The sequence below is a fragment of the Pinus tabuliformis genome, chromosome 5_2, assembly GCF_031772625.1.
Source record: "Pinus tabuliformis cultivar Carrire ecotype Pingquan chromosome 5_2, CPIR1, whole genome shotgun sequence".
Taxonomy (NCBI): domain Eukaryota; kingdom Viridiplantae; phylum Streptophyta; class Pinopsida; order Pinales; family Pinaceae; genus Pinus; species Pinus tabuliformis.
This window is the reverse complement of record NC_142306.1, coordinates 722,912,631-723,056,809: the sequence shown is the minus strand read 5'-3', so window position 1 is coordinate 723,056,809 and position 144,179 is coordinate 722,912,631. Positions and strand designations below refer to the sequence as shown.

The 144,179-nt window shown below is 37.0% G+C and overlaps 3 pseudogenes; 1 reads left to right on the top strand and 2 right to left on the bottom strand.

Moving 5' to 3' along the window:
* Positions 1-30,971: 30,971 nt before the first annotated feature.
* Positions 30,972-32,722, bottom strand: LOC149161228 (LRR receptor-like serine/threonine-protein kinase ERL1; annotated as a pseudogene).
* A 23,860-nt stretch (positions 32,723-56,582) lies between these two features.
* LOC149161227 (uncharacterized) lies at positions 56,583-122,445 on the bottom strand (annotated as a pseudogene).
* Positions 122,446-139,606: 17,161 nt separating this feature from the next.
* Positions 139,607-144,179, top strand: part of LOC149161226 (pre-mRNA-processing-splicing factor 8A-like) — a 5,517-nt pseudogene continuing 944 nt past the window's right edge.

The following is a 144,179-nucleotide window of genomic DNA, read 5'->3' as shown; positions in this document are numbered from 1 at the left end:
GAGGTAAGGAACAAAATAACACAAATAATTCACACACAATAACATGAGTTGCGACTCTTCTATTAATCACACAAACTTGATTATTACAATAAACCTAGTGAGGGGTATTTCAATGTTTTTGACTAGCAACTCGCCTAAAATAACTTGACATGCAACCACACACTAAATTTGAATTTACCCAAAATATGACTTAACTCGACTTCAATCAACTTGACTTAGTTAATTGACTCTCTAAATTTAGCCAACTCTTCATGTGAGAGTAATTAGCTATTTTAACACTCCCCCTTAATTACGACTGCTAAACTAAGACATGACTCATGACAACTCAAACATGCATGTTGGTCTATGTCTTAGCTAGGCTTACAACACCCAAGTTTCCTCTATGAAACTCAAATACATCTTTTTTCTAATGGCTTAGTGAATATATCAACCAATTGATCACTTGATTTACAAGGCTTCCAGTGGACTTCTCCATTGCTCACAAGTTCTCTGAAAAAAAGATATCTAGTATCAATATGCTTGCTCTTTTGGTGAAACACACTATTCTTGGATAATGCAATGGCTAAAGTGTTATCACAATATATTTTTGTTAATCCTTGTTGTTTCTGCTTTAATCCATCCAATATTATTCTTAACCACACTACTTGACATGTTGTTGATGTTGCTGCTACATATTCTGCTTCTACTGACGAAAGTGTCACAATAGGTTGCTTCTTATATGCCCATGAAATCACACTTGAACCAAGATGGAACACATAACCATAAGTTCTCTTCCTATCATCCAAACTGCCTGCAAAATCACTATCTATATATCCAATCAAATCCTTCTTCTTTGTGCTTGCATACATTATGCCACAATCTGTAGTTCCTACTATGTATCTTAGAATTATTTTTCCCGCTCTCCAATGTGAGTCTTTTGGAGTCTCCATAAACCTAGAAATCAAACTAAATCCTTGCATAATATCTGGTCTTGTAGCTGTGAGATACATGAGGCTGCCAACCAATATTTTGAATAGAGTTGGATTGACATTTGATCCTTCATCATCCTTACTTAACTTTATACCTATTGCAACTGGTGTAGGGGTAGGTTTACAATTTTCCATCCTGAATCTTTTCAGCAAATCTTTAGCATATTTATTTTGACAAATAAAAATTCCCTTCTCAGATTTCTCAACTTCTATGCCAAGAAAATATTTCATAATACCAAGATCTTTCATCTCAAATTCTTTCTTCAAGACTACTTTAAATTGATCCAATTCAATATCACTTGTATAAATCATGTCATCAACATATAATCAAATCGTCAAAATTTGTTCATGCTCATTTACCTTTGCGTACAAGGTAGGATCAATTTTGCTTCTTTAGAATCCATTCCTTATCATGTAGCTATCAATTCTTCTATACTTGGCTCTTGGTGCTTTCTTGAGTCAGTAGAGCGCTTTCTTCAACCTGTAAACCTTATCTTCTTTACCTCCAAATTCATAACTTGGAGGCTGCTGCACATAAATTTCTTCTTCTAGAATTCCATTCAAGAAGGTTGATTTCACATCCATTTGATATACCTTCCACTTGTTCTGAGTTGTTGCTGCTAAGACTTCTCTCACAGTATCCAATCTGGCTACTGGAGAAAAAGTTTCTCTAGAGTCCATTCCCAGTTTCTACGAGAATCCTTTTGCTACAAGTCTTACTTTAAATCTGTCAATTTCACCTTTCTCATTCAACTTTTTCTTGTACGCCCATTTCACACCAATGAGGATTTTGTCCTTTGGAAAATCAACCAAATCCCATGTATCATTCTTTTGAATAGCTTCAATTTCTTCATCCATGGATTGCACCAAAATTTCATCCCTGATTCCTTCTTCAAACGAAGAAGGTTGGAATGACAATAATGCAAAGTTTGAATAAAATCCAAATCATCATTAATATATTTCAGACTTCTCTTTTTTCTCTTACCATTGCTTGATTCATCACCTAATTGACTACCAGGAGAATTCCAATTTGTTTATCTACTTGAAGATCCATTTTTTTCATAATATGTTGGAGTCTTTGTTGGCGTGACTCTTTTTGGTGATTCTTGATGCTCCTTTTCTGCTACATCCTCTTCTTCCATCAATGGTACTTGTGCATCAACTTTTTTGTCCACAACCCCATTCCATGACTCTTGTTCTTTGAACACACCATCTCTGCTAATTATGGTCTTCTTGATGACAGGGTTATACAATAGGTAAGCTTTTGATTGTTCATTATAACCAGTAAATATGCATTTTTCACTTTTATCATCCAACTTACCTCTTATCTCTTTAGGCACATTGTAGGAATTTACAGGGTAAGTTCCTCAGAAAGAACACCAAAAGGACACCGCTCACAACCAGATCTCAAATCAATACACCAGTATTTTTGACGTGGTTAAAACCCTCAAAGTGCAAGGAGGGAAACAGTCCACGGCCTGTCCCAACGTGGGTACTACAGGCAATTTATTAATCAAAGAATGAAAATTTACATAAGCTTCTCTCATGCACGGATTACCCGAACAATGACCCTCCATGCGCTTTAAATAGAACTCATGGACCAATCGGGTGTCAAGCCACGGATCAAGTGTCGGTAATACCGAGGAGAGAATGAACCGTCGGATCACTACATATCGTGACCATCGGATTGTAAGTTACAAAATGTACAACGGTAAAGAAACACACTTTACCTAACTCTATACCTAACTCTACACTAGACCAAGTTGAACTTAACTATATTGCAGACTCCAAGGGAAAATACCCTCCTTGGATTGCAAGACTTGAAGACCGAGAAAATAGTGTAAGTGTCCTAAGTCTGTCATTTCAAATTTCTTTTTAAGGCTGGACTTCACATGGTTTATAAGGTTGGGATCACTACCAGTAAGAATAAGATCATCAACATAAAGAACACGGATGATAAGAGAGTTGCCCACTTTCTTGGTGTAGACAGTATTGTCAGAATGACACCTAGAAAAGCCAGATTCTAAAAGAAAGCTATCCATTTTGGCATACCAAGCCCGAGGAGCTTGCTTGAGGCCATAAAGGGATTTCTTAAGTCGACAAACAAGGCTGGAGTCTGTTTGTATGAAGCCAATGGGTTGTTCCATATAGATTTCTTCCTGCAAGTCCCCATGCAAGAAGGCAAATTTAACATCCATCTGATGGACTTCCCATTTTAAAGAGGCAGCAAGGGAAAGAACAAGGCGGATAGAGTTCATTTTGGAAACAGGGGAGAAGGTTTCAGTGTAGTCAATGCCTTCAACCTGTGAAAAGCCCTTAGCAACGAGACGAGCTTTATGTTTATCAACTTTCCCATCTGGTCCATACTTGGTTCTGTAAACCCATTTACATCTAACAAGTTTGCGTCCCTTTGGTAGTGGAACAAGATCCCATGTATCATTTGTCATCAATGAATGATATTCTTCATTCATAGCTGCTTCCCAATGTGGATGGCCTGAAGCTTCTGCAAAAGTGTCAGGATCATGATTTACTGGAGCTTGAGCCAGTAAAGAAGAGGCTCTTTCAAACTGAGAACGTGTACGTCGCTGATCTGTAGGATCACCGGCAAGATCACCTGCTGCATCCCGAGTAGCACGGACCCATCTTGGAAGTTGAGGATCCTGAGAAGGTGGGGGAGGATTATCATCCTCGCTTTCATCATCTGAAGAAGAAATGTTTTCAAAAGTAGAAGAGATAGGAAGAGGTGGCACATCTGCCGGACTAGGCTCGCAGGCCGATTTATTTTCATCAAATTTTACATCTCTTCTAATGATAACATTTTTGGACTTAAATGGAATAAGTCTATAACCTTTTACATCTTCAGAATATCCAACAAAAGTACATTTCTCACTCTTAGGTTCTAAAGCTTTATGCTTTTCATCTGGAATATGGGCCCATGCTTCACTTCCAAACACACGAAAGTGACTTACATCTGGTTTAATGGAACTCCAAGCTTCTTCTGGAGTGATATTCTCGAGAACCTTAGTAGGAGTGCGATTGATTATATAATTTGCACAATTAATTGCTTCGGCCCAAAAACTAAGACTGAGTCCTTTAGATTGCAGCATACAATTAGCCATTTCCTTTAAGGTGCGATTTTTCCTTTCAGCTACACCATTTTGTTGTGGAGTGTATGGAACAGTATGTTGCATTTGAATTCCATTTTCGGTGCAAAAGTTGATGAATGTGTTTTTAACATATTCTCCACCATTATCAGTTCTTAGCTTAAGAATTTGATGTCCAAATTGTTTTTCAACAAAGGCTTTGAAGGCCAAAAATGTGTTAAATACTTCGCTCTTGAGTTTTAAGAAGTATACCCAAGTGTGTCTGGAGAAATCATCAATGAAAGTTAAGAAGTACTTGCAGCCAAAGAATGAAGCAACAGGAAGAGGACCACATAAATCACTGTGCACAAGCTGTAAAGGGGCTGAGGCGTGCCAAGAGGCACGTTTGTCAAAACTGTCCCGATGATGTTTTCCGAGTACACATCCGGAACAAACACCATCTCTGCAAGATACCATAGGAAGACCTGTCACCATATTTTCTTTACATAGATGCTGAAGGGAGCGATAGTTTAAGTGACCAAATCGCTCATGCCAAAGTTTGCTCACTTCATCATTATGAGCAACAAATACTGAGGGGAGATTTGATGACCCAAAGTTGTGAAACTTATACAACCTTGTGGAATCATCAGCAAGACCATTAGCTAGAATCTGTTTAGGATCTTTTAGATCCCTGATTACAACATCATGAGGTGAAAATTCAACAATTTTACCTTCACCTGAATGAGTTATCTGATAGACCATTAGAAGGTTGCAGGATAAGGTTGGAACACATAATACATCATTAAACTGACCATTGTCTAGATGAACAGTTCCAGTCCCTACAACATTAAGAGATCTATCATCACCAACATATATATTTTTGGTGGTACAATCATTTAAAGAAGAAAACATGGCTTGGTTTTTGGCCATGTGATAAGAGGCTCCAGAATCAATGAGCCATTCATGAGAATGAGAAGAAGAAGAAGATACATTTAATGCATAACCAGACTGAGATGATTGACAACGACATGCAGAAAGTGCCATTCTGGAAGTTGAAGTTGAAGTAGGCTCCACATGGATGTTATGTTTCTTCATTGCGGCTTCCAAGGCTTCCATCTTCTTAAAGCATTTAGATTCTAAGTGGCCATCTCGATTACAAAAGTTACAATGTCTATCAGTCTTCTTCCATTTGTTTTTATTGGTCTTATCATTTTGCTGAAATGATCTTTCATTTTGAGGCTGAGTTGGTTTAGGACCATTCTTTTGAGGATATGACTTCTTAGGATTCTTTGAATTTGGTTGCTACTGGGCGGCTAACGCTTTCGTGGAAGAGTTTCCAAGATTAAGAAGACCAAAGTGTAAGAGTTTTTCTTGTTCTCTTATTAAGGAATCACAAAAGGAGTCAAAGGAAGGGGCCTTGTAGTCTTTTCCTTGACAAATGAAAGCTTCCCTTGTAGAATGGAAAGTGGAAACAAATACAGAGTAGGCTGGTCCCAACTTAGTAAGGATGGAATAAATAAGGTTACCATCTTCTTTCTTAACTTTAACACCTTCCAAGAGATATTTAAGGGTAAGTTCCTCAGAAAGAACACCAAAAGGACACCGCTCACAACCAGATCTCAAATCAATACACCAGTATTTTTGACGTGGTTAAAACCCTCAAAGTGCAAGGAGGGAAACAGTCCACGGCCTGTCCCAACGTGGGTACTACAGGCAATTTATTAATCAAAGAATGAAAATTTACATAAGCTTCTCTCATGCACGGATTACCCGAACAATGACCCTCCATGCGCTTTAAATAGAACTCATGGACCAATCGGGTGTCAAGCCACGGATCAAGTGTTGGTAATACCGAGGAGAGAATGAACCGTCGGATCACTACATATCGTGACCGTCAGATTGTAAGTTACAAAATGTACAATGGTAAAGAAACACACTTTACCTAACTCTATACCTAACTCTACACTAGACCAAGTTGAACTTAACTATATCCTATGTGTCGGAATATCCTAACACACATGTGCATAAGCTACACATCCAAACACTCTGAGATGAGATGCACTGCAAGACATGCTTGACCATGCTTCTTCTGGTACTTTTTTCATCATGCTCTTTGTAGGAGATTTGTTTATCACATAAATCGCACATGCAACTTCTTTTGCCCAATACTCATCAGACAAGTTTCTTCCTTTCAACATGCTCTTTTCCATATTCCTAATGGTTCCTTTATTTCTCTCTGCTACACCATTTTGCTGCAGTGTGTATCTAGTTGTAGATTGTCTTTGATTCCATGTTATTTGCAGTAATCATGGAATGCCTTCGAATCATATTCTCCACCACGATATGACCTTAATACCTTGATGTGACAATTAGTTTGGTTCTCTATTAAGGCTTTGAATTCTTCGAACTTTGCAAAAGTTTCAAACTTCTGCTTCAAGAAGTAAACTTATGTCTTTCTGCTATAATCATCAATGAAAGTGAGGAAGTAGCAACTTCCACCAATCAAATGTGTCCTCATAGGTCCACACAGGTCTGTATGCACTAGCTCAAGAGGTCGTTATTCTTTGTATGCAACTCCTTGTGGAAAAAATTCATGGTTCTTCTTTCCCAAGATGCAACAATCACAAGTACTAGCATGTTCTTTGATGGGAGTTAATCCTCTAACCATCTACTTTTTCTACAACAATCTTAAACCAGAGAAGTGAAAGTGTCCAAACTGAAATTTCAATAACTAATAATCATTAGAACATGCAACTTTAAACGAACCGAACTTGTCACTGCAATTCATAATTAGAGGAAAGAGTTTGTTCCTCGTCATCTGCACCTTTTCTATAAGCTACTTTCTTGGGGGCTTGTCATATATAACACACTATTGTCCTTGAAAAGTAACTATGTATCCCTTCTGCATCGATTGACGAACACTTATCAGATTATGTTTGAGACCAGGGACATAATATACCTCTGAGATTGTCTTTGACTCCCCTTGCTTGGTCATAATGTTGACCATTCCTTTGCCATCTACATCTATAGTCTTGTTAGTCCCAAACTATACCTATGTCTTCACAAATTAATCCAAATTTACAACCAAATTCTTGTAAAAACATCCTATAAATAAACTCCTTTTAATAAACCCCCAAAAAATTTTATTTTTATTTTTAATTTATAAAAAGAAACTTTTACAATTCTCTTTTAAAAAAAATCCACACACCTTTATATATATTATTTTATATAAAAATTCTCAAAAATAAATGTTTATGACAAAAATCATTAACCAAATCCTTTTACCTTTTGTAATAAAAAAGGCTCTTTAGAAAACCCACTTTTTAAAAAGACTTTAAAAATACTTTTGCATAAACTTTAAGTCACCACCCAAGAATAAATCTTTAGTCAAAAAATCAACCTACGAATTTCCATGTGACTTTTTAACACCCTACGTGACTTTTCAAACAAGGACTTTTAATGATTTAATACGTCATGGGATCAACGGAAGTTTCAATAGTGCAGATCTGCATTGAATCGCTTAAAAATCGTAAAAACGTAAGTTTGCCGTATTGCAACGCAACTTATGAAAGAGGGAACGTGCGCTGGTCAACACATTTTAATTATGCGATAATTCTACAACACACTTTAATTATATGACAATTTTGTAATTTGAAATTAAAAAACAAAAACTTACCAGTTTTTTTTCACTTGGCCTTTTTCTCTGCTGGATTCACGGATCTTGTGATCCTTCATTGGTTCTGATATCAATTTGTTGGAAAAGCAGAGGAGGTAGGGCATAAAATAATACAAATAATTCACACACAATAACACTAGTAGCAACTCTTTTATTGTTCACACAAACTTGATTATTGATGATGATGATGATGATGATGGTTAACGTCCGCTGAGACCAAATAATGATCTATCGGACCTAAAAAGACAAATTATTTATTTTGATTTAAGATTTTATTCCTATGCTCAAAAAGTTTGGAGAGAAGCCTCCCGAGCTCACTATAATTTTGGCATTGTAAAAGGCTAGGAAGGTTAGTATTGTAACAAAGGTTGTGAAATTGAGATCTAATGTGGTTGTATGCAGGGCACTCTAAGAGGAAGTGGTTTTCATCCTCGATGCTCTTATTCTCACAAATATGGCAGATCCTTTCCATCCATGGCGTTTTAGGAACTGCCCAGCGGCCAGTTCCACTATGGAGCTCATGAGAATTCGTTCTAATCTTTGCTATATTAATTTTCTTCTTTGAGCTAGTTAGAATAGAGAGATACTTTTGATCTTCAAGGGTGGGGTTGATGACCTTCTTATAATAACTTAATTTTCTTTTAGACGCTAAATCTTTCTCACACCACAATTTTTCTTTGAACTTAGAAGTAACAATATCTTTAATGTTATTACAATGAACCCGAAGAGAGGTATTTAAATTTTTGCGACTAGCAACCCATATAAAATAACTTGACATGCAACCACACACTAAATTTGACTTTACCAAAATATGACTTAACTCGACTTGACTCAATTAATTGACTCTCTAAATTTATCAAACTCTTCATGCATGAGTAATTAGCTATTTTAACAACCCTATGTTGGTGAAGGGGCATCTGTAACTCAGCAATATTGACATGTAATTCCGCGTGTTCTCTGGAACACGTTTCCCAAGCAGAGAGAGAGAAGGTGGACGGGGGAGGGAATTTGACCCAATCATGCACGCCACTACCTACCACCCTACCCAAGCAAGGATGATGACAACCCCAAGAACTTGCTTCCATTGAAATCAACAATATGGGAACCCCTTCGAATCGGCTTCTGGTCGCTTGCACATGCACCAAATTCATCTCTGAATTCGTTATCAAATAATTCCCATCGAACAAAACTAGCTTCACATAAGGCAGAGGCACCCAAGAATGGGGATAGGAGCATCCCCTAGCCACTACTACGCTACCCAAACCCTTCAACAGAAACCAACCACTATCAATTTGCAGGATAGAGCCAGACACCATCACTATGAAGAAGGTCATATTGTATCCCCATGATATATAGAGTGAGCCAAACAAAATCTGTATGTGACACAAAGGAGTGGTATGCGTGCTCCCAGGATCCCATGGTGGATCCATTATTTCTCTGCTAGTCGAAATGACCTTTGCTTTAGCCATCCTTACCATCAAGTTGGTGAGCCATCAGATCTAAACTAAGAGGAGTAAATGCGGCTCGCTCGCAGAGGGAATTCACATGAAGAACACTTGAGCATATCAGTAATGAACCCAAATCCAAGGAACGAACATGAGAGCTCCCACACTTATCAAATCCTTCATGTCGGGTGGCCTCGCATGTGCTGATATAATACTACCACACGTCAGGGGAGATGCGAGTTGTGTCTTTAGATGAAACTAGGTGGATTTTGCAGAAGAGAGATCCCAAGGGAGGCGGGGAGGGAGGACGATCGGTAAAGGGGTCAAGGGGAGGGAGGGTGATATGTGAGAGGGGTTAGGTTCAATGGGCACGATGATTAGGGTCTTAGGAGAGGGAGACAAGGTTAAAGAGGCAAGAAGTGTAGACTTAGGGGATGGGTAGGAAACCTTCATTTCCATTGACCATTGTATGTCCTTCATTCAATTGACATGCCTTGTTGGTTTGTGTATCTTCTTTCATATTTTGGCCTCTTACGATATGGAAAAGATTCTAATTTAGCAAAAAGAGGGAGCATACCAATGACGCGTTGGCACAACTAATTGAGCTTGTTGTTCTGGGCTGGAGAGTTGGAGCACATGTGCTTTATGACCAAGAAGGAGTCACCCAGAATTTTCACTTCCTTAATTCCCCTTCAGTGTACTAAAAGGAGCCCAATATATAGGTCATAAGCTTCAACTTGGTTGTTGGACTTCTTTCCCAAGCCCCAAACATACTGGTCAACAAGTATTCCTTCTGGATTAATGAGTATCCCCCCCCCCTCCTCCCACCCCAGGGTTTATTTTTTAGGCACCATCAAATTGGAGAATCTAGGAACAAGATATCTGCTTCCATTCCGCAAACTCATCCAGGGTCAGGCAGAGGGTCCAGAAAGGGCGAGGGGAAGAGTGATTCATAGGGGATGGGGAAGGAGAGGGCTAGGCCCAAGGATTGAGCCAAGACGATACTTCCGGGTCAAGAGAGGGATCGATTAATGGGAAGAGTAATTGAAAACGAGATGAGAGAGCTTTGAGGGCAATGGTCTTGGCACCAGGACGAGAATAATGAAAGATCGCCTTATTTCGAGATAACCAAATGTGCCAGCAAACATATTTAGGTAGAGAGATCTAGAGTTCTTTAAAGGACACTGTGGCCTGAAGAGAGCCCATATAGAATTTGGGCAAAGGCAAAGAAGGAAATAAGATCGGAAGGCTATCTGGTTCTGCAGAGAAGCGGGCCAAGAGCCAAGGACTAGACCGATCTAGAAAATAGACACAAAAGAAAGAGATGGGTAATATTTTCCTCCAAGTTATCACAAAGGGGACATCTTGAGGAGCCAACAATGCCCCTTTCCTGAAGGTTCTTAGAAATGAAGATTCTTTTGTGGGAGAGTAGCTAGAAAAAGAAGTTTACGTTGGGAATTTCATTTGACTTCCAAATTTTGTTCCATATCGAATATTTTGGGGAATTTTCTCATTAAAGAGAGGATGAGAGTAGCCTTCCTTCACTGAGTAGGAGGAGCTCTTCTAACCCCATAGATCTGCTGTGGACTATGCGAAGAGGGCTCAACCACTTAATTTCTTTTTTTTAGAATATCTAGAATAGGAATCAAATGGGTCAGGGTATCTTCAAAGTTCCATCTTGTTGAGAGACCCCTCCTATCCCAACTAGAAATTTGGTCTAAGTGAACAACTCCAACCTGCAATAAGTGCTCCTTTAGAGGGGAAATTGAGGGATCTAATCCCAATGGAGGATGTTCTATGATTTGGTTCGACTAGATGTTAATCATGCTTTCATTCCTTGGGATTTTACAAATATTTCTCAAGATGAGAGTCGAGGAGGACTAGAGGAGTTTCTAGATAGGAGAGCCTTGATTTGAATCTTAATGGTTCTCTCTGTTGTTATGCTGATGCAAATATTTATCTCTCATAACCTGTGCCCACCAATGGTCTGGCCTTGTTTTAAGCATCTAGTAAAGCTTGGCCCCCATGGCTAGATTGACCATAGTGGGGTCAAGAATTCCTAGCCCCCTATGCTTATTTAGTGCTATGATAATCCTCCAATTCACCAGATGGAATTTTTTGTTATCCTGCTTCCCTCCCTCCCATAAAAATTTCTTGATGTATATACCAAGTTGATGCAAAACATACTTAGGATCCTTAAGAGCTAAGAATTGATACAGAGGAATCACTGATAATATTGATTTCACTAATATGGTCCTTCCCACATTATTCAGCCATAACCCCCCCAGTTCACAATTTTTGTTTCGATTTTGTCTAGGACTCTCTACCAAGCATTGGGAGGTCCTCTCCTTAAGTATACTAGAATTCCAAGGTAATTGAAGTCCTTCCAATCCTGGATGGTTGTTAGGTCCCTATAATACTAGTGATTCCCTCATTATTATTGCCATTGTAGCCCTTATTGTTATTGATCTACCCATATTGTTCCCATATTGTTATTATTGTGCCCTAGAGAAGCCCACTATTGTTATTGTTGTGCCCTTATATTATTATTGTTATGTCAGCTTTGATTATATTGTGATCCCTTAGACTCCTATATATAGAAAGGAGGTTTTTTCATTTGTATTATCCAAGAATTATTTATTTGTGTAATGTAAAGGAGGTTTCCCTCTCGAAAACCCTGATTTTGAAGTCAATGATCTATCTTTTCTTTATTTTGTGAGCTAGTTACATAACATTTGGTATCAGAGCTTTGGATTCTAGGGTTTTGCTCCTCAAAACAAGTCATCGTGGCATTTTCGCTATAACATTTTTTCTACGACGTTTCAGAAGCGGAAATTAAAACCCATTTGAGTTGAAATCTCGATGAACCTCGGTTCTTAATTTTAGATATTTTCCCGCAATATTTTCAGAGATAGGATCCAAGGAAGTTAGGGTTTTTGTCGGCTCCCGAATTATATCTCAAACAGGTGACCTGGGAAACATCGTCATAACTTTATCTCTGAGAATCAGATTGAGATTTCATAAAACGTTGCAGAAATAGGACGACCTCTAGTTTTTTGTAGATCGGTTTAAGGTCAAAACAACAACATGTGGAACTTCATATAAGGTCTCTCCACTGAACCAGTGTATAATCAGGTCATCGTGGGAGATTTGGCATAATGCTTTCTTGGAGAATCCAATCTGATCAGACTTGCGGGGTTGGAAAGAGGACTTAGAGGGCTACCGCATGACGCAATTTCAGACCTTGGAGATCCGAAATTACAAAGATACAACACACTCAATATCGAGCTCCTACAAAGTGAAAAAAGGTGTGTAGTTTTTTTAAAATTTTGCATAAGTTTGATTTGAAACATTAGTTTGAAAGAATTCAAAGGGCATAGTGAAGCATTATTATCATTAATTTATGCCTCGAAGAAATAAAATGGAAACACCTAGTAAGAAACCTGAAATCTCTAGCATGACTCATGAAGAAGAGGAAGAAATGCAACATGATATATCAAAATTACGAGACCAAGTGCAACAAAATTCACTCTTACAAAAAGCAACAGATGCTAAGATGGATAGTTTAAAGAAAGTCATGGAAGCTAAGATGGATGGTTTAAAGAAAGGGGTGGAAGCTAATATGGATAGTATAGAAGAAAAACTTAAAGGCATCATGGAAGATTTGAAGACAGATTTGACAAATTTGCTACAAGGAATGCTTACTAATGACAAAAGGGTAGTAAAGGAAATTCATGAGGAGAACAAAAGAAATGTTAATCATTATTTCATAGACTCTAACGGTGGACTGAAGACCCACCATGTTCCAAAGATCGATATGAGGAATTTTGATGGCGAGGATCCCGTAACATGGATACTACAGATGGAGCAATATTTCGATCTCCATAATGTGCAAAACACACAAAAGGTACGCATTGCAACTTTATATTTGGAACCAAATAAGTTTTTATGGTATTGGAGACTTTTCTCTCATAAACAAATTGTCATTTGGGAAATTTTTACGAAAGAAATGATAGCACATTATGAGAATACAAAAAGAAACACTTTTTCTAGCCAATTGATAAATTTCAAACAAAAGGGTTCAATGATGGAGCACATTGAGGACTTCCAAAAATTGAATAAAAGGGTAAAATATATTCCAGAGAAGCATAGGGTTGATGTGTTCATATGGACTTTAAAGGATAACATCCAACATGAGGTTCGCCTTTGGAAACCTGATTCATTGGAGAAGGCATTCAGGTTGGCAAGAAAAATGGAAAAAAAAATTATGGCAACAAGGAAGCTTACCACTCACAACCATAAAGATGGAAGTGTTTTTCCCCTAGCCTTCCACAACCTACAAGGTTGATACCACAACAATTGCAAGAAAAAAGAGCAAAAGGGATTTTTTACAATTGTGATATCAAATACACTAAAGTTCATAAGTGTGTTGAGAAGAAATTATTTTACATATATTGTGAAGAGGAGGAAGAAAAGGAACAAAAAAACGTTAAAAGAAGAGGATATACACTAGGAACAAACCCTAGAGAAAGAAGAAATGAATATGACCATATCTTGTAATGCATTGGCCAGAATTACCACTCCTCAAACTATCAAGATAGAAGGACATATCAAGAAGAAAAACATAATAGTGTTGATTGATATGGGAAGTGCCCATAATTTTATTCATTATAAGATAGCCAAGGAATTGAATTGCTTCCTATATCCAACACCAGAGTGTCAAGTGATGGTTGCAAGTGGAGGAACCATAAATTGCTCTGGAAAGTGCCATAATATCAAGCTATCCATGGGAGAATATGTATTGAATAACCCAATTCTTTCCATTCCAATGGGTGGTGCTGATGCTGTACTAGGAGTCCAATGGCTACAATCCTTGGGTACAATAGATTTTAATTTTCAAGAACTTTTCATGAAATTTTCTTCGGAAGAAAAGGAAGTTGAATGAAGGGGTATCACAAGGAAACCGGGAAAAATAATCAACTCTAATGGGATGACAAAGCTTCTAAAGAAAGAACAACGAGACGTTATTACACAATTATGTTCGCTAGAGGTTCCCACATCGAAACCATCTATTTCTCCATATCTCCAAAAAGTCTTGGACAATCATTCCAAGGTATTTGAGACTCCCAAAGGCCTCCCACCTATTCGTGATCATGATCATGCTATTCATTTGATTCCAAGAAGTGTTTCTCCAAACATCAGGCCTTACATATATTGTTGAAAATAGCAACAAGAAATGCTAAAAATAGGAATGATAAAAATAGCATTGTTATAAATAGCATTTCAGGATATACCCCAACTCTATTGGAAATAACAAAAAATAGAAATGCTAAAAATAACATTGCTATAAATAACATTTTGGGATAGATTCCAATTTAATTAGTCCCTAAATTAAAATTCGAATTTGGTCTCAGCAGTTGTTTGAAAAATAATTAATTAATTCATCTTGAGTTAATTAGTTGGAGAAAATCAAACATGAAGTCTATGTGAAGACATGCAACATTTATTCCTTTGATTAAGGAAGTTATCCCTTAATAAAGGAGATAAGGATGAGTTGTATTTGGGTTGTAATTAGTTAGCTTAGTTAACTAAGTTAAGTCCAGTTAAATTAGTTCCAAACATTTGGAGGAACTAATTATGAGTCTAGTTAGTTAATGCATGCATGCATGCAACTAGTGTTCTCCAGATAACTGAATATTCTCTCATAAATAACTCATGCATGTCAGTTCAGAGAAAGATCCAGTTGAGATTAAAGGAAGGGACAATGTACTATCAGTTGGAGGAATTTTCCTATATAGGAAACTCATCCATGCAGAAGGAATTATCTCCTTCAGGATTGCATAGTTATTTCAGAGGTCAGTGTTGTGTGTGAAAGGATTATTCACACAGGTTGCAGCTAGAGGACCCAGGAGAAACTACGCAAGGAAATAGGAGGCTTGGAGGACTGAAGGAAGGCATATGTGTTGTCTATTCTATCTATGAGTAGCAGTGAGGGATTGTACTGAGAGCTGGATAGCTTGTGAGCTAAAGATTTATGTAATCCTGAGATATTTCCACTTGTATGATAATACAGAGATCCAAGTTTTTAGCTGAGGATTTCCCCATTGTATTCTTCTGTGTTCATGTGTGTGATTGTTTCTTCTTCATCTGTTATATGTGTTCTATTTGATCTTGCTCAAAATCGATTAAGCTTCCGCAAGTTTGTTTGTAGAATTAGATCAAGTATTTTGCTTTAGTATATTGTATTATCAGGTGATCTACAATGAGAATTTCTACAGATATCCCTATGCCCAAAAGAGTGAAATTGAACGTATGGTTGCAGAAATGCTAGAGGCTAGTATAATTCAACCTAGTCAAAGTTATTTCTCTACTCCAGTAGTATTGGTGCACAAGAAGGATGGGTCATGATGCATGTGTCCGTATTATAGGGAGCTCAACAAGCTCACTATTAAAGATAAATTTCCCATTCCTATCATTGATGAATTATTGGATGAATTGCATGGATAAATTTACTTCACCAAGTTGGATCTTTGTTCAGGATATCATTAAATCAGAATGAAGACTGAAGACATTCCAAAAACAACATTTAGAACTCATGAGGGTCATTATGAATTTTTGGTCATGCCTTTTGGCCTTACCAATGCACCTTTTACATTTCAAGGTTTGATGAATTCCATTTTCAAACCCTTCCTTAGAAAATTTGTGTTAGTATTTTTTGATGATATACTAATCTACATCAAGTCTTAGAAGGATCATGTTCGACATATTGACATGGTGCTCAAACTATTGGAGGAGAAACAATTATATGAAAAAGGCTACAAATATTTCTTTGGAGTACAAGAGGTGGAATATCTGGGTCATATTGTATCACATGAAGGTGTGAAGGTAGACCCTAGAAAAATTAAATCCATTAAGGAATGGAAAATCCCCACATCCATAAAGCATCTGTGAATATTTCTCAGGTTGATAGGGTATTATCACAAGTTTGTTAAGAATTATGGGTGAATAGCGGCACCTCTAACAACGTTATTGAAGAAAGATGATTTTTCATTGACTCTAGAAGCAACGAAGGCCTTTGAACATCTTAAAGAGGCAATGTGCCAAGCACCGGTCTTAGCTACCCCAGACTTCACAAAAACCTTTATTGTGGAATGTGATGCTTCAGAAAATGGAATTGGTGTTGTTTTAATGCAAGAAGAAAGACCATTGCTTTTGAAAGTCGTCCAATCAAAGGAAAGTATTTCCACAAAGCTATTTATGAGAAGGAAATGTTGGCAATACTACATGCACTTAAGAAATGGCGACCCTACCTAATCGGAAGACACTTCAAGGTAAAAACGGATCATGATAGTCTTAAATACTTTTTAGAACAAAAATTATCTTCAGAAGAGCAACAAAAATGGGTCAAAAAGATGTTGGGTTATGACTTTGAAATCATCTACAAAAAAGGGAAGCAAAATGTTGTGGCAGATGCACTCTCAAGAAAGGATGATGATGTGGAAGCATTGATTTGCGCCATTTCTATTATCCAACTAGATTGGATAAACGAAGCAAGGGATGAATGGAAGAATGGAAAATAAGTGTGGGTACTCATTCAAAAGTTACAACAAGATCCCAATACATATGATACATTTAGTTGGAAAAATGATTCGTTATGGTACAAAGATCGCTTATACCTATGTAAGAATTCCCAACTCAAACAAAAGATTCTTATGGAATTGAACACCTCTCCCTTAGGAGGTCACTTAGGATTTTTTAAAACTTATCACTGGGTTAAGAAGGATTTTTTTTGGGATGGCCTTAAATTGGATATTCAAAAGTTTGTGGCGAAATGTTTGGTTTTCCAACAAAATAAAGTTGAAACAATTAAGACCCCAGGTCTATTACAACCTTTATGCATTCGAAGCCAACATTGGGAGTAAATTTTAATGGATTTTATCACAGGCTTACCCAAGTCCAAAGGAAAGAGTGTCATCATGGTGGTAGTTGATAGATTTACCAAGTATGCACACTTTTGTGCATTATCGCATCCATTCAAATCCAGTGCAATTTCTTCTACATTTATGGAAACAATTCAAAAGCTACATGGAAACCCAAAGATTATTGTAAGCGACAGAGATCCCATTTTCACTGGAAACTTTTCGACAAAATTATTTTCTTCTCTTGGTTCTCAGTTAGCTCACAGCTCATCTTATCATCCTCAATCTGATGGGAAAACTGAGATAGTAAACAAATGTTTGGAAGGATATGTTCGTTGCTTTGGATCTGATAAACATACACAATGGGTCAAATGGTTGCCTCTGGCTGAATGATGGTATAGCACTTCCTTCCATGCTGCAACAAAAATGACCCCATTTATGTCACTTTATGGATATCATCCATTGTCCATCACATCATATTTAAGAGAAAATTATAAGGTTCAAGCAATGGAAGATCACATCGAGCATCAACAACAAGTTCTCCAACTCTTAAAGGATAACCTCACTTTGGCGCATAATAGAATGAAACAACAGGCAGATCAACATCACAGTGAAAGAATTTTTGATATAGGTGATTGGGTATATCTACAGCTACAACCATATAAACAAATGTCCCTCAAGCAAGCTAAGAATGATAATAAATTATCACTAAAGTATTATGGTTCATACAAGGTGTTGCAAAAGATTGGTACTATGACATACAAATTGGAGCTTCTTGCAACTTCCTAAGTGCACCCAGTTTTCCATGTTTCATGCTTAAAGAAGGTTATAGGTGACAAACACCCAGTTCAAACAATATTTCCAGAACTTGACGAGGAAGGAAAAATCATATTGGAACCTGAAGTAGTCACAGAAACAAGAACTCGACAGCTACAAAATCGATCAATTTCAGAGTATCTCATCAAGTGGAAGAACTTACCCGCTAAAGATTCCACATTGGAGGGTGAGAATTTTATACAGAAGCATCCAGAACTACTCAAGTGTTGAGGACAACACTTTTTGAAGGAGAGGGGCATGTTAGGTCCCTATAATACTAGTGATTCCCCCATTACTATTGTCATTGTAGCCCTTGTTGTTATTGTTGTGCCCCTATTGTCCTCATATTGTTATTATTGTGCCCCATAGAAGCCCACTATTGTTATTGTTGTGCCCTTATATTATTATTGTTATGGAAACTTTAATTATATTGTGACCCCTTAGACTCCTATATATAGAAAGGAGGTTTTGTCATTTGTATCATCCAAGAATTATTCATTTGTGTAATGTAAAGGAGGTTCCCCCCTTGAAGAGGCTGATTTTGAAGTCGTTGATCTATCTTTTCTTCTATTTTGTGAGCTGGTTACATAACAATGGTATTGAATACCATAATTTCTTCAATCTTCGTGGTTTTCCGTGGGTGATATTCCAACTGTAAATGTGACCATTTTTTTTCATTTGTGGCTTCTCCATGGGCCCTAAGAAAATTGTCTATATTAAATTTAAAGAGCTTAGAAATAACCATAGAGGCCCCTCCTAATAGGATGGTGTCATTTGCAAAATTCCTGTGATTGATGCTTCTGATCCCCACCTTGTATCTAATATCTGGAAATCCGTCAGTTTCTCTTTCATACTCCAATCTTCTACTTAATGAATTTGCCATTAAAATATAGAGAAATGGGGAGAGGTGGCGCCTTGCCTCTGTCTCCTGGATGCCTTGAAAAAACCCTCCACTATTCCATTCACCATAGGGGAAATCCAAGGGGATAAGATGCACAAAGCAATCCATTTTATGAAATTTTCATCAAACCCCATTTTCTTCAGAACCTTCAGGAGGAAAATATGCCTTACCCTATCAAGGGAATTTTACATATCCAGCTTAATTACCATGCATTTCCCCTCTTTTATAGCTGTAGTCTATAGCTTCCTGAAATAGAATTATGTTGTCAAATATTTTTCTACCTAACATGGAGCCACCCTGATTGTCAGAGATCAAATGGGGTAGGATTTTTTTAAGTCTAGAGGAAAGCAACTTTTAAATGACCTTGTAAGAGACATTGCAAAGAGAAATGGGATGAAATATGGAAAAGGAGGAGGGGTTAGACTCTTTGGGGATTAGGTTTAAGAAGGAGGAGTTGATGCCTCCCCCCATAATGAAGCACTTAAAGGAATATCCTATCATTCATCAAAGATATGTGTTAATCAAGTCCCATAAGCATTGGTAAAAGCTAGTTGAGAATCCATCCGGACTTGGGGTTTTTCTGGAAGAAAGGAGAAGAAAACCATTCTAATCTCTTCAACTGTCATAGGGGTAATCAGGAGATCATTCATAGCCACAATAACCAAGGTGAGAACATTCTCTAATAGGTCCACCTCACCCTCATGGTTGATCTGAAAGTCCTCACGATATAGGTCATGGAAATGTTGAACAAAAACTTACTTAATGTCCTCGAACTCTATGATGGTTTCCCCCCTATGATGAATTCAAGAGATGCTTTTACTTTCTCAGAAATTTTCCTGCTTGTGAAAGAATTTGGTGTTATGATCCCTAGCTAAAAGCCAAGTATTTCTAGATTTTAACCTCCAGTATTCTTCTTCTCTTCTAAGGAGAGTGTGGAGAGCCTTGAAAGTCTCAACTTCTTTTTGGAACTCAATCTGAGTGACTGAGGTAGCCTATATTTTCTCCTAAATAGATGCTAGTTGTTATTCTATGTCCCTTATTAAATGTTTCCTTTCTATTTTATTCTCCTTGAGCCATTTCCGAATATCTCCTTTAAGTCATTTTCTTTTTGTTTCCCATATAGAAATCAGGCTACCCTACACCCATTGGGTCCATGAAAGAGTAACGCGATAAGAGAACCCATGAGAGTCCAGCCAAATGGGGGAGAACCTAAAGGGAATAGGGCCATGATTATGGGAGGATGAGAGGAGGAGGCAAATAGGGCGATGTTCTGAGCCACATCAAGGAAGGATAAAAGATTTAAGACATAGGTTCAATTATAGGACTCTATGTGGCCAGGGCTTATGCGCTTATTATTCAATGTGTAGAGGAATTTAGAAGGCTTGACATCAGAAAGACTAAGGGTAAGAATTAAATCCTCCATGTTTTCTTGGGAGGAATCACAAACAACATAGTGCCCCTATTTATCCTTTTGGCCAAGGGAACTATCAAACTCTCTGCCCAGGATACAATTGCAACCATAGTGAATGTTTCACAAGTTTGCTGGGGACTTCCAAAACTCCTATTTTTCTCGAAAATGTGCTGGCATATATACATTGACTATAGTACAAGTCTGGTGTATATCTAATATTTTAAAGGTAGTTTCTATCCAATGGGTTGTCTTTGTAGAACTTACAATTTGCATCTATGCTAGATTCTACATCGTGCAAAGGCCTCCCGAAGCGCCTCGTGAGCTTACCACTACCATATGAATTTTCCCCCAAATTTTGAGGTGAAGGAGATTTTTACATCTCCTAACTTAGTCTCCCGGAGGAGGGTGACTAACGATATTTCCTTTTGAACTAATGATTTCTCTTCCATTATTCTTTTCCCATAACAAATTCCCCTACAATTCCATGAAATGATATTCATTATTTACTTTTTGAATATTATGTCTCTTTCTTAAGACTTGCTATATTTCCTTTCTTTCCTCCTTTGGCCTCGAGGTCTGCTAATTGCCGAGGAATGGTGTGTTGAAACCCCAAATCTTTTTCTTTTTCATTTTTCTCCAACCATATCTCTTTATTGGTTTTGTGACCTGATCTTCTAACCTTTATGTACATATATTTCACCCTCACGCTTTCAGATTTCTCATTGGTTGAGCTTGCAGGCATTCCTAGTCCAATCAGTTCCTTAGATGATAAGAATTCTTCTTCATCCTCCTCTTTATTTGTGGTGTCTTATGAGTTGTTGTGTATTTCTTTGCTTGGAGGAGTCTCTTTCTACTGTTGCGGGGCCGAAGATTTCTTTTTATCCCCATGACCACGAAGATCATTTTCCCTTAGGGTTAAATGAGAAGAACCATCATCTATCTAGGCATCGAAAAGGGACACATAATGATTATCTTCCAATCCAACACCCCCACTAATATTGGAGGCCCCCAGGAGGGATAAAGCTTGTTTTAAATCGGTCCTAATTTTTTTTTCTTGGGGGGGGGGGTTGAAGCATTTGTTGTGGGCACACTATTTAGTCTAGTGTTTCCCTTTCTTTGTTTGACTTGTTTCCACTGATCATTATGATATCCTTACTGGTTCTCTATGGTGGCTTGGGATATTGAACAACTTTTGGTAAAATGCCCATAATCGTGGCAGCTTTTTCATTTGAAGGGGAGCTGATCATAATCAAATTCCTATACATGCATCCAATTATCCATATAGAGATTGACTACAATAGGAAAGTCTTTTTCTATATCTACTTCCACACAAATCCTTGCACAAGAAAAAGGTCCATCCTTTGGCTCTGCACAATCAATGTACTTCCCTAATGAGTTTCCAATCAGTCAAAACGTTGTGTTATTCCATTAGTGAAGGGCAAGGTAAGGGAGTTTCACCCATACAGGAACTAAAGAAGGGACATCACATTCTAGGTTGAAGTTGGGGCTCCACCTATCCAAGTAAAGTCCATGGGCTCCCATGAAATAAGGGCCGCTTCTAAAACCAAATCTTTATCTAGTCTGTTCTCAAAGTAAAATGTGAAAAAACCTTTAGCAAAAAACAACAAAATGACTTCTCCCTTAATGAGTGTGTTGGGTCCCTATAATACTAGTGATTACCCCATTACTATTGTAGTTATACCCCTTATTTATATTGTTGTGCCCCTATTACCCCCATGTTGTTATTTCTGTGCCCCATAGAATCCCTCTATTGTTATTTTTGTGGCTTTATATTATTATTGTTAGGTCGGCTGGATTATATTGTGACTCCTTAGACTCCTATATATAGAAAGGAGGTTTTGTCATTTGAATCATCCAAGAATTGTTCATTTATGTAATGTAAAGGAGGTTGCCCCCTCGAAGAGGCTGAATTCTAAGGCGTGGATCTCTCTTTTCTATCTTTTTGTGAGCTGGTTTCATAACATTTGGTATCAGAGCTTTGGATTCTAGGGTTTCGCTGCTCCAAACAGGTCATCGTGGCATTTTCGCTATAACTTTTTTTCTGTGACGTTTCAGAAGTCGCAAAAAAAACCCATTTGAGAAGAATTGGCGCTGAACCTTGGGTCCGAATTTCAGAGCTTTTTGCGTGATATTTTCGGAGATATGATCTGAGGAAGTTGGCCTTTTTGCAGACTCCTGAATTACATTCAAAACAGGTGACCTGGGGAAAATCGTCATAACTTTCTCTCTGAGGATCGGATTGAAATTTCGTAAAAAGGTACAGAAAGAGGACGGACTGTAGTTTCTTGTATGTGTGTTTCAGATTCAAAGGTTGAAACAGTGACTCGTGGCACGTCGTACAAGTTCGCTCTACTGAACTAGTCTAAAAGCAAGTCACTGTGGGAGATTTCACATAACTCTTCCTTGGAGAATCCAATTTGGCTCAGACTTGTGGCATTGGAAAGAGGACGCAGAAGGCTACTACAGGTAGCAATTTCAGAACTGGATGATCCGAAATTACAGAGATACATCAGATTCAATATCAGGCTTCTATAAAGTGAAAAAAGGTGTGTAGTTTTTTTTTTTTGTAAGCTTGGTTTAACGGAATTCAAAGGGCATAGTAAAGCATTATTATCGGTAACTGATGCCCCGAGGAAAGAAAATGCAAACACCTAGTAAGGAACCTGAAAGCTCTAGCATGACTCATGAAGAAGAGGAAGAAATGCTACATGATATATCAAAATTACAAGAACAAGTGCAACAAATGTCACGCTCACAAAAGCTAACAGAAGCTAAGATAAGTGGCGTGGAATCTAAGATAAATGGCGTGGAATCTAAGATAAAGGGCATGGAAGCTAAGATGGATGATTCGAAGACATATTTGAAGAGAGACATGTCAGATTTGAAGATAGATATGAAGACAAACATGGAAGAATTGAAGAAGTTGCTACAAGAAAGGGTCACTAATGGTGAAAAGGTAGTAAAGGAAACTCATGATGAGAACAAAAGAAATGTTAATCATGATTCCATAGACTCTAATGTTGGATCGAAGAATCACCATATTCCAAAAATCGATATGAGGAAGTTTGATGGCAAGGATCCCGCCACATGGATATTACAGATGGAGCAATTCTTCGATCTCAATAATGTGCAAAACACACAAAAGGTACGTATGGCAACTGTATATTTGGAACCAAATCAGTTTGTATGGTATCAATGGCTTTGCTCTCGTAAACAATTTATCACTTGGGCAATTTTTACGGAAGAATTGATAGCACATTATGAGGATACAAAAAGCAACACTTTTTTTAGCCAATTGATAAGTCTCAAACAAAAGGGTTCAATAATGGAGCACATTGAGGAGTTCCAAAAATTGAACATAAGGGTAAAAGATATTCCAGAGGAGCATAGGATTGATGTGTTCATAGGGTCTTTAAAGGATAATATCCAACATGATGTTCGCCTTTGGGAACCTGATTCATTAGAGAAGGCATTCAGGTTAGCAAGAAAAATGGAAAGCAAAATTATGGCAACCAGGAAGCATACCACTCACAACTATAAAGACGGAAGTGTTGTTGCCCCTAGTCTTCCACAACCTATAAGGTTGACACCACAACAATTGGAAGAAAAAAGAGCAAAAGGGCTTTGTTACAGTTGTGATAGCAAATACACTAAAGGTCATAAGTGTGCTGAGAAGAAATTATTCTACATAGATTGTGAAGAGGAAGAAGAAAAGGAGCAAGAAAGGTCAAAAGAAGAAGATATACTTCAGGAACAAAGCCTAGATGAAGAACAAATAAATCCGACCATATCTTGTAATGCATTGGCGGAAATTACCACTCCTCAAACCATCAAGATAGAAGGACAAATCAAGAAGAAAAAGGTAATAGTGTTGATTGATTCAGGAAGCACCCACAATTTTATTCATTGTAGGGTAGCAAAAGAATTGAATTGCTTCCTATATCCAGCACCAGAGTGTCAAGTGATGATTGCAAATGGAGGAACAATAAATTGCTCTGGAAAGTGCCATAATATCAAGCTATCCATGGGAGAATATGTATTGACTAGCCCAATGCTTTCCATTCCAATGGGAGGTGCTGATGTTGTACTAGGAGTCCAATGGCTACAATCCTTGGGTACAATAGCTTTTAATTTTCAAGAACTTTTCATCAAATTTTCTACGGAAGGAAAGGAAGTTGAATTAAGGGGTATTGCAGGGAAACCAGGAAAGATAATCAGCTCTAATGGTATGACAAAGCTTCTAAAAAAGGAGCAAAGAGGTGTAATTGCACAATTATGTTCGCTAGATGTTTCCACATTGGAATCATCTATTTCTCCAGATCTCCAAAAAGTCTTGGACAATCATTCCAAGGTATTTGAGACTCCCAAAGGTCTCCCACCTATGCGTGATCATGATCATGCTATTCATCTGATTCCAGGAAGTGTTCCTCCAAACATCAGGCCGTACAGATATCCCTATGTCCAAAAAAGTGAAATTGAACGTATGGTTGCAGAAATGCTAGAGGCTGGTATAATTCAACCGAGTCAAAGTTCTTTCTCAGCTCCAGTAGTATTGGTGCACAAGAAGGATGGATCATGGCGCATGTGTCCAGATTATAGGGAGCTCAACAAGCTCACTATTAAAGATAAGTTCCCCATTCCTGTTATTGATGAATTACTGGATGAATTGCATGGATCAATTTACTTCACCAAGTTGGATCTTCGTTCGGGATATCATCAAATCAGAATGAAGATTGAAGACATTCCGAAAACGGCATTTAGAACTCATGAGGGTCATTATGAATTTTTGGTCATGCCTTTTGGCCTTACCAATGCACCTTCAACATTTCAAGGTTTGATGAATTCAATTTTCAAACCATTCCTTAGAAAATTTGTGTTAGTATTTTTTGATGATATACTAATCTACAGCAAGTCTTGGAAGGATCATGTTGAACATGTTGACAGGGTGCTACAACTATTGGAGGAGAAACAATTATATGCAAAAAGATCCAAATGTTTCTTTGGAGTCCAGGAGGTGGAATATTTGGGTCATATTGTATCTCATGAAGGAGTTAAGGTAGACCCTAGCAAAATTAAAGCCATTAAGGAATGGAAAATCCCCACATCCATAAAGCATCTGCGAGGATTTCTTGGGTTGACAGGGTATTATCGCAAGTTTGTTAAGAATTATGGGAGAATAGCAGCACCTCTAACAACATTATTGAAGAAAGATTCATTTTCATGGACTCCGGAAGCAACAAAGGCCTTTGAACATCTTAAAGAGGCAATGTGCCAAGCACCGGTCTTAGCTACACCGGACTTCACAAAAACCTTTATTGTGGAATGTGATGCTTCAGGAAATGGAATTGGTGCTGTTCTAATGCAAGATGAAAGACCCATTGCTTTTGAAAGTCGTCCAATCAAGGGAAAGTTTTTAAGCAAAGCTATTTATGAGAAGGAAATGTTGGCAATACTCCATGCACTTAAGAAATGGCGACCCTACCTAATGGGAAGACACTTCAAGGTAAAAACGGATCATGATAGCCTTAAATACTTTTTAGAACAAAGATTATCCTCTGAAGAGCAACAAAAGTGGGTCACAAAGATGTTGGGTTATGACTTTGAAATCATCTACAAAAAAGGGAAGCAAAATGTGGTGGCAGATGCACTCTCAAGAAAGGATGAGGATGTGGAAGCATTGTTGTGTGCCATTTCTATTATCCAACCAGATTGGATAAACGAAGCAAGGGAGGAATGGAAGAATGACGAAGAAGTGTGGGCACTTATTCGAAAGCTACAACAAGATTCCAGTACTTCTGATACATTTAGCTGGAAAAATGATTCGTTATGGTACAAAGATCGCTTATACCTCTGTAAGAATTCCCAGCTAAAACAAAAGATTCTTATGGAATTGCACACTTCTCCCTTAGGAGGGCACTCAGGATTTTTAAAAACTTACCACAGGGTTAAGAAGGAATTTTTTTGGGATGGCCTTAAATCAGATATTCAAAAGTTTGTGGCGGAATGTTTGGTTTGCCAGCAAAATAAAGTTGAAACAATTAAGACACCGGGTCTATTACAACCTTTATCCATTCCAAGCCAACGTTGGGAGGAGGTTTCAATGGATTTTATCACAGGTTTACCCAAGTCTGAGGGAAAGAGTGTCATCATGGTGGTAGTTGACAGACTTACCAAGTATGCACACTTTTGTGCATTATCACATCCATTTAAAGCCAGTACAGTTTCTACTGCATTTATGGAAACAGTTCAAAAGCTACATGGAAACCCAAAGATTATTGTAAGTGACAGAGATCCCATTTTCACTGGAAATTTTTGGACAAAATTATTTTCTTGTCTTGGTACTCAGTTAGCTCATAGCTCATCTTATCATCCTCAATCTGATGGGCAAACTGAGATAGTAAACAAATGTTTGGAAGGATATCTTCGTTGCTTTGTATCTGATAAACAGACACAATGGGTCAAATGGTTGCCTCTGGCTGAATGGTGGTATAACACTTCCTTCCATACAGCAACAAAAATGACCCCATTTATGGCACTTTATGGGTATCAACCACCATCCATCACATCATATTTAAGAGAAAATTCTAAGGTTCAGGCAGTGGAACATCACATCGAACATCAACAACAAGTCCTCCAACTCTTAAAGGATAACCTCGTGTTGGCACAAAATAGAATGAAACAACAGGCAGATCAACATCGCAGTGAAAGAAGTTTTGATGTAGGTGATTGGGTATTCCTACGGCTACAACCATATAAGCAAATGTCCCTAAAGCAAGCTAAGAAGGATAATAAATTATCACCAAAGTATTATGGTCCGTACAAGGTGTTGCAAAAGATTGGTACTATGGCATACAAATTGGAGCTTCCTGCAGCTTCTCGATTGCACCCAGTTTTCCATGTTTCATGTTTAAAGAAGGTTATAGGTGACAAGCTCCCAATTCAAACAATATTGCCAGAACTTGACGAGGAAGGAAAAATTATATTGGAACCGGAAGCAATCACAGAAACAAGAACTCGACAGCTACGAAATCGATCAATTTCAGAGTATCTTATCAAGTGGAAGAACTTATCCGCTGAAGATTCCACATGGGAGGATGAGAATTTTATGCAGAAGTATCCAGAACTACTCAAGCGTTGAGGACAACACTTTTTTGAAGGAGAGGGGCATGTTGGGTCCCTATAATACTAGTGATTACCCCATTACTATTGTAGTTATACCCCTTATTTATATTGTTGTGCCCCTATTACCCCCATGTTGTTATTTTTGTGCCCCCTAGAATCCCTCTATTGTTATTTTTGTGGCTTTATATTATTATTGTTAGGTCGGCTGGATTATATTGTGACTCCTTAGACTCCTAGAGTGGCTTCTAGTTCTTCTCAATCCAAGATCGGACCAAGCATGGAGAGGGCCAGAGACCCATAAAAAAACCTATAAGGGCACAATTATTGAGCTGAACGTGCTTGGGGGGCCCTGATCTCAATCTTCATAATTTCCTCATCTTTTTTGACAAAGTGAGAAGGACCTTTCTTTTGAAACCTAGGTGATGTTGCAACCAGGGAGTTGAAAGCCACAATATCCTTGGCTAGATAGGGTTACGGGGTCATCACATCCATGAAAGGTTGTTCGGCTAGAGGCCACAGGAATGATTCCGATCAGGACGAGAAATGGAGGGGGAGAGGGGACTGCAAAGGGAGGAAGGGGAGGAGGAAGGTGATCGGCAGGAAGCTGCGAGTTCAGAAATGGAGGGAAACCTAAGCCGAGAGATGAGAATAATCCTTTCACCTAATCTCAAAAGTTATGAACAAGAGGTATGGAATTTGATTTCGCAAAATTGTAAATATTTATTACTAAATATTGAATGTTAAATTATTTGTAAATGTTTATTTTTGGATGTTTATGTGTGTGTGTGTTAGATTAATATTCAATGTTATAAAGAAAGTATATTAAAATAGATTATATTATCTTAGTTTCATTGTCATAAATTCACATACACTATATACATATATTTGAGCATTCATTAGACCACTCAAATAACAAATAATAAGGATATATTTGTAGAGGAGATATAGTGCTTGTAGTGAATATATGTATGTGTGCATTTGTATAATGATGAAGACAAGGCCTCAATGGTATTGCTTTTATTTCATGTGTGCAAATTTTCCTATGAATCACAAAACTATATGTCCTGATAGAATAACAGTTACTAGAATACTTCCACCAAAATAAAATAGTTAAGTTTCGTTTCTAGAATACACTTAATAACTAGATCTATCTATACAAAATGGAAAAATATAATACCAATTTGAAACTAAGGTCACTACTACATAGAGGGGGGTTTTAAGACAATATTTGAGAATTTTTGGGTGAACTGTCGTAACTTGAGACAAAAAAAACTTGTGTATTGTCTTTAAATGAGTCTCTCAAATTATTGTCTTAAAAAATTTGTCTCTATAAATACAATATATAACATAAGCATTATTGTCTCTTAGGACACAATCTCATTTTCATCTCTTGAGAGATAATAGTTGAGATTAAAGACATTGTCTTTATAGAGACAATAAGTCTTTAATCCTAGCTATTGTCTCTCTAGAGACAATAAAAAACTATATTTAAAGATAATACAACATCACTTTTATCTCTTTATGGACAATATAAAACAATTAGTCTATAAATATATCTCACCATTGAAATAAATCAATATAAAAAATATTTAATAAAACTAAACTACAATATCATTGATTAATTCATGTTAAGGCACAAGGGAATCGAACCACCAACCTCTTATTTACAAGGAGGGTGCTCTTCCATTGAGCTAACACCCTTTAAAGAATTATGTGAGGACTTATGGCACCTAATTTCCCCCTAACCTCAACCCCATGAAAGGTTCTTAACACACGAAGAAAACAATATAACTATTCAATGACCCAGAGTACATGTTCACTTTAATTAATTGCATAAGAGTACACACTAAATGCTAAAATAAACACAACAACCTTGAATGAGTAATGGGTTTTGCACTCAACACCGAGACCAAAAGTATCTCTAATGGTTCCAGAATAAGTTTGGCAACATTATTGTTCTATGTGCCATGAATGTTTTGCAAAATCCCTTACTTGGTATTATTATTTGTAATGTCATGAAAACCCAAGTATTGATTCATCATATAATTGAGTGATTTTCATAATTAAATGTCAATTTCCTTAGCAAATAAACTTTCAAATGTTTGAAAACAAATATAAAAGAGTATTTGCATCATATCAGGTGGACAACCTATTCATTTTTCATAGGACAACACCTATTTGGTTGAAGAAATAACATGTGCCAGTCTGCCATCTGTTGTCGGTGTCAATCCAATCCACCCCATCCCTCACACACAAATAGTTGAAGTAGAACACCTAATAAGCACACACATGATACACATTATTTCCATATTTAAATTTCACCTAGTAGACAATTCACCTCAAAATTAAAATGAAAAAAGAAAAAAATCCAGAGGATTTTCCATTTTATCTTGTTGGTGATTTAATCTAACAAGGAATAATATGCATAGATTTTATCCTAAAAAGAGGTGCAGACCCACCTAGAGAGCACAATTTCCTAACAAATTTCAAGACCCGACTTGAGAACATGGTTTTCCTATGGAGATTATTTTGATCCCAAAGCTTAGCAGCGGAAAAACCATTAAAAAAGGGGGGAAAACAAGAAAGATGAAAACAATACTCACTTATTGCAAGACAAGGTACATTCAAATACTGATATATATCTATAGAGATATACAATACGTATTCTTTTTCACTTGCAATAAATTGTATGCCTACCCTCCATCCATCGGGGTTTTATTAGTTGTCCCTCAATCCATCTGTTGGACCACATCACCACTCTAATAAGAAATCATTACCTTGCATAATGTGATCTATTGGCTATGATCTATAGGACGGTACAAGTGTAAAGTGAGAGTATGGTGGTTACTTAAAGAATTAGACAATATTCTTCATGTACACATATATCCACCATTAACAGCCTTAAGTGTATATATTGTTGTCATGCTATGAAGAAAAGAGGAATCCATTCTAAACCATATCAGGCCTTTGTATCTGAGGGATGAGGGACAAAAAATGTTGCTCAATATTGTCTTGTAACATGATATATATCTTTTTTCAACAATGTTTCCCACCTTAAAGTAGCAATATTCAGGTTCATGTTTGGGTACTACAAAATATCCTATTGGATGTCAGATATAGCTTTCTAAAATTCAATTAGGAAACCACTTGAGCAACAAAAATGTTATAGAGATTCTAATTGGCCTCTCTACAAAAAAATGCATAAATAATTTTCTCATAATGTTGGGCACTCTCATTTTCTTTGCTACCAAGCTCTGAATTTTCTAGCAAACTTTGTTCCATAAACAAAATTGAAAATTTTGTGCTTTGGATGTAAGAGGCCAGCTTTATTTTCCACTGGCAACAATATTACAGAATGGACAATTGGATACACGTTTGATTGTGAGCTCCATCTAAGGCTTCTTTAAGCCTTCATAATAGTCAAAGAATGTTCTGTGAAATAACCTTGCCAAATCTAATAAACATATGCCCATTATAAGTTTTTCTCGTGCTTCCTATAACATATTTGTGATTTCTTTCCACATACTCATCTAGATATCTCTTGTAGTCGTTATTGGGGGATGGTTGGTTTACTCAAATACTTGGAGCTTGTTTAGAGGCTAGTACTAATTAATACAAAACTACGGTAACCTCATGCATGGTGGGATGGTCAAAAGTTTGTCTCTTTGTGAAAAGTAGTGCATGCTAGAAGATCTTTCTTACAACCCCAATAATTTTTCAAGTTGTTTCTAATTCTTTGTCTATAAATTCCATTACTATGTCGTTGTCTTCTTTTGATAGAATCTGTATTCAAATTCCCATGTCAAAGAAGCCAAGGTTATTTCTTTATTTTCTTGGTCCATGTAATATCTTAAGTCAAACAAGCATGGAAATTGAAAAAAAGATATTGCCAATCGAAGAAAATACATAGTCATTATCATCGTACCAATTAAAGCAAATTGGAATCATTATCAACAACTTTCCTCCCTATGAGTAGCTCTAAAAGAAAAAGTGGTAGTTTTATACGTCGTACTTCTCATTAAGCCTATACATCCTTGCATATTCAAGGTCAATATAACCAATAACACCCATAACATATGTAGAAGTGTGGGTTTTTTCAAAAGGGATACCCTTGGCAATGCCAAAGTCTGAAAAGTGTGCTTCAAATTTTCATCTAAGAGAATGGTGGAATTTTTTACATCTTTGTAAATAATACATGGGTTATAGTCATGATGGAGATATGCTACACCTTGTGCAACTCCCAAAAAAATCCTTAGATGTGTGTTCTAGTCTATCTTAATCTTCTTTGAAGATCCTACATACAAAATGTATTGCTTGGATTCTCCAAGTAGGCCATTAACAAACATTCACTATATATGAAAGGCTAGTTAGAATCTTCTACTAAAGCCTATATGACCATTATACATGTAAATTTCTAGATAGTGTTTTCCATCCATTTCACTCACCATGTAAGATGTCCCATAGACTTCCATTCACCATGTAGTCATAGAACAACAAATTTCCATGTGGAGAAAGAGAATAACCATGAAAAATCACAAGATTTCGATGCTTGATGCTTCCAACAGTCTCTAACTTGGTTTTGAATTGGTGAAAACTTTATGGATAGTGTGTGTATAGTATTTTCATAGAAATTGGATTCCAATTCTTGAGAACACATTTGTAAATTGTGCTTGTAGCACAATAACCAACTATATATTTCTCTTCATTTTTTTGTGATTTGCATTATGTCATCATACATGTGGAGGGCCATGTCCATGTGCAATATTACTAGCCTTGAAGAACCTAGTCAAGACATCAAAGCATTTTTAAAGAAGGGACACATATTTATGTTGATATAATTCTTAAGTCCATGATATAATCCAGATAAATAGTACCTTGACCCATTTTGTTTGTTGACCCTTTGGTAACTAGTTTCGGTTTATTTGAACAATATAGAGCTATAATGATTATACTTACTAATAAAACTGAACCCAACGAGATGCAAACAACAGTCGATGTTGAGACTCAATCTATCCATTTTCAAAATCAACTTAATACTCTTATAAATATAATTTCACATAAACATTTATCACAAAACATAACTACTCTATGGAATCTAAAATTTAGCTCTATTTTCACCTTTGATTATCTGGAGAATATCCCACAAAGTGATCCAATCCAATTGCCATAGAGACATGGATTTCCTAAAAAGTTGATGCAATAATCAATCATGACATATTAAATGCACAAATCCACTAATATAAAGAATGAATACCAAATTTGATCCAGAAACAATTTTTTACATTATATCTACATCTTTCTCGGGAAAATCTTGTAAAGTTCTTTATGACATGAATATTACCAGACAAGTTGTTGTAGGAGATATTTTTGTGAAATGATTGGAATCATTTGTAGTATAAATTAGTATGAGGACTAGAAATATGAATATGAGTGAATGCACAAAGATGGGTTACACTTTTGGGCCAAATGTGGTGATGATATTTCAAAGTTTTACTATATTATCAGATTGAAGCCATCAAAATTCATATAAGCATTGTGAATTTTGATTCGGAGTAAAAATACAATTTGTGGATAATTATGTTGTTTTTCTAATGATTTTTTTTGCAAAACAATTTAGTGTTGTATAATATGTCAATTTTCCATTGAATGAAATGTTTGTCCTTGCAAATTTCCACACATGTTAAGAGCTATGCATGTGTTCATGTAGCATAACTTAGTCTAAAATGTGTAATTTAAAATATATATATATATATATATATATATATATATATATATATATATATATATATATATATATATATATATATATATGAGCATGAACTACACGGAGAGAACTAATTTTTTCATATTAAATTTTTATTATTATTCAAAGTTATACTTTTTATTATTTTTCGAAGTTGGTGAGGTAATATTCAATTTCATTTTGCAGACAAATGTGTTCGCATAATGTTTTTTCAATATCTAAATAAATTAAAAAATCAAGAGTACCCTTTTGAAGAGGACTCATAAATGTAGATAGTGATATTTTTTGAAATTTTTTTGTTTTGTATATTTGTTATTGGGAAAACTAGTGTCCATTCAGAGCTGCTAGTCCCACTAAGACGGGTAGCTATCTTAGAAACAAACAATTTAAAGTCACTTATGTTTTCCTTTATGAGAGATAGATGAGAGAGAAGCAAAGAGTACCAACCTCAGTCTTTCGCTTGGCTCCTTGCTTGTTTCCTCTCTCCCTTGATAGAGCTTTCGCCGCTCCTTCCTCACTTGTCCTACTTCAAAGAACACCTATAGAGTCAAAGCAACAAAATACCATTAAAGCATAGAGATCTATAACCATAAATAGTATAGGATCAGATGTATATTAACCATACCAATGCATACACAAATACAAGATTCAAACATATACAAGTATATGGAGGAAAACGAAAATATCTTTATTAATAGAAGTAGTAGAAGAGAGGATTACAACCAAGCTGTCTGATCCAACATCATCCTCCCAGCATGAAAGCCCTCTTCACCTCATGAAAAGCTAGATCACCCAACAATACAATGTCTCAAAGAGAAACCAACAACACTTCCTTACAAATTACAAAACTCCAACCTTCGGATCTCTAGGATGAGGGATCCATATATAGATATTTGCAGGTGGGTGAGCCAGCTTCTAGGATTTTGATTAGTGTCATTTCACTGATAGTTCTTGGTTCCACTTGGAGATTTCATGATCTCTTACTCATCCTTGGGCGAATTCAGAGAGGCAAGTGTCAAATGAGCAGTTTCTAGAAGATTCTCTAGGTTTCCACCTAGAAAACTGCCTCTTGCCATTTGTATGCTCTCGCTCATCGCACCCTACAGAAGGGATTTTTAGTATGCATTGCACCCCTCGTGTGTAATAGGTGAGATGCATCACACCCTTAGCACTGAGTAGTCTGTATGGTCCAGTTTTGACCAGTTCTGAGTAGTTTTTCAGGGAGAACTTCTGGGAAATGATGTAATCAATTGACCTTGTTCCTTTAGGGTATGAAACAACACTTTTAGGGGTTTAGAAGCCCTTGGTTTATGGACATATGTGATTGAGGTTGCAGTGCCCAAATATGTCTATAACACTATTTTATGTTATTGATTTTTTATTCAGCCTCCAAAAAAATTCCAAGCATTTGTTTAAAATAAGATGAAAAATATCATATGATTTTGAAAATGTCAACGTCATTTTCCATTTGATAGAGGATTCTTTCATGAATACAACATGATCAACTTCAACACCTAAGGAAAAATTTTGACCTAAGTCTGCTAGGGTACAAAATGGTGTTGCAATTTTTTTTGCAAAAGGGTTGCTAAATTGTGGTTTTTAGGACCTTAGAAGCTTGATCGAGTGCTTAAAATGCTCGATCAAGTGCTTTCATTTTAAATTCAAATAAATTGATCAAGCCTCTGTAAAAAAAAAGATCAAATCCTTATGTGAATCCAATAATCCCATGATTTAGATTTTAGAATCAATAAAGATCTAAAATTTAATCCATCAATAATTTAACCAAGTTGATATGACATTATTTTTACTTAAAATGAGAATTCAACTAGATCTAGGTTATGAACAACATTAGAATTTTTTTATGTTATTGCACTGAGAGGCGCATTCTACAACCTAGTATGGGGGAAAGGTGTAAGTATGTATGTTTATGCTCAAAATATACCTTATCATATACCTTGAATTTGAATGGATCATAAAGCTACCTTCTACAAAAGTTTTTACCATATTAAAATTCCAAATTTTATTATAATTTTTGTTATCATGTCATGTAGAAACCTTATTAAACATTACGTTAATATTAAAAATTAATATTAATATTAATATATTTTCATATTAAATTTATTATTTTTTGGATTAATATAATATTTACTTTAATCTGCTATAAATTTTGTTATATTATAATATATATTAATATATTAGGATGTATATTAGCTCGAAATATATATGGGAGGGAAGAACAAATACCTAGAGTCATAGAGGTGTAGGCATAGAGGGAGTGGCAAGGGAGATATGGAGATAAAGTGAGAAAGAGAGAGAAGAGGAGGAGTGAAGAAAGAGAGAAGGATAGGAGATAGAAGGAGTGAAGTGTAAGAGAGAGGGGGGGACACAAAGATGGAGAGAGGGAGAGGAGGAGACAGTGGAGGAGAAAGAGAGGGGGAGAGAGATGGAGTTGGAGGAAAATATAGGGAGAGAATAAGAAATTCATATATAGAGAGGAAAGTGGAGATAGAGAGGGGGAGTGACAAGGGAGAGATAGCAAGAGAGTGTGTATGTTTTGGGGTGAGATAGAAAGACAAAGAAGGAGAAATGGAGAGAAGTGGGAGAGAGAATGAGAGAGGGAGGGATATAGTGACGAAGTTGGAGGAAAAAGAGAGAGGGAGAAGGAGCGAGTGAGTGATGAGGGGGAGATATAGAGGGAGGTTGAAGAGAAAGGAAGAGATATGAAGGAAGAGAGAGGGGACTTGAGAGGGAGGGAGAGAGAGAGATATGGGGTTGGAGGGGAAGAGAGAGGGAGGTGAGAAGAAATACATAGAGAAATAAATGTGGAGAGACAGAGAGAGAGAGGGAGTGGTAAGGGATACGGAGAGAGAGGGAGAGAGGAGAGTAGGAGGAAAGAGAGATAGAAGGGGAGACAAAGGGAGAGAAAGGGAAGAGAGAGAGAGAGAGAGAGAGAGAGAGAGAGAGAGAGAGAGAGAGAAGGGAAAGAGAGAGAGAGAGGGAGAGGGATGAATATATAGATAGATATGGAGAAACAATGTGTATGTTTGCAAGGTGATATAGAGAGACAAAGCAGGATAGAGAGGGAGATAGAGATATAGATGGAAAGGTGAGAGAGGGAAGAAGAGAGAGATAGAGAGAGGGAGGGAGCGAGGGAGGCAGGGAGCGATAGATATATATGAAGAGAGAGAGCGTGTGTGTTTGGAGGGGTGATATAGAGAGACACATAAGTAAATATGGAGGGAGATATAGATATAGATGGACGGGGGAGAGAATGGGAAGAAAATTGCTTTCACTAGATGCATTCATTTCAGTGTAGATGTTGATTTCTAATCCTATTTGATTTCTTGCATTAGATGCATTGATTTCATGTAGAGGTTGATTTCTAATTCTATTTGATTGTTTGAATTATATGCATTGATTTCATTAACTTAGATGTTAATTTCTAATCATGTTTGATTGCTTGCATTAGATGCATTGATTTCAATGTAAATGTTGATTCCAAATCCTATTTCATTACTATCATTAGATGCATTGATTTCAGTGTAGATGTCAGTTTCTAATCGTATTTGATTGCTTGCATTAGATGAATTTATTTTATTGTATATGTTGATTTCTAATCCTATTTGATTATTTGCATTAGATGCATTGATTTCTGTGTAGATGTTGATTTCTCCCCATATTTGATTGCTTGCATTAGATGCATTGATTTCACTGAATAAGTTAATTTCTAATTTGATGTAACTAGATGTATGGCGTGCATTAATTTTAAAGTAATTAGATTAACATTGAGCATTTATTTCAATGTAAGCACAAAAAAATTATCGACGACGTGCATTGATTTCTGATGATGATGATGATGATGATGGTTAACGTCCACTGAGACCAAATTGGTCTATCGGACCTACAATTTTCTTAATTTTTACTTGTCTGGCTCCTCGTCTTTCTTTGCGAGATTGGTGTTGTAGCTTTCTTTCTTTTCTCTACGGTCTTCCAACTTCCTTTGTCTTGCATCTCCTTCATCTCTTTTGGTTCTTGGGACATTGGTGTCTTAGCTTCGCGATCTATAGTCGGAGAAGTTTGGTTTAGGAGATCTGCTTTGCTGTTAAATGAAGATTTATTTTCTGCGGTATTCAAATCCTCATAAATGTTGATTTGTTGGGGCGGGCTTTCTCCTTGCTTGCTTTCAGAGTTGTTTCCTTCTTCCTTGATTTCTTGTGACTCAGAGTTTTCTCTAGAATATTCTTCTTTGATGACAGTGTAGTGTTCTTTTTGTGCTCCTTCCCACCATGTAGATCTGTGGTGGTTTTTTCTAACAAAATTTTTCTCAGAGGCTTTTGGGCAATTTTTCGCTAGATGCCCCGTCTCAAAGCATGATTGACATCTGAAGAGGACACTTTCATAATCAAGCTTCTGGTTCCACACATAGTCTTTACTTGTTAGGTTTATTTCAGCTGGGAATCCAGCGCTGAAATCCATTTCCACACAGATGCGTGCATAGGTGGTTCTGGCATATTCCTCTGTTTCTGGGCACCTGCAGTAAAATTTCCCAATTGCATTTCCGATGGCTTTTAGCGAGCAGAGATTCCAGAGATGCAAGGGTAGGCTTGGCAATCTCACCCAAACTGGTGCTGAGGTTATCACTGCTGTAGAGGGATCGAATGATGGGTTCCATGGCTTCAAGAATAGGCCTGATTTTTCCCAAAACCAAGGGCCGGAATCTAGAATACATTGTCTGCTTTCAGGATTTTCAAAATCTACTATAAAGAAACCTCTAGCACAGGGGTAGATATTAATTTCATCAGAAATGATAGGCTTCCATACCTCCGAGATCCAATTGTGGAGTGCTCTATGTTATAGTAATTCAACCATAGATAAATTACTTGACTTTTAATCTCAAATAAAATGTTCAGTTAATTGAAATGTTTGCTTCTTGAAACTATAAACTATTTGTAATTAACTACATTCTTATTATTCTCATTTTTCATGCTTCATATTGGATTGTAAAAAGTGCAACACACACACACACACACTCACATATATCATGTTATGAGTAATCACTTATATATAATATCAAACAAAATAAAATCGAATAAAACTTATTTGTAACTTTTACATCTCCACATCTTTTAAATTTGGATAAAACTTATTCAACCATAATTGAGTTTTTAAAAATTGAATAAAACTTATTTCAATCATAAGGAATTGATTGAAATACTTGGATAGTTAAGTAAATTTAGGAAAGTTGATAACATTATATAAATTTATAGAAATGTTATCATATATTGTTTTTTGACCTATATTAAATTCCAATATGAATGGCTTATATCATGTTATGACTAAGCTCTTGTAGATAATCTCAAAAGAAATAATATTGAATAAAGATTATTTATTATTTACATGACATATTTTAAAATTGAGTAAAACTTATTTCAAACCTATTTGTGTTTTTTAATTGAACCTTGACATTTAAAAAATTGATTGAAGTACTTAAAAAAATTTGACCATGCAATGGTATATGGGTGGGTCACAAATTTTTTCATATATATATATATATATATATATATATATATATATATATATATATATATGGATGAATTTAGAATTCAAATAATTTATTTTTAAAATTGAATTATAATAACATACATGTTGATTGCACTAAAAGACACTTTCTACAAGCCAATATGAATTGTGATTGTAATTCTTTCCGTGCTCAATATTAAATATACATGATATATTTTAGTTCATTTTAATTATCAAAGTGACTTGCATCATAGTAAAATTGTACTTATACCATATTATGACTTAGCCCATGTAGATGACCTCAAAAAAAAAAAAAGAATAAATCTTATTTGTTGTTTACAATACATGTTTTAAAATTGAATAAAACTTATTTCAATGTCATTTGTGCTTTTTAATTGAACCTTGAGATAACCAAGTAAATTTAGGAAAGTTCATATTTAATTATATATAAAATTATAGAAACATATATCATTAATTATTTTTTGGTATATTAAATTCCAATACATATGACTTAAATATCATGTTATGACTAAGCTCTTGTGGATGACCTCAAAATAAATAAAATTGAATAAAACTTATTTGTTGTTTACCAACATCTTTTAAAATTGAATTGGAAACTTATTTCAATCCTATTTATGTTTTTTAATTCAACCATCATATATTTTAGTTCATTTTAAGTATCAAAGTGATTTGCATCATAAGTTAAGATTGCACTTATTTTCTTAGTCTATGAAACTAGAAATTAAAATTGTTATATTTTTTTAATAAAAGTTATGGTATATAGAATTTTTTTCAAACTAGAGAAATAATTTTAACAGATCTATAAACTTAAAAAATTAATGAACATATATAAACAAGATAAATACAAATCCATAAACTGAAATAATGAATGTATCGATAAAATATCCATATTGAAATATATACAAATTGAAAATATCACATGAACATCCATAAACTGAAATAATAAGCATCCATAAACTGAAATATTCTTCATATACATCCATAAACTATTTATGTATGAAAATATACAAAGTCGGTACCACATGTGAATGTGCCCTATTAAATGCGCTTGAAAATATACAAACTGTCCACTCTAAGTACCACCAAAACTGCTACGTGAGTTCTGTTGTGTAAAGTAAGTGCCCATAATCTGGTACTACAATATAACACATTTAAAATCAAACTAATTATATCATTATTTGTACAAAATAAATAGTATGGAAATAAATGATTTTCAACCACATTTTTAATTACATATATGAATCTACTAACCTCACTCGAGTCCAAATGCAAGTCAAATAGGATGGGGGTATGATGAATATGGGTTTGCTACTCCCCTTCGTGTTGCTCAAAGATTGGGCCTACATTGTCAATGCCTCTATACCCCACATATCACTCATGTGTCCACATAACTGTGACATTGACAATGCTTTGCATATGGACCCATGTACACAATGGCAAGAACAAATTATAATTAGTCTACGAATTAATTAGAATGCATGCAACTTAAAAAAATAAAATGTTGAAATCTTAGGAATAAAAATGTTTACCTCAATTGTTGGTCCATGTGTTTGTACATAGTGACTCTCCTCCACATGAGAGTTATGAGGTGGAGGTGGAGGTCGGGGTGGAGGAGAATCCATGGAAACATGCACTGGTGGAGGATAGCTTGGCTGATCAACTGCCCCCTCAGATGACATCATAAGCTCATCCATGTAGTTGGGTTGTGTCTACATGTTATCATGAACTTATTAATACAAATCCAATATAATATGAACTAAATTAATATACATTATTATGTATAATTTGATGATAAGTGTCAAAGGTTTCATATATATATATATATATATATATATATATATATATATATGTACCTGGTCTCTGTCATGTGGGGCATGAACCCTCCAAGTTTCACAGATGGCATCACAATACATACATGCATATGACAAAAGCTGGTCAACGAGTAAAATCGCGAGAAATGAATCATCATATAAAGGATTTGTCATGAGGAAATGGTGGTGGCCTACTAATCTCTCCATGCAATGCAACACACGCCCTGACCAATGACGTCCACATGCTTTCTGCAATGGTATCCCTATTCTCAGAACCGAACTATGATGAATCCTGTAGCTCTATTGGTAATACCAAACTCTGTGATGGTAGCTGAAACAATCTCAGAGGTGGTGGTACATTCCCATGGTCCCTACGATCCCCCTCACAATCATATGAATGTCCTAATCCAGGTCCATAATAATGAGATCCTATATCACTGTAATCCAAACTCATATGTAGCACGAACTCTACATATATGCTTGGCAAGATAAAGGGTGACCTAATCATAGTGGGGGAACTAGCCTCAAGCTTCAATGAATCGATTGTACACAAAAAGGATGTCGAACAATTCTCCATGAACACTAATGTTCTTGGTGGTCTCTTTCACCACCTCCCAATTATGCGGGCCTTTAACCTTATGCCTCCTAATCTTATGTATGGAATGTAGTAGGCAACTTTGTGGGCCCGACCTCCAATATGTCTTGATCAACCTAATTATGATTTCCAACATCAACTACAAACTACGCCTAGTAGGTGAACGGGCAGGGATGTTACATAGCTCTCATGCGATCCATGTTTCTTGTGTCGTAACATCCTCTAATGTGATATTAGTTGTAGCATCATCCCACAAAGGGATTGACGTTTCACTGTGATATTTAGTTTCACCTTGCTGAGGGTATGCAAATCATAAACATAATTTAACATATATATTTAACAAAATAGAAGCATAATAACATATACATTAAATTCAAACACATTAGTTGAAGATGATTTAAAAATTAAAGACAATTTCAAGACATAGAGACATCAAGTTTAAAGAGGATTTAAAAATGTAGGAGGTGTACCTGAAACGGGTGAAGAAGGTTCACTATTGGTATCATGATCATCAAGAGAGACAAACACTACCTATGACACTCTGACTGGCATCAGAGGCAGGATCTATGAATAGAACATTCACTCCGGGTGGGCTCCGTGATCTATAGCAAGCTCGACCATGTATAACAGATCGCTCTACACTCCAATGACCTGCGGTTGGGGGGCATATAGGAGATGCCTCTGCACATTACATATAATACATATAAACTAATCCAACGAAAAAATGTTGACTTAGAAAGAATCTTGACAACAAAACCATTTCTAAACTCAAGTAGAGTAATCTAGCATGAAGTCCTCAACTTTAGGGTCCATTTTCTGATAATTTATAAACCAAAGTATTGAGTTCCATGTAAATACAATGGAAAGAATTGATCAAATCTACCTTCACACTTTTTCCCATTTCTAAATAACACATTTTATTCATAGGGCATAAATACGTAAATATGTGTGTAAAAAATTGAAATAAACCTATTTGCTAAACTAATAAAATATAATGTCAACCAAATACTCTAATAGAATTTAAGTTCTTATAATGTTTGACTTTGACACATGACATGTACTAGGTGCAAGCACATGAAGACAATGTTTCTTGTACAACACACTACTTAATGAAACAATATGGTACAAATTAAAAAAAATCAGAATAATTTTATTCACTTTAAATGCACTTTTCATCATGCATTTAATGTATGTATTAATGATGGATTGTTGAAACTTGAACTTATATACATAGTTATATAATTATAAAGTTAAATGCTATATATGTGTGTGTGTGTGTGTGAGATATATATATATATATATATATGTTATAGTTAAATATAGTTATGTCATGTTATATTATAGTTATATATAGTTAAATATTATATATAACTAAGTTATGTTTTCTTTTATATATATATATATATATATATATATATATATATATATATAGTTAATAAAATTTAATTAAACAACAAAATTTTCTTTCTTGGATTTTTAACTTTAAAGATTAATATTTTATTTGAGTAATTAATTTTTTAAAACCAATCATATTATATTTATTGTTGTAAAAATATTCAACATATAAATTAATTTAAATTTAAAACAACAAAATAAAATATTTTTTTTTATTTGATAAATAGAGGTTCACCAAGAGTAACCATATTCATCATGTTAATCTCAATCTCTTAATTTATTCATTGGTTATAGTTTGGTTGTTTTTTGTTTTGGAGATTTTTGGGGTATATTTTCAGTCAAATTTGTTTGAAATTTAAGATGCATTTTAAATAACAAAAAATAAAAAAATAAATTGAAAATTTATTTTACTAAATTCCTAGCGAAAAAATTTAAAACCTAAAATAATTAGAAAATAACTTTTTTAGCATTCAAAGTCAGAAAATATTCATAATAAACATGCTACCAAATTGCAAGTAAAAAGAGAAAAACTTTAATTATTGTTCTTTTTGTGATTTTGAAGCGTTTTCTTGGTGGTTTTTTTGTGGTTTTCTATGTTGTTTTTTATGGTTTTCTAGGTTGTTTTGTGGTTTGCTAGGGTTATTTTTGTGGTTTTATAAGTTGGTTTTAGTTTTTTTTTTAAAGAAACAAGTAGCATTTTCATTAAGATTTCTAGAAACGTGTCAGGTCCCTTACAAAACTCATATATCAACTGTCTATATCTTTTCTTTCATTACATAGAGTATGGACCATCTTACTATCATGATTATTTACATATGCTCTATAGAAGGAGCTATAACTATAGATTCTCCAAAAAGTGCCATTATAGACTGTACAACGATAATACATACATACATACATACATACATACATACATACATACATACATACATACATACATACATACATACATACATACATACATACATACATACATACATACATATATATATATATATATATATAAAGAGAGTGCAATCAACTGCTTTATGTCTCAGCGTCATCACTTGCACTCGCAAGCTCGCTCACAGATATGTTCAGGATCTTTGGTTCGTTCTCTTCTTCTCCCTGGATCTTCACTGCATCAACACCAGCTTTATCACCATCGCCAACCAAATTCTTCAGAGCAACATCCTGATTACATTTCGAAAAAGAGGCCAAGAGATTTCCAACCCCAAACACCTCCTTTGAGACTCCCACCGTAGTCGTCTGCACCTTGATCTCTATATTATCGAACTTTTGCTGAACTCCTAGAACATCCATACGCAAACCTTCCAGAGTTTTCTGCACGAGCTCCCAATCTTTACCCAGTCCAGACAACTGTGCATAAATTATCGCCGTGTTCTCGTTTATTTCTTTGATGATCTCCCTTATCATTTGTTTGCAGTAGCCCTCCACTATACTCTCCATACCAACATTCCCGATGCCATTTCCTGAACTCGAGCTCTCAGAGCCGGAACCACCCCGACCAACATTCCCTGCTGAAGACATTTTGGCAACAATTTGCTTCTGCAGGGATTGAATCTTATGGTTAATAGATCAGAGGCAACCAAGGTATATGATGATTGGATCCACCCCAACATTCCTCTCCAACTTTCCAAGATTCCTCTCCAACCTGTCGCTCATAAATTTTGAATAGAGTTGGGTCTTATCAACAACAATTCCATCCATTCTTCCCGCCTTCCAAGACCAGTGGTTCACAACAATGAAGCATACGTCCCCTTCAGAAGCTGAAATATTATACAAGCGGATGGTGATACGAAACCTCATAACACATCTGTCCTCACACATGAATTACCATCTGACGACACCACAACTATGCAATAAACTACCACCTACCATCCCAGATATCAAAGAGTGAAGGTACCTCAGATAACCGTCCAAGGTAACTACCACCATGCAGAGGTGCCTCGGAAAGTAGGCTTCCTTAACTACAAACTTGCTATTATGATAACCCATGCCACCGGCGTATAGCACCGTTCTGCAGCCATTGACTAAGGTATGGGACATGATGAAATAAGGTTGTTTATGCATACAACACCCCTCCCTAATATAACCCTTGCATTTGCCTGGATGTCTGCCATATTGTTGTTGGCTCTCAACACGTGGAATAATTTGACTTTCTCAAATCTTTTTAACAAGTGTATTATTCTTATCATGATTTAGGAGGACTCATCCTTAAGGAGGAGGCCATTCCCTAGGAGCTTGATATAATTTTGGATGATAATCTTGGAATCACCTACTATATTCAAGGAGTTGACACCATTCTCTAGACAAATTTTTAATCCTTGCCAAAGAGATAGAGCTTCCGCTTAGTTGTTAGATCTGACCCCAAGGCCCTAGGTGCAATTTAATTTTGTTTTTTCTTCGAGGTTGATTATTACCCCTCCCACTCCAGCCTCCCCAGAGTTGGTTTTAGTTGTTATGAAGGGTTTTTTTGGTAGTTTTTTGTGGTTTTCATGGTTTTTGTATGGTAAGTTTATGTTTTCAAATTAATTACGTCATAAGGTGTTCCCTTTGAAATAAATCCCCTGGTGTGCCATGTGTAACTTTATGGGCCATTGATTTTTGGTGTTAGACGATAGAATTAATATTGGTCGTTTGATCATAAGTTGAGCGGTTTCTTAAACGGTTAAATAGTTTGAGGGTTTGGTAAACGGTGGTCACCCTCCTCTCTGAATCACTACACCAGAGTGCATAGTGAATGGTTTCTTAAACGGTTAAATAGTTTGAGGGTTTAGTAAACGATGGTCACCCTCCTCTTTGAGTCACTACACCAGAGCGCATAGTCTCCTCTCTGAGTCGCTGCACCAGAGCGCATAGTCACCATGGATCTTCACAGAAAAAACACCAGCCCAAGCATGTAAGGGATGAAGACCAAATTGTTTCAGGCGTTTGTTCAACGACCTGCCTTCTTCCCCTGTTTTTGCTGCTTCTGGATGGAAGGCGTTTCTTATTGTAATCTGCATCGTTTTGGAACTTACAATTTCAACAGTTCCTCTTCAGTATCTACTGGAGGTACTTGCTGTGAAACCCTATTGTGATTCTAGCTATTATTTTGTCATTAGCTCTTAATAGGAATAATTCTTGGTTTCATAGACATTCATGAAAGAATGGAGGGATTCTGAAGCTGAACCCATGCCCTTCTTCAGTATTGTGATTAAGCAAATGATCATATCAATCCATGTTGATGCAGATGAAGTATCATAAGACCAACAAAAAATGAAGCTAGGGCTTTCCAAACTACTTGAAGAGATTTTCACTTCGCTCAAAGCAACTGAAAGAACTTAAATGGATTCAGCGAAGATTGCATGTTTTGGTGGTCGGTCGAATGTCTCTAGAATCGAAAATCATAAGAGGAACGCTTTGAAGAACCTGTAACAAGCCGAAGACCCTCTGTTTCCCCTGCAACAGATCAACGTACGAATTGATGAAAGTTGAATCTTGTGAAGGTTGAACGAGCTTCTTCCAAAAATCGCAAAAAAATCATAAGCGCCTTGATCCTGACAAGGGTTTCAGGGAGTACTGGAACCCTCTGAAAGCATAAGTCATTCTGTTAAAAATAGAATTTAGTAAATGTCACAGAAGCTTAAGTTTTGGCAAAGAACTACAACTTTAAGGTTAGGGTCATTTTTTTATGTCATGGAACTATAAGCAACGAATTTTGCAGCAGGATGCTAGTTTACCAGGCTTTTAGCCTGCGTTGTAGTAAATGTCGGTTTCCAGAAAATGAAAGGAAGGGGTGGCGGTTATTTATCATGTTTCTTATTGTTGACATGTTCTATTTTACGGATCACCTGGATAAATTTCTGTAGCGAAAAATAACTTGACGAGGCGTAATTTCGCATGATGTAAATGTTGTTGTAGCAAGTGGTTGAGGTAGAATGAGCATTCAAAGTGAGGTTTCAAGGTGCATTTAAAAGCGCATAAAGTTGTATTATGAGTCCGGGATCAGTTGAAATGGGAGACATTAAACGTTCAAAGATATCAAACGGATCAAGTCGAAGAGTAGATGGCATGGAAGCTCGTTTGTTAAATTTCTGTAAGGTAACGTTTTGTTTTGTAAATAATTTTTTGCTTTACCCCGAGAGGAAGCTTTGTGGGACTTGGACTCTGAAAGATGCTAACGCCATTTTTTTGGTAAATTATGTTGGATATTTTTGCTGAAATGAGGCTTTCTATGACTTTGTTTAGGAAATTGTTATAATGCCATTTTTTTTTTGTAAATAGAGCGGTCTATCCCTGGAAACCAAACATATTCTATTTGCGATTATTGCAGCCCCTGACAGTGGGAATGTATTGTCCTTGCTCCTCCTTAATACTTAAAGGTTGTTATATGCAATTTTTTCTCAAAATTTTTTCCTATCTAAAAAAACTAGTTCAGATTTAATGAAAAGTAATATGTTTTACTCTTTTCTACAAGGGCTTGTTAGTGTGGTATCTTTTCATGTTGACAAGATTAAGGGAAATCAATGGTTTTCATCTTTTTTTCTCGAAGCTTTAAGCAATAGTTTGACAGGTATTAGGAGTGCTGTAAATTTTCAAACTTTTTATCACCCCAAAATATTCTGACTGATGTGCAAATTTTGATATCAGCCAGAGGATCATGAGCGGTTTTGGTTTGCTGCTGTCCTGTATACTGTTAAGCGACTGATCGGAGGGAATAGTGTTAATAAAGGAAACCAAGCGAATAACCATATGGGTTTCACTCTTTTATCAGATATTAAAAGTCTCAAAAATAAAGTACCAACGGTCTTTTGTTTAGTAATTGTAATGTCAAACATAGAACCCTTTTGTAGGAGTTTAGTTTTGTGTTCATTTATTCTGATCACCTAGTTTTCCTTTGTGAGCAGGATTGCGAGTTTCTTGAATGAAATGCCACAGTTTTTCATCAAGGCAGACTCTATTTTGAGCAAGCTTTATGGCAATGACTAGGAGAAAAAACTTCAGGTAATCTGAAGTCTACCATTATTCGATTCCCAATGTTTAGTGTTGCCTACTGCAGATCTTTTTAATCACAATCATGTTTCTTCATTGATTTTTGTGCTGGTTAACAAGCAAAAGAGCTTTAGGCGAATTTTGTTCACATGACTTTTTTATGCAGGTATGCACTTATCTTTTTCTTATATAGTTCATTTACACCATAGTCTAGAAAGTGAAGTATGACTCTATTTTTCAGAACCATTTGATGGAAGCCCTTTCATATTAGAAGTTTTTACTGTTTTTTTTTGTCCTTTACACTTCATTTTTTGTGTGAATACTTGGATTTTGGAATTGATTTTAATATCTTTCCTCTTTCCTTGTTTAGTCTACATTTGGTGTTATCTTCAAATAACTATTGTTCATTTCAGGTGAATCCAGATTAGTAGTTAATTTGTCATGGATCCACGGTTATTATGACTATTTACAATTTTTTTATTGCAGTTTGGCTACTCACGACTTCTCTTAGAGAAGTCATGGAGGCTGGTGACATGTGCTCTCTAAATCACCCCCCCTCTGGGAGGTGGGGTGAATGGTAAAAGTCCATTAATTTCTTCTGCTTCAAAGAAAAGACATAGCACTATGCATAACGCTTTCTTTCTTCCATTAGAATGATATACATTTGAAACAACTACTGTATTTGAATTTGTGTTCCATAAAAATTGATACTAGAGTAGTCTTAAGTTTGGAAGGGCACATGAATGTTGCAGTCTTGTAAGTGATAATATCTACGTTGCGTTGAGTGCCACCTTCGTAGTGGAGTGAGTGCCACCTTTGTAGTGGAGTTAGAGTTTCAAAGCGGACATAATTTTATTTGTAAATCAAAGTTTCTTTGAAAGAAATGGCTTTCACTGAGTGAATGCCTTGGATGCCAATAGGACTAGAAATAGATGTAATCTTATCAAAATTTGAAGCATTGTATGTTGGGGTTCATACATGAAGAACTGTCATTCGATTTTCCTTGGGAGAAGTTATGGAAAACTTGGAGGAAATTATGTTGGTAGCAATTAGTTTTTGTTTGTAGTTTGAATGCCTCATGTTTGCATTTTTTCTGTATTCATAGCCCTGTTATTTTTTCGTGCTTCAAGTAGCTTGAGATTTTTACTTGATTTAAGAGGGCTTCTCCTTTGTTTGATACATACATGTGAAAATCAAACTGCAAGCTCACGAGGTTTTCTATAGAGAAGACCTTTTGCAAGGTAAATATATGATGATGAATTTGAGTTTTTTGAGGGCCATGCCAGCATAATATTGGAGTAAATGGCAAGTCTAGATATATAATGAGGTGACATTTTAAAACACTTCAGAGACAAAAGAAGGTTTCATCCCATGTTTATGTGAAAATATAGCTTGGCCACTTCAAATTTGGAAGAAGAAGGAGAACAAATTCAACACAGATCTATGCATTATAGGCTTGACAATACTTTTGAGATTTCAAGGCTTGACATTGGAAGGAGCTTACATTTTGTGACAACAAATAATTGCATTTATGACATGCTTTGAGAATGCGTATGGCAGTTAAGAAGAAGCTACCCATGTAAACACATTTAAATGTGGTGGGATTGACATGGTGACAGTAAAGTAATTTTAAGGTTGGTAGAGATATAACTGTAGTTCTTAATTTGTTGGTTCATGTGATACATTTTAAATGTTCTTGTTGCTTCATATTACTTCCATGTTCCACCCCATGGACAACCTCAACAATTTGAGGTTTTGTAAAATGCAAAAAACATTAATCATTTAAAAGAAGTGCAAGGGAAGTGCCTGTATGTGTTCAAAAAGGATTGGGACCTTATAATATTGCTAACTATATCAAGTACGTGAGAGCTAAATTCTTCGTCAAGAACATGTTTAATGTTAAAATTATCATGCTAATTATAATGTGTGGGCAATGATGGATGTCTGAAGCTACTAAGAAGTCTTGTGTTCAACATCAAAAACTATTTGCAGGTGGAGGATTGTTCAACAGAGCAGGCGAAGGACATTTTGAAGGTTACCATTTGGTGGCATGAGTAGACGCTGATTGCGATACTCAGTCTTCCCATCTTGAGTTGGAAGCCTCTTCTCCCATTAGGTCTTAATGTCAATCAACTTAATTGCTATTTTTTTTTGGTTTTAGATGAGGATTCTTTAACCATTTACATTTACAAGTCATACTGGGCTATGGTAGTTGCAAATAAAGTGTTTGAATGTTGCAAACATTGCCATTGGTATAAAATCAGCAAGGGTCCAGAAAACCAAAAAATCGTAAACATCGAGAAAATATTGGTAAAATTTGGCTGCATTTTGGCAAACATTGGAAAAATTAAGATACCACAAAAATATTGGTAACAGTACTATGAGGCCAAAAAAATCACGATTTCATGATTTTTTTGTATTAAAATTAGGATGTTTGCAACACTGGTTTGAATCAAATAAATTTTGAAATAACATTCTTCATTTAATACACATTGAGTTTTTCCTTTGCATTCCTATTATTTCTAGGTTGGTATTTGTTCATGCTGAGGCCAAAAAAATCACGATTTCACGATTTTTTTGTATTAAAATTAGGATGTTTGCAACACTGGTTTGAATCAAATAAATTTTGAAATAACATTCTTCATTTAATACACATTGAGTTTTTCCTTTGCATTCCTATTATTTCTAGGCTGGTATTTGTTCATGCTTGAATTTGATTGTTTTAAATGTTCTTTTGTGCTATGAGTTTTTACCCTTGAATGAGAATGTTTAGCAATGGTTATATTGATCACTTTTTTCAAATCTTCTCATCATGATGTCAGGCACTTTAAACGTGCATACTAGGACTTCTTTTTGTTAGAGAACGACCTTCAGGATAAGAGTTTGTCAGTGGTAGCAAATGGTTGTGGGCCTGTGTCAACCTATCTCCGATTTGGTTGGATGTTGTTCTTGGCACTTATAATCCATGTTTTTAGCCGATTTAAAGACATGGTTACTTGCACAAATGGATTGGTGTCAATTCTGGTCAGTTGCAGAATGATGAAGCATTTAGGTTTAGTTAATTTTTGTGAACATATGTTTGTTTTGCTAGTTAGACTTAGAGTCATCATCATAATGTGCTAATTGGGGCAAGATCTCTATTGCAGGCTATTCTGATTTTGCATGTTCCCATCCGTTACCGGAGGTTTTCTCTTGATGGCTCTACATGCTTTGGTAATCTCCTATTGGTTTGATCAACTTTTTATTTATTTATTTTTTGGATTGTTTCACTGATCTCTGGCAATCCAATTACTAACATATGATTTAATTCAGTTAGGAAATGCGACAAGGGAGTTGATCTTATATCTTCTCTAAGCAATATCCTTCATGCGTCAGAAGTTGACTTGCTAGAAACAGTTAAAGTGGCCAATAACTTAATTGTTGAAATTTTGAATAAAACCCCACGTCCAGCGTCAGATTGCCAAGCAGAAGAGTTAAAGGATATTGACACAGGTTGTGATTTATTCCCTGCTTTATTTTTCATCATGTCATAGAATGCCTATTCAAAGATGAATGAAATATAATATGGGTTCAATCTTTCAGACGCCTTCTCCTATTTTGAGGGTCTCATGGAAGAGAGTTCGCTTGTATCAAGCATTCAAATCCTAGAAAAAGATTATGAAGATGCAATATATGATAGAGGGGAACTTGATGAGCAGATGTTTGTGAATGAAGAGGATAGTTTGTTTGGTTCAGGAAGCAACTCGGGAGGTTCTGTCACTGTGTCTGGAGTGAAGGTAAGACATATCCAACCTTTGTGTATACATTCTATAGTAGATATCCAACCATGTGTACACATTCTATAGTAGTATTTCTTTCATAATTTAATCAACCCTGCATAATTATGCTATAGTAGAATGCTTAATCAACCCTGCATAATTATGTTATAGTAGAATTCTTACTCTTGGCCTTGTCAAAGCTAAATGGTTTAAGTTATTTTGTCTTTGTTTGCCCCTAAATTAATTTCATGTAGTTTTTTATATACACGAGACTATTATCATATTTTTCTGTTCATTTTTGAAAAACTTGTGTCTTCTCTCCCATTTTGTTCATTGTAACTTCAGGAGTTGATTTTCTACTTTTGTTTTGCTTGCCTTGTCAAATACACCTAGGACGAAACAGAGGAAGTTTATATGTGGCTTTGAGTCTTAATTCAAGTCCGTGGTCATATTTTAGCCTTTATGTTTTCGTGTATCAAATTTTTGTGGTCATATTTTAGCCTTTATGTTTTCATGTATCAATTTTTTTGTTTTTTTGTCAAGTGTAAATATCTTGCTTTAGATTTACTTTTATTTGTATGTTATCTTGATATTTCCATATTTTGTTGCAATGCCATGTCTTTGCCACACCTCAAGATTGGCACATGGCTTTTTAAATAGTTTTGTTTTTAGCATGCTGTGAACATGGTCTGTACTTGTTCCCTTGCAGGGCAACTTTAAAATATGCATTTTAGATTCTTTAAATGGCATATATTTACTATTTAAGGAGTTTTGTAGTTTGTATGCATTCAACTGTCTGATAAGAATAATCACATATTGATTTCAAACTCCGCAGAGCAGCACCACATACTATTATATGATTTTTAAATGAAAAAAGAAATTAATTAATTAATTGGTTTATTAAAAAAACTAAGTTATTCAATTAATCAAAGAAAAATTTAATATTTTTATCCACAATGAATGACTGTCTAATTTGTAAATTAGTTTTCTATCCCATTTGTCTCCTTCATGTGATCCAATAGATGTAAAAGAAGTTGCTTGGGCATCCTCCTTTTGGTTAAAAACTAAGTTATTCAATTAATCAAAGAAAAATTTAAATATTTTTATCCACAATGACTGCCTAATTTGTAAATTAGTTTTCTATCCCATTTGTCTCCTTCATGTGATCCAATAGATGTAAAAGAAGTTGCTTGGGCATCCTCCTTTTGGTTAAGGGGTGAGATCGATGTAAGTTGGTTCAATTGTACAGTTCAAAGATTTAGAAAATTTCCTATGATAGACTGGATTCCCTCTTTTGTTAGTGCACGATTTTGTAAAGGAGAAAAGGCACAAAATGCAGCCCACTTTCTCAATATCCACAGGCACTTTCTCGATATCCACAGGCATGGCCATCCACATGAATTTTCTATATACTCACAGAAAATGAGAATGGAAAAAAAAACATGTTATGGGGAGAGTGGCAGAGACTTTATACATCAAAGAGTATTTTCAAATCATTTTGATAATTTTTTTTTTTGTTTAGACCTATTTATTATAAGTGGATTGTCTTTTTGGCTATAGATCATCTTGTCCATACATGTAATTGACAGACAAATGGCGTGGATTATTTCCTTCAACATGTAATTAACAGACAAATGGCGTAGATTGCAAAGGCTATCCATACATTCAAATCCCTAGTGTGTGAAGGAAAATGGATAATGCCAAAGCTTGCCTACCTCAAATGAGCACATCGCCATATTACAACGTATATTGTTTGGAATCACCTTCATAATTGAACTGATATCACATTATCTTAAGGTATAGATATAAAGATTGTAAGTGAATCATTAAATTACCACATATCGTGTGTTTAATATTTAGGGTTGACCACACTTAAACCCAATAATAATTTTTTAAATAAAAATCAAAAGCAAGAAGAAAGCCACGAAATGATAATTATGGGAGAAATCAGTAAGTAGTTATTGAAGATACCATTTATGGTTTGATGAAAGACAAACTGTGGGTTCTGATCATCGCACTTTAGAGTTGAGTGCAGTTTCATTGCATTTTCAGGTCCCAATTGCGCCTATAAATTTTGTCTCTTGGCTCATTTTTGTGAAAATTTCATTGATGCAGAGAACTATGGGCAATCACCCTAACGTAGCCCTGTAATAGTACTATAGCATTGTGTGAGGTTTTGAATATGGATGATGCGATCATAAACAATGTTGAAGCACTGGTTTCCATTTTAGTTATTTTGTTTGGGAGCATAGTTGTCAAAATCTTCAGAGACTTGATATGGAGGCCTTATGCATTCCAGAAGGTCTATACAGCCCAAGGGATAAGAGGTCGACCTTACTAGATACTCTCTGGGAGTGTGCCAGAATACACACAACTTCTAAAGGAGGCTCATGCACAACCAATGCAGAATATTTCTCATGACATTGTTGCTAGGGTCACACCACATTACCATAAGTGGTGCCAGATGCATGGTTCTCTTTCATTCATTCTCTTTTACTTCAAGGTTTGTTTTACTTTCATATGTTGATCTTGTAGGCATCAAACTGCTAAAACGATGAATTTACAACATATGTTTTTTGCTGGTTGTTTGGATTTTTAAATGGTGTCAAGGTTGAAATCAATGTTTGATTGGTATTTGGTAATTGTTTATGCTGAGGAGAGACATTTTTCTATTGGTATGGACTCCATTCAAGGGCTTTCCGACTGCATGAAGAACTTAATGTACATCACATGTTTTAGTAAAATATATATTTAGTTGTTCACATTGTATATTGTGGAAATGAAAAAGAAATATAAATATAAATAATTGAATTCATAATTGATATCTTTTTAACTATTTTTATTTATATAATTATGTACACCATTTTGGCAAAATTCTCAATTAACATAATTGTTTGAAAAATGCAAGTTGTGCTAACCTAACTCTCACTTCATGGTCATCATCCTACTTTTTATTGAAATGATGAAACATTCAATAAAATAGTCTATTAATTCTACAAATGGTGAATTTAATAATGAATCCATCTTGCAATTATAATCCATGATATAACTATATTATGAAAAAGTTAAATTTGGAAAAATTGCATAGAATTTTGACTTCCATCTTCTCTCTTTCCTACGCTCTTGCCTTACGGCGTTCCCATTGCAACATGTGGTGCAATTGCTAGTTTATTTAATTTTGTAAGAAAAACTAAAGAAAAAAGAAGAAAAAGATAGGAAACCTACTTTGGCTTGAGCCTCTGGGACTTTGGAAGGGTTGTTATTGAGGTTTGTTGGGTTTCTCCATGGTCCAATCGCTCAATTGAGCTTTAATACCTCGGTTGAGATCTTGTTTATCCCGTGGTTTGTGCAAAAATGACGTGTGCAGACCATGACCACATATTCTAATAGAAAATAATTGCTCGATTGAGCCTTAGGACTTGATCGATCGTTAGAAATCGATTGGGACATAATGCTTGATCGAGGGTTTGTTAGTAAACCATTAATTGAGCTTTTTTTTGGCGCTTAAGGAGCTCAATTGAGCGCTTAAAAATGGCTCAATCAAACACTTAAAATGCTTGATCGAGCCCTCTTTTTTTCAGCTAAACATTTCCTCCCTTGCCAAAAAGTGTAACCCACCTCCATGCTTTTACCCATATTATTTCCTTTGTAATTTCACATAAAAAAGAACTTAGAATAGGGGATGGGGTTTAGATAAATTTTTACAGTGTAGTAAGGCTGAAACAATTGGTCAACTAGTACGACATCTTCCTTGATAACTATTGTTATTCAATATCGTGTATATGATCCAACTCCAAATTTATTTTCAGAATAAATGTGAACCTATTAATTAAATTATATTTTATAAGTCATTCCAAGGAACTTACAGTGATACCAAATTTTGTAGCTATTCAAGTTTTTAAGGAACAAGACTTGATAATCAGTTAACAAAAAGGTCTTTGGATTGAAGAGATATCACAACATGTTACTATTTCATTAAAGTCGCAATGGGTACAATAATTAGTGATGTGCAATAAACATAGCTATAACACTTGTTTGCATGCTACATAGATCAAGTACAAAGACTTACTACAAAAATCAAGTACAGAAGACTTACATATCCTCTATGCTTCTTAGGTTTCCAAATTCTGTTGGGAAAAAACCACTTAGTTTATTTCCACTCAAATTCCTTGAATTCAAAATCTAATAGAGATTACAAGGATTATTATAACATCTACCCATATAAACTTGGTTTTTTAATAAAAAGGAAAAAAAAATCTACACATGAAGCTTCCAATTTTAAAATATGCTCCAAATCCCTGACATATCGCATAATAGGTCCATAAATATCATTTTAAAAGAGGTACTTAAACACTCACATCAGATCAGAGATAAATGAAAACATATATTCACCTTTTGTCCTTTAGATAAATTATGTTTCTAGTTAAATTTTAATGGGGAGCCTATGTAACTTAATCAAGACATTCAAATAACAAGAATGCACAGTGTGTCTAGATTTATAATATGTCCCAGCTCCATGAAATTTCTCCCTTTAGGTTGTTGGAGGACAAATGTCTGTAAAATCCACAACAAAAACTATTAATCACTTTGAATGTGCTTTTAATAAATTCAATTGTTCATTATGTTATATAAATCGATCACATTGGTTGTGGCTTACAAACACTTACAAATAAGTGAGTTTGTCAAATTTATAAAATTCCAAAGGAATAGTTCTCTTCAAATGGTTGCCATGTACATTGCTACAAAACAAAATTCAAGACACGAACTCAATATTATTAGGAAATAGCAACATTATATCCCAAAATTTCTCTAGTAGACTCGAAGATTACATCAATCAAAAGTAATTAAGAGAAACACATGAACTAATTTTTGCTAGAATCAAACCTTCCAAATGATTTCCAAAAAGGTTCCCGCCCCAACAAAATACAACCAAATATTGTTAAATACTTGTAACAAAATTCCAGAAAAGTCAATGATTAATGTGTATTGCATGACTAGATTTGAATATGCTTCTACCATGTAGACAAAAACATACAATTCGAACAATTATTCCAACTTCCCAAACTCATGCAAAATTTTCCCTGTAAGTTGGTTGTCATTTAGCTGCTTGCATATCCACGTACTTGTCACTACCAATGGGACTTTTTGTATAATTGAAATCCAATTTCTAATTTTCGCATAGTATACATGAATATAGACATGATTTAAATCTCTTACCAGTAGCTCAAATTTGTATGTTGCCCAATTTTGGTGGAATAGATCCTGTGAGATTATTATTATGCAAAAAATTGAGAATTACAAAGGAAAGAGTAACAGAATAAATTTGAAAATGAATGAAAGTAATAGTCAAAATGCAGGGAATTGGAGGATATAATTCAAGCATTTAAGTATGCAAGAAACTTACAACTTTCCACTGTAAGTCAAATTTCCTAGGATAGGAGGAATTGTTCCAGTAGGATGATTATCACTTAAATATCTATAAAAAAAGATACTACTCTATCAGTGCACTAAAGTATAAACCAAAATTGTATATTCAAATATTTAATAAGGATCACAAAACATTGATCAATGAAATAAGGAATGTGAATTGATTCTACATAAGAAATGTATTGACAATGTCTAAAAACAATATGGGTTTTAATTGAGCTAAGATTGCATGGATTTTATAGGTATAGGTTACACTTTTAATCAAATTGCAAGAAATTTGTGTAGAAGTTGAGATCCAGTAAACACTTTACTTATAGAACAACCAGAGCCTGCATGAGACCAATCACTTTTGGAATCCTTCCTATCAATTTGTTTCCTTGTAGTGACCTATGGAAACCACTTCAAAATTAGGCTATGACAACAAAAAAAAAAAATTTAATGCCATTCCTTGGATGGTACATACCATGAAACTAACTAAATACTTAGCCAACCTGCATGATGTCATATCCCTCCCTATTTAACAAAATATTTCTAATACTTACTCTCTTTCACTAACATAATATATGTTAGGGTCCTATAATTATAAGAAATCTGATGATTCAGATATTATTTGTTGCTCTCATGATGAAGTTTTTGGCTTGCTAACTCGCCCCGCTTCCTCTCCATTTTGCATCATCCTTTACTCAGCTTCTCGCTTTATCACCCACTTTCCTTGTTAATTCATCTGAATATTACCCCAGCACAAGCCGAATACGTGCTTTCAAATCATTAAGAATAGGTTTGTGTGACAAAAAAGGTTATATATTGCAGAGCTTCTGGTTTTTAACCCTTGGATTTTATTGAAATTTGCATAAAAATTAAGCTTGAAATCTTAGCTCCCACTCCATCTCCATGCGATTTGCATTCACAATACCTAAGCCTAGCACACCCAACACCAAGCACAAGTAGGTAGCCTTGGGATTGTTTTTGTAACAATGGGCTTATATAAACCATCATGAAGAATGTTCCCTTGTGAATGTGGGATAAATCCCATAAAGTTAAATATATATATATAATCCCTCTTTTTACCCCTTACTTCACAAAACCCTATTAATATAAAGTTTTGGATTTTATATTAATTTCTTCCCCCTGCAAAGTCAACCAATGGCCCACCCCGCACTAAGAATTAAACCCCCTTTATTTTTATGTCTCGAGATTCGTAAAAATAAATGAACAGTTAAAATTCCATATCGGGCGCTCAGCTCATCCAACACTTAACATTTCAAATTCACCCGATATGGGTGGTTTTACCCGGGGCCCATTTTGCTACATGGCAGCCACTAGATGGTATCGGGTTCCCTCGACAAAATACCACTCGACCCTCATAAGCGGTGCGATGGCCTCCAAAACCACGTCCCCACCAACGCGATAAACCACTTACCACTCAAGTTCACCCACCCTAAATTTCCTTGTGATTTTCACCTATCCTAAAGTTTCTCCATTATATATTTTATATCCTAAGGTATGGTGGACAGGAAAATTATCAAATGTATGTTACTGGAATTAGGGTTAATTAAGTGAAATATCAGAGATATGAGAAAAGTTGTATATTACATTGCTACAGGAAAAACCATACAGGGATATAAAGCTAAGTTTGTGACATGGAATTCAAATGTAAAATGTTTTTACATTTACACACAGGTATAAAATCATGTTCGAGGTATTTTACAAGGGAAAAGGAATTTACAGGTGCGGGTAAAATGAATTTAGAGAGGATGGTAAAGAACAAACAAGCCATGGTTTTGTAAAACCATCTAGGTATTTTACAAGGGAAAAAGGAATTTACAGGTGTAGGTAAAATGAATTTACAGAGAAAGGTAAAGAACAAACAAGCCATGGTCTTTTAAAACCATCTAGGTATTTTACAAGGGAAAAAGGAATTTACAGGTGTAGGTAAAATGAATTTACAAAGGCAGGTAAAGAATAAACAAGCCATGGTTTTGTAAACAACAAATGGTTTTTTGTTAATTAAATTATGGATTTCATTTTAAAATATTTTGGAGATAGTATTCAAATATATATATATATTATTTTCCAAAATATTTTGTGACACTAATGGACATAAAATAGAGGAAGTGTAGTCATAGGATCAGTTAGCAGTGAGGGAAATCTCAGAGTTTTAGTCAGAGGATCAACAAACAATTTTGAGTCAGTTATTAGAAAAAGAGAGATACATCTGCATTTGCTAGTTTAAATGATAGCACAACCACAAATTTGGGTCCACATCCTAAATGTTCCCACTTCTACAGCAACAACATTTGCACAACACTTCACCAAGTCTATAATTTTGCAGCAGTTAGAGTTTTTTAGTTTAGCTATAGTCTAAAAATGTCCTGTCTGTTAGAGACAACATTTATGTAAACAATTTATAAATTTTTGTATAAATACTTCACATTTTGAAGTATTTAGGGGGATGATTTTCTAAATAGTTTGATATTTGTAATTTTCTGGAACCTGAGGGTGATTGTACCAGTTTCAAGCTAGCAGATTTGATTGAGCAATAAAGCATCATATTATAGGATTCCTGTGTTGAGCTACTCCAATAAATTATTTTCCAATGTCTAGTTATTTTATGAAGTTTTCACTATCACATGTTTTCTAAATCTTAATGGTATAACAAGAAGCATATTTTAGAACATGTCTAAAAGCACTCTGTCTTAAACTGTTTTCCATTTTTATGTTTTCCTCTAATATCTAGATTAGGGAATTCTTAATTGCTCCCTAGTTTCGATTGATTCATCCATAATCTGGTTCAGAGGATTCTTAATTTCCCTCTGATCCCGATTGATCTCCCTTCCATTTCTTCCATGATCCAAGGAATTCTTAATTGCTCCTTGATTCCGATTTTTCATCATTCAACCTAAAGATCTGAAATGGCTCAATTATTTGCCTTGTAAACATTTCCTTTAGAAACTTGATTCTGCTCTGTTGCTTAACTTTTGACTCCACAACCCAATGGTAAACAGATCTGCATCTGTCCATCTGAAGCAGTAATCTCCCCACCAAACCAAAATCAATCAAAACCAATCAGTCCCACATAGCTAGCCTAAAATTTTTCCAAACAAAGTTAAATCTGAAAGAGAGAGCCCTCTCTAAAGCTGGCAGGGCTAGATCCCAGCTTCCAAAGTAGGTTTGTAGTTACCTCGGTGATTTCTTTCTTCAGCCTTGAGAAATTTTTGATTGATAACAATATACACCAGACGGAAGATGGACCAGTGATGTTATAGGACACTACAACACAACTTAGCTCTAGAAAATTTTATACTTACAGAGTAGCCACTTATAGAAACCTAATGTTGAAGGGGATCCCTACTATGAGTTGATTGTATGACAAGTCCTTGATAACAACACCAATAAAATAAGTCTTAAATATGCATCACAAAATCCATGCATCAAAAGATAGCTTTCAACCCATTTGGCCATTTATAACTCAGTTGGGAAAAAACAAAAAAACATACAAAATCTCAAACTTGTACAATTTCCATTATTATCAAGAATAGTTCCCACCAAGTTGTCGCTTCGCACATCACTGCGTGACAAATATAAAAATGTTTAAAGGTAAAAAAATTTGAGCTTCCACCAATAATTTTGTATGTAAAATCCCTTGATGTACTATTAGAATGCTACACTAAGATGCAACAATTTAAAGACCAATGTTGTATACAATCTACATCTCCTCCAAAAGATACAAGTGTAGTAACTTACAAGTATCACAACCTGTCAACTAACACATGTCAGGGGAGAGTGTTCCAACTAAGAAGTTGTTGCGCAGGCCCCTGCAAAATTATAAAAATATGATAATTCTAGATAGAAGGTCCAAATTTTAGTTTACAAAAATAGGCCAAAACAATACTGATTAACTTGAAAGTTTCCTTACCCCCGATTGAGGTGATGAAGGGGGAGCGTACGAGCATGAGGACAACGCAAGGGAGAGGACGGCCAGGACGGCCACCTACTGCCATCAATCTGGATCAACCGGACGTGGTGGCGTCCTGCATGACTGCAGGAATTTCGAGGAAGCAAAGTGGCAGGAGTATGGGGGGAGAGGTGGGAAAGAACGACGGTGGTAGTGGGATGGGACGTAGGGTAGATGGGAAGGGGTACATGAGGGTGGCAAGGTTAGGAAGAGAGCCCAGATTGCAGCGAAGGAAGGAGGGGAATAGGGCAGCACGAGCGACAGGATCTTTTGTGGCCGAGCTCAATTCCAGGTATGTTTCCTTTGGCTCACCTCTTGCAATTCACTCTGTTAACCATAGTATGTTGGAGGAGGGGGGAAAGCTGAGACACGCAAGTGAGGGGCTATGTCTGGGTGGGTCTGAGGACTGCGTTGTGAGGCAGTGAGAGGAACAAAGCATAGGCATGCATGGGGAATGTATTAGCAGGGTAAAGGGCCAGCCCTGGAAAACTAAGGTTGAAATCCATGAGAAGGATAGGATGGCAGACGGCTTGACCACCAACCTTAGTCTAGGGGGGGAGAGACCATCGATTCTCCAGAGTGACAGGGGAGGCTGGAGTGGGGAAGGAATGCTAAAAGACAAGGACATGCTGGCTTATGGGAAGATCGAAGTTCCTAGAAAGCTAACGTTTTCTGTTGAAAATTGTAAGCAGAGTCAGTAAAGGAAGAGATGGCACGCCTGGGTAGAGGTCGGGGTCGTGGGGACAAAGGGTGCCAGAGCTAGCCGTTTAAAAGCGATCCTATAACTTCGACACCGGCAGGTCAGAGAAGAGGCAGGAAATCTACCAAGACGGCTGTCCATGAAGCAGCTCGCGCATACAGAGAAGGGACAGATGCTGACATTCGTCAGCTAATCCAGGAGATGGAAGATAGCGTCATGGAAGAAGATTCTGAGCCAAATATGGAAGAATGGGCGGATATAGTCCCCGACCCAGGGCACACCAGAGGAAGGATGACGCTATACAGACAAGCCCTGCACATGTACTGGGTTATGAAGCGTTTATTGGCCAGAACCCTGGAGCAGGTGGCGGGGGAGATGGCAGAAATAGCACAAGGTATGCCCAATATCAAAAAGGACATGAAAAATCTGCAAATTATCCTAATTATGCAAGACAGTAAGCTGGATGAGATCCAACAACGTCTGATGAAGCTGTCTCCAATGCCAGGTGACTCTGTTGCTGCACCGGCTATTGTGGAATCTGATAAAGATGATAAAAAGGAATAGTTTTTTAGTTTCTAGTTTTGGGTTTTTACTGGATAGCATTCTCTTTTCCTATGTTTTATGTTAGTTTGGAACTTGAATAGTGTTTCTAGATGTGAAGTTTATTTAGCTTGGATTGAAACACTAGTAAAATTTTGTTACTGGATGGCATATAACAGACTCAGGTGGCCAACAGACTTGGTTTCTCATTTGGGCAAGTTGAGGCCACCAAATTTCTGTACATGGAACAACTTGTTTTATAAATAGAAAAAGAAGAAACTACCGTAGCTTACAAAAAAAAACTTGAAAGTTTCCTTCAAACTTTAACAGGAAATTAATGACATCTTTTACATAACAAGGAAACATAGCCATACAATCGTAAAGGATCCACACTCTTACAAATATTGCAAAACTTCATTCCAACACATAAGCGTCAGAATCTCCCCACTTAATTGATTATGTGCCAAATCCCTAGAAAAATGCAAAAGCATATAATTTAATGATAGGCTCTCTAGACTCCATATTTTCCACATCCTATAAAAATTTTCAACAAATAAAGAAATGAAAATAGAGTAGAACCCAAACTGACACTCCCAACTTACATAACCTTCAAGTTCGGATTCTAATATAGTGTCGAAGGAATAGGTCCCATTAACTTGTTATTATTCATGATTGTGTAAATTTGGTTGATGTGTTAAGGAAACTGCCATTATTTTCTAATACAGGCCAAAGCACAGAAATAATTACAAACTAAAAAAAACCCTCTACAGGAGCGAACAACCACAGGTAACTACAATACTTACAGTTGTTCAAGTTGTTTCAACTTCGATATCAAAAAATGAATGTCTCCATATAAATCATTACATCTCTGCTGTAACATTTAAGATGAAATCAACTCAAGGCATTCTATGAAACCATTAGATTAATGACTATTTGATTTGACTAGAGAGATGTTCAGAGGAACACAACATATTGGTCAGTCATATTATATCTCATCAAAAGACATTCTTGTTTTTAGCATAATACTTGAATGTGACCCATTTATATATAAAAATAACAATATAGTAACCTTCAGCCAAAGTTTAAGTGTTAGAATATGATCAAATCAGCCCAAACCATTTTGCAGTTGACTATTATTTTTCTTTGGACGTATAAAAATTTGAAATGAGGCCTTCCTAGAAGAATCGATCCACTGCATTAAGAAAGAAGCCAAACTCGGCATACCATCGCAAGTTGAGAAAGAAAAACTCACAGGATTTTCAAAGCAGAGAATAACCAATCTTGTTAGGAATTTGGCCATAGAGACCATGTATTTTGAGGTCACAACATATACAACATAATAAATCAACTAAGAACACCATAAGATTATAAAGACTTGCTCCATATAAACCACGTTACAATAATCAACTTAAATGAAAGCCCAAACAATTTAAAAACAAACCTCTAGATTCACATACATCGATTCTAGACTTCTCACATTGCTAATGAATGGGGAGAATTATCCTCCGATATTGAATTGAGAAAGGTTCCTACATCGAACAAACTCGATCAAATACAAACATATGAAGCAAAGTTTCAATCAAAGCTGGAAAAAAAATGGTGTAGAAATTCCCAATACCAAATTTTTTTATTTCCGATGCTATAGCACTATGTACTTCCCTCATTTATAACATGAATTATAATGAAAAATAAAAGGAAAACTTACAGTGCAACAACATCGAAGGTGATATTGTCACATGATACACCCTTCCAGGAGTAGTGGTCATTGGATGTGGCATCAACCCAATCATAAAACTCGTTATTAGTGTCATGAAACAATCTCTTAATTTCTAATAGAGATGCGCCTATAGAAATTAGATAAAAATATTGTAAATAAACATGGAACCACCTGCGTTTCTTAAATACATTATCCAATACAAAACTCACTGCAAAATACAAATATATTGTATTCCCATGACAACACAACAAGAAGTATTGTCATTTCCTCGATGTGTTTTTCAGTATAAGAACCCAAACATTGATTTAAGAAAGTAAAGAGTCACTAATGGGTTCACTTACCATCATCTGATCGTGTCGATAGAAGATCAGACCAACTCTTGCATAAACTGTAAAAAAATCAAGACATAGACATCACTTCCTTTTCCTTCAATTGTATAATAAATAATATAGTATTTGATTGAAATGATGTGTTTAAAATTAGAATTATGTTAACTAAAAGAGAAAATAAAAAGAAACAATAAAATCTCATCCCACATTTTCTTTGTCTGACATGTGCTCGACACTCTCCATTTCCCATACCAGATCAAAGTGACCATTAAGAAAAGTCTGGTCTAATGTGCCTGCTACTTGAAAAGTGACATGTGTGAATGTGGGAAAATTGAATTCCAGTTTCAATGTAAAAAGTTGGAAATAACGTAGTCAGGATAAATTAATTCCAATCTAAATTGAAATATATCAACTCAGGATATCTTTTTCCCTTACTAGTGATGGTGATCTGAAAGCAGACAATTTGAGATGCTAAATTTCCCTATATCAAATTACAAACCATTATTGTCATTCTTAATGTTTTGCATCCATGGAATTCTGATAAATCAAGGACCGATAACATACTTTCCATGAAACAAGAGGACGAGAACCACTGTGGTAGTTAACGTAATAAACCCAATGCCATATATAACAACAAATAAAGTACTAAGATGCAATGGTCCCAAGTGAGACAGAATTTTGAATCGATGATGTTGGAGATGTTGTCATAAAATATTGGGAATATTTCTTAAGTTTAGCCAGTATGTTAATGGTGTTATCACATACATTACAAGTAGAAATTTGACTCCCATGTTGGCTATTGCAAACCAAGGAGTGGAAAGAGGGACTCATAGGTAAGGAGAAATGGTGGAAAAATATATTGCTTTCACACCAATTCCAAGATAATTTAGTTCTTAACTCAATTATTGTGCAAGGACATCCTTTGGAAATATCTAACAGATCCATGATACGGATGTCACCATGGGAAATAGATACGCAGGGAATACATAATAGGTAAAACTACATGAAAAGACTATAATGAAAAAATGGTTTCGTGTTTAAGGCATCCTTTGGCCTCTCTTCCTTCTCATGAAGAGCTCTATAGTAAAAAAAACCTGAAACAAAATAATGCTTTTGATTCAGCATATGAATTCTTATACACCTTTGAGAACGAAACAAACTCATCCAACATCTTAAAATACCCACATATGAAAAGAGCGCATATTTTCATCTTATCATATGAAATGAGAGTCCTTCCCTAAATAGAGAAACCTAAACATGGTTTAAGGGGCACCACATAGTAGCAGGATTCACTAGATATTTTTTAAATAACCATACCCATCCAAATTCCCATATTCGCATATCTAAAATAGTAAGAATATTAAAGACAAAAAACATTGAGGAATTTAACAAACCTCGAAAGAAAATTTGAGCAGAAATTGTCAAAACCTAATCTAGGTTGTCATGATGAGTAAAGAAATGGAAAAGTTCAAGTTTTTATAGAAAATTTTCATAGCACTAATAATGTGAATTTGATATACAACTCTTGTCCCTGCATTTGCAAATATGGTTATGAAAACATGCTCCTTTGTATTGAATGGCCCAAGATTCAACGAGGAATCCCATTTTCTCCCGGCAAAGAACTTTTGTTGTGACAGGGGGTTTTGAAGATGAAACATTTTGCAAGGTAAAGCATAAATGAATGATCAAGGGTTTTATTTCGTCGACTCTCGAGGGTTTGAAGAAAATGGCATGAAAATATGAAGCAACACCCACCTTGAAATCTTTATGTCTAGTGACGTGGTATGCAGTCTGAAGTAGAAATTGGTTTTGAGTAATTTAATATTAAATAATGTCAGGCCATTTTTGTTGTGTGTACCAAAGATCAAGTGTTTAAGACAAAATATTATTTTCCTCTTTAAAAAACATCTTAAAATGCCTTCTTATGTAGTAGTGATAGCCTATGGGGTTGGATAGGCTACTCTGTTCTCCCTTGGCCAATTGAATGTGAGAGGGCATTACATTGTCTAGAATGTGGTAGAACATGAATCACCAAAATATCCTTTTGTAACTTTTTGAAATGAGCATTTCAATCGTCAGGGTAGATTTGTCGATGCAGAATTAGTCAAGTATTGCAGTTTTTGGACACTACGATTTCAAGTTTTTGATATTGCAGTTTTCCATGCTCTTCTAGGAAGGCCTTGAAAGGTAGTAGGTATTAAGGGGGCAAAAAATTGATGACAATATCCCTATGATACAATTCCCTATCTTCCGAATGTACCCATCTATGGTAGTGTCTTTGGGGCAAAGGTGTACCAAAAGACACCTCCTTAGTAGTTGATTGTTCCTTGCAAAGGATCACAACCATAATTGGTGTTGTTAGTGGACAAACTTAAATAAACACAAAATTGTAAATAGTGGAAACAATGCATACATAAACATAAACTAAACAAAGAGGTAAATACACAAACAATGCTAAAATGGATCAAACAAATCAATAAGATAATGGAAAAATATCCCTTTATTAACTGCTGGCAGTAGAGGTTGAATACAATAGATGAATTCTCTGAGCTATGGTGCTAAAAATCCTCAGCAAGGGGGTTTCTCTTCCTCAATATCTTGGCAAGTTTCTCCTCTCTGTCAAAGAAGTATGAAGACTCTCCAATGGTGGATCCCTCTTCTCTCACTAAGATGATGGATTGCTTAGAAGAAATATGGCCAACATGCTAGTGTTCTTCCCTTCTTTGGCTTCAACAATGCAATGGTGGTTTGATCAGACAACAATTTGGCCAACATAATAATGTCTCATATTTTGGCTCTCCCATGGCCTATTTATATTGAATATTTGAATCCATATTCCCCCTCTTGGTTCATGCATGATAATGACACATGAGTAGGACAAGATAATTCCATCGAGGGCTGAATATCTCCAAGGCAACTCAAATTCTTTTGTATTGGACTAAGCTCATGTTAGAGAATTGGCCCCACGTGTGTAGAGTGGTCCCAGATCGTTGAGTCATCCTTTTCTGCAACCACATGACTTTCGAAGGATATTCCGTGCATGTGCATTTATTGACGAAATAGACATGCGACCTTAATTGTTTTTTATTTATAAACTTTGGACCTTAGGGGAAATTTGATGTTTTTAACCTTCATGGTGTATTTAGCTAGAAAATGTTCAATTATGCATTATGTTGGACACCTTCTAGTGTCTTCTGGATTGTACTAATAGGTGTACGATTGTATGGTGTTAATAGTTTCCCCCTAATGTATGCGGTTAGGAGGAACTGTATAGCTGGAATACACCATGTTTTCATTTTTTATGGAGAGTTTGATCAAATTTTCAAGAGAGAGGATAATTTGTTGTGGAGATGAGTAGAGAAAACCCCTTGACTGAGTATAAATGGTAACCATGCTCTGGTGAAACCCTACAATAAAAATGTGTCTATACGAGGCGGGCATGTCCCATGCTCGTCATGATGACTAATCAGAACTTATTACAATTGGACAAAGACTAGTTTTTTTAGTCAACATCATGGTAGTTGACGTGATGATAGCTGATGATGATAACTATTGACGCCCTAAAGGGTGCTTCTTGTTCAAATAGAATTAATATGGTTCCCCTATGCATAACAAAGGTGAAGCATTGTTGATTCCAGTGTTGTGGTATGCATAGGTCTTTGACTTCGGGTAGCTCCCCCATATCATGGTGTAAGCACTGTTGGATGAGGTGCTTAGTGATGCGGGGGTCTTCGACTAAATGAATAATTTCAACAGTAACTAAGTATGGCACCACCTTGACATGGAAGTTTGTGTTGGTGTCGAATGTCAAGGTGACTGATGACATCAATGTGAAATAATGATTCCTAACGTGCCACCCGAGGTATCTCTTCAAAGGGGGGATGTCCAAGGTACTACCCCTATCCTGGAATACAATTGTTGAAGTCGACAGGAGAGGAGCGTTAACCGCCTGACATGTTGAGTCGGGGAATCAATATGAGATGTGAATAGATTGTAATAACTTGGGTTAGATAAGCATGATAGCGAGAGCTAATGATATAAGAGGATATGGACAACTAGCCCGAGGTCGGAGCTTGATGTGCAAATGGTGGCGGACAAAACATGTTTACTGATGGTGATGGTCCTGGAGTCAGTAGGATTTCCAGGGTGGGTGTAAGTAGGTTTTGACAAGCGTAAAAAATGGAAAGTGATTGCTGGTGAGGTGTAAGCTTCGACCAAGGGTGACTGGAAACTGCCGCCAAGTAAAAGACATGAATAGAAAAAAATGTGGGTGGGAATATTTTTCCTAAAAAATATTTGTACACTTGCCAAAAGAATATGAGGGTGGTTTGGATGTACAACCATGGAGATGGGTGCCCCATGATGATGATAACCTATATGGGGGTGTGGCACTTTTTCTTAGGGCGGGGGCCCCATTGGTTGATCTCTGTGTTGGGTTGGTGAAGCAGAGGAAATGACATAGATGGGCTATGCAATATAGGTGAATGATAGGCCAAATGTAGGACGCGGAGGTGCACCTGTCTAGATCCGTCGTAAAGTACGAAAGATGGCTTAGGAAATGGGGTGCATGTGTAATGAGTGTAACATAATGAGGTTGATCTTCAAGGCATGTAAGTGGGATGGTTCGCGGGGTAGAGTGAGTGGTCATGGTTCCTGTTAGTGAAGGAGGGTCAACAAAGATAAAGTGAGCCATGAGGTGGGGATTTCTATCAATTGACGTAGATGTTTATCATATGCAAAGGTGAGATGGTGATAAACATGGTCGAGATGATGGAACTTATGATGAATTTTGGAGAAATGATGTCAAGATATGTAAATATGTAGGAGGAAGTCTATCATGCTAAGTGGAGAATGATACCTTCTCTGTTGTTTGCTTGTTGGGGGGGTGGTTGAAGTGCATCATGTGTGATGTTCCTGCAACGGACACAATCAATACCCCAAGTAAAAGCATTGTTCAAGACATACATATAAATAATGCTATGAATTAAATAACTCGAGGAGTACCTGACATGAGTTTCTTAGTGTGCGACAAGCCAAAAAATGATTTTTTGCATTTATCGGAATTGAGAGTTCCATGATGAAGATGGTGAGGTACTGATCCTTGCGTCTCTTCTGGTTTTGTCAAAATATATCCCACACTTCTATAAAGGACCCAAAAATATGGTGAAAAGGGCAAGAGATAGGGCTAAGGGACCTAAATATCACTCATTTTCATTTATGAGTTGTAAATCTCAGAGCGAGTTTCTAGAGATTTTCTTGCCGTTGTGGTCAGCTAGAGTACCTGGGATGCACGTGGGGAGAGCCAAGTAAGAGCTTGTACTTTAATATTCATCCATTTTATAGTTTCTAGGGTAGGTAGGCCATACAGCGGTCCCTCGTAAGGCCTTTTAGGTTTAATTTCATTTGGCCATGTCAGCGACTCGCTTGGATTTGTGCAGTCACAGTGCAAAACTCCTAATCAGATGTGTGCATCGCATGCTTGAGGGGATAAATGTTGAGGCGGAACCCTACGGGGTTCGCCACGGATTAACCAAGTTATCACGCTATGGTCACACGTTTGTGTAAGACACATATGTGCGAATCGTGTGCTTGTTTGAAAAATAGGCACGCGGTTCTAAGCACTTTGGACGTTGCGGCATAAGGGCTTGAGAGATGCGCATTCACATGTCTATTGTGGAAAAAAAGCATGGTACCACATTTGTCAGGAACATAGACATGCAAATATGGAAAAACATGGGTTTTTTCATGGTTTTTTGCCTTTTTTGATAACCTGGGTGGTTATATCTTTTGTTGACACATGGTATCCTAGGTGGCAGGATGATTTGGAGGGAGAGGGATTGGGAGAGATTGCATACAACTATGGCTCACGATCTAGTAGCTACCCACTTGTTGATGTAGTGGGGGCTTCTAAAGTTCCTTCAGAACTCCCTGGTGAGGTCATAGGACATTTTCCTGCATTTCTTGATTATATATTAGGATGTGGATCATCAGGTGATGGGAATTCGGCTGATGGATTTGACGATATCTGTTCATACCGATATCTTACCAATCTGCTACCTCGTGAGGAGGGGCTACCTTATCCACTGCCACTTGTGCATGTGGATATTCGACATTGGGCAGAGGTAGAGGGTGCCGCTCACTATGGGTGATACCCCTATTAGGAGGGTTGTATTAAGATTATAGTTATTTTGGACTTAGCTGAGCGAGAAACGCAAGATATGATTGTGAGACTAGTGGGCTGAGTAGCCCCCAACCGATGCTCGGTGGCCGATATAGTAGTATTGTAGCAATTGTAGGTGGGGCACTTCTTTGATTGGGCTCAATTACTACATTGGGGGATGTTTTCATAGCTTATGTTGGTGCAACATGGTACACTCAAGAGTTTTTCCTATGGGAGTGTGATCTGCATCATTCCATATGAGTGGGTGGTTATGCTTTGTCCATTTTAGTAGTACCAGTGGGGCCTTCCAAGGACCCACATATATGCCACTGGGGAGATGTGATGCTGAGAATTTGGGGTGGTGATGTGGGGCGCTACGGGAACGCCATTGTAGAGGATTAGTTTAACTCTAATCCTCAGTTGATTCTGGAGTTTCATACATGGAAATTCCTCAGGGTGATTCCTAGGGACTAATAGGTATATTTTGATTTCAGCATTTGTATACATTTGTGTACTTTCATGTATCGTTTATGATATTTTATTTATGATGATGTTGACACCATGACTGTTTACTTGCAGATGCGAGGCTACTAGGGTGATCAATGGCATATTTGGTAGGCCACGATCCAAGGCATAAGGGCGTTACACGGGATGTCCCTGTTCCGTGGAGACAGAGAGTGGTGAGGCTACCGGCTGTTCCTTGAGGTGGCCCAGAATGACCGGTGTAGTGATGCCGATTTGAGATTGGTGGGCCCGCTAGAGAAGGTGGAATTGTAGCAGCAAGAGAGGATGCAGAGTGATGGCACGCACGTGTTGAGGATGCAGAGTCATGCTTGGCAACTATCAAGGCAAAGTTATGGATATATCACGATACCTAGGGTTGGGTGGAGATCCTGATTAGATAGTTACCTATCGATAGATGGGCTAGCTTGGTGGAAGTCATTGTTGAGACTACGATATCACTAGAGGGGGCACACTGATCATTTTTTCTCCACATAGCCATGGAGATGGCTATGACTGGTCTAATTTTCGCTTCAGATGCAGATATTGGGTTGCCAGGGCCCTAGATAAACTTGATGGTTCTACTTTTTTGATGAGATTATGTATGTACCAAGGAAAGCAGCCATTATGAGGATGCTCCCTTATATTTTTTTGATCTTTTTTCTTGGTCGTGGGACACTGATATCTTTGTACTCATATATTTTTTGATGTATGTATGAGATCATTTTTTTGGCGGCTCTCATGATGTGTTGGATGCGTCTATACTTCCTTCGTATTTCTGCATTTTATATGAGATAGATATTTTGTTGATGCTTCATGTATCTTGATGGTGATATATATGTGATGCATGCCAGTCTAGGATTTGGTTAGTGATGCGATCAGCTGTATGATTTTGATCCCTTGGTATATGTATAAATGTGATATGATTAAAATATCAAGCTAACCTTTGTGCATGCAGATATTCTCGAAAAAGGCATGAATCACAGATGTGAAAGGTCTTATTTAACTGTGATAGAACTATTTAGGAATCAGGGAATACATGCAAGTGACAGATACCTAGGTGGTAGGCATCAACCAAGAGGCCTATGACGGCATCGTACTCTGCTTGATTTTTGGTGGCTAACCTGATACAAAGTCCATTAAAGGGAGGAGCTGTCTAATTAGGGGAGTATATGGCCCAAGTTGTAGTAGCAAGGTTTTGTGATCGTCTAGATACGTCGTTAGTGAACCCGTGATGATAAGTTGGCGGAATATCCATCTGTTGAAAAGTGATGAGAAAATGATTTTAGAGTAAATTCATGATGAGGTGATCATCATCAAAAAATAAGTCATGGTGCATACATGTCTACTCTAGCATTTTATGGATGGAATTTTTGAGGTAGAGACCATTGACGAGATTTTTTAGGCAAGTCCCATCGAGCTTTAACAGTATGTATGCCCCCTTGAGGAGGAAATTTTTGATGATGTATGGGCCCTTCCAAAGAGTTTCAAACTTTCCAGGTCCTACTGCTTCCTGGGAAACATCGTAGTGGAGGACTAACTCTCCCTTGATAAATGTCTAAGGGGTGATGTTGCGATTGAATGAGGCTTTGACCCTCTTTTTGTGGGATTCATTATTCTAAAGGGATTCCCATTGACATTCATCGACAAGCTCTAGTTGTACCAACCTTTGTTCCAAAGGTTTGATTTCTGCTGAAAGATCGATGACTGAGTGTAAGGTGAGGATATAAAACTCGATAGGAAGTACTGCTTCTATACCATATACGAGTTGGAAGGGTGTAAATGATGTGGATGCCTTGATTTCTGTGTGGTATGCCAACATGGCTGAGAACACCATATGGTGCCAATTGGTTTTGCGAGTGTTCACCATATGCTGTAACATGGTTTTGAGGAACTTATTAATATGTTCTACTTGTTCATTGGACTGGGGATAGTATGGTGATGAAAACTTGTGAGAGAAACCAAGGTGTTAGGAAAGCTATTGAAAGATTTCATTTTTGAAATGTTTACTGTGATCTGACACCAATTCCTTGGGAACACTGAATCGTGTTATGACATGGTTGAAGAAAAACCATGCGACAGTTTTGACGGTGTTATTATATGTGGGCATTGATTTCTCCCATTTGGTTAAATAATATACAATGACCACAATGTGTTTTTGATTATCAGAAGATGGGGGGTTACATGTCATGAAGTCAATGCCCCATTTATAGAATGGGCTAGCCACTATGACTGGATGTAAGGGAGCAGGTGGTGCTCATGCCTTATGAGCATATCACTGGCATCACTCAAATTGTTTAACTTCTTGTATGCAATCGTGGAAAAGGGTGGGCCAAAAAGTAACCGACACGGGGGATTTTTTGGGCAGTGGCCATTCCTGATAGGTGGCCGTCACAGGCCTTGCTATGAAAATCATTTAAGACTTGCTCAACTTGTTGGTGATTGAGGCATCGTGTTAGGTCCCTATACTACTAGTGTAACCCCTTATTGTAATTAGTGCAACCCCCTTATTGTATTATTGTGCCCATATAGTCCCCATGTTGTTATTATTATGCCCATAAAACCCCACTATTGTTATTGTTGTGCCCCTACAATATTATTGTTATGTAGGCTCTGATTGTATTGGGACCCCTTAGACTCCTATATATTTAAAGGAGGTCTTGTCATTTGTATCATCTAGGAATTGTTCATTTGTGCAACATAAAGGAGGTTTCCCTCTTGAAGAGGCTAATTTTTAAGTCGTTGATCTATCTTTTATATCTTTTTGTGAGCTGGTTACATAGCATTTGGTATTAGAGCTTTGGATTCTAGGGTTTTGCTGCTGCAAACAAGCCATAGTGGAATTTTCGCTATAACTTTTTCTCTACAAAGTTTTCAAAGCTAAAAAAAACCCCATTTGAGCTGAAATTGTTCTGAACCTCAGGTCTGAATTTCAGATCTTGTCTCGCCATATATTGGGAGATATGATCTAAGGAAGTTAGGGGTTTTGCAAGCTCCATAATTCCATTTCAAACAGGTCATCGTGGAATGTATGCTATAATTTCTTTTCTACAAAGTGTCAGACCATGAAATTAAAACCTATTTGAGCTGAAATCTTGTTGAAGCTCAGGCCCAATTTCAGATCTTGTTTCGTTATATTTTTGGAAATACAGTCCAAGACATTTAGGGTTTCTGCAAGTTCCCAAATTACATCCCAAACTAGTGACCTTGGGAAAATTGTCATAACTTTCTCTCTAAGCATCTAATTAAAATTTCATAAGAAGTTACAGAAAGAGGACGGACTGTGATTTTCTTTATATTTGTTTCATGTATGAAGGTCAAAATAGTGACACGTGGCACTTCGTACAAGTTTTCTCTACTGAAAAAGTATATAATCAGGTCATCTTGGGAGATTGGGAATAACTCTTTCTTGGAGAATCCAATTTCGATCAAACTGGTGGAATTGGAAAGAGGACACAGAGGGCTACTGCAGGTCACAACTTTAGACCTTGGAGATCTGAAATTTAATAGATACAACAGATTCAATATCGATCTGCTAAAAGCAAGAAAAAGAATGACTCAAATCAAGAAAATAGAAACACCTAGTAAGCAGAATTGGATGGTTGATTTGAAGTATGCGATCGAAGCTAAGATAAATATTTTTATATTTGCCTTGGAAGCTAATATCAATGATAGGGAATCATATTTGAAGAAATACATCGAATATTTGAATAAAGACATGGAAGGTTTGAAGGAAGGTGAGACAAAGCTGCTACAAGAAAGGCCTCCTAATGACGAAAATGTAGTAGAGGAAACTCATGATGAGAAAAAAATAAATGTTAATCATGATTTTATAGAATCTAACATTCGATTGAAGACCCACCATATTCCAAAGATCTATATGAGAAAGTTTGATGGCAAGGATCCCATAACATGTGTTGGGTTGTGTTATATTCTTTCCAGGACTAGCCAACCTAGTTAACTGGGGGGTTAGAGGGGGGGCAGAGCCCCCCCTTTGTTGCGCCAATTGTGCAGCGGGGGGTCACAGGGGGGTTTGCGGGGGGTGGGTAGCTCACCTCTAAGGGGTCTGGGGCAACACCTCGGGAAATTTTTTTTGGACCCTATATTAGGTTGGGCGGATCTACATGTGGTTTTGTGCATGGTTTTCGCACATAGTTTTGGACGCGATGGTTTCCAATCCATGGTTTTGGATGCAATGGTTTTTGGTCCATGGTATTGGATGCTTCAGAATGTATAAATATGTATTGTAACATTGAAAGGAGCATAATGAAAAACCAAGTTGGTAGTCCCGAGGGATCCAGGGGAAAATCTCTGTGTATATGTGTTTTATGTGTTATGCTCTTGCATTATTTATTTTCTGTGTTTTAGAATTCATATGCAGGTAATTTCTGTACGGGGTTAAAACCTACAACATGGATACTAAAGATGGGGAAATATTTTGATCTACATGATGTGCAACAGTTACAAAATTTATGTAGTGCATATTTGTATTTAGAACTGAATCAATTTTTATGTCATAAAGGATTTTTTCTCGTAAACCACTTGTCACCTGGTCAATTTTCATGGAGGAAATGATAGCACATTATGAGGATACGAAGAGAAACACCTTCTTTAGCCAATTGATAAATATCAAACAAAAGGGTTCAATGGCAAAGCACATTGAGGACTTCCAAAAATTGAATATAAGGGTAAATGATATTCCAGAGAAGCAGAGGATTGATGTCTTCATATGGACTTTAAAGGATAACATTCAACATGAGGTTCATCTTTGGGAACCTAATTCATTGGAGAAGGCATTCAGGTTGGCAAGAAAAATTGAAAGAAAAATTATGGCAACAAGAAATCCTACCACTCACAATTATAAAGATGGAAGTGTTGTTGCTCCTATCCTTCCATAACCTACAAGGTTGACAATACAACAATTGGAAGAAAAAGGAGAAAATGACCTTTGTTACAGTTGTGATAGCAAATACACTAAAGGTCATAAGTGTGCTGAGAAGAAATTATTTTACATTGATTATGAAGAGGAGGAAGAAAAGGATCAAGAAACATCAAAAGAAGAGGACATACACCAGAAACCAACCCGAGAGAAAGAAGAAATGAATCTGACCATATATCATAATGCAATGGCAATAATTACCACTCAAACTCTCAATATAGGAGGACATATCAAGAAGAAAAAGGATAACCTCACTTTCACGTAGAATCGAATGAAACAACAGGAAAATCAACATCGCAGCGAAAGAAGTTTTGACATAAACGAATGGGTATTTTTACGATTACAACCATACAAAAAATGTCCCTCAAGCAAGCTAAGAAGGATAATACATTATCACAAAAGTACTATGGTCCTTATAAAGTGCTGCGAAATTTTGGTACTATGGAATACAAATTGGAGCTTCATGCATCTTCCCAATTGGCCCCAGTTTTCCATGTTTCATGCCTAAAGAAGGTTATAGGTGACAAGGTCCCAGTTCAAACAATATTGTTGAAACTTGATGAAGAAGGAAAAATCATATTTGAATCTGAAGTAGTTACGGAAACAAGAACCAGAAAACTACGAAATCGATCAATTTCAGAGTATCTCATCAAGTGGAAGAACTTACCCATTGGATATTCCACATGGGAGGATGAGAATTTTATACAAAAGCATCCATAACTACTCAAGCGTTGAGGACAACAATTTTTGAAGGAGAGGGGCATGTTAGGTCCCTCAAATACTAGGGTAACCCCTTATTGTTATTAGTGCAGCCCCCTTATTGTATTATTGTGCCCATATAGTCCCCATGTTGTTATTATTATGCCCCATAGAAGCCCACTATTGTTATTTTTGCGCGTCTACAATATTATTGTTATGTAGGCTCTGATTGTATTGGGACCCCTTAGACTCCTATATATAGAAAGGAGGTCTTGTCATTTTTATCATCCATGAATTGTTCATTTGTGTAATGTAAAGGAGGTTGCCCCCTCAAAGAGGCTGATTTTTAAGTCGTTGATCTATCTTTATTTTTGTGAGCTAGTTACATAACACATCGACGTAGGATGGTGTTGATTCCTCGTCGATAGAGGACATCCCCTAATAGGAGGTAGTGGGGAGCCTGTTGGCGTACGCATCTCTGATCGTCACGAGTAAGCTGGGGTTTAAACGTTTGAGTTCGTACAAAGAGGAGGATATCACTGTACCAAGGGTCATCATTGGACACTAAAAAAAGATGTTCGTCGAGACAAGCTTTGTTCACGGGAGAGCCTCAATTCTCTGTTGGGAGGTCAGTGATGAATTCAACAAGGATGAAGGATTTTTTTCTCTTGGGGGAGTTAAACTATAGATCAAACTCTTGTAGAATAACCACCCACCGAGCATATTTTTGGTTCATCATATGCGAGTGAGAAGGTACCTCATGGATTTGATGGATTCTATCATGGTAGTAGTACAAAGCATGATGTAATGTCGAAGTTTTTGTACAGAATGTACGAGGGATAAGGTAGTTTTTTATTTTGGCTCATATTTCAATGCAGTCCTGGATAAGTTCTTGCTAACGTAATAAATTACGTGCTCCATGTTGTCTGGTCCATCTAGCACTGGCTACTTATGATGCAAACAGGTACAAAGCATTGTAAGAAATTGGCCTTACCTTGCAAGCTTTGTAATTTCTTTAATTTTTTTGGTGGAGGTACCTCCTTAATGGCTTAGACCTTGAGGGGGTCAACTTTGATCCCTTGTTGGGAAACGATGAAACCAAAAATTCTTCCAAAATTGACACGTAATACACACTTAAGGGGTTTCAAGCGTAGGTTATATTGTTGAAATCTTTGAAACACCAGGCAGAGGTCCTCTAAACGGTTGGCATGATTTTTGGAATGCACTATGAGGTCATCAAGATATGCAAGGATGAGATGAGTTAGATCATGGAATATGTAGTTCATGGCCCGCTGGAAAATGGCACCGACATTTTTAAGACCGAAAGGCATAACTTGGTATGTAAATGTACCCCAAGGGGTGTTGAATGATGTTTTGTACTAATTCGCATGGTGAATCTGAATTTGGTTGTACCTAGAGAACCCATCCATGAAGGATAAGGCCTCATGATTGGCATAAGAATCAATGACTTGATCGATGAATGGAGTTGGGTAATTATCTTTAGGGCATGCTTTGTTTAAATTCCTAAAATTAGTACAAACACGAATAATACCCTATTTTTTCATGACAGGTACAGTGTTGGAAACCTAAGATGTGTAATAAATCGGGTAGATAAATCCATCTTTGTGAAGTCTTGGCAAAAAAATGGCAATAGGGAAGAGCCCCCGGGTTCAGGCTTAAGGGGCCAACAAGGCTTCATTGTAGTCTAGAAAAATGCCGACATTTTCACCTTTTACAAAGGGGAGAGGAGTCTCACCTGAGGCATGCCGTGACTGAAGTTAGATGGGGTAGAATGGAGTATCAAGGCATTTCAAGCCAAAAAAAATCAATAAATTACAACAATAAATCATCTACACTATCCAACCATGCTATTCTACTCATGTTATTACGAGAAACCATCCAGCTTATAGTCATTCATTATTTTTTTTAAATAATCCAGATAAAGCACATAAATACATTATAGATCCCAGACTGATTCTTTCATTAACTTGAACATAATAGAGTACATAACATGTTACATAAGGCTCGAAGCTTGATCATCAAATACATAAAGAGCATAGCCAACAAGACCAGTCATAAGCAAAATACAGGATAAGGCACACCTTTCCACAACTGAGGAAGGCTATCCTGATCCTGTCCTTGCTTGCTTGCTTCATGACCAACCCCTTCCTCGTGCTATCTTCTACCATTTATCCTTTGCTCCACACTCCCATTTCCAATTCCCCTTGTCTCCTACTCTATTGACTCTGCCCTTAGCTTCCTTCTATCTCCCTTTTCTCGGATGCTCTTGCTCTCATTTGCCACCTTGCCGCAACTGCCTGTTCACTCTTAGTTCCTGCTCCCTCCCTTGTTCATTAGCCCTACGACTCCAATAGTTGTATCCACCACCTGTCCTTGCTTTTCTTTTGGTAAAAGCTCAAAATTCAAAACGAAGGCCCCAATTGGCCCTAACCACAGTTCTTTGACTCGTCCTCGAGTCAATCTATCCTGGGTACTGTCTGCATTGCTATTGTTAGCTCTAATGTTGTTCTTGTTGGTTCGTCTGCTGTTATTTCTTGATATTATGCTGATTCTGCTTCTTGAGGGGTTGCTACTTCTACTTCTGGCTGTGCTGGTCCTGCTTCTTGCAGTGCTACTTCTGCTTCACGTTGGCATGATTTTTCAAATGAAGGCCCCAACTTAGGTACCACAACAATTGTCTCTTTGTGGAAGTGGTTGTAATGATCGACTGCAGTTTTCTAGGCTCTTGTGATGGAGTCGACCTATTGGAGGAATTCTGCCACTGTGGTGGAGTTCAGGTGATCGGGGCAGATGTTTTGCAGGGTGCTCCATAGCTTCTCCATGTCGTCACACACTTCACACATAGAAATGAAATGCATATGGACCGATGGCCCAAGATCATGAATCTTCTTCTTAGCCTTCGTTGATTCATCCTCAATCTGTTGCACCCAGACTTCGAGACTAAACACCAAATCTGCTTAGAAGACGCATCAATTATCGCAAGAGAAGAGCAGCATCAGAGACGGAAAATCAGAGAAGCCCTCGAAATCCTAAAGCATCCTTGTAATCTGAACAGAGACAGCGGTTTGGAAATTAGCGAAAGTTGGCTTCCACTGATCAGTGAAATCAGGAAGCGTATGCCAGGCCCCAGGTAAGTTGTCAAATAGGTAAGATGATTAATATATATATCTAAATAAAAATAAAAGTCTACATATGAAAATATAGAATAGGCTTTATTGAAACAAATTAATTATAGAATAGGCATTATTGATAAAAAAAAAAAAAAATAAAAATAAAAAAAATAAAAAAAATTATTCTAGGCTAGTTAGATTCTAGGTTAGTTTATTATTAAGGTTCTAGTGATCTTGTTTTATAAAACAGTTAGTTTCATAAACATTAGATTAAAAAAAAATAAAAAAAAAATTCAATGTGATATAAATATTAGGTTTCATGTTATTAATTTGAGTCAGTCATATTAATATAGTTCGATAGAGTAAAGATTAATATGGTCTAATATTAATATAGTGTAATATATATATTGTAATATATATAGTTTAAATATGAATATAGGTTGATATATAGAGTTTTAATATTAATATAGTATAATATATATATAGCTTAATATAGTGTAATATATATAGCTTAATATTAGTATTAATGTTGAGTAGGTAATATGAATATAGTTTATTATAGTAAAGTTTTATATAGTTTAATATTAATATAGTGTAATATATATAGTGTAATATATATATTGTAATATTTATAGTTTAATATTAATATAGTGTAATTTATATAGTTTAAAATTAATATAGTGAAATATATATAGCTTAAAATTAATATTAGTATTGAGTAAGTAATATTAATATAATTTCCTGTTATATAAAAGTTAATTCTTAAAGATTATTTAATTGATATTAATTTATTAACATTAATTATTTGATGGTAATTTATAAAGATTAATTAATTAATATTAATTTATATAATTAAAAATAATGAATATTAATTCATAATTATATAAATAAAAATAACGAATATTAATTCATAATTATTAAAATTAATTTTAGGTTTCTTTTTAATTTCTCTCTTGCCGACATGTGCTGGTCCTTTATATATTTTTCCCTCATTAGTATTTATTTCTTCCTTCTGGCTCTTCTTTTTATCATATTCGATCCTCTTTCTCTTACCCTGATGATGGATCCCATTTGGGATTCGAAACGTTGGTGTAAAAATTCCAGTACTGTGGGTTCTCCGGTCAAAAATTCAAAAAACTCAAACCACAGATCTCTGAAATCCAATCTCTACATCAATTTGCTTCCGTTGGTTTTTATCCCTGCAGTTATTGTTGTTAGTGAGGCATTGTTGAAATTGTTTCTGAAGTGGGTGGATGGGTTGATTATTCAGGGTCAAGCTGCCTGACAAATCATGGACCTTCTCCATCAGAATGTATCCATCTGCTGGGGCATCAGTGAGCAAAGCTTTGAGTGCGACAACAGTGGTGAGTCTATGCTCAATCTCTCTGATGTAGCTAGAAGTTGAATCATGCAACACGGATTTCACAACATCTAAACTCCTATTCAATTCCTTGGTGGTAAACATCAGGCCTGTGCATGCTACCTGAATGTGGTTGCAACAGTAGACCAATGTGCACAAGGAAAAATTTTTGGGGGCTTCAATAACTAAATCAGAAACAATGGGCCAAAGGGCTCGCAGCTTGGAGATTGCAGCTCTTTATTAGTCTGTTGGAGCTGATCTTGCTCCGTCATGAGAGTGATGAGTTGCTACTTTTGCTGTGCATGCTAAGTGACAAGCTCATTGTGGATCTTTTCAACTCACTATGCTACCTGTTGAAGGAACCCGAACAACTGTGTAGAGGAGTAGTGCTGAAGATTCTCATGCTGCATTGTGGACGGGTCTGGGAAAATTATTTGTAGGGGTTGGCCACTAGCAATAGATTTTTCCAGAGTGGCTATGGGGCGAGGTTTCAAAAAATGGAGGGGTGGGAGGGATAATGACTGAATCAGTAGCTTGCGGTTGTGTGGCGACCAGCTCATCACCCAGCAGTGGGCCTGACTCCAACAATAGGGATATCATAGATGTTGTTTGGGCTTCATCTTCGAGGAACATCATGATGGACTGAACGACTGAGTTGGCCTCCATTTCTTAAGTGGCTATGCGGGTTCCTGGGGGGATCGGGTCACACAGGGTTGCAGAGGTCAAAGTTGTATGAGGGGATGGATCCCATGACTCGGGTGAAACAATAGAGGTAGAAGGTAAGGTTTCTTCGACAATTGGGGAGGCCGATACTGTTTGGGGTCTTTTGTCAGTGAGGTCAACAACGGGCATGAAGTTCATGGTATTTTTCTTCGTGGCAGCGGGCAGCTTGGTACTTTTTGACTTCCTGGGCTTGGAGATTGCTGGCTTTAATTGGAAATGAGGGATGCGGGGAGGGATAGCCACAACTAGGGGTGTAGTGATTATTGGATTAAAAACTGTGAAACCCTGTAACTTAACAGATTGGGAGGTTATACCTGATGAACCTGTGAAGCTGGTAATGGTATGCTTGAGGGAACTCATCTGCTTATACATTTGGGAGACCATTAGCTGCAATTCCTACTTCACTATCCTCTTCTTGCTGCCCTCGACCACATCTCCTGTCAGAGGTTGTGGTAGCATGCCCTCGAAAAAATATTTGTACTGACCTTCTTTGATTTCACAGGCAACCCCTGGCCATGACCCGACCTCTGTGTGGAATGCCTCCACTGCCAATGTAAACTTCTGCGCCCGCATTTGAAAAGTCTCTGGGTGGACACATTACGGTCTGAGGTAAGTTTGTCCATGTGTCACCCCAAACTAGATGTATTGTGAGTATGCATCAAGAAACCCCTTGGGAACCCTTTCCTCTGCCCTTATGGTCCCTAACATCTTCTAGTACCATTTGCTGAAGGCTGCCTCATTGATTTCCTTGCTGCTTGGGTCCTCAGATGTTCTCCACAGCATGTATTTGAGAGCAAGTGGTTGGTCATCTATGATTTGCACTAGGTCCCTGCTTGTGGGAGGGCACCATTTCCACATTGCTAAGGTCATGATTAGGTATCCAAAAATAAAATTAGTTCTCCTTCTGTAGACATCCTCGCATGCCTCAAATAATTCATTTAGCAGGAACATAGACCAATTGAGCAAAGCCACTTCGGCACAATGTTCCGCAACTGAGATAGTGTCCAAAGTACATTCATTTCTAGAGAAATGCCACATCACCTTCCCGATGATGATATAGTAGGCGAATATGATATGTTCCTTGTTGATTAAATCTATCTTTACGCCCTTGCCACCTTGCTTGGTGTTGTACTTGCTGTAGTAGTCATTGTCTCCCTCTTTCTTTGCTCTCTTTGCGCCTGTTTGAAACGTCGTCAAGATTGCATTTCTTGTTGCTTATAATCTGGTGAGGCACTAAATGTCATCTATATGGATTGGATATTATTTATCTAACCAAATCAAAACGTCATGCATCTTGATTACTAGAAGTTTGGTGCATTACATTGCAGCCAGAGACATTTTGTAGACTGGTAGACTTCACAGATTTATTAATGTCGATCGTTGAAGTCCATGGAATGTTACCTTGGCCTTCATCACCTTGGTGCCATCTTCCTTTGTAATTTCTTCTATTTACACCTCTCGCTTTAGTGTTGGGAATAGGAAGAAATTTGAGAGCTCATTTTCTACCAGCATCGACTTGTTGTATTTCCCATATAGCGTTTCTAAAACATCGATTCACTCATCCAATTTGTCTTCGATAACTGATATGAGTGGCTTCATCATTCTGCAACGTTGTTCATAAAAAACAATCACAGGAGGCTGGTAAAGAATGCTTGGGTGATGTTACTGAGATTTGAACTGGGACTCGAACTGTTGGAAATAACAACAAGAAATTTTAAAAATAGAATCCAGAAATTCCAATTTAATTTGTCCTTGAATTAAATTATGAATTAAAATCAAATTCTACTCTCATAAAAAATTGTAAATAGTTAATTAAGTTTAATTAACTTAATTAGCTTAGGAATTTCGATTTGGAAGTCTTTCTGTAGTCATGTATATGTTTTCCCTAAATTTTAGGGGTCCAATATGATTTTAATTGTGACTTGTAATTAGTTAACTCAGTTGACTAAGTTAAGTTCAGTTAAATTAGTTCGAAACTGTTTGTGGAACTAATAGAGAGTTAATAGTCAGGTGGTGCACTAATGCATCCACTAGTGCTACTCCAGTTAATTGAAGATTCCCTCATCAGAAACTCATTCATGTCGGTCCTGAGAAAGACCCAATTGAGACTAGAGTGCAGCGACAATGTACTATCAATTGTATGATTTACTGAGTTGTAAATATCATACATGCAATCAGAGAAGGACCTAATTTTGGATTGCGCTGTTATGAATGAGGAATTCCCTTTAAATACAGGCTAATTCTCTCAAGAATTGTGCAAAGAATTAGAAGCTTGGAGGCTTGGAAATTTGGCTAAGTATTGGCTAAAAGAAGTCATCAGGCGTTGGATAGGAAAGACTTCTACAGGTTAAGCTCAAGGTTGACCAGAGCATATTTTATTCATCCAAATTCTTTGACCAAGGGCGCAAGTAAATAGGGTCTTGGAGAGTAGCAATAGAGGCTAAGGTTTGGCTTGAGATTGCTTGTGAGTTGGGAGATTGATTATACCGAGTGATGGGATTATTCTTATGAGAACAAGAATTGTATTCTCATCTTGGATTTATGATATATGCAATACAGATAGTGGGGTTTTGAGTTGTGTCTTTCCCCAGATACTTATTGTGTTATGTGCCATTGATTTATCTTCCTCTTGTCGATTATTGTTTTCATCAATATTTATGGGCTTCCGCCAGTTGAAAGTAGAAGTAGATTCTTGTCATTTTCTTTAGTAAATTGCATGAGCTTATGAATCTACAAGATTTTCTACATGGTATCAAAGTTGAGAACAATATACTACAGGAGATTTCGAAGTTTTGAGTTCAGGGTTACAGGTGAAATTTGAATTTGCATTTCATACTTTAGGATCGACAGATGGCATTCTACAATTTGCGGCTCGAGTATGCCTTGGATGGAAGCTTGAATTATATAGCCTGGAAGGACATGATGGAGGCCATGTTGGAGGATAATGACTTGAAGTAATTCATTTATTAGGACATTCCTAAGCCATGAGCATCGAATGCTCAGAATCTGGCCGAATGGAAGAAGTGTGTGGCAAAGGTGAGGCATATAATCCTTGAGGGAGTTCGGGACCACATTGTCTCAAGTCTCCATGGGAAGGAAACTCCACATTCTATGTGGAAAGCGTTGAATGACCTTTTCAAGAATAGCAGTGACCATAGAAAGTTGGCACTGAAAGATAAACTTAGAAAAAGCAGGATGGAGGTGGGCAACTCAATTCCGAATTACTTGACCAAGTTTACTCATTGTCGAGATGAGATTGGAATTGTTGGAATCACTGTTACCGATGATGATATGGTGAGTCTTGCTCTTCTATGACTCCCAAAGAGTTGGCATAGTTATCAAAACTTTGTGAATGGTCGGGAGAAGCTGCCAAATTGGGAATGACTGTGGTCGGATTTGATGTAGGAGGAGATCAGGAGGAACACTAGAGATGGGACCTCTTCCAAGGAAGTGGAAGAGGATTTTTCCTTAGTGAGTATGGGAAAGAATGACAAGGGAAAGAAGTTCCAAGGCAAGGAGGGTGGAAAGAAGATGGAATTTATGAAATTAAAGTGTTTTCATTGTCATGAGCACATGAACTATGTCAAGAACTTCCCACAGAAGAAAGTAAGCAAGAAGAAGCCGATAATAGCAGTAGTAGGTGAATCTCTATCTTCACAATTTGAACTTGATTACACTCTCATTGCATGCATGTCCGACACTGTCATGGGAGGCGTGTGGTATCTTGACAGCGGTGCCTCATTCCATATGATAGGGAATAGAAATCTATTTAGTGATTTTGAGGAGAAATATCTCAAGAAGAGCATATAGTTTGGAGATGACGAGAGGTATAGAGCTACTGGGATCGGTACGGTTACCTTTCAGAGGGAGTTTAGCTCCCCTCTCAGGGTCACAGATGTGATGTATGTTCCAAGACTAAAGAAGAATATTGTTTCAGTTGCGATATTGGAAGACCATGGCTATGATGTGCTTTTTAGTAAGGGAAAGGTTTTCCTTAGACACATCACCATGGGACAGGTGAAACAGATTGGTTCATGGGTCAAGAACCTATATGATATTGAGGTTAAAGATGCATGCAAAGCCTTGAGGAGCAAGGAAAAGGTTAGAGACTTGGTGGTTGAGAGGGAAAGTAAATTACCTTTCAACATGCAGATTCATAAGAAGCCTTAGAAGTAGCTTTAGGAAGTTTTGGAGCAGCCACAACTAGAGAAGCTGAGAGGAGACTGAGTGGAGAGATCCACTCAAACAAAGAAGAAGCAGTCTCAGAAGAAGCTTCAGAAAGTTGTGGAGCAGCCACAATTGGAGAAGCCAAGAGCAGACTGAGTGGAGGCATCCACTCATGAAAAGACCTCCAGTAAGGGGAAATTTCAAGCCAGGTGGGTAGAGGGATCACATGCAGCCATACCTCCAGGTGTGAGTTGGGGCAATGTGAAGTGATAGTCCCAAGAGGGCTGAAATTGGGTGGGGTCCATTGAGAGGTTTTATCTCATGGATCATACCTTGCTATGGGATCCCAAAGTACATAGTAGTGGGAGGTATCAGTGGTGATTGATGGAGTCATAGATCAGAGTGATAGAGGCTAAAGTAGTCAGAGACTAAAGAGCACAAAGAAGGGTTAACAACAGTGCAGAAAGGCAGAGTAAAAAAAAGCCAGAGTTTTCAGTAGACAGAGGCAATAATAGTCAGGGACTTTTATGACAGATGCATGATACTGATTCAGGTTGGATATTTTTTTTTTTTTTCTGGAGTTGTTGTAGAAAAAAAACTAGGGAGAAGTGTTGCATGCAAAACATTCCAAAGGTTCACAATTGAGATCGAGTTGAATTCCTGTCTTGTTGAGAGGGAGTGTTGGAAATAGAAACACAAAATGTTAAAAATAGAATCCATAAATTCCAATTTAATTTGTCCTTGAATTAAATTGTGAATTAAAATCAAATTCTATTCTCATAGGAACTTGTAAATTGTTAATTAACTTTAACTAAATTAGCTTAGGAATTTTGAGTTGGAAGTATTTCTGTAATTGTGTATATGTTCTCCCTAAATTTTAGGGGTCTAGTATGAGTTTAATTGTGAGTTGTAATTAGATAACTCAATTGGTTGAGTTAAGTTCATTTAAATTAGTTCCAAACTGTTTGTGGAACTAATAGAGAGTTAACAGTTAGTTGGTGCACTAATTCATCCACTAGTGCTACTCCATTTAACTGAAGATTCCCTCATCAGAAACTCATGCATGTCGATTTTGAGAAAGACCCAGTTGAGAGTAGAGTGCAGGGACAATGTACTAGTAGTTGTATGATTTACTGAGTTGTAATTCTCTCAATAATTGTGCAAAGAATTAGAAGCTTGGAGGCTTGGAAATTTGGCTAAGTATTGGCCAAAGGAAGTCATCAAGCAGAGGATAGGAAATACTTGTGCAGGTTAAGATCAAGGTTGAGCAAAGCATATTGTATTCATCCAAATTCTTTGACAAAGGATGCAATAAAATAGGGTTTTGGAGAGCATGAAAAGAGGCTAATGTTTGGCTTGAGCTTGCTTGTGAGATGCGAGATTGATTATACTGACTGTTGGGATTGTTCTTGTGAGAACAAGAATTGTATTCTCATCTTGGATTTCTGATATATGCAATACAAATAGTGGGGTTTTGAGCTGTGGCTTTCTTCGGATACTTATTTTGTTATGTGCCATTGATTTATCTTCCTCTTGTTGATTATTGTTTTCATCGATCTTTATGGGCTTCCGCTGGTTGAAAGTAGAAGTAGATTCTTGTCTTTTGCTTTAGTAAATTGCATGAGCTTGTGAATCTAGAGGATTTTCTACATGAACAATTCTACCACCTGAGTTGGAAATTTTGAAACTTTCAGCATATCCATGCAAATTAAGTAGACCAACTTTGACACGATTCTTCTAACTAGACTCGCTAACTAATTGCTACGACAAATTTCCCTATGCAGACTCAATCATGTTAATCCACTGTTGACTAATCTGTACCTGGCTTAGATGATGTATTATAGAAAAGGACAAAGTGGGGTGGATGGGTAATAATGATGTCATAATGGAAAACGTTTATTAGTTAATTCTATCCATAACGGGAAGATTGCCTACAGAAATGTGTCTGATAGTTGTATTATTTCCTAATCATTTCGGAAAATACTTTGAGTAGGGTGGAAAAGACTTGTGAAAACTTTGATTGACCTCCCCGACCATAATTGGTTGCAGTGTGGTGGAATATACGTAGCAACTAATCTACCATGCGGAGTTTATTGTGTTGAAAATAAATAAATTAAATTGATTGACTACTCGACTGACCTACTCCTACTGACCCAATTTAAGCCTACCTACGACCCCTTTTGAGAGACCCAATCAATGATAAATTTGAGTGTTTGTCTATTGGAAAGGCTTCAGGTGTGTGCCATTCACCCATATTGGTAGTAATATTCCATCTAGTTGTGTGAGCTTCACTGTTCTAAACTCCTTGATCTCCTCAACTGTGAACGGACCTAACGAGTGCAACTAAAACTTGCTTGGAAACTTCTGAAACTTGCTATCATATAATAAAACTTGTTGTCTGACTGTGAAATATTTTTTCTTAATGTGCCTATCTTTCCATGACTTTTGTCTTCTTTGCTCAACAGACTGGTGGAATTCGGCTAGAAACCTGGCTTAATCTAGCTCCATCAATTCTTCCAATCGCTTCTACAATGATGCATTGTCTCTCATCTTGGTAACCTAAGCGATGAAGATACTCAGTACTATGAATTCTACTAGCACTATGGCTTCCTGTCCATATACCAATTGGAAGGGTGTTTTCTTGTGTGACCTCTTTATTATTGTTCAATACGCCCATAGCGTGGCTGGCACACACTCATCCCAATCATCCCGATTCACCGAGCATACCTTCGTTAGGCCCTTTTAAAGTATCTTGTTAAAGGCTTCGACCATCCCATTAGCCTATGGATGGTATGGGTTTCTCTTATGGTGTTGGACTAGGAAATTCTGCAATAGAGACACGACTGTTTCATTTATAAAGTGAGTTCCCTGGTCACTTGTCAGGCTTCTTGGGCACCCAAACCTTGATATGATGTTTTCAAAAATGAACCTCGTGGCTATGTCTGTTGTACAATATTTCACTGGCACTGCCTCCACCCATCTTGTGAGATACTCTGTTGCTGTAATGATGTACCATTCCTAAGAGTGACGTGCCAACAGATTGATCAGACCAATGAAATCAACTGTTATTTCCGGGAAAACTAGTTTCTATTTGATCTGCTAGTCCCCCTAAGACGGGTAGCTATCTTAGAAACAAACAATTCAAAGTAACTTGTGTTTTCCTTTATGTATGATAGATAAGAGAGAAGCAGAGAGCAGCAACCTGAATCTTTCGCTTGGCTCCTTACTTGTTTCCTCTCTCCTTTGATAGAGCCAGCCAATCCTTTCTCACTTGTCCTACTTTAAAGAACACCTGTAGAGGCAAAGCAACATAACACCATTAAAGCATAGAGATCTATAATACCATAAACAATGCAGAATCAGAAGTACATTAACCATACAATTGTATTCACAAATAGCAAGATTCACAAATACACAAGTATATGGAGGAAAACTCAAATAACTTTATTGCTAGTAGAAGTAGAAGAGAGGATTAGAACCCAGCTGTCTGATCCAGCATCATCCTCCTAGCATGAAAGCCCTCTTCACCTCATGAAAATCAATATCACCCAACAATGCAATGTCTCAAAGAGAAACCAACAGCACTTCCTTACAAATTACAAAATTCCAGCCTTTGGATCTCTGTGATGAGGGATCAATTTATAGATATTTGCAGAGGGGTGAGTCAACTTCTGGGTTTTTGATTAGTTTCATTTCACTGATAGTTCTTGTTTCCACTTGGAGATTTCATGATCTCTTACTCATCCCTGGGTGAATTCAGAGAGGCAAGTGTCATAGGGGAAGTTTCTAGAAGATTCCTAGGGTTTCCACTTAGAAAACTGCCTCTGCCATTTGTCTACTCTCACCCATCGCACCCTACAAAAGGCTCTTTCAGTATGCATCACACTTGGCTAGTGTAGCAGCCAATATGCATCGCACCCTCAACATGGAGCAGTCTGTACGGTCTAGTTTTGGCCAGTTCTGAGTGGTTTTTCAGGTGGAACTTCTAGGAAATGATGTAATCAGTTGACCATGATCCTTTAGGGTGTGAAACAACACTTTTAGGGGTTTAAGAGCCCTTGGTTTATTGACATATGTGATTGGGGTTGCAGTGCCCAAATATGTCTATAATAGTTGCCTCCTAAAGCATGAGGTTGTAAATCTTCTGATATCGGGTGAAATGCTTTATCATGAGGATCCGAGGTTTTTCAAACTGGAAGGTGACCTGTATAAAATACAATACAATACATTATCTTCATATTATTTTCATGATCTAGCTGAGGCGGGCATTCCCATGCTTAGATTTATAAATTCATTTTCATGTACATAGGACAGACAATCATCTGCTGTTGCAGATTGGTGATTCTTGTAGAGCCATCATCCCTTAGCTTGGATGATCATCTGTGCAGCTATGGTGTACATTTGATGTCTTTATTTTCCTAAATATATTACAGCTTGGATGGATGAAACTAGATCCGGGGTCTTCAAACTCGTTCAATCTTCGCCCGATGTACAAGTCGATCCATGTGAAAAGATGTTTTGAAGTCGAACATGGAAAGACATCGCCTGATTACTAGCCAATGATGTAAGCTGTTAATAGGTGTGAGAGGAATCACTGATAATGATAATGACCCTCAAGGTACTACAATACAATTCACGTGGTGTGAATATATGAGTCGATGTCAAACACCACGCAAAATCTTTCGGTCGAAGGCCATTGATGTAAACCTGTCGCCGGAAGTGAGAAACTTGCCATTGAGGCATGCAAGCTTCAAAGTACTGAAAGGGTTGTTCCTAAGTCAACTTCTTGGATAATGAGTTGATGTTGACAAGAAGTGACCCGTCATAGGAGGGCCTTAATGAATCCCACATCTACGACACGAAACGAAGCAAATGATTTTGTGGAGGTGAAAACGATCTGATGATACAAGGTTCAGGAATGGCGGTCATGAAAAATGGAGAGTGAAGGTATTGCAGTGGATGAGGCATTAGCTGGGTTGGTGAATTCTCTGAATGACTTCTCTTGAACATATCAGCGACACTAAGATGGATTGGTAGCATTAACCCCAAAAATGGATGGTACAGAGGACCAATGGTGATGTGACCGGTGAATGGAATAACCCAACCCGACTCAATCATGGTGATGGAGTGAAAGTGTCATGTTCAAGAGCGACCTGCTACCAATGAAGTTCTTCAAGTTTTCTTCCCTTTTTCCCTAGTCATTGTTGACCAGTACCTCTTTATTTTTGTCAAGCTTGAGGAGGATAACATATGCTTGTTCTATAATTTTCCCTTCGGGCAAACCTGTCGCTATGTTTTAGCGAGCCTAGTGACAGTGAAACTCGCTCTTGTCTGGATGGACAAGTTTGTCGCTATTGTTTTAACGAGTTTAATGAAAAAGATAACTCGGTCCTTTTCATGTTTAGAGAGTTTGAAAAGTGACAGAAAGGGAATTCCAATAGTCCTTTTTTGTGGCATAATCCCTTAAGTCCGAAAAAGTATAAAATAATACGAAAGGGATGAATTTTCAATAGTTTTAGCGAGCTAAAAAAGACAAGCGCTTGATATTTTTGTGGAATGATCCCTCAAGTCCAAAAGATTAAGATGTAGAGGAGGGATGGCACTTCTCCTTACTTTAACGAGCTGGAAAGGCCAGTAGCTCGGCAATATTTTCATATTTTACGAGTCTAAAAAGAGCTTAAAAGGGACTTGTTTTTGAGGAATGAGTGATGTTTTCGGGTAGCAATTGGTTCCTGGTAAGTTTGGAACTTCTCAAACACGGCAGTGTAAAAAGGGTGGCTAACAGAATCACTCGTCCCAGTTGTTCCTCAAAAGGGTAAACAATCAAGTGGAAGCGTATGATCAGAAAAAAGAGTGGAGGTGATGGTAAGAACACAACCAAGGCTCAAAAGGCTGATAGCAATGCAATCACAAAGGTTATTCACCAAGGGTGGATTCATTTTTTAATGAGCTTGAATCTTTAGAAACTATGCTCAATGGCGGGTTTATTTTTTAATGAGCTTGAACCTTGTGCCAACATTGCTCAATTCAGTTGTCTTTAAGGATGTCTCTTATTAGTAGGTTCATTTTTTAGTGAGCTTGCCCCATGCGAAACTTTGCTCATTGCCTTTTGTATGCAGGCTAGAAACGACCAACTACAGAACTAAATACACTAAGAGTTAATGAACCACTGAGGTTAGGTAGGATAGTTTAGAAAAAACATTTCCTTTGCTTTGCCTGCATGCTGCCAACAAAGGTGAATGGTGGATCAGACCAATCACCTAACCTAAGAGGTTGTTACTAAGAGTTAATCTAAAATACTACAAGGTTAGAGTTATGCTGGTCGCTTTTCACTTGCATAAAAAAGGTTTGCATGCCCCCAGGTATAAAGAAAAGTAGAGTTTCCAGGTCACCGTATGGAAGTCCTTGCATTTAAGCAAGATTGTTTCATCTGCAGAGTAGACAAAACACTTCCTTGGCTTTGTCCAATTAAATAGACAAAGGTGAATGGTGTGAGATTCCACTCACATAACCTTCGAGTTTAAGATTGATACTCAAATCCTACAAGGAAATGGTGTTTCAGATCAATCATATATCCTACAAGGAAATCTATCTTTTCAGCAGGGTTCGCCTGCTGAAGCAGACCAGGGTGCATGCCCCTAAGCTTCGTTACATCCACCGAATCACTTGCGGTAATTAGGTGGATGAACTGGAGGTTGAAGAGACATTCCTTGTGCAAAGAGACCATTTAGGGATGGTGTTTGACTCATAGCCGTGTTTGAACTGGGAAATGAAAGCTGGTCGACAAGTTGCACCATTCTGCCTTCATGCGGGAAACACATCACCCAAAAGAGTGTGGAAACAATAGCTCCCATGCTGTAAACGTAGTCACGCCCAAGGAGTAGATTGTAATCTAGTGGCCCTTGGACTACCATCACGTTCAAATGAACGGTTTTCCTTCTCAAAGTTATAGGCAAATTTGGAAGGATCCCTAATGGTCAACTGGTTCCTTTGTTGAAGCCTGACAAATTTTGATTCTTAGGCAGAAGTGATGGTGAACCAAGCGCTTTCCAAGAAGTTGAGGAAAGGATACTCATGGAAGCCCCTTCATCTATGATAGTGCCAGACATGATCATTCTGTAAACTTGTACTATGATTCGGAATGGTACATTAGATGGAAGGCGGGGTCCCGCTAGTAGATTCCAATCAAAGGAAACGACTAGATTTCTTGGAGGGGGGACTGAATAAATGGCTGGATGAATCTCTTGAAATGGGAACTTCCCTCCTGTGGTAAAGGAATGGGTAGATTTCCCCCATGTTCATCAGACTCTGTATTAACAAAAAGAATTTGAACGGTGTCGTTCTCATTCTCTTTGGAAACTGTATCATCTGAAGGTGGACCTTTTGAAGGCAAGACTGGGTTGGCTGCTGTCCTGACCTGTTGACTTTGTTTCGGTATGGACTCAAAGGGTTTATCTTCAATGATAGGTGTTTCGACCGACAACTGAGGTATGTCAGTCGGATTTTCAACTAGTGATGGACTTGGTAAGATTTTCTTGTATCTAGGTGGAAGTCACTGCGGTGAAGCATGACAGTTATCCAAGACACTTTTAGCTTCATCCAGAAAAGGACAACGGTGGAGGGCATGATCGCCTTCACACAATCTACAAGGAAATCTGAATCTTCCTTTTTGTCCGTTGACTTCATTTTCACTAGTTGATGGTGTGTTCTCAACATGATCGACAGAGGTTGATGACACCGGGTGGTGCAAGCGGGGAGACCAGTCTCTCAAGATCCGCGGAATGCAAGGAAAATCTTGATGAAAGTGGTTTCCTTTGCAAATTATGCATGGAGATTTGGGTTTGGAAGGTTCGGTGTGCAGATTTTCGCCGGATGATGCATGGTTTCCCCCTTGCTTGACTGGCTTCTTCTTCTTCTCAGTTACTTGGTTTTTAGTATCACTAGTTTCACCAAGTGAAGAGGAAGAAGGAGAGGGAGAAACAAATGAAGTAGAAGGTGAGGGAGAAACTCCAGTATCATCTAGTTGCTGATTCAATTGCTGAGGAATTATGGTGTTTTGAACGACAGAGGTTGAGAATAGCCATACCGGCAGGCCAATTGTGATTCCTGGAAGGGACAATGTAGCCATATAAGGAGCACCAATATCTCCCCAAGAAGAGAAAGGACTAGGATTTCCCCCAAGGGGAAATCCTTGATTGGTGGACTCCATTACCTCAACCTAAGATCAACGAAGGAACATGGATGTTATTCCGAATTAAATAAGTTTTATGACGCTTTGACACAACTTGCTTTTTCAATTTTTAAGAGTCGAGAAAAAGCTAAAGGTGACTCTAGTCGCCTTCGATTTTTAATGAGCCTGAAGTGACAAGTGCTCAGATGGACCTTTTCTTTTAAGGAGTCGAAAAGGAACGAAAGTGACTACTCTGGAAATCTAGACAGAGGGATTACCAAACCAATCACAAAACTGCAATATACACCTTGGTGGTAAATTAAAGAGAAATTACCAAGGACTTAACGTCAATATTCCCGAATGCTGTGTTCAGGGCATTGCGATTGATAGGGCGGCAGACACAACTTCCTAAGGATAAGGGATATCAGCCTATTGTGGTCTCCCAATATATACTCGACAGTACGGGGAGCACAAGTCCATACTGGCACTTGTCGTATCAAAGAGGAGGAATCACCCAACCTTCGATGAAAACGATAGTTACCAGGTTTTACGATGCCGAAACACGTCTCTAGCCTAGACTTCTATATGTTGTGCGTTAGGTTCCAAAGCGTTTTTATGTTCATTGAGGTTTATTTTAGAGTTGATCTTTCTTAGAAGTTTGTCTTTCAAGGTTCACCGCGTGATGTAGATGTAAAATTCCTAAATATGCAATCTAAAATGATAAACAGTCATTTGTTTTCTTTTAGCAATGAAAATCCTAGCTACTAAGGAAAGAAGAGTATGATTCTTTCAACAGAGAGCAGAGAGCACACACTAAATGCACTTTTCCTAAATCATTTTCCACATGCAGTCTAAATGCAAATGCACATGCATGTATTTTTTTTTCCATTTCCTTAATGTGAGAATGCCAAAAAGGAAAACTAAGTATAGATCTGAACTATTTTCTTCAAAGCGACACTTCAACAATTTCTTTTCAAAATGAAAGGAAGAATAAAACAACACTTTCGATTTCGAATGGAAGACTATTTTTGACACTTCAAATATTGACAATTCAAATCAAATACAATGAAAAAAGTAAAATCAACTATCTAGAAGAGGAAGACTTTACGACACTCTTCTTCTTGACTCAAAACGACAGTTGTGACACTTTTGAATCAAAAGACGACAGTTCGATTAAGCTAATTTTTGCAAAGGAGGACTGTAAATGATGAAAAATACATAAAAAACATTCACAATTCCTGATCAATGGAGGCTGAATAATGTAAAGGAAGAAGGTTTCAACAATGATATACTGATCATAAGCAGCAAAACTACTGAATAGAGTTGAAAACAAGGAGGAAAAAACCAAATTCTAGAGACAGAAACAATATCATTCAATCATTGCACCTGTCCTTAAGGGAAACAGGGATGCATCTCACCTACAACACATGGGAGATGTGATGCATCTAGGCTGCTAGTTACAGATAGTGCGATGGACCAGGGAACGAAAATGAGCTTGGTTTTTGCTCAAAATTTGCAACTAAGTTCAGTGATTTAGGCTGAGCTATGATAGACAGTAACAACAAAGTATAGGGGTATGATCTTATGAGGTTAATTAGCTACCACAAGGGCACTTAGGATGTTTACAAGTCAGATGTTCTTTTCATAAACCAACCTGGAGATTGACTGAAGCAGCGTTGATCTACTTTGCAGTTGCATAGAAAAAGCAATTCGAAGGCTAGCTGACTTAACTTCAGGCTCCGTCTGTAGTTTATAAAGCACATAATAGTAACAAACAAAAAAACTATTCGGTGCCCAGCAGAGTCTCCATTTTGTTTATGGGAAAACTAGTGTCTATTTGATCTATTAGTCCCACTAAGACGGGTAGCTATTTTAGAAACAAACAATTCAAAGTAACTTGTGTTTTCCTTCATGTATGATAGATAAGGGAGAAGTAGAGAGCACCAACCTAAATCTTTCGCTTGGATCCTTGCTTGTTTCCTCTCTCCTTTGATAGAGCCAACCACTCCTTTCTCACTTGTCCCACTTTAAAGAACACCTGTAGAGGCAAAGCAACAGAACACCATCAAAGCATAGAGATCTATAATACCATAAACAATGCAGAATCAGAAGTAAATTAACCATACAATTGTATTCACAAATAGCAAGATTCACAAATACACAAGTCTGATCCAACATCATCCTCCCAGCATGAAATCCCTCTTCACCTCATGAAAAGCAAGATCACCCAACAATGCAATGTCTCAAAGAGAAACCAACAACACTTCCTTACAAATTACAAAATTCCAGCCTTTGGATCTCTGTGATGAGGGATCCATTTATAGATATTTGCAGAGGGGTGAGTCAGCTTCTGGGTTTTTGATTAGTGTCATTTCATTGATAGTTCTTGGTTCCACTTGGAGATTTCATGATCTCTTACTCATCCCTAGGCGAATTCAGAGAGGCAAGTGTCATAGGGGAAGTTTCTAGAAGATTCCCTGGGTTTCCACTTAGAAAACTGCCTCTGCCATTTGGCTACTCTCACCATCGCACCCTACAGAAGGCTCTTTCAGTATGCATCGCACCTGGCTAGTGTAGCAGCCAGTATGCATCACACCCTCAGCATGAAGCAGTCTGTATGGTCTAGTTTTGGCCAGTTCTAAGTGGTTTTTCAGGTGGAACTTCTGGGAAATGATGTAATCAGTTGACCATGATCCTTTAGGGTGCGAAACAACACTTTTAGGGGTTTAAGAGCCCTTGGTTTATCGACATATGTGATTGTGGTTGCAGTGCCAAAATATGTCTATAACAACTAGCCACTTCTCTAATATTTGTACTGCACGTACCAGATGTAGTGGTAACTGTTTGGTCAATTTAGAGTGTCCTAAATTGCTATATTAATTGTCAATCCGGGAGTTGTAAACTGTTGAAGTGTGGCGCACTATATGTGCAAGATAACCTATTTCTCATTCTTTTGTCGTTTTTGATTTTGATTTTGTTTTTGGGGGCTTTTATCTTGTTTATCTCCTAATCAGAAATGAAAATTATAAAAGACAAGTATGGATATAAATATTCAAGGCAATTATGTCCTCTAAAATGATTTCCAAAACTTCAAACTTCAGAAGATCTTAGAACATGCAATGATGAAATTAATTCTTAAAAGAAAATGAAAATGTGCCACTATTCTAATCAAACAAACAGTGAACTATTGATCATGAAACCATTATCCCTGTTGCTGTCTAAATACAAAAGAAACTGTACTCAAAGAAATCCAAAAATTGCAAGTAAAGTAGAGCTAAAATCAAATTACGTCAATTCATATTCTGACCCCTCACCATTAGTCTCGCTATGGCTTTCGTAGGTAATCATAAACAACTTGAGCAATGTGATATCTAATTTACAGAAAAATAAACTAATATCAAATTACACACTCATACTTCAATCCCTCACCATTAGTCTTGCTATGGCTTTCGGAGGTAACTGATAATGACATGAGCAATTTAATATCTAATTTGCAGAAAAATAAACTAATATCAAATTACACACTCATACTTCAATCCCTCACCATTAGTCTCGCTACGACTTTCGGAGGTAACTGATAATGACATGAGCAATTTAATATCTAATTTGTAGAAAAATAAACTAATATCAAATTATACACTCATACTTCAATCCCTCACCATTAGTCTCACTATGGCTTTTGGAGGTAACTGATAATGACATGAGAAATTTAATATCTAATTTGCAGAAAAATAAACTAATATCAAATTACACACTCATACTTCAATCCCTCACCATTAGTCTCGCTATGGCTTTCGGAGGTAACTGACAATGATATGAGTAATTTAATATCTAATCTAACTAATAAAGCCAATGAACAGAACTGAAATAAACAAAACAGTGCTGGAATTAAAAACTAAGAAAAATAAATCAGCAGAAAGACAAGACTGATTCCATGTCATTAATCATTGTGGAAACTATATGCAAATGCCCGGGCTGCCTACTGTAATCTGGAACAAATACACTGATCAGCATTAACAGCAATGTAAATCATGTAAAATCATGGACAAAAATAAAACGTTAGCACCATAAGAAATGCAATATATACAAGTGAATAATTATGGCATAATGAACGTAAGAAACACAATGTGAAACTATATAGAAAATAAACAAAACCTCGGCGTGTGCAGGGGCCCTCTGCACAACCTCGGGCAACAACTATCAACCACGAATTATGCTTATAAACAGTCTTCTCATATATTCAAAACGGAGTCATAACAACGAAACAGTGTCACGACACAGTGGACTTTCTTAACAGCAAAATTACATTACCAAGACTAACTATTATGCATATGGGAACACATTATTTATAATAGAAGGCTACATAACTAGTTTCCTAGAAATTGGGCTGATAGAGGACACGTGAACGACAATGTCCATGGATCTAGCATCATGGCTGCCGTGATGATTAAATCTATTGAGGGTGGCTGTTGGATTCAGCTTATGGAGCATTCCACAGGTGTTGATATGTCCCCAGAGATCTAGGAACGGCCACGCAAGTCTTCACGTGCTTAGAAACAGAGTTCTGTTACCATAGGACTCTTCTGTTGACCACCGCTTGACCACCGTTGACTATGGCCTCCTCTGATGAATTCAACTGAGCCAATAGGACTCGGTCCATGTCCACGTCATTTCCAACTTGCCCATGTGGCTCGATTTTCTTGAAGACACCTGCAATATAGAGTTTAAGAAAAAGGCTGCGGAAAGTTGAACTGGCTGCGGAAAGTGACAAGATTCCGCAGCTTATGAGCAAAAATCTATTTCAAACAGCAAACACAAGACATAGTTAGAAAACCACTTTATGTTCTCTTTTAAACTCAATATACAATGATGTTGATAGCTTATGAGGTTCAGGTGGATGGAAAAAGTTTAAGAAAATGTGTAGGAAAAGTGTGGTTTCGGGGCTCAACATACCCCCACTGCGAAGGTGTTGCATGTCCCCATGCAACCAAAATTTTGATCATCCTCCCTTTAGTCCATGTGCTCTAACACCTCTGCCAGCACATCCAGTCCTCTTCTCCTCTTCCTTGGTACTACTACCATCCTAGGCTTCCTCATCAAGCATCTGAATTTGAGGTTGACAAGTGCTGTATTCAACCTCTTGCATTTCTTCTTCAATTTCCTATTCTTTTTCTGCCACAGTCCCAGATGTAACATAGTGTTGTCATGAATGATCTTGTCCAATCTGCTTTGCTCCTTTAATGCTTCATTTTCATTTTTAATATGTCTATTTAAAACCTCCAATTCAAAGACTTCTTGTTTCAACGATTGGACTAGAGCTTCTTGTGCTGTGTGAGGCTGAGTGGATGAAGTGCTTGGGCCTGTGGCTGCCTTTTCCAAGGATTCTAGATAATCATACATCTCCTGCTGATTCAGGTCTATCTCGGGTGTAGTTTTCCTTGGGCTGACCCCAAAATCCTGTTGAGAAGGACTGATTTCAAAATTTTGCCGAGAGGGACTCATGTCAACATCTGGTTGTGAAATGGAAGTATGGTGTGGGCTACAGTTAGAGAGGTTACTGGAGGCTTTTCTGGGGTTTCCTCCCCCAAATGAATAAAGTGGGGCCCTTTGGTTTTTACTGTCTTTAATTTCCCTTTAAGCCTAGAGCTTCTTCTTACATGCTGTGGACTAGTATCTTCCTCCATACTCTGTTTTCCTTTTCGTTTCTTCTTGGCTACAACTGCTTGTTCTCGAAGATAAGCTAATCTTTCGGACAGTGTTTGGTGATCTTCTTTTTGAGAAGGCTCTGCAGTTTGATATACAGCTTCTATGTCTCGTTTCCCTTTTGATTTTCTTTGGTTTCTATCCTTGGTTCTTTCTAGCCTCTCTTCTTGATTAACTTCTTTGGTTTTGCTAATAGGAGGGTCTTGAATTATTACACTTGTCTCCTTCCTCCTACTCCTTCTTGCTGTACTGCTTTCAGGTACCTCGGGTGGCTCTTGAAAGTAGTTCCTCACCAAAAACCGTTCCCAGGTGTCCCTTTTTTTCTTCAACTGGTCTTCAATTAGAATTCTCACAAGCCCATGATGATACAAATGGGGTTCTATGTCTTCTATATTCTTTTGGACTGTTGTGCACATCTTTTTCAAGCTCAACAATAAAAAGTAGGGCAGATTGAGGGTTTGGTTTTCTAAAAAGTTCATCAACAACCGGGTATGATACATATACATTGACCCGAAACGGCCTTCACAAGTAATGAACTTTTGAATAATTAACAGTAAACTGGCCCACTCCTCTTTTAAAGCATGGACAGGAATTCCTCGTTTGAATATAGTTACATCCATACCTGGATTGCATAGTATGACTCTCCAAGCCTTCTCGTCAAAGCTCTTGTTCTTGAACCAACGTTCACCTTCCTGTGGAAGTTCTGTAGCGGCTGCTATGGATGCCTCGGTGATTGTGAACTTAAGGTCCCCAATCTCCACCTCCTGGCCGTTAAAAGACCTCGCAAAGGTCTTTGTAATCTCCTTATTGTAGCCTTTGAATTTTTGTATAAACCGTAGCCATCTTGCCTTCTTCAGTAAGTCTTTCACTTGTGGGTATCCTTCCAAAAACTTGGGCCCTTCCGGTTCTGCCCTCAACAACAGACCCATCCTTCCTTCTGTTCTTAAAATTTGTCTGCATGAGGAGGGTTTAGTGGAAGTGAGATGGCTAGGTTATAGGAGTGAACAGAGTTGATGGAGAAAACCAGTGACTGTGAGCGGAAAACAGAGGACAGGCAGCAGAAGTGAATTCGTGAAATGGGGCGAATGCTTATGTGAGCAAGGTGGAAATGTAGCTGTGATGTCAATAGAACAGTAGGGGGAGTAAAGTGCATCCGGCAGAATTTTAAATTGAGTGACTGCAGAGTAGACGCGAACATGTTTATGAAACGACTGCGGATTTTGTGCGGCTGAGAAGAGCTGTAGTCAAATCGACTACGTCCTCATGATTACAGGTGGAGTGTTAACATACGACCAACACAAATTAAATCCAAAGGCTAATCATAAGACCATTTGGAAAATAAATGCATGGTTCATGGAGGAATGTCGTGGAATGGTTATGGAGACTATCATGCCAATCATTGCATATAGTGGAGCTTATGGTTTAATAACTATGCAAAAATGTACTTTGATTGCTATTTGAAAGAAATTTTTACTCATACCTTGGAATTTTTTCCATTTTTTGTCCATTAACCCTTGATCAGATGCTCCTTATTGATGTGTTTAGATGCCCCATGTCTTCATAATATTTCCTCGATCATACCTGCATTTGATTTCATGATTATAGAACTAACATCTGACTGTTGGTTTTGAAAAACAGAGTGATAGCTGTGGAAACTACTTCTGGCTGCAGAAACTGGTTTCAACTGTGGAAACTGATACAGCAATCATTTGACTGAATGAAGATGGATAAATGATGACTGAATGAATGGTCATAAAAACTTTTATTGGTGGAATGAAATGAAGTGAATGAAATAGAGTGGAATGAAATGAAGTGGAGTGGAATGAAAATGAAATGGAGTGAAATGAAAATGAGGTGAAGTGAAATGAAAATGGGAAAGAAAGAGATTTTTTTTTTTTTTTTTGAAAATATAGGGCATCAGAGGATTCTGATTTTCGCCCTGTATTTTCTGTATAAGACTGCCAGTCTGTGATTGGTTTTCAGGCTTATACAATTTTATTTTTTTTAAAAACAGAAAGCAACAAAGGCTAGGCTGGTGGAGAAGAAGGATTCTTCTTCACCAGCCTTATTGCAGAACTATCTTGAAACATTTTGACAAATTCCTATTTTGAGAGTGGCTTATGATAGACATTTAATCTATGGCCATTCACAATAAGAGTTTGAAATTCATCAATGGTTTTGATTCTTACTGCTCCATTGCTAAAGACTTTGTCAATCTCATATGGCCCAAGCCAATGAGTCTGAAATTTACCTTTGAAGTCTTTAAACTTGGAATCAAATAGCAGTGCCCAGTCTCCTTCTTGAAACCTTTTCTCTTTGATGTATTTATCATGCCACTTAGCTCTTTGATACTGAACTAGATCAATTCTTAGTATTGCTTCTTGTCTGATCTCATCTAGCTGATTCAACTGCTCCATTCTATGCTTTTTGGCTTCTGATAGATCCATCCCCAACTGAACTGCCATCTTGAAAGTTTTGACTTGAAACTCAATGGGGAGCAGGACTTCTTTCCCATAAACAAGTTCATAGGGAGAATGTCCTGTTTTATTCCTCCATGTAGTTCTGTAGGCCCATAAGGCTTCAGGAAGCCTTTCTGCCCAATCCCTTCTGTGTAGATGAATAGTTTTGGTGATGATGCCTTCAATAACTTTGTTTGTAGACTCCACTTGGCCATTTGCTTGCGGATGGTAAGGAGTAGATTTTCTATGCTTGATTTTGTATTCTTCCATCAGCTTCTCCACCAGGTTAGATGTGAATTGACTTCCCTGATCTGTCACAATTTCTCTTGGAACACCAAAGTAAGTAAAAATATGCTCATAAAGAAAATTAACAACCGAATTTTCAGTAGCAGAAAGTAATGCATTGGCTTCTGCCCATTTAGTGACACAATCAGTACATACCAATATATACTTCTTTTGTTTAGATGGTGGATTAATAGGTCCAATGAAATCTAAAGCCCATTTTTCAAAGGGTTCGATGAGTACCTGCAGTTGTAATGGCATTTCATTTGAAAGGGTCGGTTTCCCTACTCTTTGGCAGCTGTCACACCTTTTGACATATTCTTTCGCATATTTGAAGAGGGAAGGCCAATGATATCCTAAAGAGAGGATTTTATAGGCTGTCCTTTTGTCAGCAAAGTGTCCGCCGCATGGCTCATCATGACATGCCTTGAGGATGTCAGGCATTTCATCTTCCCTTACACATCTTTTGATCACAAGATCTGGCCCTGTTTTAAACAATTCGTTAGAAATCCATGAATATTTTGAACTCTCTTGAATAATCTTTCTTCTTTCACTAGGAAATAAATGTGGAGGTAGTTTCCCTGTAACCAAATGGTTAGCAATATATGCATACCAAGGGGTCTTAGTAGTTACTGCAAATAAATATTCATCCGGAAACTTATACTCTACAGGAGAATCTTCTTTAGTATTCTGGATCCTAGACAAGAAATCAGCTATTGTATTCTGTTTCCCTGGTCTATCCAACACAATAATATTGAATTCTTGTAAAAGTAAGAGCCACCTTGTAACTCTGCCATGAGTAACAGGTTTGTTCATTAGATATCTAATCGCAGAATGATCAGTATGAATAAAAGTTTAATAGCCTGTTATATAATGTCTAAACTTATTGATTGCATGAACAACAGCTAAGAACTATTTCTTAGTTACAGTATAGTTCAACTCAGTGGGAGTCAATTTTTTACTGGTATAGTAAATGGCATAAGGAACTAGATCTTTTTGTCCCAACACAGCTCCTAGAGCTGTATCTGAAGCATCTGTAGAAATATGGAAAGGAATTTTCCAATTTGGTCATCTCAAGATAGGTGCTTCAGATATTCTTGTCTTCAAAGTTTCAAATGCTGATTGGCAATCAGGATCCCATTTGAATTCACAGTCTTTTGTAAGTAATTTGAAGAGTGGAGATGCTATTTTAGTGAAGTTCTCTATAAATCTTCTATAGTACCCAGTAAATCCCAGAAAACTTCTATCATCTTTTTGAAAATTTGGAATAGGCAACTTGGAGATGACTTCAACTTTTGATCTATCGACTTTAATCGCATCCCCTGAAATGTGATGTCCCAAAACAATACCTTTAGTAAACATCATAAAGCATTTTTCATGACTCAATGAAAGGTTTGTTTCTTTACATCTTATAAGGAATTTTTCCAAATTCTATAATTCCTCTTCAAACGAATTACCATAAACTGTAAAATCATCCATATAAACCTCTACGCAATCATGGATTAGATCAAAAAAGATTCCTAGTACTGCTCTTTGGAATGTTGCAGGTGCATTACATAATCCAAAAGGACGCACTTGATAAGCAAAAGTTCCCCATGGACAGGTAAATGTGGTCTTATCTTGATCTTCAGGTGCTACCTAAATTTGATTATAGCCACTAAAACCATCCAAAAATGAAAAGTACTTTTTGCCTGCTAGTGTGTCTAATACTTGATCGATAAAGGGCAAAGGAAAGTGATCCTTCAAAGTTGCTTTATTCAATTCCCTGTAATCAATGCATACCCTCCATTTACCATTCTTTTTAGGTACTATAACCAAAGGAGAAACCCATCGGCTATCTGAAATTGGATAAATGAAGTTTACATTGAGTAGTTTTTGGAGCTCTTCTTTCACTATCTCCCTAAGGTTTGGATTCATCCTTCTATGAGGTTGTTTGATTGGTCTACTATTTTCTTCAATGTAGATGTGATGAATGCAAGTCTTAGGGTCAATAACTTTCATATCAATATACTCCCATGCAAATGCAGTAGAATGTCTTTGCAAGATTTTGGTTAGCTCTCCATGTTGTGATTTTTCCAAGTTTTTGTTGATATTCAATGTTTTACCTGGAAAAATTTCAATGGTAGAACTACCGAACTCTTCCATAGAGTAAAGAGACATTTGTCTTGATGATAGATACTCAATGTCAGAATTTAACTTGAATTGTGTGTGGTCATATTCTGAAGATGTTTTGAAATTTTCTAATGTGTTCAGAATTTGACTATCTTCACTAATTTTAGGAATGGTAAAGACAGGTTGTATAGTGTCCTCATCATCGACCCATTCATTATTTCCTACTTCTGTAATTGCTTTTGCTGGAGGATACAAATTGAACTTCTTTGTCGAGTTACCATCAGAAATGTACATATCTCCAGATCTACAAATAATGAAAGCATCAGCTGTGGCTAGCCAAGGTCTTCCTAAGATGAGTGGGTGCCCTCCTAAATTACTCTTGGGAGTCAAAATCATGAAATCTACTGGATATTCCCAAGAATATAAGGAGACTGAAATATCTTCTAATACACCATCTGGTTTGATTATTGATCTATCTGCAAGTTGCAGTAAGGTAGGTGTAAAAACAAGATTAGGAAGTTTAAGCTGTTCCATAGTCTGTCTACTCATAATGTTGATAGTAGCCCCTAAGTCAATCAAAAAATTTGGAATTTATACCCCATTTATATGTGTTTTGACAATTGGACTACCAGGATCTACATATTTCTGCATGGTAATTTTTCCCATCATGATATCTGCAATTTTTCCTACCAGGTGGATTCTTCTTGTATCTCTTGGTTTCCTTCCTAGTCTTTTGAGACTCAACTCCTTTATTGTTTTTGCTAGAATAGGAATCTCTTTAATGGCTCGTAGCAAGGGAATCTTGATACACACATTCTTTAATTCATCTAGGAAATCATAGTCAGGCAACATGATTTGTTTTTCCACCCCCTTGTCAATTTGTAATCTTTCAGGGAAAGGTGGTGTGGATGAAGATGCAGGTTGCTCAACTATAGGAGTTGTGGAGGTTGAATCTTTTTCTTTTTCTTTTTGAGTGTTTGGGTTTTGAAGGGATGCTTCAGAACCTTTATTGGCTTTAAGAGAATCTTCCTCAGAAATACTTTACTTTTGAGCATCTATAGAAGGTTTTTCTAAAACTCTACCAGATCTGAGTTGTACATCATTAAGAGGAACAATCATATAGGTAGGAAATTGTTGTCCTTCTATCATGTAAGCATTCTGAGGATTCTTATTATTGGGATTTGGCAATGGCTGGGATGGTAGTTGATTTGTATTTTGTTGGAATGGAAGCAAGAGTTGAGAATTTGGATTTTGTTGAGAAGGTTTTTTTTGTGGAAATGGCAATGAAAATTGTGGATTTTGATTTGGAAGTTGCGGGGCTTTTTGATTTTGAAAAGATTGAGGATATTGATAAAATTGAGCAAATCTCCCATAAGGATTTTGCATACCTTTTACCCATGATTGATATGGATTTTGAGGTTGGGACCAAGGTTGTTGCCAAGGATTCCAATTTGGTGGGGGTTGAAAGTTCATAGGGTTATTAAACCCTTGATTTTGTTGCCCCTGCCAAGGTCTGCTTGAAACAAAACAGATAGATTCCATTGAATTTGGATCTTCTTGAAAGACAGCTTTGAGCCCAGGAATTGAAGGAAAATCCTTGGTCTCATGGCTTTCTGAGAAAATCATACATGTTTCTACAACTTTTGCATCCAAGGGGAATTCCCTTAGAGCATGTTTCTTCCTACATTTTGGACAAAAGATGGCCAAAGCTTCAGCTTCTGCTTTCTGCTTGTTTTGTATTTTAAGGGTGTCTAGTTGTTCACTAAGGCTCCCTAAAATATCGGTTTTGAACTCATCAAGCATATTTCCAATCTCTGCCCTACTTACTGATCCAGTTGTAGATTTGTTTTCTCTAATGAGCGAAGGATCTCTAGGCCCTTTTCCTGTTTTAGATTTTCCCCTTGAGAGATGGACACATAGTTCTACTATGTCATGAAGTGGAAGTTGAGAAATATCTCCCTTTCCCATCATGTTTAAAATATCTATCCATTCATCTCTAATGGATTTTAATAGAAGGGATTTCAAGGTCTCCTCATCTAAGTTACTCATTTTTGCTCTTTTCAGGTTGTATTGAAATATTTCAAGTAAATCCTCCAAGTTTTCATCTTCTTTTTGCACCATTTTGAATACCTCATCCTTATGGTTGGTGGGCATGCAATAGTCCAGGTATCTATCCAAAAATGTTTGTTTCATATCATTCCAAGTCCTAATAGATTGAGTGACTAATCCCATGAACCATTTCAAAGCAGCTCCCTTCAATGTTGAAGGAAACAATTTGAGTTTTTGAGAGTCTTCCATATAGTCATAAGTTCGGCACACGACTTCAAACTCAAATAGAAATGTTTCAGGATCCTCACTTCGCAACCCATAAAAGTTTGGGAGGACAGATGGTGAGATGTTTTTCATTGTTGTACGAGATTCCTCATCAACTATAGGAAATCCAAACGAGTTATCTCCATCCCTATTTCCCCCATTTTTACCTCTACCTCCTCCATTGTTTCCTCCTCCTCTACCTCTACCTCTACCTCCTCCTCCAAATCCGTTTACTACTTCCTCTGTCATGATAGTTTCCCCAGAGTTTTCAGAGTCCTCTGGTTCTTCTACTAATGGCGAACGAGGAGGAATTTCTCCCTCTTCTTCTTCAGGTGATTCTACTTCTTTGATTACAATATGTTCCCCTGTAGAAGTGAAGAAAGGTTCTTTCCCTAAGTCAGATTTGATGGAGAGCGTGGGAGAGTCTCCTAATTCAACTGCTACCCCTTGAATTCCAGGAATCCTAAGGCTGGGAGTGTGAGTTGGAGATGATGGAGGTGTATCTTGTCTATGCCTTGAAGTAGATGGAGTTGTAAAAATCGAACTCTTGGCCCTAGCTATAAACCTTCCCCTAGAATCTCTTGCTCTATGCATGCCATTTTTTATTTTTTATCTTCAAGTCGGGCTAATAATTCTCTTTCTGATCTTCCAGATCACTCTAGGTGCAAGAAGAGAGCATACTCAAGAAATTATTGAACCAACAACACTCTTTTCTGATCCTCCAGATCACACTAGGTGCAAGAGGAGAGCATACTTTGAGAAGTTATCAATTTTTCCCTTCTTAAAATTTTTTTTTCTCTCTTTTTTTTTTAAGAAATTGGCTACCTAGTTACACTTCCCCGGCAACGGTGCCAAAATGTTTGGTCAATTTAGAGTGTCCTAAATTTCTATATTAATTGTCAATCCGGGAGTCGTAAACTGTTGAAGTGTGGCGCACTATATGTGCAAGATAACCTATTTCTTATTCTTTTGTCGTTTTTTTATTTTTATTTTGTTTTTGGGGGTTTTTATCTCGTTTATCTCCTAATGAGAAATGAAAATTCTAAAAGACAAGTATGGATATAAATATTCAAGGCAATTATGTCCTCTAAAATGATTTCCAAAACTTCAAACTTCAGAAGATCTTAGAACATGCAATGATGAAATTAATTCTTAAAAGAAAATGAAAATGTGCCACTATTCTAATCAAACAAACAGTGAACTATTGATCATGAAACCATTATCCCTGCTGCTGTCTAAATACAAAAGAAACTGTACTCGAAGAAATCCAAAAATTGCAAGTAAAGTAGAGCTAAAATCAAATTACGTCAATTCATATTCTAACCCCTCACCATTAGTCTCGCTATGGCTTTTGGAGGTAATCATAAACAACTTGAGCAATGTGATATCTAATTTGCAGAAAAATAAATTAATATCAAATTACACACTCATACTTCAATCCCTCACCATTAGACTCGCTATGGCTTTCGAAGGTAACTGATAATGACATGAGAAATTTAATATCTAATTTGCAGAAAAATAAACTAATATCAAATTACACACTCTTACTTCAATCCCTCACCATTAGTCTCGCTATGGCTTTCGGAGGTAACTAATAATGACATGAGCAATTTAATATCTAATTTGTAGAAAAATAAACTAATATCAAATTACACACTCATAATTCAATCCTTCACCATTAGTCTCGCTATGGCTTTCGGAGGTAACTGATAATGACATGAGCAATTTAATATCTAATTTGCAGAAAAATAAACTAATATCAAATTACACACTCATACTTCAATCCCTCACCATTAGTCTCGCTATGGCTTTCATAGGTAACTGACAATGATATGAGTAATTTAATATCTAATATAACTAATAAAGTCAATGAACAGAACTGAAATAAACAAAACAGTGCTGGAATTAAAAACTAAGAAAAATAGATCAGCAGAAAGACAAGACTGATTCCATGTCATTAGTCATTGTGGAAACTATATGCAAATGCTCGGGCTACCTACTGTAATCTGGAACAAATACACTGATCAGCGTTAACAGCAATGTAAAGCATGTAAAATCATGGACAAAAATAAAACGTTAGCACCATAAGAAATGCAATATATACAAGTGAATAATTATGGCATAATGAACGTAAGAAGCACAATGTGAAACTATACAACAAATAAACAAAACCTCGGCGTGTGCAGGGGCCCTCTACACAACATCAGGCAATAGCTATCAACCATGAATTGTGCTTATAAACAAAGTCTTCTCATATATTCAAAACGCAGTCATAACAATGAAACAGTGTCACAACACAGTGGGCTTTCTTAACAGCAAAATTACATTACCAAGACTAACTATTATGTGTATGGGAACGCATTATTTATAACATAAGGCTACATAACTAATTTCCTAGAAACTGCGCTGATAGAGGACACGGGAACGACAATGTCCATGGATCTAGCATCATGGCTGCCATGATGATTAAATCTATTGAGGGTGGCTGTTGGATTCAACTTATGGAGCAGTCCACAGGTGTTGATATGTCCCCAAAGATCTAGGAACGGCCACGCAAGTCTTCACGTGCTTAGAAACAGAATTCTATTACCATAAGACTCTTCTGTTGACCACCGCTTGACCACCGTTGACTATGGCCTCCTCTGATGAATTCGATTGAGCCAATAGGACTCGGTCCATGTCCACATCATTTCCAACTTGCCCATGTGGCTCGATTTTCCTAAAGACACCTGCAATATAGAGTTTAACAAAAAGGCTGCGGAAAGTTGAATTGGCTGCGGAAAGTGACAAGATTCCGCAGCTTATGAGCAAAAATCTATTTCAAACAGCAAACACAAGACATAGTTAGAAAACCACTTTATGTGCTCTTTTAAACTCAATATGCAATGATGTTGATAGCTTATGAGGTTCAGGTGGATGGAAAAAGTTTAAGAAAATGTGTAGGAAAAGTGTGGTTTCGCGGCTCAACAGTAACTCATCACAATGTGATGGTTTTCCAACTCTTTGACATACATCACACCCCTTGGTGTACTCTTTAGAATCCTTGTAGAGTGTAGGCCACCATAACCCTACCTGTAGAACCTTTCTCGTCATCGCTTTCCCTCCGACGTGCCACCCTGCAACTCTAGAGTGGCATTCCCATAGAACATCTTGCCTTTTGTTCTAGATGAGAAATCGCTAAAACACTTGGTCGAGCCCCAACTTATATAGATGCCCCATAATCAACTAATAATCGTTCACTCACACCACCATATATCTCCTCTGCGTCATTGTATATCCCTCCGGACATTGCCTTGTGGCTAGGAAAGCTGCAATTTCCTCTAAGTAATATGGTATTGCTTCTATGTAGAACAAATCAACATCTGTAGTTGGTCATCAAGGGACATCTAGTTTCCCCTGATTCGAGTCTTGAGAGGTGATCAGGTTCCACATTCAACCAGCCTGGTTTAATGATGACTTCGAATGTAAACTCTTGGAACAACAGTAGCCACCTACAGATTCTTCCTTCTAATACTAGCTTATTGACCAGGTACCTCAATATTAAGTGATCTGTTAAGAACTTGAATGGACCCCCAAGTAGATAGTGCTGAAATGTTTGTAAGGAATACACCATGGCTAATGCTTCTCTCTCTGTCATGGTGTAGTTATTTTTCGCAGTCAACAACTTCCTACTGGAAAAGTAGATCAGATGGTCCAAGTTGCCTTCTCCTGGTTGTGCTAACACTGCCCCTAGAGCAATGCTTGATGCGTCGACATGTACATGGAATTTCTTATTCCAATCTAGGTATACTAAGATGGGAGAACTTACCATATTTTCCTTCAGGATGTTTAATGCTGCTTGACAATCCTCCAACCATTTGAATGCTTCTCCCTTCTTAATCAACTTCACCATGGGGACAGTGATGGAAGCATAGTAGCGGATAAATTTGTGAAAATGCCTTGTGTGTCCCAAAGTTGATCGAAACTAATTCACATTAGCCGATGGATCCATATTTACAATTGCAGCAAATTTTGTAGGGTCTACACAAACACCATCCTTGTAAATGATGTGACCCAGTAACGTGCCAAATGGAACTACAAAGATACATTTCTTCAGGTTTAGGGAGATTTGTAACTATCTACAACAATCAAACATCACTCTAAGTAGGATGGCATGCTTCTTCAACAGGTTGTAAACTGTCCAATCATCCATATATACCTAATGGAATGGGTCAATGTAATCCCTGAATGCGGCGATGACAATCCGGGAGAAAACGACAGGTGCATTCGTTAGGCCAAATGACATGACGTGGTATGCATACGACCTCGTGAAAGTCTTATTCTTATTGTCCTCATCCGTTATCGAGACTTGATGGTACCCTGAGAACCCATCTGTGAAGGAGTATGCTTCATTCTTGAAAACGTTATCTAATACCTTATCAGTAAAGGGTGTGGGGAATGGATCATGTACGAAGGTGTTGTTGAGGCTGCAGTAGTCTACGCAAACCATGGGATTCGCGTGTGCTTGTTTATTTGACTTTTGATTTTTCCCAAGTCCTGAGGTTGTCTCCTTGGTCTGCTTCTTTAGCCTGAAAGGAGTGCTCTACGTGTCACTGCCACCTCCTTCCTGCTTAGATTATTCATTTTCTTCAGTATGCTTGGAAGTTGATGCTTTGACTTCCATTGTGTCTGCCTTTTCGGTGTGCTCTTTCTCAGCACGCTCTTTCTTAGCGTGCTCTTTTTCAGCACGCTCTTTTTCAGTAGTTGCCTTAGCAGAAAAGTCTTTCTTCTTTTGAACAGCCCTCTCGTGTGCGACTACTTGCTCTTATTCTTTCTTCTTCTGCTCAGCTGTTGTCTACATGGAGGAGCTCTCTCCTCCTTTACTAGTACCTGCTACAAGATCTGTGGGCTCCTGCCACTCCGCTGGCCATAGTCCCACAATTTCCTGCACGCCGACCTCCATAACTAAGTGTGACAACTTGTGACATATCTTCTTAGGGTTTCACCTCACTCGGATAAATACATTATGAAAGTCATCCTTGAATTCAGCAAAGGCTCGCAACTACCCAAGCAAGGTTGGAGACAACCTTGGCCTCTAACTTATGACTGTGTGGAGGTCCATCTCGACCAATATCCATAATAGCTTTAACTCCGTGATCCTCTCCAGATCCTTTGTTGCCTACAATGAAGCGAACTTTACTGCCTCCGGTAATTCTTCATCCTGCGAGCGAATTGGCTATCCTCTAGTAGTTGCCATGCAACTAGTACAATCAGCAGCAAGAGCCAAGCATAGTGAAATGCCTTATTTTCCTCTTGTGCTTCGCGGCAGTTGGCTAAGAATTCCTTGGAAAGGTATTGTTCCCAATTGTACTGCACCCCCTTTGCGCACTGTGCCACTAGTGAAATTATAGGCACCAGAACCTCATCCGCATGACATTTTATCATTTTCTCCCTGGCTAAAATTTGAGTGGAAAACTGCATTGCTTGATCTGTAATAGAGCGGATAGAATATCTGTGTGACTTCTTGGTAAGCCCAAACTCAATTTTCATTATATTCGCAAGCTCTTTCTCTTTGCTCTTACCTCCAAATTTCTTGGCTGGGTTCGCCCCTTTATAGGGCAACTTCGTAATTCGATGGATCAACATCTCTGTTAGGGGGATGGGTTTGCCTAACCACAAACACCCTTCATGCATTAGCGCAAGAAACTAGCGCACACAGATAGTATTGATAACTGATCGATGGAAGTGTAGCACATAGAACATATGCAGAAATTCGACCTGCTTTGCAGCTTTGACCCATTTCATCAGTTCTAGCCTTGTGACCCCAGTGTCTTCATAGTAAATTTTTGTCATGTATTTGTTGGTGGCCAAATGAGGAAATCTCTCATGGTTGGTGAGATCCCAATCTTCTAGCTTTAACATCGGGATATGCACTAAGAGTGCGCCTTTAAAAACTACTTCTTCCGGTGATAGTGGCGTAAAGACCATGGATTTTCCTGAATCTAGGTCCTTGGTTACCTTCGCTTTCCCTTTTTGTGGAGGGATATACGTAGGGAGCCTTGTGATAGGCTCACCCTCATCCATATCCAATTCCTTAACTCCATCGCAGAGTTCTTCTTCTTCCAAATCCACAAGCTCCTCCGGCTACTTTGCCTTGTCCTTCCTTTCCTTCTGTCGAACCTTCGGGTTCCTTCTTGGTGATTGCCTCACTGGTACAGGTTGGGGTTTCTTCTGCTTCTCCTTAGGAGTTGATTTCTTTGGCCTAGGCAACCTTGGTTCCATACGCATCGATGGCGTAGCTTCCATTGACACAAGTTCAGGGGTATCTGCTTAAGAGACAATGGCTTCGGAACTTGCTAGCACAAACACTTATTCAAGGAGAAGCTTTTGGCTATACTAAGGCAGTGTCACGAATGCCGAGCTTGTGACAAAATCCACCTAAGTGTGTCGATTCATAGAGAAAAACAAGAGGGCTTATACCAATCTTTCAAGAAGCAAAGTGTTCTTCGGCAGACCAACATGCCAGATTTATAGGCGATTTTGAATTCAAATCCGACCATTCCCTCCATTTTCTTATCATAAATGCATCTTTGGTGGCATATCTCCAAATATTTTCGCCATAAATGTCACCTACCTTCTCCTCCTAACGAGATTTTTGCTATCCAATCATGAACAATGACCTCAACAGATAGTTTTTGACTTGGATGCGCGACACCAACCCCCATGGCGTAACTCTTCCATCGCAACTATTTCTATCGCAGCTTCTTCTAGCGTGCCTTTTTCGTTCATTGCACAACCTGTGTATTGTGGTTTCCTCTTCTTCGGGTAGTGTAGTTTATATTCCTGCTCTCCCTTGCAGCTACCTGGAGCACTAGGATTGTCCTGCTACCATATAGTCATTAAATAGGGGAAGAATACTTTGTCTACAACTTCAAGCGATTTCCATTCACCTTTCTTGGAAATATTTCGCCATTTAGCTTTGCGAGCTGAACTTTGCCACCATTCATGATTTCTTTGACTACATAGGGTCCCAACCAAAGCATTTGAATTTTACCCAGAAACTTTGTGAGCTTACTATCATAGAGAAGAACCAAATTGTTCACCTTAAATGTGCGCAACTTAATATGCTTGTCATGCTAGGCCTTCTCACGTTCCTTTTGCACTTACTGGTGAAATCCTGCAAGAAACCGATCTTCTACCAACTCCATCATTTGCGTGAGTCGTTCCTCCAAGGTCTCACAATTTGATATCTTTGTCAAAGCTGCAATGCATAGGCTTGGAAAAATATATTCCATGGGAATCATTGCCTTGATCCCATAGACAAACCTAAACAAGGTTTGACCTATCAACTTCTTGCACATTGTCCTGTATGCCTACAGGACTACAGGTATGTGCACATCACAATCGTTCCCCTTCGTGTTACAAACCTTTTTCAATGCATTATCTAGGATCTTATTGAACGCTTCCACTGTACCATTGGCTTGGGGATGATAGGGCGTATTCTTTTGATGGTACACCTATAATTCTTCGAGCATCACGTTGATTGTCTCATTTTGGAAATGCGTACCCCTATCACTCATCAATACTTTAGGGAACCCAAACTGCATTAATACGTATTCACATAAGAACTTTGCAGTGGTAGTAGCAATACAATCCTTCACCGGTTGTGCTTTTGCCCATCTGGTTAAGTACTCTGTCATAGTAATAATGTACCACATGCATGTCTTCCTTCCTAGTGGTTGTATCAGACCTACAAAGTCAGTTTCCAATTTTTCAAATACTTGTAACGAAACTTGAGGGTTCAAGGGCAGTTCATCTCTTCATGAAGGCATTCTCGTCCTTTGACAAGCATCACATGCTTTACAAAATGCCTTAGAATCATTATGCACCGTCACCATAACCCTGCATGTAGGATCGTCTGTGTGGTCGCTCGACCTGCATAGTGTCCTCCTGCCAGTCCTCCATGTTCCTTGGCGAGGATACTAGCGCGCTCAAACTCTGGAACATATCATCGCAATATTTAATCTATTCCCATCTTATACAAATGTCACACTATAATAGAAAAATCAACAATGCGGACCACCAGTTCCTTCTTCTGTTGAGTAGAATATCCTTCCGGAGTTGTTCTAGTAGTCATAAACTTAATGATATCTGCAAAATGATCATCCCCAACGTGCATAGCAAAGAGTTTCACATCCAACAATCCTTCATCTAAATTAGTTGGTTCTTCACCTATCTCAATCCTGAAAAGATGGTATAGTCCTGCATTCAACTGTCTGGGCTTCACAATCACTTCAAAACCATATTCTTGAAACAACACCAATCACCTACAAATCTTCGCCCCCAACATAGGCTTGTTGAATAGGTACTTGAGAGCGGAGTGATCAATCTACATTTTGAAATGTGCGCTCAACAAATGATGTCGAAACTTTTGCAGTGCGTAGACCATCGCCAACCTTCGCGCTCTGTAGTGGAGTAATTATTTCTAGCCTTTGACAGTTTCCTACTTGTGAAGGTTATCAAATGATCAATTTCTCCCTCTCTTGCCTGGGTCAATACCGCACCTAGTGTAATGCAAGAGGCATCCACATGAACGTGAAATTATTTCTTCTAATCTGGGAACACCAAAATCGATGCAGTCACCATATTTTCCTTCAGCACGTCTAGACTGTGCTGACATTCTTCATCCCAACAAAACGTCGTGTCTTTCTTCAATACCTTTTCCATCGATGCAGTTATCTGAGCATAAGCCTTGATAAAGTTTCTATAATAACCATTGTGCCCCAATGTCACACGTAACTACTTTACATTCCTGGGGCTTCTAAATTCACAATCACAACTATCTTCATAGGGTCCACCATTAATCCCTGCTTGCATACTACATGGTCGAGAAAAATTCCAAAAGGCACACAGAATATACATTTCTTCAAGTTCAACACGATCTGGTACCTGCGACATGTATCCAACATGAGGCGTAGACTTGCAACATGGTGCTTCACCAATCCGAACACAGTCTAGTCATCAAAATAAACCTCAAGGAATTTATGAATAAACTCCTTGAACACCACGATTACTACCCTAGAGAAGATTGTGGGCACATTCTTCAGGCCGAATGGAATTACTATATATTGAAAGCAACACCATTTTATAGTGAAGATAGGATACTTTTGGGACGAAGAAATAATCGATAAGGTGGCCGAACTGCTGCGTGAATACCGGGATCTATTCCCAACAAAGTTCTTGGATTTGAAGGCTCAAGGGGGCCTGACCCAGGCTTAAAGTTATTTGTGCCAACCAACAAAATCCTAACTGTTGGCCCTTTCAACAACAACCTGCATAGCGTAGGCTGTAGTCTCACCCGAAGCAGTACTGGGGAATGCTAGAACCAGGTTTCTACATCTAGAGGCTTGCGTTATGGTATTCACGAGGATCTATAGTTGAGACCTACCTTTGTGCAGATCTATTCCTTCCAACTATCAACTACTGCAACTCTATTGAAATGACCTTTAGATCTTCGTGAAGGTACACGATCATACTTAACTTGCATAAAAGTTACAGATTCACTGCTTTCGCGCAATAAATCATATCCCTAGATATGCCTTCATGCAGATCTACCCCTTTCCGAATAGTTAATTACAACAGATCTATCTAATACTTTGCGAAGGTAGTTAATTACTCTTATCATGCATAAATATTATAGATCCCACAATTTCACACAAAAAATACACTTTAATTCATAGAAAACAGATCATTGAGCGAAGATGCATAAACTTAAACAGAGATAAGAAACAAGGCACATATGCAATAGATTCGATCCAAAACAGTCTTTATTAGATTTAGCATTCAGTTACAGACTCTTTCCACCCTGTGCACTCAGCTGGAGGGGCCCGCGCACTTAGCTGCGGACTTACCAAGGTCTCCACGCACTCACTTGCAGGAGCCTTCCTCTTTCACCTAAGTACTAGAAATAGACATTTCCTGCCTTAGCAGATTGTCCTTACAATGATTCTCTCTCCAAAATTCGATACTTAGACTCGCTATCACTCAACTATATATAGCGTTTTCATTACAATACCATGGCCTGTGGACCATGGGTAATTCTAAAAACTGACCTATCACCTACCCATAAAAGGGGCTAAGGCCCCTTTGAATCTTGCTTAGCTTCGTAGTCCACTTCCATATTTCGTGGAGACTTTACATTATTTTAGAAAAACTATTACAAAAATTGACTTTTACTGACAAAATTTTACCCTAGGGATCCCATCCCAACATGGTTACATCAAACACTAGAACCAAACTTTATGCTGCAAAGTTCAAGCTTCAAAGTGAGCTATATCCATGCTATTCATTTTTTCATATTTTTTCTTGTGTCTACCTTGTTTTTCAATCTTATATTATTTCACATTTTAAATGTTTATTTTTTGATGATTTATTTTAAATTTCAAGCTTGTCAAACATATTGTATCTTTCCTTGGGAAACTATAAAATATCCCATGTCTAAGTTGCATTTCACTTTTAGACTTTATATGCTCTTTTTGCCTCTTTATGAACTATCCATTAGGTGGAAATCAAAATTTAATGATATTTGCGGTGCTTTAGTTTTTTTTTTCTCAGGTATTCACAATATGAGTTAAATTTTGATCCCTTCTCCAAGGTAGCTAATTACAACTATCACACTTAGACCCATCTTCCAAGTAGATTCTTTAAACTTTCTAAAGATACGATCATTGATATTACATGTCCTTGCTGAGGATGTTTAACATTCAAGAGTGTGTAACTTTTTCTTCTGTTTCTTTCTTCAATCTTTCCGGTCAGTGGAAGGGTGCAATATTTGTTGAAGCTCCATTGAAAATAACTGTGGAACTATTAGTTTTATTTGTTTCTCGGGCCTGTTTTCTAGAATATTCCTTGTTTTCTCTCTACACAAGTCTTAGAGTGTTAGTAAGAGAGAAAAAAATGTGAGCTCCTGTTTTGAGTTAATATATGGAGTTTTGAGTGTTGTACATTTCTTCTTTTCAATTCATATATTCAATTAGCTATGTGTTCATTGATCTAGCATAAGAACTATTTCCCTTTATGAATTGAGTTATGTTGCCACTTTATCCCCACTGAGGGGTTGTCAATCAAAATAATCATCATAGGAAGACAGGATAACAGAGAAGGAACATACATATTTAATTAGGTAGTCACACCAAAAAATAAAAAGAATTAAAAAATATTGACAAATTCTTGTAAGTCTATAGTTTCCATTGAACATCTGACCATTTAAAATTCCTAGCATCACATTAACAATAAAGCATTAGTCCATTATAAAAACTATCATGTGTCGTAAAGTCCGACAACATCTTAGATGGTTTTGGGCACTTTGTAGAGTTTTTCCATCCTAGTAGCTTAAAGAATAGGGAGTGAGAATATGGATATACTATGGGAAAGTATTAATAATGGTTAAATATTTCTTAGGTTACCATCATCCTTTATAGCCACGAGATTGGATACCCTATCCAATTTCAAATTCTAGCTTCTTGAGACACATCCATAGCTAATTGATTCATCCTTCCTTGACCTTTTTGATGCAGGTGCAAGTACTTTGAAGATAGTGAAGATATTGGCTAGCATATCCAATTTCAAATTCAAATTTCTTGAGACATGTCCAAAACTAACAAACTCAACCTTCCTTTACATGTTTGATGTAGGTGCAAGCCCTTTGTGAATGTTATTTAATCTTTGAAGTATTAATCATTAAAGTTGAATTTCCTGATATTATCTAGCCTATGCAATTTCAAATGCAAATTTCTTGAGACATGTCCAAAGTGAACTCAGTCAACCCACCTTGAACTATCTTTGAACATAATCTCTTAGCAAAATTATGATGTTAGGATGTGATTTATTCTATAAATCATAAGCATTAGCATTTAATTTCCTATGCATTAGACATTTTTAGGGCTAACTCAAGCCTTTTAAGCATGCCATGTTGGTTTGCCTTAATTTTTGGTTGTATTTATTAGGTTCAATTCAAATTTGAATAATCCCCTTAGCCCCAACTCTCAAATTCATTTCAACTTAAATATCTTCCTAAGTGTTGAATGATCCCCTTAGCTCCATATCTCCTTAGAATTCCTTTCAACTTAAATATATTACCAGGTGTCAAATAATCCCTTTATTTCTATCCTTCCTTAGATGTCTTTTCACCTCTTTTTCAAGAGAGATTCTGTCCACATTCAAGAGTGTAGTATTCTAAAATAGTTGTTTGTTTTGCCATTAACCCCATGGAAACATTTCCTAGTCTACACTTTTAGGTCTAAGAGATGTAGTTTGCTTGGTAATTTGGTAATCATCTTGCTCACAGGACTTGGGAAAGATTCACTTTATGGATTCATAAGAAAAATTCTTAAGTCTTTTGACACCAAGAAAGATTATGTCCACATCCATGGGTGAGGTAAACGAAAATATTTGTTTCTTTTACCTTTTTTGACCATTGGGCTAATTTGCTAGTCCACACCTTTGGATTTAGGATATTTGCTTTGATTGGTATTCATCTTGTTCATGAGTCATGCGATAGATTTATTTTATGGACTCATAAACCATGTTCTTAAGTTTGTTGATTTTACCACTCAGAATGGATGGTTTATTTCTTATGATAATTTTGTTTATTGATATCTAAACTATCCAAGTATGAAATCTTAAAATAAGGATTCGTTTTTCTAAATATTCTTTTTCCATAAGTGAATAAAGTAAGACATTTATTTATTTTGCCATTTTTTCTGCTAGGATCAATTTCCCAATCCACACCTTTCGATCTAGGTGATCTAGTTTGATTAGTATTATTCTTATTTAAAGAACAAGTTGGATTATTTCATCATAACCGGACATTGTGGGAATTCACTGACTTGTCATTATTATTGATTTCCTTCCTTATTTACATTTATTTCTAGAAACCCAACTTATCAAAATTAATTAAACCCCGAGGAAACCATTTTATTGGGAAACACTTAATGTATTGAACCTTGAATTAACCATTTTCTAGGTAAACACTTTACATAATGTTATTGTTCTTTTGAAATGATGTAGGAATTATTAAATAGTAGGGATTATTTAATAGTATTTAGTCTATGATTGCTGGAATATAGTTATTTTTTTGTACTTAATAGTTCCCTCTCCTTGAATTTATTTTCCCCAGTGTAGTTGTAATGATGGATGGATAAGATATGAAACTAGTTATTTAGATAAGGTATGATAGTCTGTCTATATTTTTATTGTCATGGTAGGACACTAATAAGGCCACATAGCCTTATCAATTGGACCAAGAACTACTATGAGTTTATTACTTTCATTGTTAAAATTTCCACTTTCTTAACAAAGGCTCCAATTAGTGCAAGAGAAACCATTTTGTCTAAATCAATGGCAACATGGTTGTCATTGGTTGGCCAAGTTTCCAATGCTAGAAAAACTAGAAGAAGTCAATTGCCATCACTTGAATTTGCATCTCATCACTCTTCACCAAAATGTTTTTATGATATGATATGTCAATTAAATTGTATCAACAATTTCATTGAAAACACCTTCTAGTAATTGGAAAAGTTGTTCCAACACTTGTTTATGGCCTTCACATACAATTAGAGCATTAGAACATGTTATCACTCAGATTTTTCCAGCAGTTATAAGAAGGGGAAAGTAAATCCGAGGTAACCACAAACCAATCTTTTAGATACAGATTCTAGCCAATCTTTACCCAGAGAGGGCTCTCTATTTGTGATTTAGCTTTGTTTTTGAAAGGTTTTAGGCTAGTTGTGAAGTTTTAGGGGTTTTGTTTGAATTTGGGTGGTGAGATTCAATAGAAAAGGGGTAAGACTGAGTATCTTAGTCCATTGGGCTGATGGAGTCAAAGAAAATGGCTTAACTGGAATTGGTTTCTTCACAAAGGATGGTTTAACAGAGCAAGGTAGTAAAACAGAAAACAATTAGAGACTAAAAGATGGAATGGGCTTAAAGGGTTAAAGGGCAACAAAGAATCCTTAACATACTTTAAATGAACAGAATATGACTAACCATCAATAAAGAGCAATTAATAATTCTTTATTAAAAGACTAAAATGAACAAACCAAGAAATAAGAGTAATCAAGAATTCTCTGTTTATACTAGTTCATAAGAAAATATTGAGAATAATAATGATTGAAAACAAAGTGCGGTTAAGCAAATTCTGAGTTATTCTTTTTCATTTATCATTCAGAGGTGAAACATAGATGATATTTTAAACAAGGAAAACTGGAAAACACAAGGTATAGATAAAATTATTGATCTGATGTTTGACTCAAGAATTCTGAGAAAAGTCCTTAGCTCCAATTCTTCATCTAGCAAGCCACAAAGTTGGTCCAAACAACACTTTATTCCAAAATAGTCAATATTACAGCAATGTCTAAGAATCCACCCTCAATACTTCAATTGAGGGGGTATTTATACAAAAAATATTTACAAACATATCTCATAACAGAGTGAGATATATTCTAGAGATGACTAATTATTTTTATAGAAAAATAGAGACACTTAGTCTCGAAGATAGGAGAAAGGTGAATTGATGATGTGCTGTTCCTATTCTCGCTGAATGTGCTGGAGGCAGGCCCTCTTATTTGGCTTGCTGTTGTCCTCTTTAGTAACTTTGTGCTGGATGCCTTGTTTTGACCAATACTTTTCACTTGTTCTGATACACTTTGACCTGTTTGACCCCATTTCATCTTTATTCATCTTGCTATGGTAAAATACCAAAATTTACATTTTACCAAAAGTAAATTTACAAAAGTATCAATATGTCTTCCCACCATTTTTGCTCTGGCAATCTGTGTTTCTGAAGTTTCCTCAGAGTCTCATCAGTTTTTGTATATCTGAAAAAATTAGGCTGGAGTTGAAACAAGTGTTTTACCTCATGTTCAATATAGAATAAGTTCTCCAAGCTGTCATAGAGAACTCAGCCTGTGGGAAGTGTTTTTGTTCCTGATGCACTTGTTGATGAGCTAGCTTGATTTCCAACATACTTATTCAATTTATCTAGATAAGCAATGTGTTTCATTAACCTGTCATTGACCAAAGGACTAGGTAGACCTTTACTCTGCAAAACTGTGAATTTCTCCATGAAAGAATTAATTTCCACCTGCATATCTTGACATCTCCTTTCTAAATTCTGCATCAAAGTTCTTTTAGTTAACACCCTTTTGATTTCTAAAATGGTGACTGTCCTGTTTGGGATGCCAAGTGCTTCCAATTGTTCCCTATTTCTGTTATTCAAAAAATGTATAAGCCTATTGGCCAGTTCAGGCATTTGTCCTAACTCTGCTCTTGTCCTTTGAATTTCTACATGTGCTGCTTTCACTAAATCAATCTGTTCATAAATCACTTGGATAGATGCCTACACATCATTTATAGATTGAATGATGTTGGCCCAAAGGATTTTCTTTATTTCTGCCAGGGGCTTGTCAAAAGTGAGCTCTTGTTCTAATTTTTAACTTTACCTTCCAAAGCTTTGATCTCCCTTGTTTTCTCTACAACACTTATTTTGGATTTATCATAATTACTTTCTATCTTTGCCAAATTTTCCTTTACTTGTGTTAATTCTGTGACTTGTAATCTCATTTCTTCCATGTCCTTTATCAATTCTTGAGTGCTCATATTAGTACTGCTTCCTGTAGCTGTTGCTGCTGTTGATGTACCTGTAATCACCTTTGCTATGGCTGTTGGGACATTTTGAGCCAATGCTATTCTAAGTACAGAAGGGACTGCTATTGATGTACATGTAGGAAATACTTCAGGAGGCTGGGAGGTCGACTCTCCCTGCTTTTCCTTCAGTACTTTCTCTAATGCCTGCTCTGTATCATTCAATCTTTCATTAAGTTTCAGGAGCAGGTCCATCATATCTTATTCTGATTTCTGTTGTATAACATCTGCTGTATGAGGATGCCTTGAAGGTGGTAGCTTCAGCTGTTTCCTCAGGGTAGCAATGTCCTCTTCCTTCTTCTTGATCAGAGCCTGTATGCCTTTAGCATCTTTGGGATCATGTCCCTATCCAATGATAATCTCTTCTAATGATTTGATTCTGTTATCCCTGGCTAGGGAGGAGGCTTTTTCCAAATGAAGTTGAGCAGCTGTATTATCCAAGGAATTTTGTAGCTTGTGGGCCAACATTGCTTTGTCAGCCAATGTCGAATAGGCCATCTCCCCAGTTTGCTTGGGAAGCTCAATCTGATCCAAAGGATTAATATCCTTTGCCAAGACTTCTAGATTTGTCCTGATATAGTCTGCTGATGACTGAGGATGTTGCACCTTTGGCTTGAAATAGCTCATTATCATCTTGCCTTCTTGAATGTCATAAGCTGACATCAATCTCTGCTGGTTTGTAGGGGCCATTTTCAAATACTGATTGTAAATTTGCAGTCTTACTGGATCATTCTTGGCTTTTATTTCTATGAATGTCTTCTTGATATCTGAAGTTTCTTTCCTCTGTGGCCTGGTGGAGGATACTTCTGCACTGTGTTGCTTTTCTAGTTCTTGCCTCTGTGAGCTAAGAGATGTTTCTCCCAATGGAGAAGTTTGCTGGCTCACTGCCCTTTCTTCTCTGTGACTGTCTGTAGTCTCTTTCATCATTTCCTCTTCTGACAGAGGATTCAATATTTGTCTTTTAGTCCCAGGCTGTTCCATGGGTCTACTGGCAGGAGTGGTGGTTTCCCTATCCCGCTTTTTGCCTCTTTCCTCATTTAGAGGAGTTTTCAAAACTGGAGTTTCCACTGCTTTGGTTTGAGGTGGAGGAGTTGGTACTTGACCCTATTCTTTGGACTTTCTAGGCTGATCTGTCATTGTGGGCTGTTCTGTGGTCTCTACTTCCTTTCCTTTAGGTGTGCCTGTGGCTGGTATGTTGACTTCTGGTGGAGGCTGTTGAGAAGTTCCAGCAATGGATGCCCCCTTTTCTGGCCCTTGAGATAGCTTGAAAAATACTTGCCCAAAAGAATCCAGGTCAAGGGTTTTCTCAAGATCTCTCATAGTATTTTCCATCTTTTCCTGTTCACTAATCTCTTCTACTAGGGTCCCTTCTACCCATTCATCCTGATTTTCAAACTGTTCAATTTCTGGGATCTTATGATGTATATAAACTGATAGCCTGTTTCTTACCCTTCTGTCACTTATGAAACTATTTGGGTCATATGGCACCCACTAGAAACTTTTCTTCAATCTAAGGTGGTCTTCTAAAAACCTTTCAGCTTCTTGCCAGGCATCCCTAGAATTGATGACAAAAGGGCCTAACTGGTTTTTGATCCTCAGTTGAGCCTTTTTCTTTGTGTTATAGAAGTGGGTTAAGTCTGCATTTATGATTTGTCTGAAATATTCTAGTGCAAATAATCTCATGGTCATATATTTAGGCAATTTGAAAGGGCAAAGTTCACACCCATACATCCTGATCTCTGTGTGATTTTCATATAGGTACCAATCACCTATCTTGTACTATTTGGAGAGCTACAAAATCTTCTTCATGTCACCAGTGATCCTAGGAGGGGGCACTCCTATCAATAAAGTGGTTGCTGGATGTACAAACCAGTCAATGAACTCATTATAAGTAAAAGGGAACTCACTGGTTTTATGAAAGATAGAACTCCAAAAAATCACAGACCTTCGATTTCCTTTTGAGTCCAATTTCCTGATGGGGAAAGAAAAGTTGTCTGGTTGATGATACAACAAAAGATGGTATATAAAAGATGTATATTTGAAGACTCCTTCCCTATCCAAACTTATGAATTGATCATGGATTTTGTTGGCAATGAAAGTGGCATAGTCATATCTGATAGTAGGGGGTTGTCCTGGAGTAAAGATTGACATTAAAACTAAGGTGATGTCATCAACATATTCACTGGAATTGAATCCCATGATCAGGGATATCATTTCAACAATGAGTCTGCTAGTGTCAGTGAAAAAAGTCTGCAGATAAGGAGGTGGACCTTTAGGCTGGTGCTTTGGTAGCATGAAGGTTTGAGCAATACGATTTATCTCTGATGTGGGCAATTGAGATGCTTTTTCAAGTAGATAACCCATGGAAAGAGGAGCAAGGGTCTCAGTGGAGTGGAACTGTATCATTTCATTAATGGACTTAGCAGTTATGGGAAAAAGAATAGTCTGGGATGGGGACATAGCTGCTCTATGGACAAGGTCATAGTTAGCACAACAATGATGAATTATTTCTGGGAAAACATGGATTGAGGGGAGGAAATACATGAGAAGATTAGATTCCAACAGTCCAAAGATTTCAAACTTGTTTAGATAGCTTTCTTTGACTTGGAAAAAGGCATGAAGACGGTTCGTGTCACTAGATAAATCTTTTATTTGGAAATCTTTGTCGGCCAGGGATAGATAATCTAAATCTTTATGGGGTGTATTAATGGGCGCGACATTCAGGGCTATGGGAGTTTCCATGTCTGGTTCTTGTGTATTCAAACTGGAATTGGGTCTTTCTGTGGAAAAAATGGACTAAATAATAGTTTCGGGGGCTTTTATGGTAGTTACAGACTGCTTTTAACTCGAAATTTGGCTTTCGCTGGTAGAATTCTTAGTGAAAAACGGAAATTGCAGGGTTGCAGGGCAAAATGGATAAATACCTAGATTAAGTAGGTAAACTGTGTACTCGCAGGCCCAATAATGGATGGTAGAGCACGTTGCTGTGGTCTTTTTGGCTGGGTGGCGGACTGAACGCTTGTATAGTCGACTGAATGTTATTTTGCATGAAGAACAGTTCGCAACGCATTACAGCGAAAATGACATTTTATTTCTCTTTTAATGGAAATTGGTTTGGCGGGTATTTTTTTGCATTTATTGGGCGAGTGACGTCAGCGTGATTAGACGTTTTGTCATCACATGGAGGGTGGTAAATGGTTTTCCCCACACCGATTTTGGTGTCGGGTGGTTTCAGACGGAGGGCAAGTGAGCATATGGAGCGAGTGACGCGTGGCAAAGGTACGGGCGGAAAACCGCCAGGCGATCGCGACTTAAAGCGAGGCAGGAAGGGTGGTTACGATATGATCATCAACCATTGGATGTAAAGGCCGAGATCGGACGGTTGACGGGTAATGAAGTTGAGCGAGGTGTTAATTTGCGGTGGGACCGATATATTAACAACGTTAAATTGTCTCGGGGGCATTTTTATTGGTTAAGGGGTTGGTTATTAATTAACCTGAATGGTTAATTAATCCAATGTGGTGCGGCAGGGTAGGTTCTTAATAAGTTTCAGATAAACTTATTAATCCTTATTTATATGATGGTTATATACCATCGGGTCGGGATATATAGTAATGCGGGAATTTTATTTAATTACATAATATGGGAAAGGGAAAATCTTATATGGGAATTATATAAGAACTGTTAAAAGTTAATATGAATAAATATAATGAACAAGCGCTAAGTTAAAACGTTAAAACTTCACATTTAAACTTAGGCTAAGGATGAAAAAAGGGGTTATATGAGAAGTATTTGCATTTTTCCTAAGTAAATAGGGTTTTACTTAGGCAAACTTTATGAAATGAAATGAATGATGGATGGATGATTTCTGAGTACTTAGGCTTTTAGATCATTGGGCTGAGGGTCCGGTCCCTCTAGAAGTCAGAGAAATGCTCTGAGCCCCTTTAATTTTCAAAGTCCTTAACACTTTAGGGGGAATTAGTGAAATCTTTAGGGGAAAATGTGAATGGATGTTAGTTATTTATCCTTGCCTTGCTTGAAATGCACCCAGTGTAATGTATGCCTTGCACTGGTGAGAAAAGTAAAACTCAACACATTTGGAAGCATTTTTCATCACAATTATCTTTCTGCAACATCATCTACCTACCCTACCTACTTAAGCCTGACATTTTTTCTTCTTTATTAGGGTGCACTTAGACTGGCAAACCCTTATCACACTTTTTCTTTTACATATGGAAGTCTATCTAAATCTAACTTTATTACATCCAAGGGCTCAGATTAAACTGTTGAGCTCCTTTTATTCACTCTACCTATCTACTTATCTGCTAAGATTAAATAGTTTGGTCAGATTGTATTCTCTATCTCTACAGCATGCAATTGAAAGATGAAAGAGCCAAGTTTGAATAGTTTGACCCTTCATCAATTGTGGCATAAGATTAACAAGTTGCACACAATTGTTTATTACGGAATATGAAATAGTAGTGGCATTTAGACTTGCACACTTTCCTGGTTTATTTTTTTTTGGGGTTCATTTCTTCTCATTTTTTTGACCATTTTATTCTTTTTACCCTTTGATTTTTCTTTTAGGGTATACCCTCTTTACATTTTTTAAATTTTTTGATTTTTTGACAATATGGAAACCTTTGCAACAGGAAAGGTGTGGACATATTACAGAGCTCATCAAGTCAATCATGAAATATGACACCTATTGGTATAGGAGCATAACATTGGCTCCACTTGGGGATGGATTTTCCTGGTGGAAAGTCAAGAATAGTAGGTCAGATGGCCTTCTAAATGATTTTGACTGTGCTTTGAAATCTCCTTCTGCTAGTTGCTTTATTGTATGTATGACAGTAGTCTTTTTGAAGCTTAGGGCCTTCTCTCCGGGCTTCAACTCTAGCAAGTTACTATCCAATCCAAACTGTGACATTACTAAGGATATAGTATTTACATGTTAAAATCAGAATATATTAAAAAGTGGGATCATAGTAATGCTTCAGCATCTGACCATTAACTGGTCCTTCTTCGGTTCCTGTGTCATCCAAGTTTTTAAGATAGTAGGTATTGTTCGCTTGTAAAGCATGGATAACAAAAGGTCCTTTCTATAAGAAGTCAAACTTCCCATGTTTTCCCTTGTCCTCTCTCCTGGAATTCCATCTTAAAACTTTTTCTCCAATGTAGAAGTCCTATGCCTTGGTTCTTTTATCAAATATTTTCTTAAGTTTCTCTTGTACCACTTGAGATCTATGATACACTTCCTCTCTGGTCTGCTGCAAATAGATGGTCTGATTTATTCTCCTTTGAATATCATTGGGCTCCACTTGAGCTTCTTGAAGTAGTTTCATTACTGGAACTCCTAAGGATGAAGAAAATACAACTTCCATACCATATACTAATTCATGAGGACTAGTCCCAATGGATTTATTTGTAGTAAGTCTGTCTGCCCATAGTGCATTGGTAAGTTTCTTGTGCCAGTTTTTCTTGTTTTCTTCCAATAGTTTTTTAATGATGTTAATTAGGCTTTTATTGGAAGAATCAGCTAGACCATTACCTTGAGGGTAATAAGCTGTGGAATGGCCTAGAGCAATATGGTATTTATTACAGAAACTTATCATTTTCTTAGATTTAAAGGCAACATCATTATCAGTTATGATCTTCTCAGGACAACCAAATCTAGACAAGATATTGGTTTCTAAGAATCCTATAATCACAGTATCATTGGCTTGTCTAGAGGGAATGGATTCTATCCATTTAGTGAAATAATTTGTGGCAGTGAGAATCCATTTATGTTGACCAGAAGATGGAGGATGGATTTCTCCAATGAAGTCCAAGCCCCATTGTTGAAAGGGTTTTTCTGTGGAGATTAGTCTCAGGGGTAAAGGTAGTAGTTTTCTCTTGCCCTAAAAAATTTGGCATTTGTGGCAAGCAGTGACAAATTTCTTTACATCGGTAAACAAGGTTGGCCAATAAAATCCAGCCCTCAGGATCTTGTCTGCAGTTGCCTTCCAGTAAAGGTGTCTATCACAGTCTCCTGCATGAAATTCTTGGAGAACCTTGTCAGCTTCTTCTTTTATCAAACAGTTCAATAGAATACCTTCATGATTTTTCCAAAATAAAGCATTATCTAAAATACATAATTTTGTAGCTTTCAACTTTAAAAATCTTTTCTTTGTCCTGGATAACCCTGGAGGAGCCTGCAAGTTTAATAATACATAAGTTATATCAGCATACCATGGTGAATCTAAGAAGGCCTGGCTAATTTGTGGAGTCGCCATCCCCTGTTCATGATCCAATTCATTAATGTCTAGGGCTTGACAGTTTGTTTCAGTCATGATTTTAGCCAATCCCTGTCCTTTTATAAGCTTTGTAGGTCTAATTTCAATATCATATTCCAATATAGCAGCAATCCATTTACCTCGTTTGCTCTCAATTCCATCTTGAGTTAAGATGTCTTTGACAACAGCATTTGGCACATAGGCTATTACATGGGAATACAATATGTAAACTCTAAAGTCTTTAATAGCTTTCACCAGTTCAAAGGCCTGTTTTTCCATGATTTTGTATTTCAGTGGTGCATCCCTAAGTGCTTTACTAAAAAAGGCTATTGGTTTTTCACATCCCTGGTCATCTTTTTGTAGTAAAACAACAGTTATGGTGTGTTCTGATGCAAAGGAAAATATTATGAAATCTCTATCAAACTTTGGATTTTTTAAGACCGGTGTTCTAGTCAAAGCCATTTTAATTTCCTCAAAAGCTTGCTTGGCTTCAATTGTCCAACTAATACTAGAATCCTTTTTCAACATATTATTAAGCAATCTAATTAATTTAGCTAAATTAGAGATGAATCTTCTCAAAAAATTGATCTTTCCTAGGAAAGCTTGAAGTTCTTTAACATTTATGGGGTGGGGTATCTGCAGAATAGCTTCTATTCTAGTAGGATCAATTCTGATACCTTCTTTGGAGATGATATGGCCTAAACGTTTGCCTTCCTCTAGACCAAACAATGAATTCTTAGGATTTAAGGAAATACCATATTTTCTACATTTCAAGAATACTTGTTTCAGATGATCCAAGTGTTGCTGATCTGATTTAGAAAAAATAGTCAGGTCATCTAGGTATATAACCAGAAAATCATGAATTTCCTTTGCAAACTCTATGTCCATTGTCCTCTGAAAGGTTGCCCCTGCATTTTTCAGTCCGAATGGCATTTTAACATATTTGAATGTACCCCATGGTGTTGTAAATGCAGTCTTTTCCTGGTCATCAGGATGAACCAGAATCTGGTTATAGCCTGAGAACCCATCCAAGAGTGAAATCCTAGAGGCTCCTACCACCCTCTGTAAAATGTGACCCATCTTGGGTAAGGGGTAATTGTCCTTCAGAGAAACTTTATTAACATTCCTTAAGTCGACACATAATCTGATTTCTCCAGTTTTCTTCCTAGTAGGTACTAAATTAGGCATCCACTCTGAAAACCTGATAGGAGCAATTATTCCTGCTACATACATTCGTTTGATGCCCTTTTCAATTAAGAGCAGAAGTACAGGGTTGATTCTCCTAAGCTTTTGCTTGAATGGTTTCTGGTTTTCCTTCAGAGGTATTGTGTGTTGAATTATGGAGGTGTCATAAGATTTCAAGTCTTCATAACTCCAAGCAAAGACATCCTAGAACTCTCTCATTAGCTCAACATATTTGAGTTTTTGGTCAGGGGGCAAAGATTTGGATAACTTTACTATTTTAGGATCATCCTCAGTTCCCAAATTATAATCCTCAATATCTGCTCTTAAGGGTTCCATCTTGGTTTTTTAGGAATATCAATAAAATAAAAAAGATCTTCCAAAGGTGTTAAGCCCTGAGGCAAATGATTGTCTTTCAAATTGATTACTTCAGATTCTCCTTCAACAATTTCATCAATATCCATCTCTTGAAGTTCCTGCATTTCCTGTTTGGTAAATTTTGTTGGATGCAGCATTTGAGTTGCACTTTCTGCTGAAATGTGTGTTTCTATCTTGTTGGTTTGATCAAATTCATTTACTGTATCTACATCTATGTTTATGTTACAAAATTCCTCATCTAAGGTTAAGAAATTGTTAATCTGCTTATCACCATCAAACACTTGCCAGTTTTTTAAATTGTCTGGTATAGTTGGCCTATGTCTAATCTCAGCTATGAACTGATGATTGGGTTCAAATGGTAACTTGCAGGTGCTAGCAAACATTGCCAGACTGTGAGCTTTCAAATTGTGTTTTCTTGGGATCTTGGCAAGCTTAGTTTCCAAAAATGTGTTGAGAATCTCTATCACTGTGTCTCTATAATACTTCAGTCTGGGATCATTTCTTGAATATTGTCCTTTAATCCGCTGAACTATTAACTCAGAATCTCCTAAGACAGGCACCCTAATTGCTCCTAATTTCTTAACCAATTTAAGTCCTAGCAACAGGGCTTCATATTCTGCCATATTATTGGTGCATCTAAAGTTTAATCTGTAGGCATGGCCTTCAGCATGGTTGTTCTCAAGATTATGCACCTAGACTCCTGCTCCTACTCCTAATTTGTTAACTGAACCATCAAATTCTAAGTGCCAGAGAATCTCATGTTCATAATTTGTGTTAGGAGTCTCAGAAATCTGTTTAATAGGGAGATTTGGTTCTTTTCTTTCTTCTATTTTCTCTTTGGTGTCTGATGTTTCCTGGTTTTCAAAAATTTCATGTATTTGAACACTAGATTTATCATATGCAATTTATTTTGGTTCTTCTAAAACTTCCAATTCAGTTGAAGGATCAATTTCAGCATTGTAGAGAATGAAAGAGTCCATATCAGAGTGAACTGAGTAAATAGGGAAATTTTGAGGTTTCTCCTGACTACTTACAACGTACTTCATTAAGGTTTCTCTGTACAATTTCTTGGGTTGACCAAATACTGAAATAGTAGCATAAGACATGTCTAGTTGTAGAGATCTTTGGAGCTTTGCACCCCAAGACCTAAACAATAACATGCCATACTTAAGTGGAATGTCAGCTACTACTATGTCCATTAGAATTGTTTTGGCAGGATATTGAACTAGTGACACACATAAGTCTTTGATTAAACCTAAACATCTGACCTGACTTGAATCAAAGGAAAAGAGGTCTTTATATGATCTGGTGATGTCTAAGTCCAATTTCTCCATTACAGATTTAGGCATTAAGTTATGAGAGGCACCAAAATCAAACATGGCATTATGAAGTATCTTATCATGTATGTTCAGACTCACATAGAAAGGAGGGACTCCTCCATCTATTGATTTACCATTCACTTCAGGGCCAAAAATTAATTTAGGCTGATCATCAAAAACAGTTACCGAATCTTCATTAATTGAGATTTTGAGTGACTTGTTAATTTGGCTTCTATAAACATCATGTTTAGCTCGTTCAAACTGTGGAACAACTATTTTTAATTTGCCTACTTCAGCTTCCAGATTAACGGGCTTTTCAAACTGAGTTCTTGCATTCCGGACAGCTAGATTCTCTTTTTCATCAGTGTTCTCTGTGTTTTTCTCCTTTTCAGGAGTGGGGTTATGGGCAGAAGTTGTTTCAACATCAACTTCTGGAGGTTCTTCCACGTTTCCTTTAGAGGGAATAGAAGTGGAAAGTTGCCTATTATTGGGTTGATTATCTGACACATCTTCAATAGTTGGGTTAGGGTCTATTCTTGAAAGAATATGTATAGGGATATTATTGGCCTTACCTTTGTTAGGCTGCTTGGTGGCTTTCTATTTATTAGTTTCCAGGACATCTATTCTTCTGATCCTTAGATTGTATTGTTTATGGACTTCATAAATGGAAGTATCATATCCCTCCCTAAAGTCAAATGATTCACCTAACTAGGTTTGGAATTGTTTATGAATGTAAGCTTCTTGATCATCTTGGGTCAAGAAAATTTGTTCTCCATTGTTGAGTCCCATCAAATTGATTTGGGTATCTTTTGTTGGTTCATCAGAAGTGGAGGCTTCAGCATAATTTTCTTGGAAAGGGGGCCTAAGATTTTGATCAGGGCCAATCTTCCTAGTATTCTGATTTTGGTTCTTCCTGAAATTTGGATTTCTCCCAGTGTTGCTAGGTTGTCCATCCCAAGGGGATTTCCTTTCGATTGTCTCTACTCTATCTCCTAATCTCTCCATACCTTTGATAATAGCATCAAGTTTTTGTTCAAAGGCTGAAGGTTCTTCTTTCAAAGGTATCCTCCTTTCAGCTCTAGCTCTAGCTCTTTTGGATATTAGGTTAGCTTCAACGCTAACAGCTATGCTTTGCATTTCTTCTAGGGTTCGAGGAGCTCTTTCCCTCAGTTGGTATGCCATATCTGAATCAAATCCATCAGGGAATTTGATTAATGCCAAATCTGGAGGAGGTCTAAGGTTTTGAGGGATAGCATTGTAAACATTATTAAACCTAGTACAGTAGTCTTGTACAGTTTCTTGTGTTCCCCTCTTCAAGGCTTCATACTCTGACAAAATATGGAGAGGGTCTTTCTTCTTTTCCCATCTATTCAAGAATGTCTGATAAAGAGCTTGTAGGTCATTAATACTGTTTGCAAGGAGGGCTCTAAACCATGTTCTGACATCTCTAGTTAAACTTTGAACAAATATCCTCATTCTAACATCATCAGCATCAACTTCATATATCTCAAAATAATCAGTCATTTTCTTGGTATGTTGTTGAGTTGTGTAGGTGCAAGTGCCATCAAAAGGAGTGATTTTGATTTGATAGTCTTGGGGCATAGCCCCTGGGTTGGCAGGTAAGTGCAGAGGAGTGTATCTGTTTGCCATAGCTAGAGGGGTAGATGTGACAGATGGTTGAGTAGGGATAACAATATGAATATGAGTGGTAGATGGAGGGGTGGAAGGGGTGGCTTGGGGTTGAGATGAACTTGGAGAGGCTGAAGTAATAACAGAAAGGTTTGATGTTCCTACAGAGGTAAGTTCAGATTGAATGGAATTTTGCAAATGTCTGTCAAGATGTGAAGTGACAACCTCAAATTGTAAATTTTCAATGAATGAAGGATCATGAACCGTGCGGGCTAAGGCAGATTCAGAAAAGGTTACAAATAAAGAAGTCTCAAAATACTCATCAAAAGGTTCCTCCTCAAGGTAAATCCACTTATCTAGACAGGATGCTGATCTATGTAGAGGCCGTGAACTAGCAGAATTCTCTTGGTTTTCTTGCTTCTTAAGAATCCTAGGGATCATATTAGGGTTTTCAAACACTTTTGGTGGATTTGGATCAGGGTTAGCTCTGGTGTAACGAGTCCTTTCTGAAGCCAGGTTTCTAGGTGTATTTTTGGGTTTTTTCTTTAAATGGATTAGGAAAAACAACTTCTTACAGTTTATTTAAAAAGATTTAGATATGGGATTTGGAACTTTCTTAAAGACTTATTGGAAAATAAAAGGAACTGATCAAAAATTTGAAACTAGGTGTTCAAACCATAAACTAGACCGAAGATAGACTGTAGCAACATTCATTTACTTCTGCAATTGCAAAGCAAAAGCATTTCAAAGGCTACTTGGCTAACTTTAGGCTCCGTCTGTAGTTTATAAAGTAAACAATAGAAACAAACAAAATGTTCAGAGTCCCAAGCGGAGTCGCCACTATGTTATCACTCAGATTTTCCCAGAAGTTGTAAGAAGGGGAAAGTAAATTCGAGGTAACCACAAACCAATCTTTTAGATACAGATTCTAGCCAATCTGTATCCAGAGAGGGCTCTCCCTTTGTTATTTAGTTTTTTTTTTGAAAGGTTTTAGGCTAGTTGTGAAGTTTTAGGGGTTTTGATTGAATTTGGGTGGTGAGATTCAATAGCAAAGGGGTAAGATTGAGTAGCTTAGTCCATTGGGCTAATGGAGTCAAAGAAAATGGCTTAACTAGAATTGGTTTCTTCACAAAGGATGGTTTAATAGAGCAAGGTAGTCAAACAGAGAACAATTAGAGACTGAAAGATGGAATGGGCTTAAAGGGTTAAAGGGCAACTAAGAATCCTTTAACATACTTTAGATGAGCAGAATATGACTAACCATCAATAAAGAGCAATTAAGAATTCTTTATTAAATGACTAAAATGAACAAACTAGGAAACATGAGCAATCAAGAATTCTCTGTTTATACTAGTTCAGAAGAAAACATTGAGAATAATAATGATTGAAAACAAAGTGCAGTTAAGCAAATTCTGAGTTATTCTTTTTCATTTATCATTCAGAGGTGAAACATAGATGATATTTTAAACAAGGAAAACTATAAAACACAAGGTATAGATAAACTTATTGATCTGATGTTTGACTCAAGAATTCTGAGAAAATTCCTTAGCTCCAATTCTTCATCCAGCAAGCCACAAAGTTGGTCCAATCAACACTTTATTCCAAAATAGTCAATATTACAGCAATGTCTAAGAATCCACCCTCAATACTCCAATTGAGGGGGTATTTATACAAAAAATATTTACAAAAATATCTCATAACAGAGTGAGATATATTCTAGTGATGACTAATTATTTTTACAGAAAAATAGAGACACTTAGTCTCGAAGATAGGAGAAAGGTGAACTGATGATGTGCTGTTCCTATTCTCGCTGAATGTGCTGGAGGCAGGCCCTTTTATTTGGCTTGCTACTGTCCTCTTTAGTAACTTTGTGCTAGCTGCCTTGTTTTGACCAATACTTTTCACCTGTTCTGATACACTTCAACCTATTTGACCCCTTTTCATCTTTATTCAGCTTGCTATGGTAAAAGCCCAAAATTTACATTTTACCAAAAGTAAATTTACAAAAGTATCAATATGTCTTCCCACCATTTTTGCTCTGGCAATCTGTGTTTCTGAAGTTTCCTCAGAGTCTCATCAGTTTTTGTATATTTGAAAAAATTAGGCTGGAGTTGAAACAAGTGTTTTACCTCATGTTCAATATAGAATAAGTTCTCCAAGCTGTCATAGAGAACTCGACCTGTGGGAAGTGGTTTTGTTCCTGATGCACTTATTGATGAGCTAGCTTGATTTCCAACATACTTATTCAATTTATCTAGATAAGCAATGTGCTTCATTAACCTGTCATTGACCAAAGGACTTGGTAACCCTTTACTCCACAAAACTGTGAATTTCTCCATGAAAGAATTAATTTCCACCTGCATATCTTGACGTCTTCTTTCTAAATTCTGCATCAAAGTTCTTTTAGTTAACACCCTTTTGATTTCCAGAATGGTGTCTGTCCTGTCTGGGATGCCAAGTGCTTCCAATTGTTCCTTATTTCTGTTATTCAAAAAATGTATAAGCCTATTGGCTAGTTTAGGCATTTGTCCTAACTCTTCTCTTTTCCTTTGAATTTCTACATGTGCTGCTTTCACTAAATCAATCTGTTCATAAATCACTTGGATAGATGCCCACACATCATTTATAGATTGAATGATGTTGGCCCAGAGGATTTTCCTGATTTCTGCCAGGGGCTTGTCAAGAGTGAGCTCTTGTTCTAATGTTTTAACTTTACCTTCCAAAGCTTTGATCTCCCTTGTTTTCTCTACAACACTTATTTTGGATTTATCATAATTACTTTCTATCTTTGCCAATTTTTCCTTTACTTATGTTAATTCTGTGACTTGTAATCTCATTTCTTCCATGGCCTTTATCAATTCTTCAGTGCTCATATTAGTACTGCTGCCTGTTGCTATTGCTGCTGTTGATGTACCTGTAATCACCTCTGCTGTGGCTGTTGGGACATTTGGAGCCAATGCTGTTCTAAGTACAAAATGGCCTGTTGTTGATGTACCTGTAGGAATTACTTCAGGAGGATGGGAGGTTGAATCTCCCTACTTTTCCTTCAATGCTTTCTCTAATGCCTGCTCCGTATCATTCAATCTTTCATTAAGTTTCAGGAGCAGGTCCATCATATCTTCTTCTGATTTCTGTTGTATAACATCTGCTGTCTGAGGATGCCCTGAAGGTGGTAGCTTGAACTGTTTCCTCAGGGAAGCAATGTCCTCTTCCTTCTTCTTGACTAGAGCCTATATGCCTTTGGCATCTTTGGGATCATGTCCCAATCCAATGATAATCTCTTCTAATGATTTGATTCTGTTATCCTTGGCTAGGGAGAAGGCTCCAAATGAAGTTGAGCAGCTGTATTATCCAAGGAATTTTGTAGCTTGTGGGCCAACATTGCTTTGTCAGCCAATGTGGAATAGACCATCTCCCCAGTTTTCTTGTGAAGCTCAATCTGATCCAAAGGATTAATATCCTTTTCCAAGACTAGATTTGTCCCGATATTGTCTGCTGATGACTGAGGATGTTGCACATTTGGCTTGAAATAAATCATTATCATCTTGCCTTCTTGAATGTCATAAGCTGACATCAATCTCTGCTGGTTTGTAGGGGCCATTTTCAAATACTGATTGTAAATTTGCAGTCTTACTGGATCATTCTTGGCTTTTATTTCTATGAATGTCTTCTTGATATCTGAAGTTTCTTTCCTCTGTGGCCTGCCGGAGGATACTTCTGCACTGTGTTGCTTTTCTAGTTCTTGCCTCTGTGAGCTAAGAGATGTTTCTCCCAATGGAGAAGTTTGCTGGCTCACTGCCCTTTCTTCTCTGTGGCTGTCTCTAGTCTCTTTCATCATTTCCTCTTCTGACAGAGGATTCAATCTTTGTCTTTTAGTCCCAGGCTGTTCCATGGGTCTACTGGCAGGAGTAGTGGTTTCCCTGTCCCTCTTTTTGCCTCTTTCCTCATTTAGAGGAGTTTGAAAAACTGGAGTTTCCACTGCTTTGGTTTGAGGTGGAGGAGTTTGTACTTGACCCTGTTCTTTGGACTTTCTAGGCTGATCTGTCATTGTGGGCTGTTCTGTGGTCTCTACTTCCTCTCCTTTATGTGTGCCTGTGGCTGGTATGTTGACTTCTGGTGGAGGTTGTTGAGAAGTTCTAGCAATGGATGCCCCCTTTTCTGGCCCTTGAGATAGCTTGAAAAATACCTGCCCAAAAGAATCTAGGTCAAGGGTTTTCTCAAGATATCTCATAGTATTTTCCATCTTTTCCTGTTCACTAATCTCTTCTACTAGGGTCCCTTCTACCCATATATCCTGATTTGCAAACTGTTCAATTTCTGGGATCTTATGATGTATATAAACTGACAGTCTATTTCTTACCCTTCTGTCACTTATGAAACTATTTGGGTCATATGGCACCCACCAGAAACTTTTCTTCAATCTAAAGTGGTCTTCTAAAATCTTTTCAGCTTCTTTCCAGGCATCTCTAGAATTGATGACAAAAGGGCCTAACTAGTTTTTGATCCTTAGCTGAGCCTTTTTCTTTGTGTCACAGAAGTGGGTTAATTCTGCATTTATGATCTGTCTGAAATATTCTAGTGCAAATAATCTCATGGTCATATATTTAGGCAATTTGAAAGGGCAAAGTTCACACCCATACATCCTGATCTCTCTGTGATTTTCATATAGGTACCAATCACCTATCTTGTACTGTTTGGAGAGCTGCAGAATCTTCTTCATGTCACCAGTGATCCTAGGAGGGGGCACTCCTATCAATAAAGTGGCTGCTGGATGTACAAACCATTCAATGAACTCATTATAAGTATAAGGGGACTCACTGGTTTTATGAAAGATAGAACTCCAAAAAATCACAGACCTTCGATTTCCTTTTGAGTCCAATTTCCTGATGGGGAAAGAAAAGCTATTTGGTTGATGATACAACAAAAGATGGTATATAAAAGATGTATATTTGAAGACTCCTTCCCTATACAAACTTATGAATTGATCATGGATTTTGTTGGCAATGAAAGTGGCATAGTCATATCTGACAGCAAGTGGTTGTCCTGGAGTAAAGATTGACATTAAAACTAAGGTGATGTCATCAACATATTCACTGGAATTGAATCCCATGATCAGGGATATCATTTCAACAATGAGTCTGCTAGTGTCAGTGGAAAAAGTCTGCAGATAAGGAGGTGGACCTTTAGGCTGGTGCTTTGGTAGCATGAAGGTTTGAGCAATATGATTTATCTCTGATGTGGGCAATTGAGATGATTTTTCAAGTAGATAACCCATGGAAAGAGGAGCAAGGGGCTCAGTGGAGTGGAACTGTATCATTTCATTAATGGACTTAGCAGTTATGGGAAAAAGAACAGTCTGGGATGGGGACATAACTGCTCTATGGACAGGGTCATAGTTAGCACAACAATGATGAATTATTTCTGGGAAAACATGGATTTAGGGGAGGAAATACATGGGAAGATTACATTCCAACAGTCCAAAGATGTCAAACTTGTTTAGATAGCTTTCTTTGACTTGGCAAAAGGCAGGAAGACGGTTTGTGTCACTAGATAAATCTTTTATTTGGAAATCTTTGTCGGCCAGGGATAGATAATCTAAATCTTTATGGGGTGTATTAATGGGCACGACATTCAGGGCTATGGGAGTTTCCATGTCTGGTTCTTGTGTATTCAAACTGGAATTGGGGCTTTCTGTGGAAAAAATGGACTAAATAACAGTTTCGGGGGCTTTTGTGGTAGTTACAGATTGCTTTTAAATCGAAATTTGGCTTTCGCTGGTAGAATTCTTAGTGAAAAACAGAAATTGTAGGGTTGTAGGGCAAAATGGATAAATACCTGGATTAAGTAGGTAAACTGTGTACTCGCAGGTTCAATGATGGACGGCAGAGCATGTTGTTGTGGTTTTTCTGGCCGGGTGGCGGACTGAATGCTTGTACCAATCTTGGTGAAACCCAAACTCAGTAAGTACTCATCAACCCATGATTACTATGCACATGTTTCTTTCTTCAACCCATAAAGGACCCTTTCAACCTCTCAATTGATTAAGGCACACTTCATCTTCAATCCAGTGCTTTAGAAAGAAGTCTTTAAAAGGTGCTTGTCCTATCAAAAAGTGGCTGTGATATCTACTATCTAAGAGCATAGATAACCTACAACAAATATTGTTATGATGCTGGTATGATGTTATCACAAAGGGTGTTGGGCCTGTAAAGGAGAGTGTTGTTATTTCAGATTTTTGTGCATGCTATAGAATGAAAATATCATGCTCTAATTTTATCTAGAATCTGTAGCACGGGTAATATTACACCTGTTCACAGTGCTTTATTTCTGGGCTTAGTTTCATCAAAACTTGTTGGAAATGAGAATTGGACACTTTTGGGTCTTTTCTCCTAGTCTGAATTGTTTTTGACTAATTATTAATCTTTCCTTTCTTTCAACTAATCCTTTTTCATTAACAAGTCTAAAACAAACCTTTCTTTTTTCAAAATTTGCATGTATCCTTCTTCAAAGCTAACTCATCAGTATGTGTCATCATCATGCATGAGAGGCTTATGAGCAGAAATATCATCATCAATGAGCATAAATGGGCCTAGTTATAGAAGGTGGCAGTTATCACTTCCCATCATGGAAACTTTGCGTCGTCTCATAGGACAAATACTTTTTGACTTGAGTGATAAAAACTATTTCTATCTCTTTGATATGGAGTCAATTTAGACAGAAAAAACATTGAACATGTGCATACTAGGTATTATGAAGTCTATGCCCAGAAAATTGTTGTTTCAATCTTTGATCATCTATTTTGTTTTCTCTTGTCATAACTATTATTTCTGCAATCACGTTCATACTTTTACTGACATGTCTATTTTAACAATAGGAGGACCAAAGTTTGAGCCTTTGTACCGAGATATGGAGAAGGGTGATGAAGACTAGAATTAATTCAATGATATTAATAAGCTTATTATCCTCTCTCCACTTCGGACAGAGTATAGAATTGCATTTCCTCATCTCTACAACAACAAGCCTAAGAAAGTTAAGCTTTGTGTATATCACAGTCCCATGGTGATGTACATAAAAACTGAAGATCCATATTTACCAACATTTTATTTTGATCCTCTGATTCATCCAATTTATTCCCATAAGACTAATCGTCATGAGAGGAAAACTTATGAGGAAGATTAATACAATAATTTTTTTGTTCTAGAAGGTGTGGAACCTTTGTTGCATGATACACCACTTTACACAAATACAACAACTTCTAGTATTTCATTATTGTTTTCTCCATGCCCATTCAATATGTGATCAGGTCATATGTGACAAGCAAAAGATATTCCTCTTGTTTCTGATTGGTACAAGGAACACTGGTATGCATTTTTCTAATGCATGACACATATTCATGTTCTTTAGTTGTGTTTTGCATGTGCCATGGATTTGATTCCTTGAATGTTTCATGTCATGCAGTCCTCCCACATATCCAATGAAGGTTTGTGTGAGCTATCATAAGCTCCTAAAATTTTATGTGTTGAATGAATTTCATCACAGGCCTCCAAAGGATCAAAAGAAGAAATACTTGTTTTGTTCCCTACAAGCTACCAATTTTTTCTAGACAACTGAGCTAGATTGGGCAGAGGTTGGGCTTCAAGTTTGTAGACAAGGTTACTATATGTTGAATCTTCTTATTCATCGAAAGAACTTGAATTATTTTCATCTTGATTACAATTTCAATCTGAAGCCTGTGAAGACACTCACAATGAAGGAGCGTAAGAAGTCATGTTTTAGAAATGATTTCCATTTATGTCATGAAATTTTGTAACTAACAAAACTAGTTGTTAATGCAAATATCCAATTTTAACTAGGAAATGTAGATGCTTTCTAGTTGGCAAACAGATTACAATATACATTTTCACATGTAGGGCAATTGACTGGTATGTATCATTACAAGTATTGGCTTATGTGGCAAATACGAATGTGTAAAGATCTGAAGCATTTGATTTATTATTGCTTTAACACTCGGCCTATTGGGAAAGGACCTGAATGTGGATTTTGGGCTCCAATGTGGAGAGCATGGTTGTTTTTCCTACGTGGTATAGTACCACTACTAGAAAGGTGGCTTGGAAACTTGCACAAAAGTTTGAAGGTTGTCATTCAAAGGGAGTGGCAAACGCTGCGATGAAATAAAGGGATGAAAGTCATTTTGATTTGGAGCTTAGAGCAGCTATCATGATGTTCTTGATGCAATGCCAAGTGATTTTAATTTTTTCCTTCTGTGATAACTGGCAGGAAAGTGATGTTTCTGTTGTTTGGAATGTATCAATTAGATTGAAATCACTTCGATGTTAATAGTAAATAGGCTTGATTTAATCTATTATATATATGTTCAACCCTTGATGGGCATGTTATTTCTCCTCTTCCTAGCTCATTTTGTAATGATTAATTTGGTTGTTTTCTTTGAAGTTTCTACATCCTTGTTTCTCCCTCTATTTTGTTTTAGTGTTATGCAATTTCTGAGTCTCTTAGTGATTGTCTTATCTAATTGCTGACATACTCGGTCATATTGTGATAGAGGGCATCAAGAAGAACAAATCTCACACCATTTTGCAACATTTGAGTGAAGCCTGGCACTGTTGGAAGGAAAACATCCCCTGGAAGGTACATGTGGTAATAGAGATTTCAATTAAGCATGACAAATTTGACTGTTTTCTTTATTTATGTTCTTTGTTATATCTCAAGTTTATAAATAAGATAACTTCTTTGGTACTCCAGGTGCCTGGCCTACTAGTGCCAATTGAGAATATGATTCTTCATTATGTAAAATCAAAAGAAGACTGGTGGACTAATGTTGCTCATTATAATCGTGAACATATAAGGCATGGTGCAACTGTGGACAAGATAGTATGTCAGAAAAATCTAGGAAGGTTCACACGTCTTTGGCTGAAAGCAGAGAATGCATGATTTTATTTCCCCTACACTATATTGAATGGAACAATTTGTAATGTTCAATATCAAAGAGGTTTATAAATTACTAATCAATTATGTTGATTTCTTAACAGGAATAGAAACATAATTACTTGAAATATGGCCCCTATGTAACACCTGAGGAAGTTGTGGCCATCTATACCACTATAGTGCATTGGCTAGAATCGAGAAAATTTTCTCCCATTCCTTTTCCACCATTGTCATATAAACATGATACCAAACTCCTAATACTAGCACTTGAATGATTGAAAGAATCTTATAGTGTTGCTGTTTGATTAAATCAACAACAAAGGGAAGAGTTGGGTCTTATCGATCAAGTATATGATAATCCACATGAGGCATTATCACATATCAAATGTCATCTGCTTACACAACATGCCTTCAAAGAAGTAAGTTGTATAATTAATCACTTCCAGATGCTAAATCAATGGTGTTGAGATGTTGTCTGCCTAGGTTTCTAATAACTGGTTGTGTTTCACATTGCAGGTGGGCATTGAGTTTATGGACTTGTATAGCTATCTGATCCCTGTGTATGAAATTGAACCTCTTGAGAAAATTACAGATGCATATCTTGATCAATATCTTTGGTATGAAGGTGACAAATGCCATCTCTTTCCAAACTGGATCAAACCTACAAATTTAGAGCCACCTCCACTTTTGGTATATAAGTGGTGTCAAGGAATCAATAATTTGTAGGATATATGGAATACTAGTGAAGGTCAATGTGTTGTGATGATTCAGACAAAATTTGAAAAGTTCTTTGAAAAAATATATCTGACAATGTTAAACAAGTAATTTTTTGTTTTATGTTGTTAGTTTGTGAGTACTGAAAATCTTTCTTTTAATTCAATTATTTTTCTAGAATCTAAATTAATAATTATTATAGGCCTTTGCATTTGGTGCTCGACCACAACATTGTTGATTATGTCACTACAAAAAACAACATTGTTCTATCATACAAATATATGAGCCATACCAATTCATATGGGCTGATTCGAGGTCTTCAATTTGCCTCCTTTGTTGTGTAATATTATGTTTTGGTCTTGGATCTCTTGGTCCTTAGTTTGACTCGGGCAAGTGAAATAACTGGTCCTCTACAGATGCCAAATGAATTTATTACTTATCGAGATATTAAAGTGGAGACGATGCATCCTATAATATTGTATTCTCATTATATTGACAAGGTGCACATTCTTTTTAGATTCACTCATGAAGAGGCAAGGGATCTTATCCAATGCTACCTTACAGAAATCCAGATCCTAACAATGAAAACATGGTTGGTTACAACAACAAAAAGTGTTAGCCTAGAGATGCTCACATGAGGTTGATGAAACATGATGTTAAAGTGGTGTTTTTTCCCTTGTTTTGTTGTTTTTATTTCTTTTAGTAAAATCTCGAGGCACCTGATTTACTCAAATCTACAATCAACCGTTTGGTCTCTTGAATATTTTGTAGTTAATCTTGGGAGGAGAGTTTTCTAGGATATAAAGAACAAATTCCCTTGTAGTATCACAACATCAGAATGGGAGAAAAATTTGTCCCTGTTTATAGTAAATACAACCCAAATTTGATTTTCAGCATGTAAGTCCTCCCTAGCCACCCAAATTATTTGTTTCCATGTATTGATAAGTTATATGTTTTATGCAAAAGGATAAAAGATAAAAAAAATTAACGACTTTTTATGTGTAGGTGTGGATTTGAAGTTTGAATATTACAAAAGATAAGAATGTCTCAAGAAGCATTTAGCAATACGAAGGATGGAGTCTAGAATTTGCAAAATGAGCAGACTAAAGAGTGCATTGTTGTTGCTTTCTTGCGAGTTGATGATGAACACATGAAGATGTTTGAGAATCGTGTTAGGCAGATCCTCATGTCATCAGGGTCAACAAATTTTACCAAAATAGTAAACAAATGGAATACTGCACTAATAGGTAAGTGCTTCTAGTTATTTCATACTGAACTATACTAGTTTTTCATGCCTCTGCTTGCATGATGCTCCAAACTATTTTAGATTGTCAATTTGAATACATTTTCATATTTTATACATTTATTACATACCAGTTTGTCTTCTTTGATTGGTGCAGAGCTCATAACCTATTTCCATGAAGCAACAATGCATACACAAGAGCTTCTTGATCTCCTTGTCAAATGTGAAAATAAAATTCAAACACGT